The 144,179-nt window shown below is 39.6% G+C and overlaps 6 protein-coding genes and 2 long non-coding RNA genes across 23 annotated transcripts in view; 1 reads left to right on the forward strand and 7 right to left on the reverse strand.

Annotated features, from left to right (window-relative positions):
* Positions 1 to 10,609, forward strand: part of rpgra (retinitis pigmentosa GTPase regulator a) — a 51,979-nt gene extending 41,370 nt beyond the window's left edge. The window contains exons 6-10 of one of the 2 annotated variants that reach the window (XM_017706600.2): positions 1,510 to 1,631; positions 2,004 to 2,183; positions 7,098 to 7,231; positions 9,332 to 9,453; positions 10,267 to 10,609. In XM_017706600.2, the coding sequence (XP_017562089.1) occupies positions 1,510 to 1,631; positions 2,004 to 2,183; positions 7,098 to 7,231; positions 9,332 to 9,453; positions 10,267 to 10,444 (736 nt within the window). In that variant the 3' untranslated portion in view covers positions 10,445 to 10,609. The remainder of the gene's footprint in view (positions 1 to 1,509; positions 1,632 to 2,003; positions 2,184 to 7,097; positions 7,232 to 9,331; positions 9,454 to 10,266) is intronic. The other variant, XM_017706601.2, reaches the window with a different exon arrangement.
* Positions 10,610 to 15,136: 4,527 nt separating this feature from the next.
* On the reverse strand, positions 15,137 to 17,312 carry LOC108432577 (gamma-glutamylaminecyclotransferase C). Its single transcript, XM_017706511.2, has 3 exons — positions 17,094 to 17,312; positions 16,181 to 16,221; positions 15,137 to 15,986 (listed from the first exon to the last, which is right to left on the reverse strand). Exons 2-3 carry the CDS (start codon positions 16,205 to 16,207, stop codon positions 15,495 to 15,497), a joined length of 519 nt encoding a protein of 172 aa, XP_017562000.1. The 5' UTR covers positions 16,208 to 16,221; positions 17,094 to 17,312; the 3' UTR covers positions 15,137 to 15,494.
* A 4,042-nt stretch (positions 17,313 to 21,354) lies between these two features.
* LOC119263629 lies at positions 21,355 to 25,963 on the reverse strand. The gene is made up of 3 exons (XR_005130401.1): positions 22,976 to 25,963; positions 22,538 to 22,661; positions 21,355 to 22,443 (listed from the first exon to the last, which is right to left on the reverse strand). It is a non-coding gene; the product is annotated as an uncharacterized LOC119263629 (long non-coding RNA).
* Positions 25,964 to 27,871: 1,908 nt separating this feature from the next.
* On the reverse strand, positions 27,872 to 76,516 carry sytl5 (synaptotagmin-like 5). 3 transcript variants are annotated; one of them, XM_017706602.2, is made up of 17 exons: positions 76,345 to 76,515; positions 66,249 to 66,545; positions 57,250 to 57,459; positions 56,653 to 56,768; positions 56,344 to 56,461; positions 54,971 to 55,067; positions 52,855 to 52,984; positions 45,320 to 45,420; positions 45,027 to 45,104; positions 42,776 to 42,841; positions 40,705 to 40,883; positions 40,227 to 40,329; positions 39,219 to 39,380; positions 39,022 to 39,130; positions 38,593 to 38,722; positions 33,129 to 33,337; positions 27,872 to 30,765 (listed from the first exon to the last, which is right to left on the reverse strand). In XM_017706602.2, exons 2-17 carry the CDS (start codon positions 66,365 to 66,367, stop codon positions 30,623 to 30,625), a joined length of 2,070 nt encoding a protein of 689 aa, XP_017562091.1. In that variant the 5' UTR covers positions 66,368 to 66,545; positions 76,345 to 76,515; the 3' UTR covers positions 27,872 to 30,622. The 3 variants fall into 3 exon arrangements, with proteins under 3 accessions (XP_017562091.1, XP_017562093.1, XP_037395342.1); XM_017706604.2 differs by lacking the exon at positions 42,776 to 42,841 and having other exon boundaries at positions 76,345 to 76,516; XM_037539445.1 differs by lacking the exon at positions 76,345 to 76,515 and having other exon boundaries at positions 57,398 to 57,459; positions 66,249 to 66,316.
* A 933-nt stretch (positions 76,517 to 77,449) lies between these two features.
* Positions 77,450 to 82,474, reverse strand: asb11 (ankyrin repeat and SOCS box containing 11). The gene is made up of 7 exons (XM_017706606.2): positions 81,548 to 82,474; positions 80,511 to 80,590; positions 79,689 to 79,796; positions 79,412 to 79,562; positions 78,467 to 78,601; positions 77,783 to 77,968; positions 77,450 to 77,688 (listed from the first exon to the last, which is right to left on the reverse strand). The coding sequence occupies exons 1-7, from the start codon at positions 81,642 to 81,644 to the stop codon at positions 77,564 to 77,566; spliced, it is 882 nt and encodes a 293-aa protein (XP_017562095.1). The 5' UTR covers positions 81,645 to 82,474; the 3' UTR covers positions 77,450 to 77,563.
* Positions 82,475 to 82,528: 54 nt separating this feature from the next.
* piga (phosphatidylinositol glycan anchor biosynthesis, class A) lies at positions 82,529 to 89,257 on the reverse strand. The gene is made up of 7 exons (XM_017706605.2): positions 88,867 to 89,257; positions 88,114 to 88,479; positions 87,510 to 87,942; positions 87,282 to 87,414; positions 87,027 to 87,159; positions 86,622 to 86,828; positions 82,529 to 83,998 (listed from the first exon to the last, which is right to left on the reverse strand). The coding sequence occupies exons 2-7, from the start codon at positions 88,435 to 88,437 to the stop codon at positions 83,744 to 83,746; spliced, it is 1,485 nt and encodes a 494-aa protein (XP_017562094.2). The 5' UTR covers positions 88,438 to 88,479; positions 88,867 to 89,257; the 3' UTR covers positions 82,529 to 83,743.
* A 1,809-nt stretch (positions 89,258 to 91,066) lies between these two features.
* LOC119263628 lies at positions 91,067 to 96,682 on the reverse strand. The gene is made up of 2 exons (XR_005130400.1): positions 93,773 to 96,682; positions 91,067 to 93,569 (listed from the first exon to the last, which is right to left on the reverse strand). It is a non-coding gene; the product is annotated as an uncharacterized LOC119263628 (long non-coding RNA).
* Positions 96,683 to 105,482: 8,800 nt separating this feature from the next.
* The window catches only part of lrrfip1a (leucine rich repeat (in FLII) interacting protein 1a), a 73,382-nt gene continuing 34,685 nt past the window's right edge, over positions 105,483 to 144,179 (reverse strand). For 2 of the 13 annotated variants that reach the window (XM_017706612.2, XM_017706607.2), the window contains 13 exons: positions 143,761 to 143,838; positions 143,619 to 143,660; positions 140,970 to 141,023; positions 138,725 to 138,802; positions 138,193 to 138,348; positions 137,226 to 137,351; positions 132,647 to 132,718; positions 132,146 to 132,316; positions 122,314 to 122,406; positions 122,062 to 122,154; positions 121,595 to 121,687; positions 118,449 to 118,557; positions 114,277 to 117,344 (listed from right to left, as the gene is read on the reverse strand). In XM_017706612.2, coding sequence (XP_017562101.1) covers positions 115,042 to 117,344; positions 118,449 to 118,557; positions 121,595 to 121,687; positions 122,062 to 122,154; positions 122,314 to 122,406; positions 132,146 to 132,316; positions 132,647 to 132,718; positions 137,226 to 137,351; positions 138,193 to 138,348; positions 138,725 to 138,802; positions 140,970 to 141,023; positions 143,619 to 143,660; positions 143,761 to 143,838 — 3,468 coding nt within the window. In that variant the 3' untranslated portion in view covers positions 114,277 to 115,041. Of the gene's footprint in view, positions 108,214 to 108,640; positions 108,746 to 108,871; positions 108,952 to 109,135; positions 109,257 to 113,530; positions 113,581 to 114,276; positions 117,345 to 118,448; positions 118,558 to 121,594; positions 121,688 to 122,061; positions 122,155 to 122,313; positions 122,407 to 132,145; positions 132,317 to 132,646; positions 132,719 to 137,225; positions 137,352 to 138,192; positions 138,349 to 138,724; positions 138,803 to 140,969; positions 141,024 to 143,618; positions 143,661 to 143,760; positions 143,839 to 144,179 lie in introns of those variants that run through there. The other 11 variants (XM_017706618.2, XM_017706614.2, XM_017706616.2 and 8 more) reach the window with 9 other exon arrangements.

A 144,179-nucleotide genomic window follows, 5' to 3' on the forward strand; every position in this document is an offset into this window, starting at 1 on the left:
CCCAGTTTCATTGTACTTTCTGTTGCTCCTTGTCATGGATGTGTTATTTTGGTAAGAATGCAATTTGTACACACTTGTGTTTTAAATAGTCCAGTAGAGCTGCAAAAAATGACTATTTTGATCCGTCAATTATTGAAACAAATATTTGATTATTTTATTATGAATTGGTCAATTCCCAAAAAACCTAGCTTTCAAATTTAGCGTGAGGTTGTTTATGCATTTGCTAACTAACAGTGAAGATAAAGATGAATACCTTCACTGTTTTAATGAACTTTCCTGCTGTTAAAAAACAACCATATATTTTTCCTGTCAAAATTTAATATTTAGCATTCCCTTAATCATACCAACAGGTTCTCTGCGTTTCACCAACCACAAAATCATATTTGCACATAAACAATAAACACACGGTCTCGCTTTATATTTATCTATGAGCAACGCTCAGCTATAAACGTGAGTTGTATGCAGATTCGACAAGCACTGGCAAATGGATAGAGAATGTAACAGCTTATAACATGAAGTAGGACAGTTTTTAACATTAACGTTAGCTAACTAGCTAGATAGCACAACTGTCTTACCGAAATTAATCTTCTTCATCTAGTGAGCCAATGTGTTTCTTATTAAGATGCTCCGACATGGAGAGTGTGTTCCCATAGCCAGCTAAGGTCAGCTTTACAAAAGCACGACTGACAACCTTTTTTTTCAGAGTAAAGCGTAAAAAGCATCTAACCACCTAATCGACTAATAAATTAGTTGCCAACTAATTTGGTCATCAATTTTAGTCGACTGAATCGTGTAATAGTTGTAATCGTATCTTCTTTCTTTTAATAGGATGATGAATTTGTTTGATTATTCATAAGCAGAGCTTATTAGTTTTAGCATCTTAGTTTTAGGTTAGTAATGGAAAGACATAATATCTGGGGCTGCCATTAACTTTCACACTGACTGGAGGGATTTTACACAAAAAAGACTACCTAAGAGATTGCGTTTATTTTGTGGTTTGCAATTTTTGCTCTTGGACAATCCAAGGAATCAGAAAATCTGCCACATGGTTTTTGACATTTTGGGTCAAACCTTTACATCTCAAAATGTTTCTAAGTATATTTACAGAGAATTCTGAGATTTATAAAGAAGGGAATTATAGCTAAAAATTAGCCACAAGCTATTGCATTCAGTTTGCGCATGTGCATATCCCTCATGGACACAGTGTTTATAAACACTAGCAGCACAAGTACCAGTGCAATATACACTAACATGCCTCCACCACCACGGCAGTGTCGATGCAGTACTAAGAATAATCCACCATCCAAACAATACCTCCCTAACAGAAGGACTACAGTCTGTAATCATAGAACTACAAAGTGCACCTAGTAAGTGGAGCTGATAAAATGGACAACGAGTGTAGATACAAACAGGTGTACTTAATGTGGCTTGTCAGTTTATACAACTTGCATGTATTGAGATGCTTGATGCTTTTTAAATATGTGCCATGTAACAATCTCTGGTTTACAGTGTGATTCTAAAGGGGAAGCCTCCAGGCACACATTTTCCAGAAGGAAATCATAAACAATCATACACTGTTTTTGACCGGGCTGGAAATAAAGCTACCTGTAGATTCAACATCAGAGTGAGAGGTGAATCATACACATACACATAAAAAAACCCTTCCATACACATAAATATAGGATAGTAGATTTTTGTCACATTTGATCCATGAACCTTATAAAACAAATGTTAACATCTGCAATAATGCAAAATATAACCACATTGCAACGCAAGTCACAATTCTAAAAATGGCAGGAAAACCGATGGGTGATATTTATATCCTCTCTGTTTAGTTAGTGGTGTTGAAAAACAGTGTTAAAAATGCCAAGAAACATTTATTTAATTATACATGTTAATGTTTAATTGTCATTCTGGTACACAAACGTACTGAAATGTACAGTTTCGCAATAGCTAGCTCATATTTGTGTGTGTGTTTGTGTGTGTGTATATACATATTACAGTGCGCCGTTGTACCCCACTGTCAGTTCCTGAAAATGGCTGGATGAAGTGTGACAGTGCTGGGGATAACTATGGGGCCACATGCAATTTCCGCTGTCTGGGAGGTTATGAGTTGAGAGGCAGTGCTGCACGAGTTTGCCAGTTCAACATGGAATGGTCCGGTATCGAGACCAGCTGTGCAGGTACGTATATACAACCCCAATTCGAATGTTGGGACGTTGTGTAAAACATAAATAAAAACAGAATACGATGATTTGTAAATACTTTTCAACCTATATTCAGTTGAATACACCATAGAGACAAGATATTTAATGTTCAAACGGATAAACTTTATTGTTTTTTGCAAATATTCACTCATTTTGAATTTGATGCCTGCAACACATTCCAAAGAAGTTGGGACAGGGGCATGTTTACCACTGTGTTACATCACCTTTCATTTTAACAACACTCAATAAGCATTTGGGAACTGAGGACACTAATTGTTTAAGCTTTGCAGGTGGAATTTTTTCCCATTCTTGCTTGATGTACAACTTCAGTTGCTCAACAGTCCGGGGTCTCTGTTGTCGTATTTTGCGCTTCATAATGTGCCACACATTTTCAATGGGAGACAGGTCTGGACTGCAGGCAGGTGAGTCTAGTATCCACACTCTTTTGCTATGAAGCCACGCTGTTGTAACACGTGCAGAATGTGGCTTGGCATTGTCTTGCTGAAATAAGCAGGGACGTTCCTGAAAAAGACGTTGCTTGGATGGCAGCATATGTTGCTCCAAAACCTGTATGTACCCCTCAGCATTAATGGTGCCTTCACAGATGTGCAAGTCACCCATGCCATGGGTACTAACACACCTCCATACCATCAGAGATGCTGGTTTTTGATCTTTACGCTGATAATAATCCGGACAGTCCTTTTCCTCTTTGGCCCGGAGGACACGACATCCAGCCATCCATCCATCCATCCATTTTCTAAGCCGCTTCTCCGTCAGGGTCGTGGGGGGGTGCTGGAGGCTATCCCAGCAGTCTTCGGGCGGAAGGCAGGATACACCCTGGACAGGTCGCCAGTCCATCACAGGGCAGACAGACAGACACAGACAGTCACTCACACACTCACACCCAGGGGCAATTTAGCATGTCCAATTGGCCTGACTGCATGTCTTTGGACTGTAGGAGGAAACCAGAGAACCCGGAGGAAACCCATGCAGACACGGGGAGAACATGCAAATGTTATGTGAATATTTGCAAAAAACAATAAAGTTTATCCGTTTGAACATTAAATATCTTGTCTTTGTAGTGTATTCAATTGAATATAGATTGAAAAGGATTTACAAATCATTGTATTCTGTTTTTAATTTATGTTTTACACAATGTCCCAACTTCATTGGAATTGGGGTTGTAGATGTGAACATTTCATACACACATACCTCAGCCAAACAAGATGAAACAAATAAACCTCCATTCTTATAATGGTCATTAATATCTGCAAATGCATGCATTTTCAAAGAAAAGGATCTGTGCATATACACAAGCTACAGTGCTGTGAAAAAGTGTGTACCCAGTCCCAATTTCTTGTTTTTTGCGAATTTGTCACACTTGAATGTTTCAGATCATCAAACTACATTTAATATAAGATAAAAATAATCCTAAACACAAAATGCTGTTTTTAAACCATGATTTCATTCAAAGAAAAAAAAGAAACATTTTGGTAAATTTCATTTCGAAAAAGCAATGGTGAAGTTTTGCAGGAGTGGCCGGCCTAAAAATTTCACCAAGAGTGTGTCGATGACTCATTAAGGAGCTCTAAAAAACTGCAGGCCTCATTTGCCTCCATAGAAGAGTTGCAAGGTGCAAACCACTGTTGACCTAAAAGAACAAAAAAGCTCATTTTGCATTTGCCAAAAAGCATCTAGATGATCCCTAAGACATTTGGAATAATATTCTGTGGACTGATGAGTCAAAGGTGGAAATTTTTTGAAGACATGGTTTCCATTACATTCGGGGCTTTGCATTCCACCTTAAGAACCTCCTACCAACAGTCAGACATGGTGGTAGGGTGATGGTCTAGGGCTGCATTGCTTCTGGACAACTTGTCATAATTGATGAAACCATGAATTCTGCTCTCTGTCAGGAAATCCTGAAGGAGAATATCTGTCCAAAGTTAGGTTATGCAACAGGACAATGATCTAAAGCACACAAGCAAGTCCATCTCTAAATGGCTCAAAAGAAACAAAATGAAGGTTTTGATTTGGCCCAGTCAAAGTCCTGACTTCCAATTAAGATGCTGTGGCAAGACCTTAAACAGGCAGTTCATGCTCAAAAACCCTCCAGTGTAGCCAAATTAAACCAATTCTGCAAAGAAGAGCAGGCCAGAATTCCTCCACAGCATTGTAAAAGATTAAATACAAGTTATTGCAGATGTTTGTATTTGTTACTACCAAGGGTGGCAGAACCACCTGTTAGTGTTAGGTGGCAGTTTCTTTTTTGTTTGTTTACTTGTTTTGCCTTTATGTTATATTAATATTAGTTGGATGATTTCAAAATATTTAAATATGACAAACTGGCAAAAATAGAAGAAGTTGGCTGAGGGGCAAATACTTGTTTACAGCGGTGTATTTCATCATCATCTAACATTAACATTCAGGGTAGTGTTGACTAAATAGCCCTTGCCCCTAACTCACTCTCAACTAGGACTTGAGACTTAGACTGATTTCTGATTAAAAGCTGATTAATTTCAGACCACCAACTTTAATGCAGCAAATAAAAACTTTTGTTTCCAACCTTATGTGTGGTTTTGCTAAGGTCTGCCATTACTGCACTGCTGTTCCCCCCGCAGCTGGCTGAGCCAACAGATTTGATATGGCCACAAATAGTCTTTCATTATAGAAAATGTTTCAGTCTGATGGACAAAATGAAGTGCTATATGCAGTAAATGCAGAAAGTGACAAAACTCCTTCATATGATTGGCATGGAATTTGGATCGCAAGCGTGTTAGTGCAATTACTAAAACTTCAGCTGGATCAGGTGTTATGCTTGCTAACTAGCATACTTGCTATATACACTGCAGGTTAATCAACCATTTCAAGTTGTTTTGCTTCTTTCCTTCAAGCAGTGCATTACCTTTTGTATAACTCTTCAGTTCTGTCCTTTTGACTGAAGGTTGTTCTGTTGTGCAATGAAATGGCTGCAGGTAAGAAGAGGTAAGAATAAACTATCTCTAGACTCAAGACTTGATTTGCCCTCATGCAGCTCATGAAGCAACTTGTGATCATTTCTGGTGTACAAAATACATTTTGGTAATTTCATGACCATTGGTGCAAACGCTAACCTGGTACAAAGTGCTGCAGTTGCAAAATATAGGCAAGGTTACAATGAATACATTACCAACAGCTGTACTCAAGCATGCTGCAACAGTATCCATTCAGATCATCTCCTCTCATTCCCTTTAAGACTCAAGTGTGCACAGTGGCACAGCACAGTGATATTTTCCTATAGCTACCTTTGTAGAAAATAAAAAGAATAAAGATTAAAAAGCTGAAATTTATGCAGATAAAATCATTTTTTGTCAAGCCCTGCAGTCCATCAATAGCAGCTGTGAAAACATAACAATCAAAAATGATTCCTTACTTATTCCCAGTATAATAGTTTTAACAATTCAGCACATTAGTAAGCAATTCAGTTGATGTATGTGATCATGTAGTTCTCAAAGGTTTTCTATGAATTGTAGGGCGGTAAAAGATTTTACTGAGCGCTTTGTAGAATAGCGAGGGGATGTACATATATTATGGCTAAGACGTAGCTCATATGAAATTAAATAATGGTCAGAGATTGCTGAGGTTTGCGGTACGATATTAAGCCTGTCTATGTTAAGACCTAGTGTCAAAACTAAATCTAACATGTGACTGTGTAGTGTGTAGGCCCTGTTACATTTTGGGTAATACCAACAGAGAATTGAGAATTTGAGGTAAATGCCTTTTTTAGTGGGCCATCTGCCTTCTCAAAGTGGATATTAAAATCTTGTACAATTATTACTTTATCATTGCACACAGCTAGGTTTGCAGTGAAATCACTAAATTCTTTTAGGCTTCAGCGCCGCGATGCATTGGGATGGGGCCAGAGCAAATTACGGCATTGGACATCGTTTGGGCCTGTTTAATCACCTCTCTAATATTACCCTTAGTTATCTCAGACTACCGCAGACGAATATCATTGGCCCCTACATGAATGACTATCTCTTATTAGCTAACAGTCTAAGGTTGCCACTACTGTCTGGCGCTCTGGCTCCCGATAAACAGCTAACTGTTACTGCTGGTGTCCCTAAAGGAGTAGTTAATTTCACGTGTCAGACAGTCGAGTCTCCTATAACCAGGGCACTTTTAACAGGCTCCTCAGCGGGTGCTTCACTGAGCGGGGCAAACCTGTTCGACACACAAATAGGAGGAGCGTGGTGTTAGGGCTAGGGCTAGCTTTGGCCCCAGCGTTAGCATTAGCCTTAGCTTTCCAGCTAGACCACTGAGTCATCACCCATTCACCCCGCTATGAGTGCTCTAACGCCGGAGTCGAGGGGGTGCTAACTCTCCCTAAGGCACCCGGAGCTGCTAGTAGTGAATCTTGCTGTCTATCCCTTAATAACCCCCCAATGCGCACCTCTAGCTGGTCCACCTTCTCCACCAGAGAGCTAACTAGCTGGCACTTAGCACAAACACAGCCACTATCATTATCGCTAGAGGTGGAAAAGGAGGTTAAACATGCCACACTCTGAGCAGACAAAACAACTAGCAGAAGCCATGATATTTAAGGTACTTACTGCTTTTGGTTAAATTCTGTTAACACCAAGACTACTTGAGAGGAATGAAAGGAGAGAGACAGAATGCACAAAAGCCAGGCCTCAACTCACAATAGTGCCACAGCTGCACATATTGGAGAGATACCTAGAAATCTCACCCAGATCAAAAATAACTCATCAGCATACCTCATATGCTTAAATCATAACAATCAAATAAGCACACCAATCATGCAAAAAACATAAACCTACATTTCTTACAAGCAATAGGCTACCATCCTGCTGTAACCAATGTTGTAACCTTTTCTGTTTGCAATTACAGCTATGAACATAAATGTTGGAGTGAGATCTGCAGCTGAACTACTGGACCAGTTTTATGAGAAACGGCGCCTTCTTATAATCTCTGCCCCCACTGCTGCTAATCATTACTACAGGTTTCAGATGTCTAATTTACAGGTAATGTCATTTAATTTTCTATGCATAACATGTTCAATTCTTCTAAGGGGTGAAATGGAATTTTTAAAAAGAATGTTTAGGCATGGTGTTTCATTGGGTATGAAAAAATTAAGAATGATAATTTTTATTTTGCTGTCATTTGGTGTGTACTATGGGACATGAAATTACTTCTCCCCTAGGGCCATTCCTTTAAAGTAATTGTAATGGCATTTTAAGGTTTACCTAATGTCATTTAATTTTTGACTCAGCAGTAGTGCTGTTATGAACTGTTAACTGTCATTTCTTAACAGGGGCAAACAAAATGCCCAGCCCAGCGCTACCTCAACACAAAACACAGGGAAGGGGTAAAGGGGTGGTTGGTTAGTGTAGTGGGTAACACCTCTGCCTTCTACGCTGTAGACTGGGGTTCAATCCCCACCTGGGAAAACACCCTACACTAAACCAATAAGAGTGCTTGGGCAAGACTCCTAACACCACCTTCGCCTACCTGTGTAAAATGATCAAACTGTAAGTCGCATGATACAGAAGACACATCTAACCAATAGTTGCGCTCAAAGAATATGGTGCGCTCTGGAATTGTCAGGGCCCCTGAGCTCCTCACAGCAGTGTGGCCCATAGCTGCCCAACAACCCTACCCTCAATGTGTTGGATGTCCTGGTGATCCGCTCAGCTCAGACATAGTCCCTGGGGTACACGGTGTCCCAGCCAGCACATCATTCCGGCCAGCTATACATGTTCGTATGCAGCGGACCCGGTCCTTTCTGCTCTTACAGCAGCATCTCCTTGGCACACGCAGCTGTGGGAGTACTGTTCTCTTCTGGCCCTTGCAGTCAGCCCAAAACCAGCTCTGTGAGCATCCCCTGCATTGATGCACTGGACTGGAGAGACCCACCTTGCTCTCGGCTGGTGTGACAGGTCCAGAAAGGGAAAGGCATAGTGCTTGGTACCTCCATAATTTGCCACCTACCTTTTATTTGTTAATGAGCATTCTCGATTTTTTTCAAACTTGGTGGCCACATATCACTTCTGAAACCAGATTAGTGTCAGCACAGAAAAAGCTGCAGATAACAAATACTCTTTTATTTCTTAACCGGGACTTTAACAGAGGCTTGAAATGCCCGGCCCATGCTACCCCAACACAAAACACAGGGATGAGGTAATGCAGGAGGACATGACCACAAGGATGGTATATATTTCTAACCACTAGTTGCACTACAAAGCCCACTCTCCTCAGACACATTTACTCTAATAAACACAGTTACAGTGACAATAACACCAACAATATCAGTACCAACAGCTACAATAATTGTCCTTTTCAACTAGAGGTATGGAGCACTCTAAAGACAACTTTATCACTCCCCCTGAGGTCAAGTCAAAGTTTATTAATATAGCACTTTTTTATATTACACCCATGAGCAAGCCAATGGCAACAGTGGCAAGAAAAACTCCCTAAGAGCAAAAGTAAGAAACTTTGGGAGGAACCAAGACTCAAAAGGGGAACCCTTGCTCCTCTTGCCAACGCTGGATAGCAAACAAAAACAGAAGAGAATATGTGCAGAAAATAAGCTTTGACCATTAGTATAAGTGTAAGAGATGGAAAAGGGGAAAAGCAGGAGAAGTGTTGGTTATAATTTAATAGCTGGAGCATGCAGCAGTATCAGCAGGAGGGTCGGTGGCATACAGCTGAAGTTTGCACAGCATGGTACAGCTCCATGGTGGTCAAACTGGTCCAGAACACCATAATACTCTATGTCCATGAATCCCTAGATGTGCACGCTTTTGAAAACTATTACCAAAGGCTTGAGTAAACAAGTAGGTTTTTAGCCTAAACCTAAAGCCTGAGTCCCGAACACTGACTGGAAGATTATACCAAAGCTGGGGGGCTTTGTATGAGCTTCCTATGACATCGGTGCCTGTAGAGGATGCCATAATATTCATGGATTAACTTGTTTTTTGAGTCATCTTTAAAAACATATATATTATTAGGTTACTGTTAAAATGAAACAGTATGCTGAATTAGACTGCTTAAAACTGATCAAATTTGCAAGAGCCTGAAATACTAACTTGTTACATTAAATTGCTAATATATGTGTCTTTCAGCATTCACAATGTGGTTTGGACCTGAGACATGTGACTGTGGTTGAGCTAGTGGGGATTTATCCAGCTCAGATAGGGCGCATCAGACACCGACTTATACCCCCAGGACTGGCCCTACAACTCAGGTATTTATTAACCTCAGAACACAGTGTTTCTGAACAGGTGTGCAACTTAAGAGATTCAGGGTTTTTGCATGTGCGAACAAGAAACCACTTAAGTGTAAAATATATGTGAAATATTGTTTCTTAGCAAAATCTTGATTATACAGCATGAATCATACGTACTGGGTCAGTGATGTTAAAATTTAACAGTAAGTAACGTATTAGGGTTTTTTTTTTATTTCTGGGTAGCATGTTTCATACAGATTAAACCAGGTTAAACAGTCTCATTCATTGTGTTTATTCCCTGTGCCAGTACATCTGATTGTAAATCTTATATGCAGTCTCTGAGCAGTCAAGAATGCCACTCAGACCCTTTTAATGTGCCAGCTCAGTGGCCAGCTTTAAAAAAACACTATACTTTTGCTGAAAGAATAGATGACATTTTTTTTAAATAGATAGAATAGCCTAAAACAATATAATAAAAGTACTGATATTTCAATGAAATGAAAACCCAAGCAGAAATAAAAGTAGCTACAACTTTTTGTGATTTTTCCAGACTAAAATAAACTGATAAGACTTGGAGCTAAAATCTATGATCTACAGCAAGTGCTAATTAAAAATGTTACCATTTAACAAAAAAAGAAAGTACAAATCCACCAAAATTATACCTAAGTATATGCAACTGACAAAGCCTTTAAATCAGCCGTTAGTTTTTTCTAACACATTTTTGTCTTTCCAGAGTCACATGCATATGACCACCTATGGACACTTACTGAATGCATAGTGAACATCTGTTGTACCACTGACTGTTACTTTACTCTGTGCTGTGTTTAACAGACTGCTGCTGCAGCTGTCCCAGAATTCATTTAACCTGGTGCTGCTGGATAAGCAGGGAGTGGACAAGCAGCGTTACACATACCCCATCACCGCAGCAGAAATCTTCAGTACTATTGATACCTTCCCCCTGCGCACTGAAGAGGCCATCCTGCAGAAAGAGGCAGGACACAGCTGCTAGATACACATGCATGCTCACACACAAACACATATAAACTCAAGCAATCCTCCATCCATTGCTACATGGAGAAACAGGGCAGAGCTGCTACACACAAATATGAGTGCATGAGTGAGTTTATTTTGTGCTTGTCTATTTTTAAAGTGTTATACTATATTTTGTGTTCACATATATATATATATATATATATATATATATATATATATATATATATATATATATATATATATGTGTGTGTGTGTGTGTGTGTGTGTGTGTGTGTGTGTGTGTGTGTGTGTGTGTGTGTTTGTAGTGTTAATATGTGTCAGAATGTGTGCCCACCTTCTGGCAGTCCAGTCAAAACTTCATTTGTTTACTTGGGTTCTTCTTCTGAATATGCTGAATTCAACCCTGAAATCTCCAGTTCAAATATGTACTGCTATTACTGATCAGTGCACTGCATACACACGCTCTCATATAAATTTCCTTTATGATTGTTATTATGTTAAATAAAAGTATAGCTACACCAAACACTGAAAGAATGCATATGACATGGAGTCACTTCAAGAGGCACTACTTTCAAAAATATTTGTATTTAAAAGTCATGTGCAATCATATGCATTAATTTAACCAGTATTGAACTGTACAATGCTTGCCAAGTCAGTCAGGGGAAACAACTATTCAGATAGTTATTCAATATTTAACATTAACATTTTAGTTATTTATTATACTTCCAGTGCATATATCCACTTAAGTATATCCCAATTAACAGCATTAGTACTTTGTTGCAGAGCCCATGTTGAGCCAGAAGTAATTGACGTTGTGCAGCATTGTGGTTCAGTTTTGGCCCATTCCTTTTGGGAAACCTTTTTAATTTCTTTAATCCCCTGGCTACATCTTGCTCTTGTTTTCTTGTTGAAATGTCCATCTCCTCCCCAGATTCAGATTCTTGGCCAATAATAAATTCTCTTTTCATCTTTGTACATCATGTCATTCATGTTTCCTTCAATGACATTAATGTAATTATCTAGTGCCACTCCTGAGTGGCAGCGGCCACTAACGTTTGACTAGTGCCACTCCTGAGCAACAGATGCCGATGGCTGTCTGTTGCAGATACTGAATAGGAATCACTCTAATGAATCCAAATGAATGAAGAAAATGAGTGTTTAATCTGGGTTAATCTATACATCTCTGTACATAGTGCAGTTAGAGAAAAGGGTTGCTATCTAGGATGTGCATTAGCATCAATCTGCAATTTCCCTCTGGGATCAATAAAGGATTCTGATTCTGATTCTGATCAAACAGTCCATCTTGCTCAGGTATTTTTCTAATGTTGCATCTGGGCATAGGCTGTGGCCAAGGTTTGGAAAACATGAATCCCCGTTAGTTTTTAGTCTTGCTCCACAATGTCTTTGTGATTTTTGTTTCTTCATTGCAAAACAATACACAGTATGCCATTTTGATGTTTTAATAGCAAATGCTCTCTTGCCCTCAACACACAAAATGAACCTGTATTTCGTACCAAACTTTGTTCAGAGCCCTCTTGGATAGTTGGGATACATGCGCTAGATTCCCTGATGATTTTCTCATCTGTGGCTAAAATTAATGTATGATGGGTCATTTTGTCTCTTCCTTTGCATCTCATTATTTTAATGGTTCCGAGGAAGATGGTTTGCAGGCTTAAATTCAGGGTCATTCTTTAATCATCAGGAATGACTAAGTGAAGGTTCGTTATGGTGCCTGTTCATCCCTGTGTCCGAGATAGCTGCTGATACTACAAGCCTAACCTTTTTGGTACAGATAGAGTATCCAGTTCAGCTCAGCCTTTTCAAAATAACCTGAATATCATTTTGTAACACCTAGTCTAAAAAGCACTTTGTAGCACCTCTGTAAAGCTCTGTAAACGCTGCCAGCACAAACAGAGTACAAATGATAAGTAGCATTTTTATTCCATTTCAGAAAATTATAAAGACAAAGTTTCAGTGAGTAAGGTCACTCAGCCTCCCATCAACCTTAATCACACTGTAACAGTGTGATTCGTTTGTGCTACGGTTGTGCTGCTACAATAAACATTTGTGTTATTTTAATTCTCATGTTACTAAGCAAGAAGGTTTGACATGTGATCACTCAGTCCCCCATCAATATCCAAATTGCGCCAAATGGTCTCATTCATTTGTGCTGGTTTGTGCTGTTAAAAGAAATATTTGTGCTGTTGTATTTATCAAGCTATAGGCAAAAAAATATTTTTTAATAAGTGATGTCACTCACCACCACGTTAAAATGCTCACCAGATTTCCCCGTTTGCCTCCACATGCATGGGAACTTGAGTGAGATCCCATTCTTAAGCCATAGGGTTTAATATGACGGCGCACCCTTTGCAGCTATAACAGCTTCAACTCTTCTGTGAAGTCTCCACTCTGATTCATCCCAAAGGCGCTCTATCAGGTTTAGGTCAGGACTCTGTACAGGCCAGTCAAGTTCTTCCACACCAAACTCGCTCATCCATGTGTTTATGGACCTTGCTTTGTGCACTGGTATGCAGTCATGTTAGAACAGGAAAGGACCATCCCCAAACTCTTCCCACAAAGCTGAGAACATGAAATTGTCCAAAATATCTTAGGCTGCTGAAGCACTAAGAATTCCTTTCACTGGAACTAAGAGGCCGAGCCCAACTCCTGAAAAACAACCCACACCATAATCCACCCTCCACCAAACTTTACACTTGGCACAATGCAGCCAGACAAGTACCGTTCTCTTGGCAACCGCCAAACCCAGACTCGTCCATTGGATTGCCAGATGGAGAAGCGTGATTCGTCACTCCAGAGAACAGGTCTCCACTGCTCTAGAGTCCAGTGGCAATACTGTACACCACTGCATTTGACGCTTTGCATTGCGCTTGGAGATGTAATGCTTTGTTGCAGCTCCTCGGCCATGGAAACCCATTCCATGAAGCTCTCTACACTGTTCTTGATCTAATCTGAAGGCCACATGAAGTTTGCAGGTCTGTGGCGATTGACTCTGCAGAAAGTTGGCGCACTATGTGCCTCAGCATCTGCTGAGTTGCTGTCATTCCCAATCACTTCCACTTTGTTATAATACCACTGAAAGTTGACTGTGGAATATTTAGTAGTGAGGAAATTTCATGACTGGACTTGTTGCACAGGTGGCGTCCTATCAAGGTACCATGCTGGAATTCACTGAGCTCCTGAAAGCAACCCATTCTTTTACAAATGTTTGTAGAAGCAGTCTGCAAGCCTAGGTGCTTGGCAATGGAAGTGATTGGAACACCTGAATTTAATTTTTTGGATGGGTGAGTGAATACTTTTGGCAATATAGCATATCAACAAAAAAAAAAATTTAAACCACCAAGAACACAATAGATTCCAACAGCAACCAATGTGGGCTTTATCCTAGCAACAGCTCTAGCATTTTTACATTTTGAAACCTATGACCAGTTTGAAAGGATTTATATAAAAAATGTAAAATAAAAAAGATTCCACTTCAGTTTAATTGTTATAACCATACACAGTCTGATAGCTGTACTTGATTTTTATTATGCTTCTTAGTCAAAAATATAATCTTTAAAAATATAAAACCATGAAGTAGTCCTATCTGTAATGTGTCTATATGTTAATATCAGACATAATCGTTCTGATTCTGTAAATCATTATGGAAGAAAATTTCGAGAAATTCAAGAAAATTTAGGGCCAGAAATGCTTTTATTCATTTATAGAGTACAAGGTAAGGAAGGTGCGGATGTTAATGGAGTGGGTGGGCTGAGTGATGTCACAGGTTAAATAAATTATAATAAAATATTTAATTTATCAAAAATGCTGCCAGCCTGTTTTGCCATCACTGCAGTCTACCTACTAGTTTTCATGATAATGGCAGATTCAGATTGTCACAATTTTCTTCAGAGTCAGGCCAAATGAGCTGGAGGTCCACTATTATTTTAAAGTCATCCATTTTGTCAATTTCTCATTTTATATAAGCACAACTACAAAACAGGTAAGATTTATGTGCATGAAGTTTGTTGTTACTCGGCAACACATCACTCCTTACTTAGCAATGCATCCATGGAGTGATACAGTTTTGATGAGAAAAAGCCATGCTGTTATCACAAATATCAGCACGGTTAAGATGCTTCTGTACTAATCAGACTGATTTTACAATATTCTTACGCTTCCCAGTTACTACCTAGAAAATTCACTAGAATATATAGTTGGAATCTCAGTCTTTAGGAGGCTTTAGCTTCTCATACCTTTCACCAATTAAGACCATGAGCAATTACATATACAGTATGTTACAGCAACTTATTTTTGGTAATATTAAATGCAGCAATTACAAATACCTGACAATGTTAAACAATGTTAAAGTTGTCACTTTGCATTTGGGTGGTCATTAAAAAAGTGGATTACATTATACAAATGAAAGAATTACATCATCAAATAATAACAGTGAGAGGAACAGTATAGATTTGTGTGAGATCAGGCTGTCAATAAATGTATTTACGTTAATTACAGGACATTTCTCAACTTTCTTGTTACAGAATATTTTCTAATGTTTTAACATTAAGTTTATTGGAATTTTAGCACAATAACTAAACTAAACAAGAATCTGCTTGTGTTAGTCCCTGGAGATTGTTTAAAATTGTCTTCTCATTTTGATTCCCATATGTTTGTGAGTTTAAAAGGACACAAAAAAGACACAAAGAAGATTGTTTTAAGTTATTGTAATTCACAGCTTCATGGAATGTTCACTGGATGAAGACTTGATGGATGGAGATTGCCTATATGTACCATAACAGCGTCTGGAATCAAAATCTACTTTTATGGTTTTGGAGGTACTAGAGTGAACACGTAAAAATACTACAAGAAGCTGCAGACAAAAGAGCAAACTTTCATTTTCATTAGCATTCTACTAAAAGCTGGCAACAGGAGAGATTTTAATTCAGTGCTGTACCTCTCCTCAGTTACTTCATTTATGTACTTTAACTCATTTTAATATTACCTGGCATGTATAAAGGATTCAGTCAGAGAACCATCAACCTGAACTAGTCATGGCAAATTTTGCATCAGTTTCTGGCTTCACGCGTCACATAACGCAGACCATGATCCCCATATGCATCATAGTTGTCAAAAGTTAGCTTCTGGAGCCACTCACTCTCATAAGTAGTGGTACTATAAACAAAGGCCTCAGTGGTGCTCCTGACTTTTGGTGTTCCCGCTCCAACCCCATGTTCCATCTCTAGTAGGATACATGTGCGCTGATACATTTGTGGGCAGCTTTCAAACCAGTCTAAGAACTTCAGCATCTGATCATCCACACTGTAGATTTCTCCCTGGATACGTTGGCCCTTCCCAGGAACATTGAGAAGGAAGGGGATGTTGTACTCGCCTGCTATGACAAGCGGGTATTTCTCAACAGTGCGAGCATGGCAAAGGAATTCAGCTTTACCATTAGTAACGTCCAGCATTTTGTAGTGGTTGGGCTGGCCTTTTTTCAGAGTCCCATAAACAAAAATGTGCATCATCTGAACTGTGGGGAGAAGAACACTAACAATTCCCTTTTAGGAGAAACAAACCACAAAATTAGATGTGCGCTGCTGACCCAAAGGTTGTTTTATAATTGAAAGAAATAAAACTAGCAAGTCTCAAGCATTCAAGGTAGAAGTGGATTTGTATACTTGTAATTAAACTCTGTGTTAATAATAATAATTTATTACATCTTAAATTTGAAATTGAAGACTTCTCTGCTTACCAAAGCTGTAGGAAGTAATTTTCTCATACCAGACTGCAGTCCTGGAATGCAAAAGTAGTTCTTTAAGACCAAGATGTAATTAACTAATACAAAATAATATAAAAAGGTAAATAAAAAAAATGCAATGATAAGCAAGTCATTTACAGCCGACATTTCATTGAAAACAGTACAAAGACAACATCAAACATCAAAATTTATTGTTTATTTGGAAAAGAAATTGAGGGTGTGAAATATCCCTCGCGCGCTCAGGGCCAAGTATATGTGTCTGCAGCCCGGAGAACCAGTGGGCGTAACGAATGGGCGAGTTTTGACATTAATGTGACGCCATATACAAATTGTTAAACCAAGATTTGAGAGAAACGCGCACGGTTAGTACGTGAGATTCGTGTGTGTATTTCGTTGTCAGGAAACAGCAACGTGCAAGTTGCACGAACAAACAAGTAACGGTTTCCTTGAGTTAACAAATTACAAGTTAACCAGCCTTCCCGAAACCAAATTCTGTGTAAACTCTGCCCGCTGCTGTAGCGTCACACCAGTTTCAGCAGATTAAGCACCTGCTTACGTGACACTAATGTCTCCCCTCAGTAAATGGCTCAAGTAAATGAAACGTATGATACGCCCCAACGTCTTCCTTAAAAAAAAAACACCGGCACCGTCAGAGGATCCCTTACTGCAACTACAGCAAGTTTGCAACTTACAGCAAACTCAATGATGAACAAATAATACAAGCTACTTTTAAAAGAAAACGAGGGTGGACTTATCTGCGTATATAACCTACAACCTTCTGTGCCTGAAAAATTACTACCTTTGATTTCTATATGTTAAACCCAGTGATACACTTAGCCTGTCAGGCTATGTTGTACATGTACATATGTGAATAAGCCTACGTGCAATAACTCAAGAGAAAAAGTACCTGAATTCTCCTGTCTCCGAGTTATGCTGCTGCTTTGTCGGGTACCTGAAGCACTATTACATTCTAACTCTAGCACAACAGACGTGTCCTTGGATTGCTACATTGCTTCCGTGTTGGAAACTATAGTGATACCGCGAGATCTGCCGATTACACAGACAGAGAAGAGACAGAGCCGGTGTTGTGCCAAATTCGTACCCCCTCTCATTTCCTGAGAAACTGCTTTTTGGCCCATCCTTCCCTCAGCAAGGACTGAGAGGCAACACTTCCTGCAGGGCAACGCAGCTACCGCCCCGCCCATGGACCCCACAGCCAACCACAATGGACCTGAGCAGCTCTATGCAATGCAGCATTCCAGCCAATTAAACGCGAGAATTGCGGGGAGCGGGAAATTTCTCCTTCCCTCCATCCTGCAGAAGGTGAGCATCACAGACAGAGGCATTTTCAAACATTGAACTGAAAATAGCGTTTTTATGTCACTGATATGCTATATAAATCATATCTTTGAGCATGGATTTGGTCTGTTAGTAATGAGCTGCACCAATGTTATACCTCAGTTAGCATTACTAGCTAGCTTAGTTAGCCAGCTAGGCCATGCTAAAGAAAAGCCTTAACACTGAACGCAGATCAAACTCAAATTTATTTGTATAGCGCTTTTTACAATGGATGTTGTCACAAAGCAGCTTTACAGACAGACAGAGTTTCAACAGGACTGTAAGAATGTACAGAAACCCCCCGGTGGGCAAGCCAGGGGCAACAGTGGCAAGCAAAAACTCCCTCAGAACTGAGGAAGAAACCTTGGGAGGAACCAGGCTCACCAGGGGGGGACCCATCCTCCTCTGGTCAAACTACCTACAAGTGATTATATGACTAATATTAACAGCAGTAATATTGGTATTAGGAATAACTAGGAGTCTATGAGAACATCAGTGTAGGGTGGGCAGCTAGTCCAAGGCAGGTGGTGGCAGCTGGGGCATGGGCAGCTGGTCTGAAGTGGGTAGCAGGAGGGCTCAGCAGTCGGTCGTGCTTCAGTGTCCAGCCGGACATATGGGTGATTGTAAACTCGGAAAGAAAGCAGGTAAATGGAATTAGTTTTATTCTATCCATTTGTACATAAACAGGGAATGTAAACATGGTCAAACAGATGGTCAAATAATTACATAAAATATCACGTGTGTTGAGAAATAAGCAAAAATGGTGAATAAATGGAGGCACACTGTGATTGGTAGCTAATTACAACTGGTCAACCATTCTATGAACCTCTAAGGCTGGTAGTATTTGATAGATGTCTAAAATACACATGTAGTACTAAATACTGATAGATAAGAGCTAAGGTAATGTATTTAGCAGGATCTTAACTATCAAAGGGTTCCTACAAGACATAAAAGCAGTGTTGAATGCCCCCTCATATGTTGTTGAATATAGCTAGCCATTGTCTAGATAAAGATGTTTTGCTATATTACAACTGTTCTATGCCTCAGAGGCTGTTAAATAATTCTAGATGCCTGCCAGACAGATAAGTAGTGAATGCACTCATCTAGTTAAAGAAGATGTGTTACAACTGTTCTGTGCCTCAGAGGCTGTTAACTAATTCTAGATGCCTGCCAAACAGATGCTCTTACCTAGATAATGATATATCACAATTATTATATGTCTCAGAATGCATTCATCTAAATAGTATGGAATGCTCTTGTTTATGTTGTCAAGTAGCCATAGAAGAAATGTTCATTTTGCTGTGTCTATTAATGAAAATAATGATTAATGATTAATAATTGTAGCACTTAATGCTGCAACTTGAATAATGAATAGATGAGTGTGGCTAGTCACTCAGACTGTTAACTAACAATCTGTGCCCCAAAACAGATCCTGCCATCTCAAAGGCTGTCATATAAAAATATACTTATTAGAATTGCTATTACATAACAAAGTTCAGTTTTATGCATTTATTGTAACATGCCTACATGTACAAAATTTACAAAAAATGTTCCTACATTCTGATGCACCTGAAGTATAGTAAAAATAATATTTATTTTAATCTTTTAATTCCTAGGCAGAATAATGGATTCTCTTTGGGTGTTAGCTTTGGAAGAAAAACTCAAAAAAGAAAAAACCCACAGGTGGAACGCAGTATATATGTACTGAAAGAATCCCCTGAGGATTTTATGGTGAGCCATTTGAAGACCCTGGAGGCAGAGGAGTTTGGAAAATTCAGCCGAATGAAGAAAAGGGGAAAGGAGCAATTTCAGCGGCGTTGTGAAAGATCTAGTAAATGCTTTGGGAAATCCGATGGTAATTCTAAAGTTACACGAGCCATTCATGTGGTGCTTATGTTTCATTTACCTTTGTTAACAGCAATTCTACAAAAGGATGTGTTGTGCGTCTAATGAAGGATCATTCAGGCCATGATCTACAAAACCCAGATGAGTATTCTGTCAACCGCATAGATGAGAATCTAGTGGCATACATCCAAACATGCATAAGCCTCAAATGCTGAAATTTAACTTAAATGCAAAGACTCTAAATGGTCTCAGAGTCAAGGAAAGAGGAACTTAAGGGACAGACAGTACTACATTACCCCTGAAGACATTGGGAGGATCAGAAAAGGCTTTGACTTGCACAACAGAATGGATGGAAATGACTGTATTAGTGTTGACAAGCTGTTGAAAACAGATTTAAAAGACAGTACCATTTTTCATCAGCCACTTTCTCACAGTGAGAAGCAGTCTCTCATAATTGTATCAAGCACAAAATGGCAGTTGGAGCAACTGAAAATATTTGGCTCTGATTTAATCTACCTTGATCCCACCTATAAGGGACTGACACAATATGGATATGCATTTTATGCAGTTATGGTAAAGTCTGACAGAGGATGTGGAATACCTATTGCATTCTTCATTATGAGTGAAGAATCAAGTAACAACTTGTCATTGTGTTTACAAAAGCTTCAGACAGCAGCAGGTGCATATCAACCAAGGTAAAGTCTATCCTAAAAGTATGTTAAGTGTTATGGGTTTGTTTATTCCAAAATCTCTTAAACATATAAACAAATGCAGCTTTATATTGCATTATGCTTTTACTTCTAAATGTTTTAAATGTGTTTACAGGTGTGTCATGGTAGATAAGGACCTTAAAGAAATCAATGCTGTACGCAACATATTTCCACATGCTAAGGTGCTGCTTTGTTGGTTTCATGTACTCCAGGTAATTTTAGTAATTAATATAATATTTGTAAAACCTGTGTTGGAGTTATTTGGGAGACTTATCCATATTTTCATGTGGCTCTCAAGGCAGTTCATAGATGGATGCTACGGCAGGGAGGACACAGTAGAAGTACATATATGAGAAATTAAGTTATACGTTCTATGGCTCTCCTGAAGAAATGTGTAAAAGTTTGTTTATTAGTAGGTAATGAGAAGGCCTGTATTCAGTAGTGTTCCATGCACACCTTGTGTACATTACATTTTTGTTATATTTTCACATTACAGGCTGAGGACTTTGCCAAAAAAAGTAAAGATGTAACAGACAACCTCAACAAACTAACAGGCAGCACTGTCATCTCTAAATATCTTGAAACACAGTGGTTTCAGTGTGCTGAAATGTGGGCAGATTTTGGCAGAAGAGTATTTCATCAAAACAGTGAGACAAACAATCAGTTGGAGAGGTTAGCTGCATGACACTTTTCAAAATTTATATTGTGGCTGTATTTTATATAGATAAAAAAGTGGAGTTATTTTCTTTATTAAGATTTTTTTACAGCATGAAGTACCAGTTTCTGCGTGGTTATCCCAACAAGCGTGTGGACGAACTTCTACTAATTTTTCATCAAGTATTACAGGTTTGTATCTACCATATCTACCAGAAATGTATAGAATGCATATTTAATACGTGAATAATGTTTTATGCTCAGAATAGATTATTACTGCATTTGAACACAAAGTGTGGAGTTTATAGACTGAACTGCTGCCTGTTTTTACAGACATCTTGAACTCCATAGGGCAGAATGGATTCCGGATGCAGGACTGAGTCTTTCAGCATCAGCCGAGGAGGCAGCAGACAGGATGATCAAAAATGGTCTGTGCAGTAAAGCTGTGTTCCAGTCACCTGGGAGATGGTCAGTGCCATCAGAAGCTGATGAAGCCAAAAGATATGATGTTAATCTTATTACAATGCAATGTCAATGCTCAGTGTCTGAAGGAGGAAATTTATGTAAACATATTGCATTTGTTCAGATGATTCATAAGCAAAATAACACAGATATTAATGATATTAGGAAAGAGGAAGCACACTCATTATTGGCACAACAGCTTTTTTATTTGGACAAAGAACATTTATATGTGAACAGTTCAGGGAGATTTGAAGTTGTTAATTTGCAAGCTAAGCAATGTACTCGCTTAGCAAATAGCCTTGGAGAAATATGTATATGTTTGAGGCTATCAGAGATTCTGTTTGGGCTTACCGAGCCACAAACTGACAGCAGCATGCAAAAAGAAAATCAGTCAATTTTCACGAACCATTGTAAAACTGTTAAACAGATGATATGTGATCTCAAGGACTGGTGTGAGAGTGCAGACTACAGAGAGGTGCTGGAAATACACACTGCAGTCCAGCATGCTTGCATTTGGGCAGTATGTTAAGACAAGCCAGAAAAAAAAAATACAAGATTGCATGACTACAGACAAAAAAATGAACTTGCAAAACGTGCTGTTCATAACATGCATAACTACAAACTGAAAATAACAGGTTATCATGCTGTGTACACACACAGGCCAGATTCAAAGTTCCAGGACTATTCTTTAAAGAGGGGAAAAAAGTACAAAACCAGAACACTGCTCAGGTAAATAGGATGTTCAAGTGTAGCAGTTTATTAACTAATGAAAGGAAAAACAGTTGTAATTCTGCAGTTTATGAGCTAGGTATATTCTGTGTAATTTCAGGATCAGTATATTTATATATAATTTTTAAAACAGAAATGTTTTTTTTTTCAAATGACATGCAGCTTTACATTTGTGATAGAACAAAAATTGTTTCTGTAGATTACATTCTGCTTTAACTGTTATTTAACTGAATTCAAATACATTTTGTAATACCAACCAAACTATGTGTTAGTACACTACATTAACTAGAACACTGGTTTAAAACAAAAATAAATACTCACTAACCTATTTTTTTTCAAGTGAACAGTACAGTTAAAACCTGTTTCTCTGAAGCTTGTCCATTTCTTGGGTTACACACTTGAAGAAATGTTGAAAATGTTCATGTACATGTCAAGCATGCTCCATCCCAAACCATGTGAAGCCAAGTTGAAATCCTGACTGTTTGCTTTATGGAGTCTGCAGCCCTCTGCAGCATGTCCCTGATTGAAAAATGTAAATGGAAAACATTAACAGATAAACATAAAATAGGCTTAGCCCATAACTTAATTTATAAGTTAGAAGACAGTTTCTTACGTGAATTCATGAAGTTTTCCTACTGCAACTGCTGGATTACTATGGTCAAACATTGATACTTCCAAGAACCTAATGTTGATTGCAGCAAGTCGGCCAACACTTTGGCTGAGGTCTCTTGCCTCACCTTCAAAAAATAAAATGGACATTGTTGGAGGGCCACTTCTGGCAGCAAAGATAAAGACCACCCAGTTATTTTTGTGTAAATATATGTCTTTAAGCATGTTGTGTCAAAAGCATCTGCATTTGTCTATAACAGAGTTCTTCAATTCTATCCCTTGAGCCTGTGTCTAGTTTGGTGATTTCCCTGTTCAAATGCCTCTATTAAACTTGACAATTAACAGGTGAGCTGATGTTGTTTGAACAAGGATATCACCAAACTGTGCTGAACACAGTTGAAGTACCCAGTGTCTACGGCTTCCTATTCTGTGATCACAGTACCCTCAGACAGTTTACTGCACATTGATGTCACTGATGTTCTTGGCCCTGGTTGAACTCCAATGCTTTTAAGGCACATCTTTTTATTTTTGTCCACACGTAAATAGGCCACCATTGAGTTCAAAGACATGTTTTCTGGTGGCCCAACTCTTCGCCTGACCTCTCCAACTGACACTGGGTATCTTTATTGGGAAAGAAAGATGTTAGATTAAACAAGATAACGCATTAAAACTTAATCATTTTATATACTCTTACACCAACAATATGAACTATTAATTTACTTGTTTTGTATTTATTCATCAAAAGCACCAAATAAACCCCAAAATAATTTGGTTTACAAGTACTTTCCTTGTTTTCCTACGCCCAAAACTGAATGGAAGGATACTTTCCACCTCTTTAAAAACACAGGTAGAGTCCTTTGGGGCAGACTTGATGTTTGTGTTGGTAGGGAATGCATTTGTGTCTGTTGGTATGTCCATAATAGTGTCAGAAGTAAGGTGTACATTTGTGTCAGCAAGGGGGGCTGTGTTTGTACATGTGGGAATGTCCACTGAAATGTTAGCAGTATGGCATGTTTTTGTGCAATCAGTAGAAACAACATTTGTATCTGTAAGTGTATCTGTTCTACTCTCAGTAGAGTAGGGGCATGGATTTGTGTGTGAGTTATGGTCCTTGTTCATACTAATGCCAGAGTAGTGAAGGTCTTCACTTAAAACTTCTGTATGTGGAAGGGGGTGGATAAGCACTTTGTGCACTTGTTGCTTTGCTTTGGGCAGGTCAACTTCATGTGTGCTAATGTGGTTCTGAAGACTGGAAACTAAATATAAAAGAGAAACGAAATAAGAAAAATTTAGTTGCTACTCCAAATGTGTTCTAATTTCAGATGTCTCGGACAATTCATATGTGCAATGATTGTGTGCAACAAACCTTTTTGGTGACAATACCTACCAATCTTTTTACCCTTTTTTTTCTGGGAGCCATTGTTCTGTTTAAGGAAAAGAAAACACAGTAAAGATTATTTTAATGAACTTTTTGTATTTTGTATTCATTAAATTTATTGTTTTACAAATTATGCTGCACTAAATCCAATTATATAGGACTAATTAGTTAATACAACTAATAGTGTTTTCTTAAACACTATCACTATGCATGATATACTTAGAAAAACATTGCAACATACTGTAAACTAATTTATCAAAATTATCAACAGTTTCTAAGGCATTAACAGTTGTTATATCTTCTTTATCTAAATGAGAACATTTACTACTTATCTGCCTTACATGCATCTAGAATTAGATAACAGCCTCTGAGGCGTAGAACAGTTGTAATATAGCAAAACATCTTTATCTAGACAATGGCTAGCTATATTCAACAACATATGAGGGGGCATTCAACACTGCTTTTATGTCTTGTAGGAACCCTTTGATAGTTAAGATCCTGCTAAATACATTACCTTAGCTCTTATCTATCAGTATTTAGTACTACATGAGTATTTTAGGCATCTATCAAATACTACCAGCCTTAGAGGTTCATAGAATGGTTGACCAGTTGTAATTAGCTACCAATCACAGCTGTGCCTCCATTTATTTACCATTTTTGCTTATTTCTCAACACACTTGATATTTGATGTAATTATTTGACCATCTGCGTTCAGTGTTAAGGCTTTTCTTTAGCATTGTCTAGCTGGCTAACTAAGCTAGCTAGTAATGCTAACAGAGGTATAACATTGGTGCAGCTCATGACTAACAGACCAAATCCATGCTCAAAGATATGATTTATATAGCATATCAGTGACATAAAAACGCTATTTTCAGTTCAATGTTTGAAAATGCCTCTGTCTGTGATGCTCACCTTCTGCAGGATGGAGGGAAGGAGAAATTTCCCGCTCCCCGCAATTCTCGCGTTTAATTGGCTGGAATGCTGCATTGCATAGAGCTGCTCAGGTCCATTGTGGTTGGCTGTGGGGTCCATGGGCGGGGCGGTAGCTGCGCTGCCTTGCAGGAAGTGTTGTCTCTCAGTCCTTGCTGAGGGCCAAAAACACCTTTGTGCGTCTTTTTCTCGAAAGCGGATGTAATTCACTTTTACTTTACTAACAGAACGTGTTAAATGATCACATTCATGTCAATCAGCAATAAAGTAATCGCTGTTTTACACAGTGCACACAGTCCGGGTATTCTTCTAAACTGCGAGGACTCGTATATAATAAAACAGGATAATATAGTTTATATACACCGCTACTTGTTTGTTCGTGCAAGTTTCACGTTGCTGTTTCCTGACAACGAAATACACACACGAATCCCACATACTAACCGTGTCGCGTTTCTCACCAATTATAGTTTGCACTTTGCACTTCTGAAAAATCTTGAGGGAAGGCTTGCAACAAAGGCATGGATTTTAAAAAAAAAAAAAACTCAGGAAATGTAACCCAATATACATCTGGATACACTGGTTCTGCGTCTATGTAACTCGCACAGGTACATGCTGATTGCAAATATATACTGCTAAAGCCACTTCATGGTCGACACAAAAGAAAGAAAGTGACAGGAGAATGCTTTATATCCCTGCTGGAAAAGGACCAATAGAGACCATTTGGATTAAAACCTTATGTTTTTGCTTTCTAATGGGAATGGGCTTAATGGTTTCCAATAGAGACCACTAGTTTCCTGTAGAACACCTTTAGGTACAATTAGGAAATCATTAAATGTATTTTGAATCAGTCGTTGGTCATCTGGTCAACCATCAGGATCCTTTACATTGTGATATAAAACCATCACAAAAGCTGAAACACATTACAAGACTGTCGGGAAACAAACAGAAACACATAAGGGTTTCTATGTTTTTTTTTTCTCAGCAGGGATGGCAGACCGCTTACTGTTGTTACAGCCATGAAAATGTATACTACTGAAGTCTATACTACTAAAATATTTTATAATTGTGTACATAGAAAGAAAGCTACAACAGGATGCTTTTTTAAAAGAAAAGCACCCTTTCTCAGATCTTGTTACAGTGTTGTTCATCTATGAAACCTGCATAGGCATTACATATTGGTCACGAAGATGTATTACTAAAATGTTTTATAGATATAGAAGGATGACACTTAATCCACCCTCCAGAAAATGCACCCCTCTTAAATCTGACTAATTTAACCATATATATTGGTCCCAAGTATGTATTATAAAAAATATAGTTGTGTCAACAGAAAGTTACAGGGGGGGCCTTTTGATGTAGTTAACTTGGCAGAAAATGCACCCCCCCAGTAAATGTGGCTACATTATTATTACATTTATGATATTTATAAAGGTACAAAATCTTGGTCCCAAATGTCTACTACTAAAAATCGTACACTAAAAAAGGCTGGGTAGAAACTGACCCAAAAGCTGGGTCAATATTGGACATTGGATATTGGGTTATTATTCTGACCCAACATTTTGGGTCAAACAATTAACCCAACTGTTTATTTACAGGAAAAGTAGTTTCAGGCTTAATTTTGGAATTTAAAATGTATCTGTAATCTATATCACAGACATGTAACCAAGAGATAATTGTTTTTGACAGATTCAGACATTTGACAATCCAACTCAATATTCAAGTTTTCCACAGCAATATCTGTGAATTTTTAATAAATGGAAAAAGTTGAGTCAGATGTGCTGGGCATTTGGAGATATCTGGTTTGAAGATGCGCATTTTCTTTAAGTAAAATTAAGTAAACATCAAAGTATTGATTAATAAGCTGTAATACAACAAATTATGTGTTTTTGAATATGGTAAAGCACAATTTCCATAATACAAATTATACATTTCATGATACATTTCTGTGTGTAATCATAATACAGTGATACATTCATACAAATACATATTCAGTAATATAGTAGAATATGGAAGCAATTGTTCTTTATTCTTTCAGGAGACTGTATATTTTTTCAAATCTACAGTGGTCTGAGCTTTTGTAATTTATAAATAATTTAAGCACACTTTTAAGGTTGCTGTTTTAATTATTTTAAGAGTTCAGCTCAGCAGCACAGATTAATTTAAAGATCAGTACAAGTAACATGTGACTAGTTTACTTTGTAAAGAGCAACTGTAATATGTTCCAAATGCAAATAAGTAGTGATTCAGTACAAATTAGTGGTATCCAAATAATACAAATTAAGTATACAACTATTACAGCTCTGGTAAGGAGTACTATGTCTGTGGCGAGAAGCAATGGCAATAAAATTGACTTTATCACTATCAGATTCTTTTTGGTGTTTGATGCTTCTTATGAAGGAATATTGAAGATTCACAGTTATTCATGAACAAAATCAACAGAAGTCATGAAGGGCGATGGATTGGCTGGGCAGTGTGATGTCACCCTCTTTTGTGGTAGTCTGGAGAAGCCTTTCAGAAGGCTCAAGTAACCCTTGTCTGAAAAAATGAAGTCTCATACAGATTAGTTAAATGTCTGCTGAGCAGTAGGCCAAGGTATAATATTTTTAACTGGAAGGGTAAAGCTTGTAAGTAAACATTGACAGGGCTTGACAAAGCCAGCTAAAGGCACTAGAAGTGAGACTCACAAGTTTAATGGTTTTGAATGCAAAGCTTTGATGGTTATAAGTGTACAAGGTTTTATATGCATTAGTTTTTGATGTATTTTGTATGAATGTGATTGTTCAATCAGAATTTCAAAACAGCTGTTCTTGGTACCTCAAACCATCCATGCATCCATGTCTTGTTTTTCTTTTCATTTAGGTGTTTGCATTTGTTAAATGATAAAACTTTGCGCAAATATTTAAATGCATGTTTTACAACTATTGACTTTTGCTTTCTACAATAATACAGGACCAAGCAAGGATTTTTAGGGATATATTCCACATGTGGAATATGTGTTAAATGCAATGATGAGTTGAAAAGAGACAAAAGTTATAATAGAGAATTTATTCTTTCCTGCATAAGGGTGACTGAAGGTATATGTCTAAAGTCTCCCTGCTCATAGAAGATGAAGTACACAGAAACACTCAACATGCTGAGACTTTAACTCGTTTACAGTCAGGCAAGAAAAGCACAATACAGTTCAAACATTTAACAAAGAGAGTTCATATTTTTCTCTGAAGAAAGCTTGAAAAACACTGCACATGGATTGCAACACCTGTTATACATTAAAGGTGACACCACATGGTGTTTTAAAGCTATCTATTGGAGACAGGAATGTAGGGTTACAAAAAAGAATGAGTTGCTTCCTGAAATCCTCATTATCCTCACAGTGACACTACACCTGGAGAATGTACGCTTGGGCATTTTCTAGAACTCAGCTCATATTTCAGAGCAAAGGATGCCACTGTGCTGTTCTTCAAAAGTGTGTGAACTGTAATAACATTTATGAAACTTTTCAGTCGGGGTTTAGGGCATTGCACAGTACTGAGTCTGCTCTTTTAAAAGTGACTAATGATCTTTTACTTAATGCTGATTCTGGTGATTGTTCTGTCCTGGTCTTGCTGGACTTGAGTGCTGCATTTGACACTGTTGATCATGATATACTCATTGAGCGTTTGGAACACTGTGTTGGGGTCAAGTGTTTGGCTCTAAATTGGTTTATCTCTTATATTAAGTGTAGAACTTTTTCTGTAAACATTGGGAAATACTTCTCTTCATCTGCGGCCATGACATCTGGGGTTCCACAAGGGTCCATTTTAGGCCCTGTGCTTTTTTCGCTATACATGCTCCCCCTAGGCCAAATTATTCATTATTTTATTCAAATTATTAAACATAACATCTCATTTCACTGTTATGCAGATGATTTACAACTATATTTACCTTTAAACCTTGGAAATCATTACTCTTTAGGAAGACTCAATGAATGTATCATGGATATCAAGTGTTGGATGACCCAGAGTTTTCTTCAACTGAATGATAATAAAACAGAGGTTATTTTATTTGGTCCCCCCACAGTAACCAAGAGTTTGAAAGAAAATCTGGGTTTCTTAACCCCCTTTATAAAAACTCAAGTTAAAAACCTTGGGGTCATTTTTGATGCTGAATTAAAATTCGATAAGCAAGTAAATGCAGCAGTCAAGGCCAGTTTCTTCCAGCTTAGGACAATCTCCAGGATAAAATAATTTCTTAATGCCCCAGATTTGGAAAAAATTATTCATGCCTTTGTGACATCTAGACTGGATTACTGTAATGCACTGTATTTTGGAATTAGCAAAGCATCTCTGGCTCATTTACAACTAGTTCAAAATGCTGCGGCCAGAATATTAACTGGTACAAAGAAAAGAGAGCACATTACTCCAATTTTAGCATCTTTACACTGGCTCCCAGTGCATTACAGAATCCAATATAAAATGGCATTGATGTTTTTTAAAGCTTTGAATGGTCAGGCACCTGCATATGTTGAGGACATGCTTTGTATATATGCACCCTCAAGATCTTTAAGGTCTGCATCTCAAAAACTCTTAATTGTTCCATGATCTCGTTTTAAACAAAAAGGGGATCGTGCTTTTGCTGTTTCTGCACCAAGAATTTGGAACAGCCTTCCAAGTGACATCAAGCATGCGTCATCTGTGACTGGTTTTAAAGTAAAGCTTAAAACACATTTTTATCAATTAGCGTTTAGCAGTCGTTGATCTGTGGACTGAGGTCTATACATTGTTGTGTGCACATTGCTGTGTGATCAGGTCTGTACATGGTATGATAGTGGTGTTCGGAAGGTGGGAATTCTTTTTGTTTTCCTTTTATTGTGAAGCACTTTGGTTTTAAATGTGCTATATAAATAAAATTTACTTACTTACTTACTAACTGTGTGCATGTGTGCATTGTGCAAGTGTCTCCAAGTTTTTTACTAAGGCATCCACACATTCCCAATTCCATCTTGTGATCTCTCTGGCTTTGAGCATTATAAAAATTAAACACCCAAGACAGGAATCATTCTGGTTGGCTGCCTCTGAACACAAGAACGGTCTGATCAGTTCATGAACACTCCCTCAGGCATACAGGGCTGGAAGTGGATAAGTTCAGTGAGGTGTGATTGATTTCAGTCTTATCGCTACAACAGCACATGAAAATAGACTCCTCACACTAAATCTGCAGAAATTCTCTACATTCAGGCTCAAAGCACAACTGGCTTTTTCTGTGTCTATTGTTGAGTGGTAATGAAAGTGCATTTTTGTGTACTTGCACTGAATGGAATGCTTTGTGCAAGCCTGGAAATGTTGTACCCTCATAAATGTACAGTATGTGTGAGCTCTCATGAGGAGTATAGTTTTGATATTGTTTTTCAAAGCTGATTGTGACTTTAGATTATGTGCTCTTTTTAGGATTGCTTTGTGCTGTCTACAGCCATTGGATTGTTGTACTATGTGGTGCGTATTAGTATATTGGATTTTTGTTCATGTGTAATGGATGTTTAGTAGCAAAATGCAGGGCTGTATGTGAGTTAAGCAGACAATAAGACAGTGTGTGGTCATATTTGTAGGTGTCAATCTGTGTATAAAGACGTAATAAGTGATCACAGCTGGTCTAGAGGACAAATACAATCTACATATGTGTGTGCAGGAGTGTGTGGTAATGCTGTTTCTACCTGTGTAGGCAAAGGACACTTTTTTTAAAGGTGATGAGGGGCATTAAGTTTTGATGAGTATTGCAAGATAAGTTGCTATCCTCCCTCAGCCCCCTCTATGACTTTCTCTTGGCCATGCTGGACCTCAGCATCAGTGTGCACTCCTGAGGAACCTCAGGGTTGTCAATCATGCGCTGCCACACTCGCTGCTCATCCCCGTACGAATCATTCCAGTCCACCTCCGTCCCATAGCTCAGACCTGTGGGTCAGAACATGCAGTCAGCATCAAGCTGCAATCATGTTCTGTGCTTGTGACAAAAGTAAATAAGGAAGTCAAAAAATGATTGAAGGTAACCATTCAGGAGGCAACCGCTTAAAAAAGAGTGCTAGATATGCTAGTTTGAATGTAAATGAATAAGCATTATATGGGATGGATTTTGTCATATATGGAAATTATTCTTTTACATGCTATTTTTTCTCTTCTGACTAACAAGACAATCAGTTACATGTACATCAGGAAATGATTACTAAATAATTCATCAGCTTTAACAGCTTGTTAGAAGCCTGTTTACAGTTCTAGGCAGTTTTGTTTCACTCATAGAAGTCAGTTATTGCTGATGATAACAAAATATGTATTTTGATATTTATAATTTTTACTTCAATAGCTAAATTAATCACATTGAGATTACTTTTATTTATTTATACCTAAATACCTTTAAATTAATATTTAATACCAAATGTCCAAAGAGGAGATACTGGGTGAAATACAGGGTGAAAGATTAATCTGATTTCAAAATGATTTATTTCACTTCATTATGAAATAAATCATTTCAGAACAATGCAGTAAATTGTAAATGGTTTGTAAGCATAACGTTTCTGTAATTGTACAAGTGCTCAATATGACCTCCTCCAGCTGTACAGACAACATCAACGTGATAGTCAAATTCATCCCATACTTGATTGAGCATGTCGGTGTTAATGTACTCAGGGCTCTTTCAATGTAATTTCAGAGATCACCCTGTTTTTTGGAACCAATGATGAATGCTCTGAGCTTTTGGAGATTCACTGCTGATGAAAATCACGTTGCACAGTTATGACAGATTCACTCTTTTGAAGTGGAGAACAGGGTCGCCACCTCTTTGCAGATTGAAAGAGCCATCTTCTGGTGACAGTCAGAAGCTCTCTGACCACCTCTTTCAATTGATATGTGATTGGTTCCTAGGTGCTTCACGGTTGTAAAAAATATGGCACTTTCAAATCAGATTAATCTTTTTTAAATAGTTTTAAATACTATGGAGTTCTGGAACAACTGAAATTTGGCAAAAGGACCATGCCTGAAAGACCTCGTCCCTTCAATCTAATGTCCTATAAATTCCCATCCTTACCTTCTGTTTCACATGACAATATTTTTGCAATCCCCACCACCACACCTTCTCCTTCCTGCTACTGAATCCTGTGTCAGACCTACCACAGTTATTAAAAGGGAGGGTCTGGCCTCCTAGCCCCAGCCCAACATCTCTGATTCTTTCCCCCACACTCAATCAGTCTTCCCTTATGCTACCACCATATGTTGAAAGCATGGTCCAAACTCGCAAAGTATTCTGTGTATGTATATATGTGTGTATGTGTGTGTGTATATATATATATATATATATATATATTCAGATTATTAATGGATTATTAGGCTGTTTATAATGCTGTAGCACTGTGGTATGACACTACACATCTTTAATGAAGTCCAACTTTGTGTAATTTATTTTTGTTTGTGCAGTACTGTGAAGTCTTATAGGCTGTGAATGAATACAACTTCAGCACAACTGAAGTTTTATGTTTTTTTAAATTTTCTTTTGTTACACATCTGAATTGAGACACAGTAGTATGTGACTACATGTCTTATATTTGAGACTACAGCTCCCTAATCTGTTACAAATCCAATTTTGTGTTTTGTAGGTTTAGTATTACTGCCTAGTATGTGAGTGAATAAAACTCCCTTACAGTTTTCTCTTGTCCCAGCAGTTTTTAACATAAGTACATTTAACATAAAATGTGGTCACCATTTTAATTGTAACATTTCACTTAAAAATCCTTATTTTCTATAACATTTACACAGATAAAAAAAGTGATTAATCGCAATTAACCGTATGAAATTCTGAGATTAATTGCGATTAAAATTTTAAATCGTTTGACAGTCCTAATATATGTATAATTACATCCTAGCACACAAACACCTTATCTAAGCCACTTATCCTCCTGGGTCATGGGGTGTTGGAGGCTATCCCAGCACTCATTGGGTGAAAGGCAGGTAACACCCTGGATAGGTCACCAGTCCTCACAGGGCAGAGACACCTATGGGCAATTTAGCATCTCCAGTGATCTGACTACATGTCTTTGGACTGTGGGAGAAAACTGAAGCACCCAGAGGAAACCCATGTAGAGAAGGGGAGAACATGCGAACTCTACACAGAGAGAACCCTGGTCGCCTGGCCAGGAAATTAAACCCAGGCCCTTCTTGCTGTGAAGCAGCAATTATAATAAATGGAGTTTGGAGTGTAGAATGCAAAAACGTCTCGTCTTTCCTCATAGTTAATGCTTGAAGTAAGGAAGATAAAAATTAAGACTGACCAGTTCCAGCTCCTAGACGGACTCCTCCCAGGAAGACATTGCTGGCAAGCGGCTCCTTGTCCCAGACTGTGAGCTCTAGACACACACTGTCCAGGTCGCTGTGCTGGAGGCCACAGTAGGTAAAGGTGTGGTTCCAGCGTGGATTCACTGAACGCCTCACCACAGCAGTCTTGTGCTTTGTGCTTTTCTTGTCATCAGGCAGTAGGTACCTATATTCACAAATGGAGTTTGACCTTATACATGCTCTGACTACAAATCTGTTATTTCGTAGCATTTTTTAGCAAGATTGGATAAGCTTTACAAAACACTGGCAAAAAATCCATTCCTAATAAGACAATTACAACCACAACTTGTGATTTCAACATTATGTAAACGGTGTCTTTACATATTGTCTGGAATTGTCAATAGCTTTGAAAGAATGCATTTGCTGACAGAGCATGGATATATCAACTGTTTTTAGGCTTGGATTTATGTGTTTGTGAGTGTACAGTCATGTCCATAATTTCTTTCTGAGTATTTATTTGGAAGTCAAAAAGTTATTGTTATTTAAGCTGATTACTACATCATATTGGAGTTGAAATTAAATAATGTAAGTGATTTTAAAAGACAGAATTATTTATTTTATTTGTAAGTATTTACATCTAAATCGAGTGAACAGTATAGGAATTACAACATTTTTCATACATCACCTCCAATTTTTAGGGGCAAAGTAATTGGACAAACTAACAATCCATCCATCCATCCTCCACCACTAATCCGAGTCAGGGTCACGGGGGCAGCAGCCTAAACAAAGAGGCCCAGGCCTCCCTCTCTCCCGCCACCTCCTCCAGCTCTTCCGGAGGGATACCGAGGTGTTCCCAAGACAGTCGAGAGATATAATCCCTCCAACGTGTCCTGGGTCTTCCCTGGGTCTCCTCCCCATTGGACATGTCTGGAACACCTCCCTAGGGAGGCGTCCAGAGGCCATCCTTACCAGATGCCCGAACCACCTCAGCTGGCTTCTCTCAATGTGGAGGAGCAGCAGCTCTACTCCGAACCTCTCCCGAATCGCTGAGCTTCTCACCCTATCTCTAAGGGAGAGTCCGGCAACCCTGTGGAGAAAGCTCATTTTGGCCTCTTGTATCCGCGATCTCGTTCTTTTGGTCACTACACAAAGCTCATGACCATAGGTGAGAGTAGATTGACCGGTAAATTGACAGCTTTGCCTTCTGGCTCAGCTCTCTCTTCACCATGATGGACCAGTTTAGGGTCTGCATTACTGCAGACACCGTGCCAATCCTCCTGTCAACCTCTCGCTCCATCCTTCCTTCACTCGTGAACAAAATCCCAAGATATTTAAACTCCTTCACTTGGGGCAAGAATTCACTCCCTACCTGGACAGACCATTCCACCCTTTTCCGACTGACGACCATGGTCTCAGAATTAGAGGTGCTGATTTACATCCTAGCCGCTTCCCACTCGGCTGCAAGCTGGTCCAGAGAGAGCTGGAGGTCCCGGCCTGATGACGCCAACAGGACCACATCATCTACAAAAAGCAGATGTGAAATCCTGAGGTCACCATACAGGACACCCTCCGCCACTTGGCTGTTCCGAGAAATTCTGTCCATAAAAGTTGTGAACAGAATCGGTGACAACGGACAGCCCTGGCGGAGTCCAACCCTGACTGGAAACCAGTCCGACTTACTATGGCTATACGAACTCCTGCTCTGTTTGCACAGGGACTGAATGGCCCGTAACAACGAGCCCCTCACCCTGTACTCCCGGAACACTCCCCACAGGATCCCCCGAGGGACGCGGTCGAATGCCTTCTCTAAATCCACAAAACAGATGTAGACTGGTTGGGCAAACTCCCACGCACCCTACAGGACCCTGGTGAGGGTAAAAAGCTGGTCCAGTGTTCCACGACCTGGGCGAAACCCGCATTGTTCCTCTTGTATCTGAGATTCAACTATCGGTCGGATTCCCTTCTCCAGTAGCCCTGCATAGACCTTACCATGCCCAGGTCTGTCCGGTATTTTCACCTGCCATCTGATCCAACTCACCAGTAGGTGGTGATCGGTTAACAGCTCCGCTCCTCTCTTCACCCAGGTGTCCAAAACACACAGTCGCAAATCCGATGACACAACTACGAAGTCGTTCAACGAACTGCGGCCCAAGGTGTCCTGACGCCATGCGCCATGTGCACCTTTGTGTTCGAACATGGTGTTTGTTATGGACAGATGAGCGAGCACCGAACTTCAATAACGAAATACCACTCGGGTTCAGATTGGTGAGGCCGTTCCTCCCAATCATGCCCTTCCAGGTCATTGCCCACGTGACCGTTGAAGTCACCCAGCAAGATAATGGAGTCTCCGCAGGGGGCACTTTCCAGTAGTCCCTCCAGGGTCTCCAAGAAGGCCGGATACTCTGAACTGCTATTCGGTGCATAAGCAAAGACAACAGTCAGAGCCCATTCCCCGACCCGAAGGTGCAGAGAAATAACCCTCTCAGCCTCATACACTAGCTTGGGTTCTTTCCCTGCCAGAGAGGTAACGTTCCATGTTCCAAGAGCCAGTTTCAGTAGCTGAGGATCAGAACGCCAAAGCCCCTGCCTTTGGCTGCCACCCGATCCACAATGCACCGGACCCCCATAAGTGCCTCTCCCATGGGTGGTGGGTCAGTGGGAGAGTGGTCCCATGTAGCTCTTCCGGGCTGGCCCCGGCCAGTACCCATAGGTAAAGGCCCGGCCACCAGGCACTCGCCGAGGAGCCCCTCCCCTCGGCTTGGCTTCAGGGTGAGGCCCCAGTAACCCTAATCCGGGCGAGGGAAGCTGGGTTCTGGTGTTATTGTTCATATGGGGGTTTTTGGATCACCCTTTGTCTGGCCAATCACCTAGGACCTGGTGAGACCCTATCAGGAGCTTTCGCCCCTGACAACATAGCTCCTAGGAACATGTAGGCATGCAAACCTCTCCACCACGTTAAGGTGGTGATCCAAGGAGGGGCTTGGATCAAACTAACAATCATAACTTAAATTTTCATTTTTAATACTTCGTTCCAAGTGTTTTGCAGGCAACTGCCTGAAGTTTGGAACTTACAGACATCACATGACACTGGCTTTCTTCCATGGTGATGTTCTACCAGGCCTCTTCTGCAGCTTGTGTTGGGCATTGTGCTTTGTCATCACTTAAGTAAGTGAACATAATGCATGATTGGATTGGGATCAGGTGATTGACTTTGCCAATGCAGAACATGTCTCACCTGTCCATAAGATGTTGTTTCAGAACTGTATAGGCTTTTTTAGATGTTTTGGGCAAACTCTGATTTGGTCTGTTTTTGAGAAGGTTAACATCTTGTGGTAAAGACTCAAACCTCTGTGAAGGTTTCTCTTGATGGTTGACTTTTGACACAGATACACCTGCCTCCTTAAAGGTGTTCTTGATTTGGCCAACCGTTGTCAAAGGTGTTTTCTCTGTCATCCACCTCAGTTGTTTTTTCCATTTTATAGGCCTTTTGGTGTTTCTCAGCTATTAGTGCTTTCTATATCAGTATGCATCTGACAGGTTTTGTTGTTTTGATTTTTCTATATAATGATGGCTTGCTTCCCTGGCAGTGACATCCCTTTGGATTTCACATTGAGTGTTAACAGCACCAGATTACAAATGTAAATGCAACACTTCAAGTTGACTCTAGACAGTTTACTTGCTCACTTATAAGTGAAATAATGAGGGCATGGCACACACCTGGCCATGTAACAGCTGACTGGCCAACTGCTCTTATTAAAGCAAAAAATCTTCAAATTAAAGCTGAAAGTCTGCACTTTATCGAAAATGAGGTAGACAGCTAAAAATTAACAATAAGTAAATAACCAAATATATATATATATATATATATATATACACTGTATTGCCAAAAGTATTGAATTACTTCCATGACCACAGGTGTATAAAACCAAGCACCTAGGCATGCAGACTGCTTCTACAAACATTTGTGAAAGAATGGGTTGCTCTCAGGAGCTCATTCCAGCATGGTATCGTGATAGGATGCTACCTGTATAACAAGTCCAGTTGTGAAATTTTCTCGCTACTTAATTTTCTCCATGTCAACTGTAAGTGGTATTATAACATATAACATCCATCCATTTTCTAAGCCGCTTCTCCATCGCAGGGCAGACACTCACACACTCACACCTAGGGGCAGTGTAGCATGTCCAACTGGCCTGACTGCATGTCTTTGGACTGTGGGAGGAAACCGGAGAACCCGGGGGAAACCCACGCAGACACGGGGAGAACATGCAAATTCCACACAGAGAGGAACCTGGTCATCCAGCCGGGGGAATCGAACCCCGGCCCTCCTTGCTGTGACGCGACAGCGCTACCCACCACACCACCGTGCCGCATAACATAGAATTATAATTGGAAGCGATTGGGAATGTCAGCAACTCAACCACGAAGTGGTAGGCCACGTAAAATGACAGAGCAGGGTCAGCGGATGCTGAGGTGTATAGTGCATAGAGGTCACCAACTTCCTGCAGAGTCAATCGCTACAGACCTACAAAATTCATGTGGTCTTCAGATTAGCTCAAGAACAGTGTGTAGAGAGCTTCATGGAATGGGTTTCCATGGCCGAGCAGTTCCATCCAAGCCTTACATCACCAAGCGCAATGCAAAGCATTGAATGCAGTGGTGTAAAGCGCCACCACTGGACTCTAGACTCTGGACTCTGGATTGACAAATCACACTTCTTTGTCTGGCAATCCAATGGAAGACTCTGGGTTTGGCAGTTGCCAGGAGAACGATAATTGTCTGACTGCATTGTGCCAAGTGTAATGTTTGGTGGAGGGGGGATTATGGTGTGGGGTTGTCTTTCAGTAGTTGGGCTTGGCCCCTTAGTTCCAGTGAAAGGAACTCTTAATGCTTCAGCAGACCAAAAAGTTTGGACAATTTCATGCTCCAAAACTTGTGGGAACAGTTTGGGATGGCCCCTTCCAGTTCCAACATGACTGCGCACCAGTGCACAAAGCAAGGTCCACACAGACCTGGATTAGTGAGTTTGGTGTGGAAGAACTTGACTGGCCTGCAGAGAGTCTTGACCTAAACTTGGGATGAATTAGAGTGGAGACTGCGACCCAGGCCTTCTCATCCAACATCAGTGTCTGACCTCACAAATGCACTTCTGAAAGAATGGACAAAAATTCCAATAAACACACTCCTAAACCTTGTGGAAAGCCTTTCCAGAAGAGCTGAAGCTGTTATAGCTGCAACGGGTGCATCAACATCATATTAAACCCTATGGATTAGGATTGGGATGTCACTGAATTTCATGTGCGTGTGAAGGCAGATGAGCGAATACTTTTGGCAAAATGGTGTGTACACACACACACATATATATATATATATATATATATATATATATATACAGACACAGACACACTGTGTGCGTGCGTGTGCCCTTGTCTTAATACGAAACAAAGCATGACTTCCTACCCTTTCACGAAAGGATCAGAAGAACCTGATTTGACAGCTGTCAAGTTCTTGGCTTCTTTAACCAGCAGCTCTACCATTCCTCCTTTTGGCAGAGTGACACTCTTCTTCCCTTTCAGAAATCCCTTTTTCACTGGGAGAAACATCATTATCATCATCATCTCTATCATCATCATCATTGTTCTTATATCTGACAGGGTAATGAAGCACAAAGCATTATGCCAGCATTGCAAAAGTGCCACTCTGTACATACACACACACACCCCTAAAAGCTGTTTTTTCTTTTGTATGCCTCATAGAAATTAGTCTTTACAAAGATTGTCTGACCCTATTTACTCCTGGTCATCAAAGATGCATTAAAACATTTAATTCAGGAGTTAATTTGAGGAATTACTTTACCAATAACTGAATCAGCTGTATTTTCTGAAGTACCTTGTACTTGGTCCAGGGGCAGTGAAAGATTTCTTTCTGCAGGAATGTACTTCAAAACCAGAGTCAGCTCTCCTTTATACTGCATTATAGAGTCTGCAGAGCACTCAGCCTACAGAGAACACAGCATTAGAGTATACAGTGAACTACCAGTGTTCTATTAGGTCACTTGTGTGTATGTGTGTGTGTCTGTGTCTCACCCTGGGCTGCAGGGCAAACCACTCCTCTATCTGAGTGTCAAACTCCCAGGAGTCAAAAGTCAGCTCTGTCTCTCCCAGGAAGCTGTTGTGTCTGAAGCGGTCATGATGCCACACAGATACCTGCAGAGTGCGTGTCTCCAGCTGAGAGTGACTCACCACATACTACTCACAAGAGAGAAAGTCATACCATACATATGCTGTTACAGAAACACACATGCATGGCTAGGGCCTGTATACATGTGTGGCATTTGATGATATTGTTAAAGAATCTATGCTTTCTGAATACTCCTATTCTGTGTTAAAAACAGTGATATATATATATATATATATATATATATATATATATATATATATATATATATATATATATATATATATATGTTCAAAAGTTTAGAATAACAATCCAAAAGTTTGGGATAACTGTTTTCTGTAGCATTTTACATGAATGTTGCAGAAAATGTATTCAATTATTCTATTTTGATGTTACATCAAAACAAAAAAGGACAATGTTTTGGATATCCAGAATGCCTCTTTTTAAATCATGGTGATTAAATGACAAGCAGAAACTTTATCAAGACATTACTATAAATAAATACATTATATTATTTGGCATTTAATAACTTTTTGATGCCCCCCCCCCCCCAAAAAAAATGTAAAAAGCCTGTCCATAATCTTATAGGATTATAAGTTATTACTGTATAAAGCAACAGCAAACTGAAGCGACTCCAAACTTTTGAGCACTAGTGTAGCCTTTGATTGTTTTGACTGCTGAGTTTATTTCTCTTACAAACACACCAAAAGGGAGCAGATTATTTATTTAGTTTTGCAATCTGAACTGTCATTTCAAAAAACCTGCAACACCCATGAAATGACATACACTGAAGTTATTTTTTTATTTTCTATCAATAGCGCTAAAATTAAAAATCAATATTTTGGGTGACACTAATACAAGTATACCAGTTTACAATATATGACATTTTGCCCAGCACTACTTCAGGCCCTTCTCACCCTCAAGTTTTCGTTGAACACTGGATTGGTCGTGTTGCTTTTGATGCTGGTTTTTCGTTTGCTCTGACGGGACTTATCTGGTAAAAGATATGTTTTGACATATCTGCAAAACACACACAAACACACAAAGAAATCAGTAGAAAATACACATCTCTTTTCAGTACTGATAGTATTTAAAGGAACTAATAGCAGCCCAGTTATTATTAGAACACTACAGGTGCTTCGGTACTGTATCTACTGAATTGTGCAACATAATCCTTCTCCTACTGCTTTTTACTGTACTCTGTGCCAGTGCTAGGATAACTGTGGCACTCTTTTTGCAGTTCCTGATTTGATAAATGCTGTGTGCACCAAGTGGTCCTTAGGAAGTGAAAATGCTCAACAGCTCAATATATGGTACAATATTTGCATGTGTATTTATATGTTGAAGGTGCATCTATGTGTAAGTCTACGAATGTGAGTACAAGGAGGCCCTTACGGGTCAGTGCGCTGCCTCTTCTCATCTCCGGTTGCTAGGCAGCGGCACTCACGCACTAGAACATTGAGTGCTCCTGTTTTGTAGCTGTAGGAGATGTTGAGCAGGATCTCTCCAGAAACGTGTGCATTGCCATAGTCACCTGTCTCGCTGTACACACTCATCATACTGTTCAGACTGCTCTGCAGAGTGGGGACACAACATCTTTAACAGTGAGTGAGAATGTGTGTGTGTGTACAACCTGAATGTGTGTAGCTTGTGCGTAGATTTGTGTTAATGTCTATGTAATATTTTGGATGTGAGAGCAGCCTAGGAATAAATAACTGTTTAAAAGCATGGAATCACATTAATTTATATACAATAATAACTTACAAAACACATACATAAATAAATACACTCTATACAGTATTTTTACAACTGGAATTTTGGGAACAACAGCTTAGTAAATTATCTGTACAACCTACAGCTGTAAGTTTATGTCAATAATGTTGTGTGTATGTAGGTGTCAGGTAGCATTATGAACACTTAAGGAACACATCAGGAAGTTAAAAATTAGTTTTAATTTTAAAACTTTTAAATGGTAAAAATTTTTTGAGTTGGCAAGCCATGTCATTTTGTCACCAGGTGAAAAGACAAACTAATTTCAGAAAAAAATCCATGTTACATGACAGATGTTGTGTCAACTTAACCTTGAAGTAAATTCAACATCTATGTCAATTTTTTTAAAGTTCAAGTTTGTTGACAGAGCACGAACATTTCACGAAGCCCTCATGTCTTTGCTTCTCCGTATTAGCTAGGCCCCCTGCAATGGACTGCCAACCTATCCATGGTGTATCCTACCTTCAGCCTTTTATATATATATATAAGCTCTCTGTTAACACTATATATTGTTCTGAGTCACCCCAAACAGAACTAACTGTCTGTGAGCTGAACAACTGCCTACTGGTCTAATGCTGTTGCTTCACCTTTGTTGATCTGGTGCCACTGCTCTTCCTGCCTTCTGGACTAGTTTGACCACCATGGACCTTCCTGCTGTTCAATGCTGTTTCAAGAAGCCTTACCTGTGTGCCACTCAACCTCCTGATGATACTGGCACCTGCACAGACTCAACCTATTTAATCACAGACATTGTTTCACATGCCTAACAATACATTGACCTCTACTCATATTCAAACTAACAAGTCTTTATAATAGGCTTCTAAGAGCAGTCATTGATGTTAATGGATTTAACTCTCATTTTTACTATAATACACTCCTACCAGTTTCTCCTACTGGTTTTCACTGGTAATAGTGACTGATTTTCATAGCTCTATTTCTCATCGTTGCTATGATACTAACAGTATTCATGGGTTATTATTGGTTAATCGATATGGTTTTGTCCAGAAACTAGCTGTTTTTTTCTCTATATTCATTATTTTATAGTAAATCCTAACCTCTATGCATACTGCTTCTATTATTGTTTTGATATTCTTTGTCTACCAGAGGAGTTTGGGATGTTCTTTTGAGTCTTGATTCCTCTCAAGATTTCTTCCACTTGCTCTTAGGGAGATTTTCTTTGACACTGTTGCTTTTGGCTTGCTCATCGGGGCTTGGACCCGGATTTTCTGTAAATCTGCTTTGTGACAATGTCTATTGCAGAAAAGGCTTTAGAAATAAGCTTGACTCAAAATACGAGATCTATTAGAATAACTGTTTATAAATATCTATGTGGATCTATATGTCAGTTGTCATAAAATGTCAGGTAGCCATGAATAATGCACAGTATATTGTTACCCAACTTTCTTAGTCACTTTAGAAACAGTTCTGTCCTTCATTCTGGACAATTTTTACAGCTCCTAATTAACATTTGTAACCTGCCAATAACAGAACACTTTTGTACATCTATCTGAAAACAAGATGATTTTATCTTATTGAAACCAATGATTCCAAACGTTTGAACAGTGATTCCAAAATTCTGATTGGTGAATGTGTATTAGAATGAATATATAGATAGTGTTTGTGTGTGTGTTATAGACAGATATAGATGGGAGGAATACACAGCAAGCTAACGTAGACACACAGAGACAGCACTCACAGTCTCTGCATCTGAGTCGGGTACATTAAGGTAGCCCCACTTTCGCACTGAGCCTGGAGTGGAAGACTGAAAGGGGAAGGAGCAGAGTGAAAGAAATGTGACAGGTTGAAAACAGAAAGAGTGAAGGAAGGTAGAGAAATAAGCAACAGTGCAAAAAAGCCTGCAGCAGCAGAAAATATTAAATTTAATTTTTTCTTTTTTTTCCAATGAGCAGGTACTGAGCTAGCTTTATATGTAAGTGTATGTAGGCTTTCTCTGTAAGCGTAGACAGCCTGTCTATTTCCTGCCTTCAACACTCAATACAGTGCGCTCCCAGCAGCAAAATGAATCATTTAGCGTTTATGGAGTGAGCACACTAAAAGAAGCCTAACTCTGCTTTTTTCTTTTCTTTTAAATTAATTTTAAATTAACTTTCTTTTTTGCTTTATATTCTTATGCTGTTTTTTGTGTGTATGTGTATATGTGAGTGTTCATCTGTGCTTTTCTGTGTATTTCAGTCTCTGTGTCAGTCCATGTCTGTTTAAAAAAATGTGCTTGTATATTTGTTTATCTGCCAGAATGGAACATATATAAAGTTGCAGACACATCTACATAATGTGTAAGCATACATACAGAAAAACAATGCCAATTCCAAAAAAGTTGGGACGCTGTCCAAAATGTAAATAAAAACAAAAAGCAATGATGCACAAATTATTTAAACCCTGTATTTTATTGAAAATAATATAAAGACAACATGTCAAATGTTGCAACTGAGATATTTTACTGTTTTTTAAAAAAATATATGCCCACTTTGAATTTGATCCCAACAACATGTTCCAAAAAATTTGGGATGGGGCAACAAAAGGCTGGTAATGTTGTGTAATGCTAAAAAAAAGTGGTTAACTGGCAATGTGTCAGTAACACGATTGGATATAAAAAGCATCTCAGAAGTAAAGATGGGGAGGAGTTCACCACTCTGTGAAATACTGCAGGGGCACATAGCACAACAATTCAAAAATATAATTTTTCAATGTAAAGTAGCAAAGAACTTTTGATTTTCATCATCTACAGTACATAATACCATTAAAATCAAAGAATCTAGAGAAATGTCTGTATACAAGGGACGAGGCCAAAAATGGCCGTGATCTTTGGATGCTCAGACAGCACTGCATTAAAAATAGACATGATTCTGTAGAGGAAATCACTGCATGGGCACAGAAACACTTTGGAAAACCACAGTCTGTTAAAACAGTTTGCTGTATCAACAAATGCATGTTAAAACTCTAATACACAAAGAAGAAACCATATATAAACACGATCCAGAAACACTGCTACCTTCTCTGGGGCAGAGGTCATTTAAAATGGACTGAGGTGAAGTGGAGAAGTGTCCTGTGGTCCAACGAATCAAAACTTGAAATTTTCTTTGGAAATCACTGTGTCCTCTGGGCTAAAGGCCATCAGGCTTGTTATCAGCACACAATTCAAAAGCCTGCATCCGTGACAGTAAAAGGATGCAGAAGTGCACATGGCATGGATAACTGGCACATCTGTGAAGGCACCATTAATGCTGAATGATATATACAGGCATTGGCAACATATGTTGCCATTCAGATGACATCTTTTTCAGGAAAGGCTTTGCTTATTTCAGCAAGAAAATGTAAAACCACATTCTGTATGAATTACAAAAGTTACAAAAATTACAGAAAAAAGTCTGGACGCTAAACTGTTCTGCCTGCAGTCCAGAGCTAACACCACTGATAACATTTGGAGGGTTATGAAATGAAAAAAATGACAAATGAGCCCCTGTTGGGCAGCTAAAATCCTTTCTTAAGTAAGAATGGTAAAACATTTCAATTTCAAAATCATAGCAATTGGTCTCCTCACTTCCCATAGCCTTACAGAGTGATATTAAAAGAAGAGGTGATGAAAAACGGTGGTAAACATGTCCCCTATCCCAACTTTTTTGAAATGTGTTGTTGGCATTCAAACCTAAATGGGGATATATTTTTTAAATAACAATACAATTTCTCAGTTTACAACATTTGATATCTTGTCTTTATAGTATTTTCCTTTAAAATATGGTTTACATGATTTACATATTATTGCACTCTGATTTATTTACATTCTGCACAGCGTCACAACTTTTTTGGAAATGGGATGGTACATACAGTCTACACATAGCTTTTCAGATAGCAAAGAAACACTGCTAAACCTATAGTGTTAGACGTATGTGTGTATATGTGTGTATCTATGTTTGTGTAAGAGGTAGTACCACAGACTGAGCACTGCTGACACTGCGGTTGGTTTTGTAATGGGCAGACAGCAAGGCATCAATGTCCTCATCTGAGTCCTACAACACAAATATCAGCCTTACATTTAGCAAGGACCTCATCAGCTATTACTCGCTAATCTGGTTATCAAGCAGTTACATTATACTGTCTGCAAGCCCTCACCAACCTACTACTTGCAAGAAATCTGGGCCTGCTAGTTAGACAAAAATGCTGTTTTGTCACCTCAGATAGATGTATGTAGCCAAAGTACATCTACAATAAGAAGACAACGTACTGCATCATTGAGACCTGGAACCGAGCGACAGCGACTATGCAGAGAGTCATTTGCAAACTCCTCCCCTGGATTACTGAGGTCAACTTCAGAGCGACTGCGATCTACAGCCGAGAGAGAGTGTGAGGGAATGAGAATGAGAGAGAGAGAGAGAGAGAGAAATTTTAATAGTAGTCTCTCATAATTACAAACAATTACAATTTGATATTTGATTATTTTGTTCTTGTTAGATAATACTTCATTGTTTTTAAATGCATTCTATATGTTATACTTTCCTGAATGCTCCTTTTATATTCAAGTATAATTGCATCACCTGTCTAGGAAGTATTTTCACAAGATTCCTAGTCTTAAATTGCCCCATCCCCAACTCTTTTTTGGAACTTTTTGCCAGTATCAATTTCAGAATGAACATATATTTACAAAAAACAAAACAAAATCAAGTTTTATCTAGCAATAAAGCATTGCATATCGTATTGTTGTACTGTTTTTACACAGATTTACAACTCTTTTTTGCAACTTGTTGCCAGCATCAATTTCAAAATGAACGTATATTTACAAAAACAAAACAAAATCTAGTTTTTTCTAACAATAAAGCATTGCATATCGTATTGTTGTACTGTTTTTACATGGATTTACACAACATGCTTTTTGTTTTTATTTGCAATTTACCTACGATTTTTTTGGAATTCACTTTGTAGATAATGTAGTTACACAGATGTTAAGCAAAATGTTTACATTCATTTTTTATGTTTTTGGGATTTGGAAACTTTTCGCAGTTTGTTATAACTGAATATATTCTTGCTGTACATTGTGCATTTTTAAAAATTTAATTAAAAATACAGCCTATATATATATAATGTGCAGGTGTGCCAGGCCTGGGGGTAGAAAAGATAATCCTTTATTATTCCCACAGCGGGGAAATTCACAGTATTACAGCAGCAGAGTAACAGGAGTAAGGCACCCAGTAATAGAAACAAGAAACATTATAAACATTATAAACATTATAAATAATAAAAATTTAATTTAAATCTGTAGACTATTTACAACAAAATAAGAATAATAATAAAATAAGAGTTGCATAAAATCTGTATTGCACTTATCAACATATTGCACAATGAAAAATGTTTGCACTCTGAATGTGTGTATATTGTGTGTGTATGGTCTACTGGGAGCAGTGCTGGTTGAACAGTCTCACAGCAGCAGGAAGGAAGGACCTGCGATAGCGCTCCTTCACACACTTGGGGTCACTGAAGGAACTGCTGCCAGAGTCTCAAGCATGGGGTGGGAGTCATTTTCCAGCATGGATGTTGGGTAGTGTCCCCTGGCGAGTGCCTGGTGGCTGGGCAGCCCACGTAACCCGGCTGGACTCAGCCCGAAAAGGCAACGTGGGGGGACCATATGGGCCCACCATCCATGAGGTCCAGCATGGAGGAGCGGTGCAGTGCTGCACAGGCAGTGGGAGATTGCAGGGGGGCCCTTGGCGGCCTATGCCCTTGCGGCAGAAACTGGCTCTTGGCATGTGGCACAGTGTCGGCTCTGGAACCAAACTCCTTGATAGGGGTTGGTCCCTCTCCTACTCAGGGGTTGCACAGAGGAAGAGGCGCCGGGTGGGAGTGGGGATACTCACGAGTCCCCGGCTGGCGGCCATGCAGTTGTTGTCCTGGTGGACGAGAGGGTCTCCTCAATGCGAATTAAAATCGCAGAGAGGAAAACTCTGACTGTTGTGTGTGCCTATGCACCAAACAACAGGTCAGAGTACTCTGCCTTCTTGGAGTGAGTGGGTGGGGTTCTGGAAAGGGTAATGCCTACAGACTCCATAGTCTTACTGGGGGACTTCAATGCTCATGTTGGCAATGAATGGACCTGGAGAGGCGTGATTGGGAAGAACGGCCTGCCCAATCTAAACCCAAATGGTTGATTGTTATTGGACTTCTGTGCCAGGCATGGATTGTCCATAACGAACACCAAGGTCGAACACAAGGATGTTCATAAGCGTACATGGTACCAGAGCTCCTTGGGTCAGAGGTCAATAATCGACTTTGTTGTCGTTTCATCTGACTTGGGACCATATGTTCTGGACACCCGGGTAAAGAGAGGTGCTGAGCTGTCAACTCATCACCATCTGGTGGTGAGTTGGATCAGATGGCAAGGAAAACTGATGGTCAGACCCTGTAGGGCCAAGCGAAAAGTGTGCTGAGGTGTGCTGGGAATGACTGTCGGAGGCCCCTGTTTGGAATGATTTTAACTCCCACCTATGGGAGAGCTTTTCTCATGGGGAGTTAGGGGACATGGAGTCTGAATGGACCCTGTTCAAAACCTCCATTATGGAAGCTGCCAGGCATAGCTGTGGCCAAAAGCTTGTAGGTGCCTTTCGGGGCGGTAACCCAAGAACACCTTGGTGGACACCAGTGGTGAGGGAGGCCATCAAGCTGAAGAAAGAGGCCTTTAGGGACCAGATGGCCCAAAGGACTCTCGACTCAGCAGAGAGGTACCGAGAGGCAAAAAAGGTGGCAGCCGCAACGGTGGCAGAAGCAAAATCCAGGGCATGGGAGGAGTTTGGCAAAGCCATGGAAAAAGACTTTCAGTCAGCTTCAAAGAGGTTCTGGACAACTGTCCGGTGACTCAGGAGTGGTCAGGTTGGCTGCGCCCAAGCTGTATTCGGCAAGGGTGGAGAAACTCTGAATTGAAATGAGGATATTTTCGAGGATATTGCGCCTCTGCAATATTGCATGACCTCAGAAACAGTACCCCTGGATGGGCAGACCAGGGTGGTGGTCCCCATTTTTAAAAAAGGGGACCGGAGGGTGTGTGCCAACTATCGGGGTATCACACTGCTCAGCCTCCCTGGGAAAGTCTATACCAAGGTGCTGGAAAGGAGACTCCGACCGATAGCTGAACCTCAGATTGAGGTGGAACAACGCGGATTCCATCCCGGCCATGGAACAATGGACCAGCTTTTCACCCTCTCACGGATTATTGAGGGGGCATGGGAGTTTGCCAACCCAGTCTACATGTGTTTTGTGGATTTGAAGTAGGCTTACGACCGGGTTCCCCGAGATATCTTATGGGAGGTCCTCCGGAAGTATGGCATACCAGAGCTACTACTCCGGGCCATTCGATCTCTGTACTCCCAGAGTGAGAGCTGTGCTCATATACTCAGCATTAAGTTGGACCCTTTCAGTGTTAGCGTTGGGCTCTGGCAGGGTTGTGCCCTGTCTCCAGTCCTGTTCGTGATATTCATGGACAGGGTGTCAAGGCGTAGCCAAGGTCAGGAGGGCATTATGGGTGGAGGCCGGAGGTGGTGTACCTGCTATTTGTAGACGATGTTATTCTTTTGGCTGAATCACATGGATGTCTCCAGCGCTCACTGGAGTGGTTTGCAGCTGACTGTGAAGCGGTTGGTATGCAGATCAGCACCTCCAAATCTGAGTCCATGGTTTTAGCCCAGAAAAGGATGGCATGCCCACTCCAAGTAAGGGGAAAGGACTTGCCCCAGGTGGAGGAGATTAAGTATCTCGGGGTCTTGTTCATGAGTGATGGGAAGAGGGTTTGTGAGATCGGCCACAGGCTGGGACAGGCGGCAGCAGTAATGCGGTCACTGTACCAGACTATAGTGGTGAAGAGGGAGCTGAGCCATAAGGCAAAGCTCTCTGTTTACCGGTCGGTCTACATCCTGACCCTCACCTATGGTCATGGGCTGTGGGTAATGACTGAAAGAATGAGATTGTGAATACAGGCGGCAGAAATGAGCTTTCTTCACAGGGTGGCGGGCTACACTTTATCTTATAGGGTGAGGAGCTCAGCCATCCAGGAGGAGCTCGGAGTAGAGCCGCTACTCCTCCGCATTGAGAGGAGCCAGCTGAGGTGGTTCGGGCATCTGATTCGGATGCCCCCGGACGCCTCCCTGTGAGGGTGTACCAGGCACGGCCTACCGGGATCAGACCCCGGGGTCATCCTAGGACCCGTTGGAGGAATTACATCTCCAAGTTGGCATTGGGAGCAGCATGGGGTCCCTGGGAAGGAGCTGGAGGAAGTTGTGGGGGATGGGGTCATCTGGCATTCTCTGCTCTCCCAACTGCTACCGTGACCCTACCTGGATTAAGCGGTTAACAATGATGATGATGTATGTGTGTTATATATTATATATAACATTATATATCTAAAATATCATATATGTTACATATATATGTGTGTATATTTTTTCCCTGCAAATGGAAATAAAATAAAATATGTGCCTCAGGTTATGTACAACAAAGATTTCCTCAGTAAACCCTGCTATTTATTGATATTGCCAAGGTCATGAAATGACTGGCACAAATCAGCATTATACAGTGGCCTCCACAAATTCTGACATTCCTGGTAATCATGAGCTGTAAAAAATGTTCTTTATTACTTTTACTTTGATCTTTCATTCAAAGGTGGTCTATCATTTACCTTTATTTAAGACATAATGTTAACCATTTTTCTTAAATTTATACATGCTACACCTGTTGGCACCCATAGAAATTCTTAAGAGTGAAATCTAACTGAAGTATATTCCCATTCATATTTTATGTATTTAAGTTCACATGGACAATTGAAAACACCTCTGCACAAATCAAGAATAGCTACAAAAATAATTAAACAATTTGAAATGCCAATGTCCATTAACAGGTCAATAATTAGGAAGTTTAAAACAACTGAAGTTGTTAAGAGTCTGTTGGCAAGAAGATGTACAGTGGGGCAAAAAAGTATTTAGTCAGCTACTGATTGTGCAAGTTCTCCTACTTAGAAAGATGAGAGAAATCTGTCATTTTCATCATAGGTACACTTCAACTATGAGAGACAAAAAGGGGGAAAAAAAATCCAGGAAATCACATTGTAGGATTTTTAAGAAGTTATTTGTAAATTATGGTGGAAAATAATTATTTGGTCACCCACAAACAAGCAAGATTTCTGGCTCTCACAGACCTGTAACTTCTTCTTTAAGAAGCTCTTCTGTCCTCCACTCATTACCTGTATTAATGGCACCTGTTTGACCTCGTTATCTGTATAAAAGACACCTGTCCAAAGCCTCAAGCAGTCAGACTCCAAACTTAAACATGGCCAAGACCAAAGAGCTGTCGAAGGACACCAGGAAGAAAATTGTAGACCTGTACCAGGCTGGGAAGTGTGAATCTACAATAGGCAAGCAGGTTGGTGTGAATAAATCAACTGTGGGAGCAATTGTAAGAAAATGGAAGACATACAAGACCATTGATAATCTCCCTCAATCTGGGGCCCCACACAAGATCTCATCCCATGGGGTCAAAATGATCATGAGAATGGTGAACAAAAATCCCAGAACACGGAGGGACCTGATGAATGACCTGCAGAGAGCTGGGACCAAAGTAACAAAGGCTATCCTCAGTAACACACTATGCCAAGAGGGACTCAAATCCTGCAGTGCCAGGCGTGTCCCCCTGCTTAAGACAGTACATGTCCAGGCCCATCTGAAGTTTGCCAGAGAGCATATGAATGATCCAGAAGAGGACTGCGAGAATATCATGTGGTCAAATGAAATCAAAATAGAACTTTTTGGAAAAAACTCAACTCGTGTTTGGAGGAAGAGTTGCATCCATACCTACTGTGAAGAATGGGGTTGGAAACATCATGCTTTGTAGCTGTTTTTCTGCAAAGGGGACAGGATGACTGATCCATGTTAAAGGAAGAATGAACGGGGCCATGTATTGTGAGATTTTAAGTCAAAACCTCCTTCCATCAGTGAGAGCATTGAAGATGGAATGTGGCTGGGTCTTCCAGCATGGCAATGATCCCAAACACACCGCTCGGGCAACGAAGGAGTGGCTCCGTAACAAACATTTCAAGGTCCTGGAGTGGCCTAGCCAGTCTCCACACCTCAACCCCATAGAAAATTTGTGGAGGGAGTTGAAAGTCCATGTTGCCCAGCAACAGCCCCAAAACATCACTGCTCTAGAGGAGATCTGCAGGAGGAATGGGCCAAAATACGAGCTACAGTGTGTGCAGACCCGTGCAGACCCGTGAAGATTTGCAGGAAATGTTTGACCTCTGTCATTGCCAACAAAGGTTATGTTACAAAGTATTGATTTGAACTTTTGTTATTGACCAAATACTTATTTTCCACCATAATTAACAAATAAAATCTTTAAAAATCCTAATGTGATTTCCTGGATTTTTTTTCTCATATTGTCTCTCATAGTTGAAGTGTACCTATGATGAAAATTACAGACCTCTCTCATCTTTCTAAGTAGGAGAACTTGCACAATCAGTGGCTGACTAAATACTTTTTTGCCCCACTGTATGTCTATATTGACCATATGAACAGTGAGATTGTTTAAAGTGTACAAAGAATGTATAAAGGTTCACAGACAGGAAATTGCAGAAATTAATTAGGTCTTGAGGTCAGATTGTCTCCCAAACCACAATAAAACACCACGTATATGACCACAAGTTGTTTGGAGGAGTTGCCACAAAATACCTCTGCTATCAGGAACCATCAAAGTCAACTCCTACAGAAATGTTACTGAAACATTCAGTCGGACCATGTTCTATGGTCACATCAGATTTTTGGCAAAAATGTCTGAGGTGAGTTTGGCTTGGACACAAATATAGCCAAGCAGAAAAGTATCCCAAGTGTGAAATATGGTGGTGGATCGGTGATACTATGGGTCTGTTTTTCTTCCAAAGGCCCTGGACAATTTATCAGGATACTTGGTATCACAGACTTTATCAAGTACCAGCAGAAGCTTAAACTGGGCCATAGCTTACATCTTCCAGCAGGACAATAATCTTCAAAATCAAGACAAAAATGGTTCCATGTCCACATAATTTAGGTTTTGCCATGGCCACCCCAGTCCCCTGACCTAAACCCCATTGAAAAGCTGTGGAATAAGCTGACAAGGAAAGTCCAAAGTGTAGACCTCGGAATCAGAAGGATCTGGAGAGTGTCTGTATGGAGGAATGTTCTTGGATCAGGTTTTGATCATGTTTACCAGGGCTGCAAATATTTGTGGATTATACTGTATATCTTAACAAATGTGTGCCAAAATTTTGACATTAAACCTGATTTAAAAAGCAACAACTGAAATTGCTGATACCTATAATGCTCAATGATAAACTCTCCCATTGATTTCTCAAACAGAGAGAAAAAGAGCCTGAAGGACACACATATTTGTATGCTTATTTTGCCATTTAATATTATTTACATACAAATTTTCAATGGCTTTCTTTGTATACATTATATGGACAAAAGTATTGGGATACCTACACATTACACATTATAGTCAACTGTTCAAGAATAGGGACAGCCAAGTCCACATAATGTGCTTTAATGAGGAACTTTGTCACAGAGAAACAGCCTGTAAAATAGTCTGTACTGAAAAAGCAGTCCCTAGGATGAAGAAAAGGATAATGGATTAAGCTTTCTCCTCAGACACAGAACGTGGAAGAAAACTATGAGGTATGTGTGTGTAATACTGAACACGGTCACCAGCTCTACTAGAACAGAGAGTATCAAGAGAGTCATGGTGTTGCTATACCTGATGAGAGTGAAGCTCTGGACACGGCGATTGAGGGTGTAACTGAATCTGTTTGGTTCCGCCCACCGTAGATCATATCTGGAATACTGTCACTACTAAAATGACTGGAGACACTTTCAGCCCCATCAGGCTTCTCACACACAAACACACACACACACACACACACACACACACACACACGGTGGAATTAAGGCGAATCCCATTTCACCCCTTGCCCCTAACACTTAGCCCTACCCCTCTATTTTGCGTGTTCACGTGTAGTGGTAGGCTTGTCCCGATTGTTGTTGAGATGGAGGGGTAGGGTGAAGTGTTAGGGCTATTTGGCCCTTCAAACAGAGATTTTTCAGAGGCACACTACAAATGGAGGTTTATGAGAAAATTCCCAGAATGCTATGCAAATCATCGGCAAGATGGCTGCACAAGAGGCCAAACAGACACATAAATGTAAGTATTTTCTCAGTTAAAAAGCCATTTTATTGTAAGAAAACCATTTTAATAGCGTTTTATGGTCATTTCATTCATAACACGCATAAAAATAGTAATACGCTGATGTCTCAGTCGCTATCTAGCAAAATTTCCTGGTCCACCTTAAATGGTGCAGCAGTTATGTTCTGGTATGTGAGGTTTTAAGGAACGGGAGAATTTGATGATGAAGCTGGTGATTAAAAAGCTAAGTTCAGCTTCATATCAAGGAAGAATTCTTGGTGGCGATAATATATAATTGCCCCCCTCTCTGAAGGCATAAGATGCCCTAAATGTATTTAAGCAGTGAGAGGAGCTGAACCTTCCCCTCCTCTGCTGTCACTGCAGACTGACAGGGTCGCCTACAGAGCAGCACTAGTAGCTCTTAATGAAGTAATGTAGTTTTTTTGTTTGTGCTCTTTTGTATTCGGTGACTCGTTTGATTGATTGATGCATAAAACGTTGTAAATGAATCGTGAGCACCAGTGCTTTTCAGTCTCCTTCGGATAAAAGACAAATGTCAGTGCGATATACCATTATTGCGATATACCATTATATAGTATGGAGACAAAGCAGGAAAACATGTCATGGTTATTTTTTCCTGGCTATTTTGAATATGATTCACCTGTCCTGTCATGTGTCACACAAGTGAGATCACCACAGCTGGAGGTGGCTGGAAATGGCCGGAAAAACCTTGTCTCATCTGTTTACGTAAAAGTCGCTGACAACAACTGATGACTTATCTGGTTCTTGAAGGGTTGTCCGATTTCATAGGGGAAGATTTCAACCACTACCCCTTGTAACTCAGTTTCAAGGGGGGCGGTTACACTCGTAAACAAGAGGTAGGGTTAAAAATAAGAAATGGCATTGGGCCTAAATGCCAAAATTTAGACTAATAATTGGAAGATACTTCACACCATGTTCAGTAGGTTTTTGCATAAAGAGAGTATCTGCAGATCTAAGATCATGTGCTGGAACATAAACAGACGTTATGGGATGTAAGCGGGTACTAGTTCATTTAGAACCTTAAAAACTTGTACCAGAACTTTAAAATCTTTCTTGAAAGATACAGGCAGCCAGCGCAGTTCCATCAAAATGGGAGTGATATGACACTCTTTCAAAAGATGGTGCTTCAAGGTTTCTTTTGTAAAGAACTTGGTTTTATATGGAACCAAAAACACTCAAGGAACCCTTTGCATAATTAAAGGGTTCTTTGCATCATTAAAGGGTTCTTCAGACTGATTGACAATGTGCTGTAGATGGTTCTACATAGTACCTTTTTGAAAATAGTTCTATGCCGCACTCAAAAGGGTTATCAATTGTTACAAAGTCAAGTTTGTAACAACAGAAAAATCATATTGGGTGCAATATAGAATCCTTTTTCAAAAAGGTTCTATAAAGAACTGTCTAAAGCACATTCCTGCATATTTCCCATCAACCCAAAGAACCCTTACGCGATGCAAAGAATCTTTTAATCATGTCAATCAGACTTTTTGTGTGCTCATGGCTCTACATGGACAAATACTCACACACACACACACACACACATATCTATATATATATATATATATATATATATATATATATATATATGTGTGTGTGTGTGTGTGTGTGTGTGTGTGTGTGTGTGTAGTGGGCAGTAACACAGACTTACCCCTTTCCTCCCTTCAGTTGGTGATCGGCCTGGTTGGAAGCGCATGTTGTTAGGTGTGGTTGGTAGCCCTGATGACTCTACAGCTAGTGCGTTTGTCCTAAGACACACAGACATTATAAGATCATCTACACTTTGTAATACCTAAACACATGCAAGTAGTGTAGACTTGTGTTACCCAGTCTTGATGTTTGTGTTTCTTTGTACTATACTTATCAGGTATGACTTCATTCATGAGTTTAAATTCAACTTCTTCTTTTTCCCTTTTTAATTATTACAAACCTCATTTCCAAAACATTGCGACAGTATGTGGCATGCATATAAAAACAGAAAACAATGATTTTCAAATTCAATTTGACCTGCAGATACAGTTACAGAGATACAGATAGTTGATGACTCACCTTACTAACTTAGTTGTTTTTTAAATGTTTTTTAAATGTACATACACTGGGACACAGGCAATTTAAGACGAGGAATATGGTGAAATGTTCAAAAGCACCTTACAACAGGTGATTCAAATCATGTTTTAATATAAAATAAGCTTCTAGGAAAGGCTTAGTTTTTTATGAGCAAAGATGGGTTGAGGCTTGCCATTTTATTAGTATTTTAAATATTTCACCCTCTACGATGCACAATAAAACATGCAGGAAATACAGATAAATCTCTGTTCATAAAGGGCAAGGCCACAAGCCACAACTGAATGCCAGTGACTTTCAATCCCTCAGATGGCACAGTATGAAAAACCACATGCTGCTCGATGCATATAACAACATGGGCTTAGGAATACTTTGACAAACCGCTGTGAATAAACACTGATTGTTGCTGGAAAAACAAAATAAGTTAAGGTTGTATTATGCACAGCGGAGGCCATATGTCAGCAATGTCTAAAACTCTGTGAAGTTTCCTGTGCATGGGCTTATCAGAAATTGACTAATGCACAGTAGAAACATGAAGCGTGGTTTGAAAAGGAACAATTTTACATTGTTTATAGAAATACTGTGTTCTCTGGGCAAAAGAAGAAAAGGACCATGCAGACTGTAACGTGTGTAATGTTCAAATGCCAGGGTCTATTACAGTAGGGGTGCATTACTGATGATAGGGGTGTCATGTTGCCCATGGCACTATTAACTCTGAAAATTATACACATTAAGGAGCCACATTTTTTCTGTCTTCTAGTCAATATCTTATTTAGGGACGTCCATGATTATCTTAACACGGCAACAAAGCATCCAACATTGTTTTTAAGCTGTGTTCTACTTAATAATAACAGAATAATAACAGAATTCACTGATCACTGCTTTTTCTTATTAACATTTTACATACTGCTCCAACTGTCCCATTAATGTAGGCTATGCATATGCACAAATCAACCTTACACTTTCTTCTTGCCTATGCTCCACCCCATACTCTTCTCAGACTGGGGTGTGGCTGACCGCTCAATGGCAGTCCCATCGAGACCTGATGGGGAAAACTTCCTCTGGGCAGAACTTCCATCTCCAAACAAAAACAGGCAAGTATGATTAAAGTCAAATTAACATTTTTTTTATTAGTTGCATTTATATTACTATTGAATAGGCATTTATAAAATGTAACTTAGCCAACAAAGCAGCTTTTCTGAAATTAAAAGAAAAAAAAAACAAATACAAAAAGTGGTCATTATTGTTTGTGGGTCATCTGTGACTCACCCGGTGGACTGTTAAGGATGGACTGTTTTATCACGTCGCTGCTTGAAGCATTCATGCGCTCAAAGCGTTTGGCTCGTTCCTCTAGAAACCACTCTCCTGTGACCACCTTTAGCTCTCTAAAAAAAAATAAATAAAAATCAACTGATCAAAGTTGAACTTCTGAATGACACAACAAACAGATCTGAGTTTTAGTATGGTAATAAGTTAATCATATTGTGATCATCTTCATCATATTATGGGTTTAGGAGCCCAGGAGTCCATGAAAGTACTACTGGCTGTATTTTTACTGGATAGGAAGAATGGTACAGCTTTTCTCTGTTAATGTTTCTACCAATTGAGGGTATATTTTAAGTAAACAGATTATCAGCTAGCTCTTTCCCCCAACTATGAATGAACTATGATTGAACTATGAAGGCTATATGAACGCCAACTGCAAAATATTAAGAAAAAAAAGGTAGTTTTTAAACTTACTGGTCATTGGCTGAATGGGAAAAAAAACGTAATTGGTAGAATAACAGATCTAAAGTGATCTCTAACAGGCTTTAAGTAAATCTGGACCAAAACTGTCATGAGTGAACTAATTTCAGGATGACTCACGCTGTCTTGGCGCAGACAGTGCACATGAAGTGACTGCTGTTCAGGGACACAGCTGTGCAGAAGCTGCAAACACGGCGTTGGCAGTCAGCACATACATTTCCCCTCTGCACTATGAGGCCAAGAGCACGCAGACACACACCACACTCACGCTGTTCTGGGTTGCTGCGCCGGCCACCTCGCTTCAGCTCCAGAAGTTCATTCTTCAGCTTCCTGTGGAGATGGCAAAACCACTCACTATTTTCATGAAAATGCCCCACATGGTTTTCCAACTTAGTATAACCAATCTCACTGGAGGGAGGCAAGCACCAGTAACTAGCAGGCACCAGATCTAGCAGATTTAATAACAAAAAAGCACAAAACCAACAAACCAGGGCCTGAGTAAAGACAGTAACTAGTCAAGTGAAGTCAAAGTTTATTTACATAGCGCTTTTTACAACAGGCGTTGTCATAAAGCAGCTTTACTGAAAAATCTTGCTCCAAGCACCCATGAGCAAGCCAATGGCGACAGTGACAAGGAAAAACTCCCTAAGAGCAAGAAGAAAAAAACGGAGAGGGACCAAGATTCAAAAGGGGAACCCATCCTCCAGTTGACACCAAGTAGCAAATGACATTAGTATAAAATATTAAGATATAGAGATGGGGAAAACAGGTGAAGCAAATGTCATTATTAAATAGTTTGAGTGCAGCAGCAGCAGTATCATCAGAAAGGTCAGTTCATGCAGGTGAGGTTTGCACAGCATTGTACAGCAAAAAAGCTCCATGGTTGAACTGGTCCAGAACATTGGCGAGTAGTGGGCATGGGATCAAGGCAGAAGAAGCAACAGCATCAGACCACACAGGGTGGGCAGTTGTTTAACTGGCCAAAGAGATAATTCTGTAAAGAGTGACTTTTCCCACCTTGCAGTGTTAACAGAGTACAGCAGAGACTCCAGCACGTCTAGATTTTACAGCCTAACTGAAAAGGAGAGCCAGAAAGGTAACAGAGAAACAAGGGCTCCCTGAGATGTCAGTGCTACTCATCTCCACCGTTAGCAAACTTGAGGAAATGCATGAGAGCAGAAGGACGACAGCTCTGACATGTCCAGTTTACCATAATACACCATGTCCCTGAACCCCCAGACTTGCACATTTTATCTAAGAGGAAAAAACAAATTTTGTTTTTAGCCTAGACTTTAAGAGTTATAAGGCTATGTCCAAGTCCTGAACACTCACAGGAAGATTATTCCAAGGCTGGTGGGCTTTGTATGAGAAGGCTCTACCCACTGATGTAATTAATTCTTGGTACTAATAGTAAGCCAGCACCTTGTGATCTAAGTAGGCGTGATGCTTCATAATAAGAGATAAGTTCACTTAGGTACTGAGGGGAGAGTCTGTTTAGAGCTTTGTATGTCAGTAAAACAATTTTGTGATCCATGCAAAATTTAATTTGCAACCAATGTAAGTTTGATAAAACCTGGCTGATATAGTCAAACTTTCTGGCTCTTGTGAGGATACTGGCTGCAGCGTACTGGATTAACTGAAGCTTGTTAAGGCTTTTGTTGGATCATTCAGACATCAGTGCATTGCAGTAATCAAGCCTTGAGGTAATAAATGCATGAACTAGCTTTTCTGAATCCTATAGAGACAATCCTAACGAGTCCTAGAGAGCACATATAATGTGAATAATATAGGTCCTTGTGGAGAAGGGGGCTGAGCATCGAATGCGGGATGGAGAAGCTGGTCTGGCTGAACCAGCGGGCTAAGTAGCTGATGATGCTCATCGGTGCCTTGTTTCTGTCAGCCTACAGTCATCTCTTCCTTCAGTAGGCAGCAGAACCCCAAAAGAGAAGGAGAACCATGAAGGCACGAGAGTAGAGCCGACCTGACCTGACCAGAACCGAACCAAGCTGAGTAGAAGAGAAAAAGGACTGAAAAGTCCCCCGCGAGCCGTGCCTTATTTTGTAGGCTGAAAAGCCGATTGTTTGTTTGTTTGACAATTAAAGAAAGCTCTTCACCTTCACCCCCTGCCCCTGTGTCTTTTCTCCACCCAACGCTAAAATCGATTATAGTGGTGCCGAAACCTGGGACGGAGTGGACGGCCTCCGCCATGGAGTCCTCACCGCTTGGAGAGTTGGGTAAAGCACTCTCCCTCCTGCAGCAGACCCAAGACCAAGCTCTCCTGGACGTTCAGTGAGAAAACCAGGCCTGCTTCGAGGCCCTGGCTCAGGGCCAGGAGGTGGACAGGAAGCTTTTCCGGAGTTTGCTGTCAGCCACCAGTACTCCAGCTCCAGCAACCATCTCCATCTCGAAGATGACTCCACAGGATGACTCAGAAGCATTTGTGAAGCTCTTGGAGAGAGCGGCGGGAGACTGGGGGTGGCCGAAAAAGGACCTGGCCATCTGACTGCTGCCCCTGCTCACGGGGGAAGCCCAGCTGGCCACCCAACAGCTCCCAACCCAATCGCAGCTAGAGTATGACAAGCTGAAAAAGGCCATCCTCCAGAGGGTTGGTCGATCTCCGGAGCAACACCGTCAACGATTACGCACGCTGACACTCCGCGAGTTTGACCGGCACTTTGTGCTGGCGCAACAACTCTGAGATTCCTGCAGGAGGTGGCTCTTGTCAGAAGAGCGCGATTAAGAGGAGGTCCTCGACCTGGTGGTACTGGAGCAGTTCATCACCTGCTTACCTGAGGAGACATTCGGGGGCAGGAGCCCCCACCCAGCAAACCTCTACTCTCGCGCCTTCACAGGTCTCCTTCTCTCTCATGGTTCTGCTGCCTACTGAAGGAAGAGATGACTATAAGGAGGCTAGCAGAAACAAGGCACAGGTGAGCTTCATCAGCTACTTAGCCCACTGGTTCAGCCAGACCGGCTTCTCCATCCCGCATTCGACGCTTGGCCATGTCCCCTGCTCCACAGAGAGGGGGCCACGCCTCCTTCTCCACAACAGAGCCTTGTGGAACACCATACTTTACTTTTGCAAGAACAGATGATTCACCATTTACATTTACAAACTGATAGCAATCAGTCAGGTAAGATTTGAACCAGGAAAGAGCTATTCTTGTTTCTCCTACAAGGTTTTCTAGTCTATCTAGGAGGAAGGGGAATCGATTCTTAGATGCATCGTGATGCAGACGTGAATGATTCTGAATCGCAATGTTGATGGAACACAAAAGGCGGAACTTTGAATTGCGGAAGTGCAGCGCCTGGAAACTCTGTGATATGCGCATAACAAAAACACAAATGGATGAGCAAGAAATTTGACTGGCACCCTCTGCATTAAAAGCTAGGTTAGGTCAGGAGCTGGCAACCCAAATGTTAAGAAGAGCCATTTTTTCCTTTCAACAAAAATCAAACCACCTTGAGAGCCACAACATTAATGTCAAAGATGTCTCAGTATGTGCCAATGCCCTAGTACAAGCTAAAAATACAGTATAAATGAAAACAGACTTACTTTGCTCTGCTTTGAGCTTTAGCTATAGTCGCTTTCCTCCAATCTCTGCCAGAAAACTTTTTCTCAAAAGTTGAATAGTTTCGTGTAGGACTGTTTTACAAAGCTGACGTTGCTTCTAATTTGCCAGGTTCTTGTTTGAATTTTCCATTTCCACCTTACATACTGACTGAGGTGCTGAATATAAATGCAACACCATTTCTTGGAGTCTCTCATTGCAGATTTAATGCATCAGCAAACCAACTGTGCTTATAAATGTGAATCAGTCCATTCATCTCCGAATGTTCTCCTTAAATCTCTTTGCCGTTTCGTTAGCTACTAGCTAGACCAGACTGCATTGCTATGTGACCTGCATTCTGCAAACCAGCTCTCAGTCATTGAGAACCAGAGCTTCTTGAAGATATTTTACTGACTCAGCGACCCCCATTCTCTACAATGAGACCAAAACCAAAGTTATAAAATCGCTAAATAAAACGGGTAGGGTGGCTGTAACGTGCTCCGTGGACATGTATTGCCATTGGATCCTATGTCACCCTAACAGCGCATTTTATTGCAGATGCTTTAAAAGTACCAAGTCCTGGGGTCTCCCGAGTGGAACAACCGTCTAAGCCCTATCATCAGGAGATCACGAGTGCGATCCCTGGTAATGCTACAGCAATTCATTGGCCTTGCTCTCTCTGGGTGGGTAGAATGGTCCCACTCTCCCCCTTGGTGGACAGTAACTAAGTAAATGTAATTTGTTACTGTACTTAAGTAGTTTTTTCATGCATCTGTACTTTATTTAAGTATTTCCATTTTGGGTGACTTTTTACTTTCACTCCACAAAATTTCAAAATCAAATATCTCACTTTTTACTCCACTACATTGTGAGAAATCTGTCTTTCCTTTTGGTTTCTGTGTGTATAAAAACGTAACATGTCAAAACAAAAGTGCAAAGCAAGAACAATAATCAGGGCACATTGTTCTGAGCTGTTCATTGTTCAGCAGGTCACTTTTTTCTGAGCTTGTTTTTACCTGTTGGTCATACCAACCCAGTGCAAGCACACGGTTCAACGTCAGTGCAGCAGCGTAAAAATTTGTGAGCACATACGTCTACCTAAACTATGGAACTAACCTAACTTTGTGTAAATAGATCACAATACAGAAATATGTACACATATGCAGTTGTGACTGGCATGTTTCTTTTTTTCTGAATTCATACAAACACTTTCATTAGTAAATTAGTTTTGGTTAGTTTATGTTTATGAACAGAGACCTACAGATCAATATAGTAAAGGAAAACTTATTTGTGATCCTGAGTTTAAAGCAAGTTTTTATTCAATTTGTAACTAATTTACAAATTAATCTTAAACTGAAACTTCGCTTGTTTGTAAAAGTGATTTCAGAGCCACTCGGTTCTACCTTTAGTGTTTTGTGCTTATGATCATTTTAATAGACGTCAGCATCACTAATTAATGACATTCTATTAAAAGACTGGTTTACCAAGAGAGACACTGGAGTAGTGAAGCGAGTCATGAAGCGAGTCTTGTTACAAAAATGATAACAGGACATCAGAGCCATAATTAATCTTTTAGTACTTTTACTTTCGATACTTAAGTACATTTGAAGGCAAATACTTTTGTACTTTTACTCAAGTTGAGGTCTAGAGTAAGGACTTATACTTTTACTGGAGTAATATTTTACCTTGGGTATCTCTACTTTAACTCAAGTACATGATTTGTGCACTTCGTCCACCTCTGCTCTCCCCCCACCACTCAACGCGATGCTAGTCAGTGCAGTCGTTGTCGCTTTCCTCCGTGTGTTTTCAGCTCGTGGAATTGGAGACAACTAAAGGGACAAAACTGGGTAAAGAATAAAAAAAAAGGTACCAAGTTCTCACACAGTGAGAAAAAAGATGCATCAATAATCACTGAATATTCGCATCGCAGCCATCTAAATTATAATCGTATCATGAGGTGCCAAGAGATTCCCACCCCTACTATCTAGTAAGATAGAGTGGTCTATTGTATTAAATTCCACACAAGATCAAGGAGGGTGAGTAAAAATACATTTCCTTGGCCAGAGAATAATAAGAGATCATTTACAATTTTCACTAGTGTTGTCTTTGTATTATGATGTTCAGTAACTGTCTGGTTACTTGACTTAGTCAATTTAGAAATCAGTAGGGCTAAATGATAATATAGGATTATTCTTATTAGAGAAAGGAGAGATAGGTTGATCATGCTGCAGAAGTCCTCTTCTATAGTCGATAAGGCTCTCCTTCCAGATGGACTGGAATACTTCCACTTGAGTCAGGCACCATTTTCACTCTAGTTTTCTGACAGTCTGTTTTAAAGCTCAAGTATGATCATTGTACCATGGGGCAAGCTTTTTCTGCCTTGATTTTTTACTCTTTAATGGAGCCACATAATCTAGAGCAGAACGAAAAGTATCATCTAAGAAGTTGGTCATAATATTTAATTCCGTATGATTAGATATTAGAAGCTGATAATGGTTGGAGGTTTTTGATAAAGAGACCAGCTGTGGAGGAAGTTATAATCCACTGTGCACTGGGGGAGGATGGCTAGAAGATCTATGTTTACACCAAAGGTCAAAGTCAAAGTTTATTCATATACCTTGGCCTCTTAAACGAGGGGTATGCGCATAACTGTAGACTGTAGGGGCGACTTCATTGAGACCAAAGTATTCATCAAGTCTAAACCATGTTTCTGTGAGGTACAGGGCATCAAAATTATGATCAGTAATGATTTCATTTACAACAATGGCCTTAGATGTAAGATATCGTATGTTAAGTAGTCTTAGTTTTAGAGCAAAGGTGCTGTCACTGTAAACTGATTTAACTGGTCTGATATTGACTAAATTAGTAAATCAAATTTTTCGAGGATTGTTGATGTTTTGTTTTATTCAGGGAACAGACACAGACTAAACTGGGTGGAACCTATGTGGCGTCTCAAGGCACCTAGCAGATGGTCGGTTTAACCTGTTTGTCTGCTGCCTGGCCTTGGCCCTGGTTTGTCAGCGACTGATTGTCCCACACTGACAGCTATCTGAGAGACTATGAGCTATGCTACAGGAAATTAATACAGCACCCTCGTGCAATGGGTGGATAACACAGGACACCTGGAGTTTCCAACAGTGAGTCTGAACCCTGCAGACTAGCCCTGCTCTTTTCTAACTTCTGGATACACACTTCTAACTGTATAATCTTCTCCATCAAGCATAAAACTAACTTACACTTCTCACAAACGAAACTAAGAACACTGCTGTCACTAGTGACAGTGAGATAAGCATAGCTAAGCATGCTGCACTCAAAGCAAAGCAACAGCTCAGGGTCTGACACATTGATACTTACACTGTTACATTGTAGGCTGAACTGAGTCCTTTTCAGGTGTCTCGTAAATCCGATGAGGGAAGAAGTGACTTTCAAAAGCTGGTGGTTGTAATTAGTTGCAAGTAATATGCAACAGCGAAGTGAAAATGTAAAAAGCCCCAAGAGACTAGCAAGATACATCAGAGAAAGCAGCAAACACTCCCGCTAGCAACTTCAAAAAACAGGAACTACATTACAACTTTTACTAGGTAAATACAACCTCAATTCCAATGAAGTTGGGGTGTTGTGTAAAACATAAATAAAAACAGAATACGATTTTTTAACCTATATTCAATTGAATGCACTACAAAGACAAGATATTTAATGTTCAAATGGATAAACTTTATTGTTTTTTGCAAATATTCACTCATTTCGAATTTGATTACTGCAACACCTTCCAAAGAAGTTGGGACAGGGGCATGTTTACCACCGTGTTACATCACCTTTCCTTTCAACAACACTCAAAAAGCGTTTGGGAACTGAGGACACTAATTGTTTAAGTTTTGTAGGTGGAATTCTTTCCCATTCTTCCTTGAAGTATAACTTCAGTTGTTCAACAATCCAGGGTCTCCGTTGTCGTATTTTGCGATTCATAATGCGCCACACATTTTCAATGGGAGACAGGTCTGGACTGCAGGCAGGCCAGTCTAGTACCTGCACTCTTTTACTACGAAGCCACGCTGTTGTAACACTTGCAGAATGTGGCTTGGCATTGTCTTGCTAAAATAAGCAGGGATGTCCCTGAAAAAGACGTTGCTTGGATTGCAGCATATTTTCCTTCAAAACCTATACATACCTTTCAGCATTAATGGTGCCTTCACAGATGTGCAAGTTACCCATGCCATGGGCACTAACACACACCCCATACCATCAGAGATGCTGGCTTTTGAAGTTTGTGCTGATAACAATCCAGACAGTCCTTTTCCTCTTTGGCCCGGAGGACACGACGTCCATGATTTCCAAAAACAATTTGAAATGTGGACTCGTCAGACCACAGCACACTTTTCCACTTTGCGTCAGTCCTTCTCAGATGAGCTTGGGCCCAGAGAAGCCGGAGGCGTTTCTGTTTGTTGTTGATATATGGCTTTCGCTTTGAATGGCAGAGTTTAACTTGCACTTGTAGATGGAGCGACGGACTGTGTTCACTGACAATGGTTTTCTGAAGTGTTCCTGAGCCCATGTGGTAATATCTGTCACAGAATGACAGTCAGTTTTTAATGTAGTGCCGCCTGAGGGATCGAAGCTCATGGGCATTCACTGTTGGTTTTCTGCCTTGCCGCTTACTTGCAGAGATTTCTCCAGATTCTCTGAATCTTTTCATGATATTATGGAATGTAGATGAAGAAATCCCTAAATTCCTTGCAATTGCACGTTGAGAAACGTTCTTAAAATGTTGGACTATTTGCTCACACAGTTGTTCACAAAGTGGTGAACCTCGCCTCATCCTTGCTTGTGAATGACTGAGCCTTTCAGGGATGCTTCCTTTATACCCAATCATGACACTCACCTGTTTCCAATTAACCTGTTCACCTGTGGAATGTTCCAAACAGGTGTTTTTTGAGCATTCCTCAACTTTCCCAATCTTTTGTTGCCCCTGTCCCAACTTCTTCGGAAAGTGTTGCAGGCTTCAAATTCAAAATGAGTGAATATTTGCAAATAACAATAAAGTCGACTGGGGTTACACAAATGCTATATTGGCTATACTGAGAAACATTCTTGTAGAGGACTGGGTTCTCACTAGGCAAAAGCACTGTAGATTTTGTTAAGTAATAACCATATAGAAAAATCTAGGACTAGTTTGATAATCAGACTTCTTATATTATGCAAATCAGCAAAAAATGTGTTAAATGGAGTTAAATTGTCCAAATTGCAAAACAGTTTGTCTTAGACCATGGAGAAAAAAAAAAGAATTTCATTTCTGAAAATTCTGGTTTACGAGATACAAGTCCAAACGTGTTGCACTGCACTACAGTGCCCCTTGAGGCCAATAGATCTCATATCTGCCTGAGTAGCAGGAGGGACTACTACTTATTGACCAAGTCTGTGTGAATTATGGTTTGGTCTGGGTGATTTGTTTTAGCAGTGAGAAAAAAGAGGAAGAGAAAGAAAAATTCAACCAGATTTTGTCCATATTCCGGTCATTCATGAATAAATCAAACTGTACAGGGGACAAAGCAGAAAAAAGCATGAAGCTACCGTATTCGCTTTTCCTCTCGCTTGCGGAGTTTCTCATCTTTCTGTAGAACACTGAGGATCATCTCCCGCTCATGTTCCAGGAGGAAGGACAGGTTGAGAACCTCTGTTGTCTTGGCCATGACAGTTCAGATGTTTGGTCACGCCACATAAACACCAAGTGTTCAAAGTCACTCCATGGCTTAGCAAGGCCTTTAGATCAGGTGACTCATCCTGAAGCTTCTGCAACTGGTTGAATGTCAATTGAAAATTGGTCCTTGTCTCTGTACAAATTTTCACCTGCAGAAGTCTGTAGCCATTCTGTAAAATCAGAAATAATCTGTTAGTAGTAATCATAGGTTAAACAACTAACTGCTAAATAATACAGTAATCACAACATAAAGTATGGATAATACAAACTGTAACACACACCGAAAAGTTATGTTCAGTGAAAGAGCTAGATTCAGCATCCTGCTCTCCTTCCAGGTTAAGTATGTAAGCATGTGTGGTGAGATTTAGCACCTCCAAGAAAATAGCCATGAATCTACACACCAAAATGCCCAACCTTATGTAATTTGTCAAAAGATTAGCTTGTAAAAATCACTGGCAACATTTTTGTTATACATAATTAATGTGAGCACTACAAGCTAAAAACAAATAAATTGCATCCAAGTCTTACATAATATGGCCTTAGGCTCATAAATATCATGTTTTGTTAAACATTATGTCCTATTTAAGATTCAAGGCTGAATGCCTGTCAAAAAGTGTCTGACTGTGGCTGTAAGTGGCTTGTGTACTGTGGCTTTATGAGTGATGTGGTGATTCTTTACTTACGGGAAAATGGCCAAGCAGTTTAATTTCCTGTTTTACACTCAAACAGTAGTATTGTCTTGCCAATGCTGAATAATGTGGGTTATATGGAGGTTTGACTCTGTGTATCTGTGCCTTTGTGTGTATGTTTTGGTTGTTTTGTAAGCAATGTTTTGTAATGGAGGTTGATTCTCAAGAGCCACTCAACATAATTAAAACATTGTAATGCTGCTGTTACCATCAGCACTCAGTGTCCAAGTGCAAGCATGCACACACATACAGCCTTTCTACCTCTCAGAGCTGACAACTCAGAGCAAAAAAATTATTGACCTTAGACCAGTTGTAAAGTATGCATATCACAGACTGTACGTATGTGCTCAAACAACCTCTTTATCTACTACAGAGTAAGGACAGGAAAAAGAATGAAATTTTGCTGTGTGCGACTGCTCTTGCACAGAAGCAGTGAACTGTCTCCATGGTGACACAAGGTGTGCTTTCTCCCAGGCTCCCACCTTGTGTACACACACACCTGTAGGTGTACACTGTGCCCTGGGCAAACACACACACACACACACACACACACCATCCCCATACCTGGTGTTACACAACACATGTCCACACACTTGACAGACGCACTAATTATGAGAGAGCAATCAGCACCCGGACTTACCAACTGTTAACATCTTCGTTTCATTAGCACTTGCGCTTCGAGTAAAGCAGATGGAAAAGACATTGACAGACAATAAAAACATCAAAAGATTTATGGAAAATGTAGTTTAAGTGCAGACACCTTCAGAAAGATGGCCAGAGAGCTGAAAGTATGAACCTGCTGGAGTAGATAATAAGACTAATCTAATGCAGCATGCACATTCACCACAAACACTAGGCCTTCTATTGATGAGGCTCATGAATTTTTAATATGCTCTAGAGAGGATCTATTAACAGGATTTTAAAAACACCACCACAGAACTGAAAAATGTAAATGAGTAGATTAGTACTGGTCAAGGGACTGGGATGACTTTGGGCGGGGGGAAAACTTGATTTGGTGATCTACTACTTCTGTGTTGATTTTGAACTGTCCTGCTGGAAGACCCAACCATGGCCTAATTTGAACTTCCTGGTTGAGGCAATCGGATTTTATTTCTGCTGGTACTTGATGGACTTTGTGATACCATGTATCATGTAACATGTATCTAAAGCTACTCTAGTGAGTGAACAGAGAGTGATGAGTAGATGGAAGGAGTACTTTGAAGAAGTAATGAATGAGGAAAACAAGAGAGAGGAGGACAACGTGGGGAGAGATAGTGGATCAGGAAGTGCAGAGAATTAGTAAGGTGGAAGTGAGGGCAGCTTTAAAAAGGATGAAGAATGGAAAGGCAGTTGGGGCAGATGACATACCTGTGGAGGTATGGAGATGTTTAGGAGAGAAGGCAGTGGACTTTTTAACCAGGTTGTTTAACAAAATCCTGGAGAGTGAGAGGATGCCTGATGAGTGGAGAAGCAGTGTGCTGGTCATCATTTTTAAGAACAAGGATGATGTGCAGAGCTGCAGTAACTACAGAGGTATAAAGTTAATGAGCCACACCATGAAGGTATGGGAAAGAGTTGTTAAAGCAAGGCTAAGGCGAGAGGTCCAGATCAGTGAGCAGTAGTTTGGTTTCATGCCCAGAAAGAGTACCACAGAGGCAATTTTTGCGTTGACAGTGTTGGTAGAGAAGTACAGAGAAGGTCAGAAGGAGCTACATTGTGAGCTGAAAAGTATGTTAGGGTGGTGCAGGACATGTATGAGGATAGTGAGACAGTATTGAGGTGTGCAGTTGGAGTGACAAATGGTTTCAAGGTGAAGGTAGGGTTACATCAGGGATCAGTTTTGAGTCCCTTCTTGTTTGCAATGGTGATGGAAAGGTTGACAGATGAGGTCAGGCAGGAGGCTCCATGGACCATGATGTTTGCAGATGACATTGTAATCTGTGGTGAGAGTAGAGAGCAGGTGGAAGAGAATCTGGAGAGGTGGAGGTTTGCACTGGAGAGGAGAGGAATGAAGGTCAGTAGAGACAAGACGGAATACATGCGTGTGAATGAGAGGGAGGTAGGTGGAAAGGTGAAGATGCAAGGAGTAGAGGTCGTAAAGGTGGATGACTTCACATATCTTGGGTCAACCATCCAGAGCAATGGACAGTGTAGAAAAGAGGTGAAGAAGAGGGTGCAGGCAAGATCGAGTGGGTGGAGACAGGTGTCAGGGCTGATATGTGACAGAAGGATAGCAGCAAGATTGAAAGGGAAGGTTTACAAGACAGTAGTGCGTCCTGCTATGATGTATGGTTTGGAGACTGTGGCTCTGTCTAAAAGACAGGAGGCTGAGCTGGAGGTGGCAGAGATGAAGATGCTGAGATTTTCGTTGGGAGTGACAAGGATGGACAAGATTAGAAATGAGCAGATCAGAGGGACAGTGAAGGTAGAGCAGTTTGGAGATAAAGCCAGAGAGGCCAGGTTGAGATGGTTTGGACATGTGTTGAGGAATAGTGGATATATTGGGCAAAGAATGTTGGAGATGGAGCTGCCGGGTAGAAGGAGAAGAGGTAGACCTCAGAGAAGTTTTATGGATGTAGTGAAGGTGGACATGGAGATGATTGGTGTAAAAGTAGAGGAGGCAGTGGATAGGGCAAGATGGAGGCAGATGATCCGCTGTGGCGACCCCTAAAGGGAGCAGCCGAAAGAAGAAGATTATTGCCAGGTATTAAAAAAAGGACATTTTAAACTGTGTAAATTATTTTCTTGTAGTCATTTCTTTTGTCGCACATCACTGCTGTTTTCTCTGCTCTTTCTCGTGGTGATGGATGACTGAGGGAAGTTGGTATGTCGGTGTTTCATGTCATATATATTCCCTAATGAAAAGGCATGGCTGACCATTTAAGTTAGATGAACTTAAAAACATAGGCTACAAGTTTAAAAACAAGTTTAAGTTTACAAGTTTACCAGCCAATTTTTTGTGGAGGGCATTGTATATAAAATTCAGCAGAGAATAAAAAGTTCAAAGTGAATAGTGTTGATCAGTGGGGAAGGTCTCCAGCACAATCACGCACATGCGCGCACGCACACACACGCACACACACACACCAATATGAAATGTCAGGTAAGAAAAGCTGCCAGAGAATATAATGGAATAATAAAGAAGCTTGTTGTGACCCTTGGGAGCAGGCTGACAGCAGCAATCTGCTTTAGGTCCAAGAAAATCATTATTAGGTAAATATAACTCAAGGTAAAGCAGGGTAAGGGAAAAACAGTAAAGGCTAAAAGAGTCCAGACTTGAGAGCTCAGACTAGTCAGAATTATGGGTGGGCAACCTGATGTTTAACATTATTAAGATAAATAATGTCACATTTTTTTCTGATCATATTGTGCATATCAACAGTTAAAAAAGACTAATAAACTGGAAGTTTCATGACAAAAAGAGGGCAAGTACTTCTGTTTAACTGGAGTTTGTACAGCACAGTATGAGAAATGTTAAATAGAAATCACAGCTTTCTTTTCCAATTTATCAAACCTCAGAAACACAAAAAATAATTATAAATTTATTAATAATAAAAATCTTAATTCATATCACTTAAATGTATTTAAGTAACACAATGTAATAATTTGTCACATAGTCTACCCCTAGTCATAAGCATATCTTTAAGCTTTTCTTAGTCTATTTACTTAGTTCCTGTACTCTATGCAAACCACAAATACTTTAGCACAAAAAGAAATACTCATTACTAATTAAGATCCTACATATACTTCCAATGAATAAGGATGAAATTTGACTATTTTTGCGTCCACATTTCTGCTATCGGAAGTACACACTCACATATAGCTGTACAACAACACATTCCTCAGTGGATTTACTCTTATATTTTTTGGGTTAACAAGCAGTGACATGTCTCCATCATCACAGCGATTGGTACTGTAGCTGAAATGTCTTGTCTTCCCTACTGTCTGACAAAACCAGTGCAAAACCACCCACATATACAGTTAGCAACACACACACACACACACACACGCACACACACACACACACACACCTGACGCAGCACCATCATCACCCACCTCAATGCATGACATGATTATTCTCATTGGAATGTTAATGACTTTTTATCAAAGATGGATTAAAAGCTATAATTCATGTGCTGTTCAACCCTAAAGTAACTCTACCATCTGTTTTAGACTGCTAACATTAACATATGGTTTCAAGCACTCAGTCTTAACCCTGCTAGAATCACAACCCCTCTGACACAACCAAACAGGCTGACACGGTGAGTTTAGTGAAATGTCTCAGATGTGAATTAATGTAAGTGAAAGTTAAAAGCTGTAAAAATACACACAATATTTTATGTTCTCTAAAAATCTATGGTTTTATTTAAGATAACTGACATATGGATGTCGCCATTATTTTAGATGTGCAATGCACGTTGGGTAGATGATATCAATTGATTGCTCTAGACGTCAACTAAAGTTGTCCTGACCAAAGAATTCTGCTCAATATAGTTGAAACATATTGCATCATATTTTTCTGCATTTGGGTGTCATTTTTAGTCAAAGGACAACTAGGAATTTTTTGTTAAACCTCAGCTTTCTTAGCAGAGAGAAAAGCAGTAAAAGCATAGGAATGCACAATGATATCAGAATCTTGACAAACATATGACAGAGATTGACAGATATATGCCTAAATAAAAATATCAGCATCAGAAAGACATAAAAATGTTTGTGAATCAGTATCAGTAGTCAGTGTAGTATACATGCAGCCTGATAATCCATTAATAATTTGATTAACAGCTAAATCAGAATAGAATACATCCATGTATACACCTCAAATCAGAATAGACTACAATTTCTGTCAGACGGAACAAGGTGGATAATCCTGTAAATAATCTGCTAAACAGAAGAAGAATAGCCATGTGAATGCCTACATCCTATTACATTCCCACATGGAAAGTTTAAGCACGTTCCATGTATGCGTGTTCACATAATAGCAAAAGTTTATGAAGTGACCCTTATTAGTCCCACACACACACACACACACACTAGGGGCCAGTGAGCATACATGCCCAGAGTGGTGGGCAGCCCTATCCACAGTGTCCAAGGAGCAGTTGGGAGTTAGGTGTCTTGCTCAAGGGCACTTCAGTCACATACTGTCAGCTCAGGGGATCGAACTGGCAACCTTACAGTCACAGGGCTGGTTCCCTAACTTCCAGCCCATGACTGCCCCAACATTCAAGATGGTGATAGTGGATTAACAGAGCTGATAGTGAGGCAAGCCAAAACTGCTTTAAATAGAATTAGCATTTGCTAGTCCACATTGCTGTGGTTTCCTGCAGTGAAAATTTTACACTTTTTACATGTCCCATGTGTTCACTGATTACCAAATTAGTATACATGTGTGTTGCCAGTTCTAAATGGTAAAAAAAAAGTTTGCAGAGAACATTTTGTGGATAACATTTGAACTTATAACACTTTAATTTAAAGCTATTATTTATATTAATATTATTATTACATTTTAAAAAGGGCATGATAGGCTACCTTGTTGCTAGCCAAACCTGACTCTACTGCTCATGAAGTATAGCTCATCTGCTTTTTTAATTATGGGTCCACAGACTCCACAATACAGCATGAATGTTGCATTTTGTAGTGTGCCTTGGTGCAAACAACAGATTTAAGTCACATTAAAACTGAATGGTGGGTTGATGTGAGCACTGCGTCTTGGGGCAGTCAGCAACATGAAGTACTCCTTTTTCATACATCAATGTTTTCTCATCCAGAAAACCACTGCTTAGCAACAACTGTTACCTGCCATCAATGGCCAAGCTTTCAGTTTTTTGTGACAGTGTTTCCTGTGAATACATTTTGAATGTAAAGCTCTAAAGTTATAAATGGTATAAGCGGGCTGGGCTAGGCCTGATTGGGGGAGGCCACGAAAGTGGACAGAATGGGACTGAGGGAGTTAAGTGGTCTGTGTTTGTTTTTTTTGCACAATAGTGGTATTCTTTATGTTCACTATTGTAGGTGCACACTTTGTTACCAGTTACAAATGCCATTACATAGAAGTGTGTACCTTTTTTAGGAATGCATTTTTAATGTTTCAGCCAATGAAACTCCATTCCAAATATCACAAAAAGTTCCATCAGTATCAGATCTCCACCATGTTCAAATCTGATCGGTTTCCACATAAACACTACATACCCATTCAAAATAAAACCATTACTTTTAAGTGAAATATACACAAATTCATTTTTTGTTAAACTTACTCATTAAAATACTGTTCTGTCACATTAAGTGACTTGATGAGGAGCGACAACATTTAGCTTCAGAGTAGAAAAGACTGATAGCTGGCAAGAAATTTGCTGTTATCTCTCCACTAAGCGGTAAGCCTACTCTAAAGAGGGAAGAATCCAGTCTAATTACAGCTAAGATAGAATACAGACCAATTAAAAAGCGTGTGTTATCAGTAACCAGCGGCCTAATTCCCCATCTGGTAGCCGGGGATAGGCTAGGATTTCAAATCTAATGGCTACACAGTGTAAATGTGTAAGAATAGCCTGGCTTTAGCTGTTCAGCTAAAACTGTTTTGCTTGTCAGTAAGACAGATCCACGTTCCTTTTGCAGCATAAAATTGTGCTTTGGTGTGTAACGTTAGTCATGAGTGCTGCTTTTGCTATTTAAAGTGCTCTTTGCACTTAAATAACTGTTTTGTTATTGATCATGTTCAGTTTACTTACCAAGTCGGTTATTAAGTTTTTCATTTTCCTTCACTTCTCACTATATGTTGCTGTTTATTGTGTGTTTAATGAAGTTTTTCCCCCTCAGATATAAGCGTGCAGTACTTGTGCCCCACAGAAGTAATTCATCTTCTACAGTTGTCTGTCACTGGTTTACTGTTGCTATGGATTTTGGTCCTGCACCCACCGATCTGAAACACACATGAACCAGCAGTGACTGACCATCTAGTGTTCGCTCCCTCTTTTGAATTCAAGTAATCTGCCGCTGCCTGTCCAGACTGTTTTTAGTCAGTAGAGCTGGAGTAAACATTATGACTGTTCAGGTTCATCGGTAGGTCGTTTTGAGACACAAAAATGCAAGAGAAATGTCAAGTCTGGTGAGAGAGCATGAGATTAGACCTAAATACATGAGTCTCACACGCATTGCATGAGAGCTGGGGGCTCTAACATGGCAGACGAAAGGAGGTTGTTTATCACCCATTTTCAAAGCTAAAAAATACTTATAAAAACACCTTTGTCGAAAATCTCACCATCAGCTGAACACTGAACATATATCAAGAGCAATATTCATGGCTACACATAGCAACCGTTAGTGCTGCAAAATGAACATGATTCTGTTTAACTAGGTTTACAAACTAAGCAGTAACCAATGCTAAAACAGGCTACCCATACCCGTTTCAACTGTGTAGCTGTTTGCTTCTATACCTATCCAATGCAGCCAACAGAAGAATTTGACAGCACCACTGGTTAAAGGCTCTTATTAACTGACCTATATTTTATGTAATAGACAACATTCTGCCATCATAGTGTAGGCTAACCAGGTCAGCAGATAACAGATTATCATTGGTGAATGAGACTGGAATTTACCAGCTTTCAAACCTTGGCTACTCTTAAAGCTTAAATGATTTATCCCATCACTCAAAAAATGCATTAAAATGCATTAATAATTGCATTATTTCTAAGAGCAAGTTAAGTATAACACAAATTATAACTTCATTTAGATTTAATTTTACTATATTAAATTATGCAGTGTTATTATGGAAACTGATACATATTGGAGCACATTTTTGATGCTCATTCAACTTTTATTTATTTATAATTGAGATGGAATTTCAGATACTTCCTTAATAGGGAACATAAAAGGTGCCACAGAAGTACCACAAAGGGTTCTTTAAGCATAAAAGCTTCTATACCCATATAAAAAAAAGAAGTCCTCTACAAAACATCCACTGAAAGGTTGTTTAGGGAACCAAAAATGTTTCTTCTCTGGCGCTGAGCAAGGAGCCATTTTGGCACCTTTTTTAAAGAGTGTTGTGCAACTAGGATGTATAATAACGGGTCTGTAGAATTGGAACACTGTTTTCTTTACTGTGGTATTTTGTTCCACAGACATGCATCACTGGTTAACAGACATGATTTCTCCTGAAGTCAGCCTTGTTACGTACTAGTTTTTTTACTATGTCAAAATAACTTATTTTTCAAAAGTTTTACTTTTTTCAATGACTAAAATTTTATGATTGTATCCCCCCCAAAAATTTAAGAACTCAAAACAATAATATACAGTCAATTTGTTGAGAATATTGATTATCACAATACATCAAACTTTTTTGACATTGTCATTATTAAGAGACACTAAATAAAAAAATCTGAGATAATAAGTGATTATTTCTAGATATTAAGTCAAATACATACTGCTGACAGAAACAGAGATCTCTCACATGTTGGTCTTTAGACCACAGATGAAACGCTTTTTTGGTTTGCTTATACCACCTTAACACAAAGACCTCAGATACTAAACCAAATTCTGATGTCTGTAGAAAGCTCTCACCGGAACCCAACCTGACGTCATCATAATGACTTTGAAACACAACCACTCACCAATACAATGAACCTCAATATCCACAATATATGCAAATATTTCATCATACTTTTAAACATGAAGCCTGTTTTCTTGTTCATTTTTAAAAGCTTTTTAACATCGGTCACAATAAAATCAGATGGAAAATGGGGTCAGGCTGATTTCTCCTATGTAAGCATAGTGGTATTTGGGAACTTTTGTCCACACCAAGGACAATTTTAACAGAAAGGAAGAAAATCAAAGAGAAACAGAAGGGAAAAGAAAAGAAAGAGGGACCCTGTCGTCTGCTGCATTGCACCTGTTCAAACAGCTGGCATAGGGACGAAGCTACTCGTACGTGCCGGTGAGGAAAGAGGAGGAAAACAGGAAAAGGCTGTTTCATATCTAAGAGCATTGGCCTCGTTTCACGCTGAGGCCACTTCCAGTTTGAGCAAATTAGTATATTCATACAAACCGTATGACACCAAGCCAGACTAAAACACTTTTCGACTAACAATCATGTCAAATGCTTCCAATGCTGTTCGAATACGAGACACAAACGAAAAAGAAAAGGGCCATCAGAGTTCCCGCTTTTCCCGCCTGCTCTCCTCCTCAGCGTCGCCGTTTTCTCTCCTCAAACGAGGATACTGTCGTGCGGGTTTCCCTGATTTCTGAGAGAAGATGACCACCTAGACCTTTTAGGAAAGAAAGCAACTCCTACCTCGACGGCCGTCCTTTACGTCGTTATACGTGGAGACATCACCAAAAGGCAGCACTGCTCTGCGTGTAATTAAGTGCAAACCTGTGTGTGACTGAGTGGATACTGTGAATACTGTTGGGTTAAGGAGACAACTCCACCATCCGAGAGGCTCAATGCGGGGGCGGAGGCTCGACTATATGGAGGTGTGGTTTGGGCTATACGCTTGCATTACGCGCGTAAGCCAGCTGGAATCCCCCTCACGTCTCCTCTTAATACAGATAAAGTGCAGCGAAGCACATCGCCTTGCAACACCGTAATGTAGAGTCCATAGCAGCTGGCTGCAAAATGTCGCCTGTCAAATGATGAGCAAATATGGGAATGCGCACAAATTTGGAGCATTTTGATATACACACACACCAATAAAATATCTACACTATATACTTATTCGTCCAATGTTTAGACACACTTGCCCCCTTAATGTTGCAGTAACGGCGTTTAGTCTCATAGTAAAGCCTTACACTAGATGTTTAACATCGTTGTGATGATCGCATTCAACCACAGGAATATTAGTACAGTTGCCTACTTATCATGAAACACAAAGGGCACTCATGCCAAGCGTATTACATCACTTCAGAATCCGCTGTTTCACTGTCCGACATAGCCCAATGACATTATGAGACTTGTCACGACATAGCCTGCTGAGCAGTATTATACTAATCAAGCTGATGCTTGGTATTGCGCATGGTCACCTAAGGCTCACGTGCAGCTGCTCCAGTGCTGACACTGGGTGCACCCTTAAGTAACTGAATGCACTAAGAGGAAGGGCTATCATATAGATATGTGATGTATCTAAAATTGGCACAATGTTGGATTAGCGACAGAATAAGAACCTTTAACGCACAATATTTTATGATTATAGTGAGCTTTAAAAATAGTTTAAAAATCTCAAAAGATATCCAAACATGTAAAGAGTTTAACTGATGACGTCAACCCTCATTTGCATTTTTACTGTGTTGCCATCTGTTGTTCACTTCTGGTAAAACAAGAATTTGTACTGCCAACAGAAATTAATGCAATATTCATTCAAAAGGATGAATCAAAAATCAATAAATAATCATAGCTGAACATATTTTTTTATTTTAAATGTCAGGAAACACAATCATTTACAAAAATGTGTGCACACATGCAATTACAAATGTATTCTGTGTATTTTGTGGCAGAAGCTGTGTGTGCGTTTGTGTTACTGATACAGAACATAATTGTGCAAGATATGTGGTATACAGAGCACTCTCACTCTGTATAATCTTTTTTGGCCCAAAGTACGACGAATGCACAACCTGCTTATCTGTGACAGGGAGCATGGACCTAAAATGCAAGAACAGACAAAAATTAGTGTTTAGTGTGTTTTTTTTACAACCAAAAGAGGTGTGTGTTTGTGTGGGTGTGTGTGTTCTCTTGCCTGCTGTCTGCAGTAGATGTTTGATGCTGTGATCTGTAGCCAGGTCAAGAGGTGTTCTGTCTTCTGAATTCCTACGTTTCCCATCAGCCCCATGCTCCAGCAACAGCGCTACCTCCTTGACTCCGCCTACTCTGACAGCAGCATGCAGTGGTGTGTCCAGGCCAGACCCATGGTGCACATCAGCACCTAAACCAATAAGACAGAGTAACAGTATATGACACTTAATAACATTATACTGTATTATATTCAGTAGTGTCCATAAAAAATAAGCCACCATAAAATTGTTTAATGCTATTTATCTTCAGAGTAAGTGTTGCTCTGAAAAACACTAAGAAAAACACACATTTAAAACAAATCTTGTATGTTAGCATTACCATTTACAAGCCTCTTTGTAATTACCTGTATTAGGCTAATTAATGGTAAATCAGGTGTACAAGTGGAATATAGGAAATAGCTGAGGTGCAGCAAGGTGTTCTAATCATCTCGCAACTTTTGAATGTCTTGTGATGTATTATAAATAATGTTAAATCAGGTTTTTGCAAAAACTTTTTTTCAGTATTACCGGGATGCCTATCGGAGAGGAAGTTGTAATGCATTGCTCTGTTAATTTTTATGAAGTTAATTTCCCTATATCTGTAACCTGCACCTGTCTGTTTGAACAAGAGAATCTGTGTTTGTACTGACCTAAGATGAGAAGTCTCTGCACACACTCTGTGCTCCTGGCCTCACACGCACAGTACAGCGGCGTCCCCACTCCTATCATCTCCACATCAGCACTCACACCATGAGACAGCAGCAGCTCCACACACTCTGTGTGATCTCAAATGCAATCACAAGCACTTTCAGATAAACTTGAAAAAGGATTTTAGTCAGTTTTAGTCAATGACCACAAATTGTACTTTGATGCCTAATAACATTCACCACAATATTCACAGAGTAACACATGAAACTATCCCACATTTGGGGCGTTTTTAAGTTATTGAAAAATATTGGAAAACAACACAGTCATATTATAATTTAGGAAAACCATCTCTTCATCCATCCATCCATCCATCCATTTTCTAAGCCGCTTCTCCGTCAGGGTCGCGGGGGGGTGCTGGAGCCTATCCCAGCAGTCTTTCGAGGGGAAGGCAGGATACACCCTGGACAGGTCGCCAGTCCATCGCAGGGCAGACAGACAGACACAGACAGTCACTCACACATTCACACCTAGGGGCAATTTAGCACGTCCAATTGGCCTGACTGCATGTCTTTGGACTGTGGGAGGAAACCGGAGAACCCGGAGGAAACCCACGCAGACACGGGGAGAACATGCAAACTCCACACAGAGAGGACCCCGGTCGCCCGGCCAGGGAATCGAACCCAGGCCCTCCTCGCTGTGAGGCGACAGCGCTACCATCTCTTCATACCAAAGAAAATACCTTGATTAATACGAAGATAAGTGTTGCAAAATATACCTAAAGGGTAATTCAATTCCTGTTTTATGTTTACAATATATTTGCAGGTATTTCTTACTTAACTAAAAACGAAGAGCAAAAAAAGCTCAAATTTATCAAAAGAATACAGCTTTTGACTGGCAGTGCCCATGCCCAAGACACACTCCAAAAATGTTTACATGAATAAACTCACTTCTCTTTGCTGCCTCATGGATAGGTGAGTTGAGCAGGTGAGCTGGGTGGTGGACTGAGCTGTGCATCAAAAGGAGACTGAGGAGGGCAGAGTTTCCACTATAGCAGGCATTAAAGAGAGGTGTGGCTCCATCAACAGACACAGCACTTGCCTGAGACAGCATGTACACGCAGATAAAAACTCACACATACTTATGATTACTACAATATAGTGAGGAATGAGAGTTACACTGAGAGAAAAAGAGAATGTGTTGTGGCAGTTCAGTACATCAACATACATCAGCTCCATGTTCCAGCAGAAGTTTTGCGCATGCCAAATGGCCACCAAGACAAGCCTCATGTAAGGCAGTGACGCCGTTCAGTGTAACCACACCAACATGCAGTCCCTATGCAAACACAAGCATAAGACACCTACTCAGGCTTACAGTCTGCATACGTTACTGGTATTATATATATACTTTTATAAGAGGTGTAACGGTATGTCTCAGTGCTATACATCACACAATAAAACAAACTGTAACATGCACTACTGTCTTTTCAAAATAAATCAAAACAAACTTTAAGGGTTGTACTGAAACATGTTGTCAACGGAACCTTAACTTCCATTACATGCTTACATGTGAGAAAAAAAAAAACTGTATAAATGATGACTGGAATGGGACAATTGGTACGAATGGAACTTTAGAACATATTTTTTTTCTGAAGATAATGAACACACATATCTTTACTCTGCTCTATATATTCACATTTTTTGGCTACTCTTTTCAGAGTTTAAGACTTACACTAAGGCAGCTCTAAACATATCCACCTGATTCACACTTTCAGATTCTCCTGAATGCCTAATTAACTACATCAAGTGTGTTTATACTGTGAATTTTGTAAATAATTTGTACCCACTCAAAAAGTAATATAAGTAATATATATTTTTGAAAAGAAAAATACTTGGTTATACGACATTAATACTCCTGCTGTAGACAAAATAACTGTGAAATATTTCTGAAATTTAAAAAACTGCATGCCTATGACTTTGGCCTTTTTTTAGCACTTTGTTATTTTTCATTTACTGGTCTATATAAATTGTCTGGGTGTCCTTTCTATACCTGAGAGAGAAGTCTCTTCAATGGGAGCAGGCGACCCTGCAAAGCAGCATCGTGGAGAGGAGTTCTGTCTGTCCAAGAACCTGGAGAACACACAATATTGCAAGTTGAGGCCATGAGCAGGCGTATCCCCCAGGGTCTGCCTCTTATGAACAACAAAGTTATCTCTGACCAACTCTAAACAGTGCACAGAAGCACTGAAACAATGTTAAGCTGTCTTTTTGTGATCAGCAACCCTAAAAGGTTACTTTTTTTAATTATTTCGTGACATCCCAAAAACACTGCATTCCAATTATGGTCCTGGGAGGACCCCTGATGTACACATTTTACAGTTTTCCATGCTCCAACAAACCTGGTCCAATAATCAACTAATTAGCAAGCCCTTTTTGAGTTAAAGTGAGCAGTTAGATATACGTCAAAATGCACAGGGCAGAGGTGCTCCTGGCTCAGGGCTGGGAACCACTGACCCAAATCACAATCCAGCAATTTAGATAGGTCATCAATTTAACCATGTATTATCAAATGCTGACCAATTCATGTAACGAACAGAACTAGGTTGCTGTATGACAGAAGTGGCACCTCAATAGAACTGAAAAGTAGCTGTAACTAGAGCTGAACAATTAATCTTTTTTTTTCTTTTAACAAAATTGCATTTGAAATTTGAAAGTGTGCAAGTTTCAAATAACAACAACTGCACGCAGATCTTGTGAACTGGCAGTCTAGCACACTACATTCAGCATTCAAGCCTCAAGCTTAAAATGCATGTGCTAGCGTTTGTGCCCAAAAAGGCCTGAAATTTAATTTAAAGAACACAATCACATTTAAATTACAACAGCATTTGCCCAAAAACTCAACATTAGATATTTTCCACAAATTGTTTAGCCCTCGCTAGGATAATATAGTTTACTGCCTAACTCATTTTATAGTGAATGATTCATCATGTCTGTACTATAGTCTACCACCCAGACTTATGCCTCCTTTTCCATGAACACATGCAAACAAGTCTCATAAGTTTACATGTTCAGTGCGAAAAAACTTACCTGCCATAAGCGTGTTACACACTTGTCCCCCATACAGCCGATAGTCTTGTTGCCACATTTGAGTCCCTACAAAGACCTCATGGTGCATCACATTCATTTTTCAGACTTCCTACAGCTTGTGCTCTGAAAAAAAAAAAAACACAAAGGTGCAAGAATGCATTGGACCTTCACATTATATGGCCTTCACAAAAACACTCCCCTTGGCAAACTGTACCACCACCCACCACTTATCATGCAGATATCCCTTCACACATACATCACTCCCCCACCCAGGACTCCTCTACATAACAATGGGACATAGGATTTATGAAACAGAAAACAGAAACAGAGTTTCACTTTGCCTCTCAAACACATGCTTTCAAAAAACTAACATTTTGAAAATCTGATCCATAGTTCCTGCTGAGATTTGCAAAGCCTAACTAAACCCACACACAAAATTCAACTACTTACCTTACTTGTACATAAATGGAGAGAAACAAAGCTGGTATGTTTAGTAGGCCCATAGCTTGAATTAAATAACTTGGTGGACATCGCCTCAGTAGAAAACCATTTGTTCACTCAAATGTGAATTAAGACACTATGTGTCTGTGAGATTTTGCACCGTTTACATTTCTATAAATCTATATTTACATAAACATTACAGTGATTCACTCCTTAAACTATGCAAGAATGAGAAGTTACAGGCTTACGTATGTGAAAAAAAATCAGACTAGGTGAGAACAGTGTGTTAACGATGCTCCTGTACTCCTAATGCCCTTGAGAAGAGCGTCTGCATTATCAGTGCTGTTTGGGCTTTGAGCATAGCAGCTCTTAAACTGAGACTGTGCCATTGTCTTTCACACAAACAAATCCTTACTTTTCTACCATTTTTGAACCACAAAAATAAACTCTAGTGGAAAACTCTCATAACTGTGAGAAGTGAAAATAATTAAATATGCAAAAAATGAAAAAGAAAGAAAAAAAAAACTAAAACAAATCATGCCATGTTTTGTACATTTTAATAGGGATAATCTGTCAGCCCTGTATCATTTAAACTTTCAGCAGCAACACAGAGCACATGCTTCCTTTATCAAAGTAGTATAAAAACATTTATATTCTCATACATTTTGTAATTATAAAATAGCACAATGGGCAAGGCAAACATGGAGTCAAAAGAAGAGGCTATTTGAAATAAATTAGTTATAAAAGCCCTATTAAACCAGAGTTGTTCCGTGGTAAAGCATCCAACAGTGACTTCAGACTAAAACTCCGGCTTAAAAAACACAATTCAAGAGAAACTTTGTGAAGAACCAGGTGGAGAGTCTGAAGAGTTAGTCCTTTAAACAGTCCCTCACAGAAAGTTATGACATGCCATTATTTTATGATAGTTTATAGATTGGGTTTTGCCCTAAAACATTTTTAAAGCCATTCACGGTGGAGAGGTGCTTGCAGGGTGACATAAGGTAAAACAGACCGAGATTTACCACTCTTTTACATCAACATTACATGTAAAAACATTATACATATAGTACCACTTGTGATTTTGGTTGGTTAATGAAATGGCTATATTTGCATTGCAGGTATTGTGATGCTTAGTTTCGACCACCACCATTATAAAAAAATTGCATCAAAACATGTATACATCTCAAAACATACATGCAAATTTTTGGGGAAAAAAAAAACAACAAAAAATAGCTATTCCCTTTTAATGCTGCTGGATACACATGACCATTTCAACATAGGCTTGAAGTAAGTAAGGTTGAGATTGGAGGCATGTTGCTGAAATCAAAATTAATAGCAGGAGCTCAAGATGAAGGATATATTTCTTTGAGTAGAGACACTATGTTGATGTTTTAAATGTACTTAAGCTAGTGAACAAAATAAAAGGCAATGACTAAGGTAAACAGTACACTGATATGAAAAGATATTAGTGAATGGCACCCCTTCATTACTGCCTAGAAAAATAACAGCCTGTGCTACAACAGGAAAAAATGGATATTCCCATAGGTGAACACAGTGCATCTCCTCCAGCAGAGGTTAGACAAACAAGTCAGATCTTTAGACATATTTGGTAACAGGGAAGATCCTTATAATGTCTTAAGACACCTTTCACTGGAATGTAAACAGAAATGTTCAGTAAAAGTTTAATCCCAACTATTTCTGAATACAGGACTGCCAGCTGCCCAGAATCTAAGTGTCTTGTTATGTATACCAGCATCAGATGACCGCAGAATTTGGGTCTTTAGGCTTTTCCTTCTTTAATGTCCTCCAGCAGCTGTGTGGGCCAGATGCATCCATTGCAACATCAATGAGCTGATCAGGGTGAAGCCACTGCAGGAACAGCAGGAAGAGGAAGTTGATGACAGCAAAGAAGGAGAAGATTGAACCTGCCACAGCACCGCAATGGGAGCGCAGTCTCTGCAGTCGAGCGGGCAATGACAAGACAGGCTGCCTGCCTGCTTGATCATATACCTACAACACACATACAAACACATTTATTGTCTAATAAAATGGCAGCAGTTTATACTGCACTCTAGCATACTGTAACACACTACCGTTCAAAGGTTTGTAATTAGTGTTTTTCTTTAATATAAAACGTATTTTGATTTTTTGCAAATATATAAACAAAATTATTCTCATATGATGTTAGTACTGAACAACTTCATATGTTTCACGTAACTTGTAGAAAGGTGGAAATAAAAATGATTTCAGATGTGCCCAGAATCTTGAACAGAGCTGTGACTGAAATTATTACTAAATGACTGGCCTTCATTTTAATAGTTCCATGTAAGGAACATAAAAGACAATTGTTAATTGCTATTATTTACCCTGCAATTAATTTTCAGCTGAAATTTCATGATCATGACAAGCCAAAAAAGTTGGGAAAGTAGGGAAAATGCAACACTAAGTATTTATTTATGTAAATTCCAAATTTGATGTCTGTACAACACATTCAAAAATTGGGACAGGGGCAATAGAATACTAGGAAATTGTAGAATGATCAAAACCACAGGTACACAGGTGTCGTGGTAATGTGAGACTATCATAACTGGGTAAAAAAGAAACATTCACTAAAGGTTCAGTCACCACTGAACTGTGAATGAACAGTCCAATAGTTTAAAGAACAAATTTTCTCTACACATGATTGCATTTTTCAAGGGATTTCACTGTCTGTAGTCCATACAGGGCAAGGCCAATATTGAATGCCCACAACCTTTCTCCCTCAGACAGTACTGCATTAAAAACCGACATGTTTAGAATACATACAATAACATGGGCTCAGCAATACTTCCGAAAATCCTTGTCAGGAAAAAGACCATGTATCAACAATCAATGCCACCAACTTTTCTGGGCTAAAGCACATGTGAAGTTGACTGAAGCACAGGTGAGGCAATGGCTGTTGTCTGACAAGGACACCTTTCAAATTGTTTCTGGAAACAACATTGTCATGCTCTCCAGGCCAAAAAAGGAAAAGGACCACCCCCATTCTTACCAACACAAAGTTCAAAAACCAGCAACTGAAAGACATTACATCACAACTATGATGCAGCCTGGACCAGCTGCTTAAGTGATGGTATAGGGGATTGTTATTGCCAGTGGCATGGGTAACTTGCACATCTGTGAAACTGAGGGGCTTGTAGAGTACTGAGTACATACGCATTTTGGAGTAACATATGCTGCCATCTAGATAAAATCTTTCTCAGGGTTGTTCCTGCTTGTTTCAGCAAGACAACGCCAAACCACACTATGCACATATTACAACAGTGTGATCCTATAATAAAAGAGAGCCGGTGCTAGACTGGGTTGCCCGCAGTCCAAACCCCACGTGACCCATTGTGAAGCGCAAATATATGGCAAAGGACAACCTGGACTGTTGAGCAGCTCGAGAATGGGGAAAAATTCCACTTTTACAACTACACAACACAATTACTGAATGTTGTTAAAAGTAACAGTGATATAACATCATGATGAACATGATGTTGCCATCAAATTTAGAGTAAATATATATACAAATAACAATAAAGTAAATTAGTTGAAACTTTAGATATCTGGCTATAGTAGTGTTTTTGATTGAATACGCATAAAAAAATATTTGCAATACTTTTTATCATTTAATATTATCTTGCTGATCCCAAACAACTTACAATGTTAAGGGGGGAAAAAACCTTTTTTGATGTCTTGTTTATATCAATACATGTTATTTAGTAAGCTCAATTTAGAAAACTTAAACTATGCAGGAATGAGAAGTTTCAGGCTTACGTGTATGAAAACAGTCAGACAAGGTGAGAACAGTGTGTTAATGATGCTCCTGTATTCAGCCTTGAGGAGAGCGTTTGCATTATCAGTGCTGTTTGGGCTTCAGCATAACAGCTCTTAAAATGAGACTGTGCCATTGTTTTTCACACAAACAAATCCTAACTGCTCTATCACTTTTGAACCACAAAAATAAACTCTAGCAGAAAAATCTCTTACAACTGTGAGAAGTTAAGTGAAAATAATTAAATATGCAAAATGAAAAAGAACAAAAAATAGAGTAAACTGAAACATCAAATCATGCCATGTTTTGCACATTTTAATAGAGATAATCTGTCAGCCCTGTATCATTTAAATTTCTTTTATCAAAGTTATATAAAAACATTTATATTATCATCACACATTTTGTATTTACAAAAGACAGCAATGGGCAAGGCAAACATGGAGTCACAAGAAGAGGCTATTTGAAATAAATTAGTTATAAAAACCCTATTAAACCAGAGTTGCTCAATGGTAAAGCATCCAACAGTGACTTCAGACTAAAACTCAGGCTTAAAAAACACAATTCAAGAGAAACTTCATGAAGAACCAGACGTCTGAACAGTTAGTGCCTCTAAACAGTGCCTCACAGAAAGTTTAACATGCCATTATTTCACGATAGTTTATAGATTGGGTTTTGGCCTAAAACATTTTTTAAAGCCATTCATGGTGGAGAGGTGCTTGCAGGGTGACCCAAATTTACCACTCTTTTACATCAACATTCTTCTCCGCTTCTCCGTCAGGGGAATACAAATAAATACAAATGATTTTTACATTTTTTAAATCAAGCTCACACACACACCTTCTCTGTACGTTCAGCAACATTTCTCCAAGTGTAGAGAGTTTGGACCTGGCGGTGAATGGCTGCTGGAGACAGTACATTGCCTGAGCGCTGCCTCGCGATGACATTCTCCAGGCCAGCACAGAGGGAGCTAACTGTGGGCTCACACAGAGTCACCAAATCATCAGGAAGAACCTCAGGTATACCTCCAACACGAGTGCTCACCACCTACAAACACACAGACACAAACAGAAACACATACACAGGACTACAGGTCTACGCAGCAGACAAGAAAAGGATGTGTACAGCGTAAATAGTCTTGCAATCAAACAAATATTGGCAAAACGTCTGATGTACTTTTCCATGAGTACTCAGGTATAACTGTAAAATTGCTATACAAACTCACATATATAAGGAAAAACAGACCTGTAGGCCACAGCTGGCACCCTCCACTATTGCCATGCAAAAGGCTTCAGTCAGTGAAGTGTTCAGGAAGATATGACCTTGCACAAGAACATCTCTTACATCCTTATGATCCAGAGCACCCAAAAGACGCACCCTAATAACAATCACATTACATACATCTGCAATACATTTTTTTCCAAGTCCTATTATCCAGAGAATCCTATAGTCACTATAACATACATACACAGACAAATTCACTCGCACCTATTTTCTTACCTGTCATGAAGCTGATACTTCTCTCTAACCTCCTCCAGAACAATTCTCTTAGGACCTTCTCCACCAATTATAAAGAAGAGATCAGAATGATTGGCACACAGCTCTGGGATGATTCCCCCCAGCAGATCAATTCCTAGAAATCCCCAATGCACCAACCAATCACTGAATGTTGACAACATTATGAGACTATTTGTACCATAGGTAGAGAGGCACCATATTTCTTCCTACCTTTCCTGTAGACCAGTCGGCTAACTACAACAATGGTAATCTTGCTGTCATCACGGCGACCTGGATCAGGGGTGAAGTCAGAGGGGTCAACCGCATTAGGGATGACAGAGACAATGTCAGGGTCGAGTGCAGCTCTCAGCACAGTGTTCTCCTTACTGGTATATGACACACACACTATGTGGTTGGTGTCACACAAAGACACAGTCAGCAGCTTATTGGTCAGAACAGAGCTGAGATCAGCAAATCCAAAAAGTGAGTGGTCAGTGAAGACAGTGTTGAGTCCCATTGTCTTGGCATGGAACAGAGCATCGTGAGCCATGGCTGAGAAGGAGCTGTGGGCGTGCACCACAGTCACACGTTCACGCACAAACACACACCTGAGCAGAGGCAGGCTGTGGAAGCAGGTAGTGGCTGTGGATTGGTTATACATCACCTACAAGAATAAGGACCAGTCAGTAACCTTGCTAACACATGCACTTTCAGATGTTATTTCTCATCAAAAGGAACTTCTCCATCATGTCTCTCCAAAAATACACAAACTTACATGAAATTTATTCATATATACTAATACTCCTTTAATTTCTCTGATATCAGAGACACAGACCTGTAGTGGGAGGTAATACACCTTGAGACCATTGGTTAGGTAGCGAACTCCACGGCGGTCACCATATGCATGTGTTGCTATGACAACCTTATGGCCCTTCTCTATTAGACACTGCGAGAGCTGGTAGATATGACTCTCAACCCCACCCATGTTGGGGTAGAAAAAATCAGACACCATACAGATACTGTGCTTCACACAATCCTCATGGCCAGAACCTCGATGTGTGCTGGAAGAGTGTGTGTCAGGAGTGTGCGTTGTAGAAGGAGGAGTGTTAGGCTTGAAGTGGGCAGGGACCTGGTCACATCCTTTCCTTCTTTGGCCCATGTTCAGATCCAGTAAATGGGTGCTAGGTGGTGTACCCGTTACCTGGAAATCAATACAAGTTCATAATTTCCCAAAGCCTACCTGGTATGGTCAGGCAAATTTCACAGCAAGTAACATAGTCTGAGGTAACATTAACTCACAAAGTATGATACAGGTAGCTCACAGAAATCAAAAAAGCGTAACGGTCGCTATCCATCACATTTTAATCTCTAAATTACGACGTAGGTTAGCGTACTATGTATAAAAAAGTATCCCGTAGCGTTATGTTTCTATTAATTTGTTCCCAAATGTAAAATAAACAGCCAACACTGAATTATAACCTACTGGTGTCCAAACCTGCAGCTAGCTAGTTACGCTAGCTGCTAACCTAGTTTAGATTACTTGGTTGGGTTATGCGTTATATTGTGATAACAGTGTCAAGATACCTACAGTCAGATTCCGATGGCTTGAAGTCACTGACAGCTACCGTTTACACTACTGAGCAAATGAGTGATATCGTCCACATAATTGATCTATGAGGTATTAACGTAAAATACATTATACGGGTGCTCTCATCAAAATCACGACAGAGCTTCCTAAGACACTGGTTGTCGTTGTCGTCGTCTTCTTCTTCTTCGTCAACATTTAGTACATTACCGCCACCTTCTGAAAAGAAGTGTGAACGAGGACGAGTTCTCATCATTTATCCCCAAGCTCCGTTGTTAATTCGGCAGTTTGGCGACAGGAACACCAAATGGTTGCGCGAAACTTGCGACTACGCCAGTTCGGGGTGCAATAATGTTTTATAAAAGGGTTTGAATACATGTGGATGGTGCGCAGGTGATTTTCTTCATGGGAAAATACAACGCTGCTTGCTTGGCCACGCTGCCCTCTCATGGGCTGGCTACGAAATGCCAAGTAATTTATAGTACTGTTTAATTGAAATATATTGTTTTGTATCGAGTGAATTTTGTGTCAGAATGTTTGAGAGAGGATTATGTTGCTTAAAAAGGAATATTAGTCTTTGAAAGGACAATACGGTTCTCTGAGCGCACTGTTAATGAGCTTGAATGCACTTGTCAGCAGGAAGCCAAGAACAGGTTTCATTCAAAACTCGCATGAGCGCACAAATTATTTTTGCTCCCAACTAAACCTCTCTCAAGTTTCACATCTGCTCCACATGACATGTTTGAATTAATGTCAAAATTCCAGCCAGAGATTTGTTATTGCACCATTTCAACATTATACCATTTCTTAAACAGCTTCAAGCCAGTTGCTTTTTGTACGTCAATTCAGTCTAGTTCCAGAAGTAACATTTTCCTTCACAATGGTTATGACATTTTTACCCATAATATTTTATCCAGGCAAAATTGACTTATCATGAGCTTCGAGATTATGAGATGGTGACATATGTTCCAGTTTAAAAACAGGAATCAGTCTGATTTCAACATTTTTTCGAAAATCGAGTTTTATTCCCTCTTTTCTCGTAAAGAAATACATCAGACGTCGCTGTTACCACAGAGATTCAAGCCGTGGGATTTGGGCACAAACAGCTAGAGAACTTGTAGAGAGAACAATCAGAGTTTCTTAGGAGCCTGGTCACCTCCTATTCCCCCCGTTTTAACAAAAAAACAGGACTGCAAATGAGTAGAGGGCGCTCGCGAGTGAGCCTTCAATGAATGGGAGTAAATGGAGCCCAACGGCTAAAAACGTTAAAGTAGTTTCTAATCACTCGCCCAGAGCATTTCTTTAATTTTAAAAAGAATAAGGATGTATTTCACTAAAAAGCAAAGAAATTCTACCTATATTTTTCCTTTTTTCTACAGCAAACGGGTTTTGGGCAGCAGGAGGCGGGCATTACTGCTACTGAGTGCTGATTGATTGGCGAGCGGAGCAGCACATTTGCTGTTCGCGCTCACTGACGTCATGGACATTTATGCTGTTCAATGTTAAGGAAATGATTATATTAATTTACATTAAAAATGTTTAAGCATTTATAAACTGGATTTGCTCAAATGCTCCATTTCTCAAACGCTAGAGGGCGCATCGATCGAGTCCAAAATGAATGGGTTAAGATATAGTTTGTAAATACTGTGGACGAAACCAGTCCTGCGTGTTCGTTGATGCAAAATAAATGAGACGAGTAGATCAGACTGAAGTGAAACAAACGGTTTTATTACAGAATTCTGGAGAGGTTACAAACAGAGAACATGCATCATGTATCTCCCAAGTAAGCTCTGACCCCTTCTCATCTGACTCCCTTTTTATAGTCGCATGACCGCTCCTTCCTTACCCAAGATACCAGTAGATTCCATCAAGCCTCCAAATGTGTGTGTTAGGCCATCTCACTAATCCACATCATAAAAGTTTAAGGATGCGCTCGAGACGTGAGCGCGTCTGCAAGGTCAGCTTAAGGTATCCCCTGTGTTTACCAACTCCCCCCGTTTTCCAGACAATGGCTCTGCTTATCTGACCAGATGAACCACATGTGTGGTGTGCTAATCCCAGGGTCTACTACTATTAGCTTCGAGGTATTTCCTGTTATCTGACATCTTTGTGTATTCCACCGTTAGTCAGCACACAGCCTTATGTGCTGACTCTTAGCTCTTAGAATTGTACAATATAACCATTAAGCGTTCAATGCTAAACATAATACATCTTAAAAAGTAATATGAACAATACTAAGGCTAATAATTCCACAATTCCCCCTTTTGACCTTTCACCCGAAAGGTCAACATTCAGACATAGCATCGTAACCTCTATATGTTGAGTTCTGACCTGCGCAGTTAATGACAAATCAAATATCCATGCTGTGGAGCTGCCTAAGGTGTAGTCTAATTGTATTCCCCCATATCTACTAATACAACGGTCTTTGTTCGTAGTTGATCGTCTATACACCTCATATTCCCCCCTTCGTGGCTATACAGGGCCTCAAAAAACAAAAGATGAACATGAGTGCGACTACACATATAACACATTACATTTGCTTAACAACTGGACATTGTCTGGAGTGTGAGAGCGAAAAAACCTGTCAGGCAGCCAACCTTCCTGAAATTTCCATCAAACAATTTGGACAGGAAAAATTCTCTCACGGTTCTCCTGCCACAAGCAACCTCCTTTATGGAACTCCAGTCCAACGTTAAAAGAAAAATTCAATATGTATGAAGGTGACTTAAGCTAATACATTTGGAACCCCAAAAATAAACAAATTAAAATAATGTTCGTTAGCGGGCTAGTCGACCTATCGGACCCGATAACAAACCTAAAACCCATTTCCCTAACTCGTAAAAAGAAAAGAAAAGAAAAGATAAGAAAACACATCTGAGGTCCCAACGTATTCAAGCAAAGACAGATAAACACATCGATGTATCAGACTGAAACTCTTCCACATGTCGACTCCCAAGTGGTGTTGATGGTGTTGGGTGTAGACCTTCTTATTCAGAGTCTCTCAGTCCTTTATCATCCATCCATGAAGGTGTGCACCCCTTCAACGCATCCCGATCTCCAAACACTAAACCTCCCCCCTTTCTTTCTAAAAGGGAAAGAAAACAACAGCGAGTCTTTGGCAAAAACAACAGACACATCATATGCGAATCACAACTCCATAAGATAATGCCAGATCCACTAAGAATGAATATAAAATGATTAAATATTCAAAAAGAATATTCTTCCACCAGTTCACCTTCTTCCACCTCATCCTCGTCTTCGTCATTAATGTTAATGGGAGTGCTGCTACCCAATTTAAACCTGTCTGCTGACAGATTTTGGCCATGCAATTTTTCAAACTAGCATTCATTTTTTCACAATTCCCTTGACTTTATGGGTGGTAAACTGCTCCAAGACGTTGTCTAATCCCCAATTTTGCAAAATCATTCTTACTATCTTATCCACAAACTCTTTCCCATTATCCGAGGAGATCTGGAAGTCCCTATCTACCTATGACTTCTTTACACAAAATTTGGGTACTGATAAAGCTACTACCACTAATAAATATCTTTTCCCTCCAACTGGTTTTATGATGCCAACAAAAATCCACAACAACTCATGCATAGGACCCCTTGGAGTCGGAATGTGACCAGGAGGAACTATCATACCCTTCCGAACATTATTTCTCCAACAGATTGTGCACCTACCTATGACATAATCAATCTACTCAAGTAAGTATGGTGCCCAAAACCCATACGCCTTTGTGATTTTACTTCTAACTTCCCCTCTTGCAAGTTAAGCTAACCCATGTGCTTCATCAGAGCATGCAACAGCTGGAGGTATCAATGATAGCTGAGATAGTTAGAGCTGAACCTGACTCAGCTATTGTTGTGATGATAGCTGATTTAGCAGAGACTGACTCTATTTGACCAAAGCCTGCTTCTTCTCCTTCTTCTTGTCATCCCCACCTGGTGGGCTATATGATCTGTATTCACACCTTTTGCCATACTTCCAAGGCCAACCACCTCTGCCAGTTTGCTCGTCACTGGTAGGGGCAACCTCTTCTGTATTTTGGCTCGCAAAATGGACTGTTCCATTTGATTCAAATCCGGATCATTTCCTGTAACATTTCTCCACACTTGAAGGGCTCTTGAAACATAAGCTCTCGGGTTTTCTTTCAGTCCGAGTGGCTCAATCAGAATATTATCAGGATGTGCATTTGTCGGAAATGTATCACTCAATGCTCTCTACATTCGTCCTCAAACTGCAGAAAACAGCTCTGGATCATTCACAGCAGTCCCCACATATCAATTTAGTCCAGCTTTCTGTAGAATCTCGTCCATAGCTGGAACCCCTAGGAGATTAGCTAAAAGTCTCCTGATACCTCCTATGGCAGGCTGTGTTCCCACCATAAACTCTTCCGCACAACATCAACTGGAGTAATTACATTTGACACCTTAGTTTGCTTTTTGTCTTTTTTAACAGTTCCCTTATTAACCCTTACTGTTAATTACAAATTTCTTTATTCATCAATAAATGAACACACACTGAAGATTTATAAACAATGCTAGCTAGAATTAAATGCACTTACATCCAAATACTAATTTCTAAGTTTGTGAAAGAGTTTGTGGATAAAACAGTAGCCTCTTAGTCACCCACAGATGTCTTCAATGGAGCTCAGGTTAGGTAATGCACTGGTTCTCCGCCCACCGTCATCTGGCTCTCTCCTGCTCATTCAAACAAAAGTGAATATGACACAACTAAGAGTTAATCCCAATCCATTCTTTTAACAATGCACACATTTATACACTTATCTGTCAGCACACTGGTTATTTACTTCCTCAACTATTCTGTCCTTTCTTGGGAGCTCATCTCATTTATATATATATTATCGACGTCTCTGAAAAGAGGTTCATAGATTTTACTTAACTCTTAGATGTCCACGATATAATCAAAAGTCCTCTTTTGTCTCCCAAAGAAGACTCATTGTTGTTTATAACCATATAAATGTAAAACAAAACATAGGACTCCTCATCTATACGACTTTTCCTCCTCACATTAATAATATTCAAATTTTATAAACATTACTCACTTTAACTAGTGATTTTAAGTTTAATTGTCCTCCATCTAAGACGCTCATAAATCTATTTATTTATTTATTTTAATTTTTCAGCAAAGTCCCTTACAAAGGCTCCTTAAGTTTTAACTAAATAAAGCAAATATCATTCCTTATCAATCCTCAACTCTCATAAAGTTACTCTATAGACACACAGCAGGTCAGAGAACATAAACGCTTCACCCCCAGAAAGAGAAGAGGGAGGGGTGGCGCTCAGACACACACACAGACCCAAATCTGCACACACGCACATTTCTTACTCAGAAAAGGAGGGGGCTGACACACAGACGAAGTCCAGCTTCGTGTACACACACACACACACACAACGCACAGAGAGGGAGAGAGAAAAAGAGAGAGAGACCAATCCCCCTTTCTCTTCCTTTTTTCTCTAAGAACGAAAAACTATACAACACACACAGAACGAGCTCAGCATTTTCCTTAAAGTCGACTCATTCATACATTACTATAGCATGCTTTTGCCACCATTCACTTTTCTTTATTAACTTTATCTACCAAATTCCCTGGGCCCGGGGTGTTCCCCAAATTTTATCAAGCCAAATCCGACTATTTCTCAAAGCCAATTTTCACACAGTGGCTAATCTACAGATATCTTACCATTTAAGAAGCTATAGGCCTAGTACTTGTTCTACCCATGCCAAGGCGTTACTTATTAAGTGAGTACCATTATCTGAGTGAATTCTTTTGGGAAACACGTGTTGGGGAATCCAGTGATTGATCAACATTTTACAGACTGATTTGCTATCTTTCCTCATAGTGGGGAATGCTTCCACCCAATCCAAAAATACGTCCACGAACATTAACAGATACCTGTACTTCCTGACTGTCTGAATCATATCCGTATAATCTATCTGAATGCCTTAGGGAATTTTCCTACCCCTGGTTTGCAAGTTTTTTGCCACATTATTTACATTACATACTTCACATTCTTTTACATGTGTGGCTATCATAGCGGTTAGAAATGGATGCCACCATCCTTTCAAGTTTTCCCTCATCTGTACCTTTCCTACTTGTGCCAACCCGTGAGCTTCTCCCAGCCCTGCTTTTACCAAAGTCCAGTGGGACCATCCCAGACTAATTCACTCTTTCTACCACCTTTATGCAGCCACATAGTCTTTTCTTCTGGGCTAGCCTGGTCCTGCACTTTTGAGCTGCACCTGAGCTTTTCTCCTGTCGGAATTGGTTCCCATGGTTCATCTTCCTTCAACACCATCTGCCAACTTCGTTCTTTTATAACCTGCTGCTTCCTTTGCTGCCTTGTCTGCTGCCTCATTACCTCTTTCCACCAATGAGTCCCCTTTCTGATGTCCCTTGCACTTTATGATGGCAACCTGTTTTGGTAGTTGTATCGCTTTCTCTAGTGCTAAGAACTCTTCCTTGTGTTTTACGGGTCTGCCCGCACTGGTGAGATAACCTGTATCCTTTCATGGTGTAGTCTGGTCTAGCAAGGTCAGCCGCATGCACTAGTTCCTGCTTTAGTTCAATGAACGCCTGCTCTAGCTCAGGTGTCCGTGTCAAAATGCCTGGCGTTAGGTTATCATAGGAGGGTGGGGATACTTGGGGATACTTACCATTCTATCCAGGTTGCCATTATATGTGCACTTCAACCTTCTGACCTTAGCTATTTCCTGTTCTGCATCTGATAACCTCTTCCTGGCTTTTCCCTTCTTAAACATTCCTGCCTTTTCATGTTCTGCCTTAGCCTCGTCTAATTCCTTTATTGCTCTAGCTGTAAAATCATTTAACGCCTGTCCCAAGGAAATCTGGTCATGGGGAGACAGTTCTTTATCCAACATCCATTTTCTCAACAGTTTCTCCGTTTCTGCCTTCACTTTTTTCCACTTTTTTCTTTTTTTTGGGGTCTATCTCTAAGTCATAAACCGCTTTAGCCAAAATGATTATCTGTCTCTCCAATGTTTTCCATTGCCAATTCCCCACTCCAACTGTATTATCCAATTCTTTTCTAAATCTCTTTTACTGTATTCAGCCATGTTGATCAAAAACTGGTACTCACCAAGACGTCTTCGAAGTTTTACTTGCTCAACTCACAATGCTCAGTTGTCACCGTTAGGTTTGCTGCATGTGAGGAACTTCAAACTTATCACGAATGGGCGCTTTAGAGGACCACCCTCAGGGACTCCAACCCGGTACTTTAGAGGACCACCCTCAGGGACTCCAACCCGGTACTTTAGAGGACTCAAACCTCAAGGACTCCAACCTGATACTTTTAGAGGACTTGAACCTCAGGGTCTCCAACCTGGTACTTTAGAGGACTTGAACCTCAGGGACTCCAACCCTGTTTTAGGGAGAGCCAATCCCAGGGACTTTCAACCCAGTCCTTATCCCATTCACTCGTCAGATGACGGGAGGGGTTCACCAATTCCCGGCAAAAAACCACAGACCCAATACCTTATTAATCACTCAGTATATTTTTACCTTATGTTTGTTCCAATTCAGTCCTTTAAATTTAATCACTTGATCCAACCTCTTTTACCCATCCATAATTTAGCAGTTGTCAATATGCAGAATTTATTTAAATCGGTTTCTGCCAACCTGAGTAAATGGCGCGCCTGTGATGAGTAATGGAGGAGAAAGATCAAGCCTGTTTTTCCAATGGTCTCCTTTGCATCACGTCGGGGTCACCAAATTGTGGACGAAACCAGTCCTGCGTGTTCGTTGATGCAAAATAAATGAGACGAGTAGATCAGACTGAAGTGAAACAAACGGTTTTATTACAGAATTCTGGAGAGGTTACAAACAGAGAACATGCATCATGTATCTCCCAAGTAAGCTCTGACCCCTTCTCATCTGACTCCCTTTTTATAGTCGCATGACCGCTCCTTCCTTACCCAAGATATCAGTAGATTCCATCAAGCCTCCAAATGTGTGTGTTAGGCCATCTCACTAATCCACATCATAAAAGTTTAAGGATGCGCTCGAGACGTGAGCGCGTCTGCAAGGTCAGCTTAAGGTATCCCCTGTGTTTACCAACTCCCCCCGTTTTCCAGACAATGGCTCTGCTTATCTGACCAGATGAACCACATGTGTGGTGTGCTAATCCCAGGGTCTACTACTATTAGCTTCGAGGTATTTCCTGTTATCTGACATCTTTGTGTATTCCACCGTTAGTCAGCACACAGCCTTATGTGCTGACTCTTAGCTCTTAGAATTGTACAATATAACCATTAAGCGTTCAATGCTAAACATAATACATCTTAAAAAGTAATATGAACAATACTAAGGCTAATAATTCCACAATACGTATAAGCATTTAATGTATAAAATACATTCATTTCTTGAACACAGAACCGCATAAAACATTTAAAACCGCGGTTATATTTAAGAGCTTTTGAACACAAGGTATAAAGTATACCACATACCTAGATACCGAGTCGGGTCCAGCCAGGTACGTCAACATCGCTGCTGGACTGCATTCAGTTCTTTTACAGAGCGGCAGTTTAAGAAACACTCTCCAAAGTTGCACTATTTCAAGAATATTGCACTCAGAAGGTGGGATAGGATTATACAACAGAGGGAACGCAGCAGTATATGCTCAGGTTTGTGTGATGTTTTATGTGTAGTCGTGTGGTTGTTTTTCCTCTTAATGTTTGTCTTTCATATTTTCCTATTATGCTAATTTAACTGTCTATTCTGGGGATCTAAACTTGATGTAGAAGTTATTTTTTTTTACAATGACGTTCAATGCTTTTTAGCTAGGTAAATGATAGCATTTCTTAATCTGTATGGATATTCATATTAGCTAAACGTTAGCACCTTGTAACACGAAGCTTAAGTTTTTTTATTAGCCAGCTTCATGTTCGAATTTTCCTGTTGCAACTTCAGGCTCAAAAGGTGACTAATCAATGTCTGAGGATTATAAAACAAATTATACAAAGGAAGTTGCGAGAACTTATCATCTCTCAACACAACTGAAGTTGTTCACAAGTGGGTCTACACCGCTCCGACATGACTGAAGCGCAGCAGTATCGCCCCAGATAGAGAACAACAGACAGCGCATCTAGGTATGTAGGTTATATCTATTTGAAGTATATGTTCATAAAATCAATAAGCGCCAACAGCCATTGAGGTGTTCCGCTCATCAGCCAATCAGCACTAGCAATACTAGCTAATACACTAATACTAGCGTCCTTCTGCCCATTTGCTAAAGAAAAAAACATATAGGCAAGTTTTCTTTGGTTTTTTACTTCATGAAATACATCTTTCCACCTTCTAAAATTAAAGGAAAGTACTGGGCAAGTGATTAGACACTAGAACGTTTCATATTTAGCCAGTGAGCTTCTTTAACCCCCATTCATTGGGGACTTGCTCGTGGACCCCTCTGCCGTTTTGCAGTCATTAAGTTAACATGGGAAATATGAAGAGGCCAGGCTCTTTATAAACAGGCTCTGGCGTGTGTGTTTTTGATCCTCAGCAAGTAGCCCAGCTAAGGCCCGCCAATGGACTCCACAGCCCATCAACATCAAACTGAGCACTTCTAGGCAACACAGCATTTCAACCGATTAGAGGAAAAATAGCCGGGACACGGAAATGTTCTTCTTCCCTCCATTCTGCAGAAGGTATGTATTTAAATCATGTCTTTAAACGTGGATTTGCTCTGTTAATTGTGAGCTCATGAGCTCAGTCCATGGCTTTCCTGAAGAAATGTGTGTATATTAATAGATAATGAGAAGGCCTGTATTCAAAAGTGTCCTACGCACATCTTTGACTGTTATGTACATTACATTTCATATTACAGACTAGGACTCATTACATTTTAACATAGCATTTTCAAATCTAATATAATGCTTTCTTGGGTCAAGGCTCGTCAGAAAGGAAGCAACTCAATACAGGAGTAGGTAACTGTATTTGCTCATTAATTTGACAGGACAATTGAAATTCAACACAATGCTATATATCATTTATATCACTGATTTTAAACAGTTATACAATGTCACCTGGCTGCTAATAGTTTAGTTGCTAATAGTGCCAATTAACAAAATTCAGAATGTCACTGGCGTTACACCATATTCATGTTGTGACACCAGTGATTAATGTTAATGTCATGAATGATTACAATGCTTTAAAAAAACATAAATACAGAAATTTAATCTTATGCAATAGTTCCGTCCATTAGTTGTTTTGTCATTTTGCTGCACTAGCTGAGTCTGACCAAGCAGAGTGCAGGAGAGGGGCAGAGGCTGTATAGACAACATACAGTATAAGGCAGGGCTGTTTAATTTTAATTAATTAATTAGTGACCCTTATTAATCCCACAACAGGAAAGTTTCACCTCTGAGTTTTGTTATGAAACGTGTCCTCTGCTGCTTGTTAAATACATAAATCATTTTTTACTCAGAAATATATAATATCTAGTTTCCAGTATACTGGATATTTGAGCTTAGATGCACAAAATGTTTATAATCACCAAAATAACAAGGCACAAAGCACACATTGAGCTTTCTTTGTTTTCTGAATGTACAGTTGAATGAAAGTTTCTGAACTCTTGGAACAACTTGGACTCTGTATGAACAGCGTAAAATAGTAAAACAAATAGTAAAATAAAATAGTCAAATTAAATTGAAATTGTCACATTGAATTGTCACTGGTGTTATAGGTTTGTTATGATAAGTTGTTCTTTTTGCTGAAATATTGTCTGTATTAAGAGTATGTTACTTGAAATGTTTTATCTCAGTACTTCAGTTTCAGCATTTTTTGTACAATTCTTTAATAAAACAGTATATATGAGACAGGTAAAATGTATAAAATGTATCTGTATTTTTGTATTTTTAGTGCATGTGTATAAAAGAGTTTTGGTAACACGATTATTCAAATTGAATTTCTGCAGTAATCACAGACTCACAATAATATAAATGGAAAAATAAATACATTTATGACAAAAATAATGCCTCATTAAGGGGTAACACCAGTGACAAACTGATTAAACCATTGCATTTTACATTAACATTTTTCAAAATATGTTTGGAATTGAGCTCTCCATATTTCATAGTATAATAGATGTTAATGGACATATAAAGGTTGTTTAGTTTTGGGATGAAATAAATAGATATTCTAAAAATGTATCCACCTGAATTCCCACTCTTAAGGCAGATTGACTCAGGTGTTATTTAGGTAGTTGGTCATTCTTAGCACTGTAGTTGATATCTTATATAAATTATTTTTCTAAAGCTGCAGTAAATTTGATGGGATTCACATTGTGGCGTCTCTGAAATTCTATACAAAATTTAACTTTTTTCAATATCAGTGAAACAATGGAAGATGTGCTCCAGACACAAATTCTCAAGCCTACCATACAGATGTAGGACAAGGTATTTGAGGCAGTGAAGAGAAATATGTAAGCTGCAAGGCATAAAGTGAGAGCGAGAAAAGAAGCTGCCAGGGCAGAAAAGGTTCTCAGGAGGTATATCAGAAGTCAGTAGAGGAAAGGAGGAAAGCTGGATGGATTTTCTGGGTCCATTTCCTATGACTTTACAAGGCAAAGGTGCAGATTTAATTGATAACAGTGTCAAATTTGCAATGAATCTGGATCGCTTGATGCCATTCATGGAGGAGTAAAAAATGCATTCCTCATAAGCTCAAAAGGTTTGCATCGTATGATTCAGCAATGTCCTATTTCTGTCCCAGCAGTTTACATTCTGACATCTCCTGTCTCAACAATTGAGAGTGGGGCACCTCCTGTTCCAGCAGTTGAGATTCTGACACCTCCTGTTCCTGCAATTGAGATTCTGACACCTGCTGTCCCAGCAGTTGAGATTTTGATCTCTTCGGCCCCAGATATGAAGAGCACAACACCTCCATTTCCAGCAATGAAAAGCAAAACACCTCTTGTCCAAGCAGTTGAAGTTCTTACATCTCCTGTCCTAGTGATAGTAACCACATTACCTCCTGTCCCAGCAGTGAGGAGTCCATTACTTTACGTCTCCTGTTGTAGCAGTGTACAGCATAGCTCCTCTTGTCCCAGTAATCGAGATTCTGACACCTCTTGTTCCAGCAGTGAAAAGCACAGCATCTCCTGTCCCTGCAGTTGAAAGACTACTACCTTCTTTTCCAAAGATTGCCAAAATTGAGCCATCTAAAATATTTGACATGGACATTGCATGTCTTGCACCTGGCAAAGAGCTTGAGAGCAAGGTACATGATTCCAATTATTATTACCAAGATGTTATTGGTGCTTTAGGGTTTTTCTTCACAGGGCATTAAATTGCAGAAGTGTTTACTAACAAGTTCCATACATTCAGGTACATGTACCCAAGAAAAAAAAAAGATGGATTTATAGTTTCCTGAGTAGTTTAATACTTTGATTTGTACTAACACTTTGATAATAATGACTTTGATAATACTTTGTAAGTTGCTTTGGATAAAAGCGTCTGCTAAATGTAAATGTAATTTAATGTACTTTGATTTCTACTCATATGTTATTGTAAGAAAAGAAATTATTTCATAACCTACTGTGATAACCACCCAACGCAAAGTGAGAGACTGTTGTGCCCTTATCTTTACTGAGACATGGCTTATTTCCAATGTTCCCAGTAGCACCATTAGCGTTGATGGGCTGACAACCTTCCATGCGTACAGGAGCCACACTCATTGGTAAATCTTGGGAAGGAGGTGCATATGCTTACATCAACAACAACTGGTGCAATAACACTATGATTGTCTTGAATCACTGTTCAGAAGATCTAGAGTTCTTGACGCTAAAATGTCAACCATTCTATTTGCCAGGGAATTCTCAGTGATTAGCATCACAGCTGCTTACATTCCCCCGAGTACTAACACAAAAGAAGCAGTATCCACACTGTACTAGTCTGTCAGCACGATGCAAACCAACCCAGACTATGTTTATATAATCGCTGGAGACTTTAATAGTACTACCAAATTACTACAGACACTTGGACTTTTTGACTAGGAGAGACTAACCCTCACCTTGGAAATTCGGACCATCTCTCTGTGATGCAAATTCCAGCATACAAGGCCACTGCTAACCAGAAGCAAGTCATCTGTGAAGCAGACAAGGACCTGGCTGGAGGGAGCAGTTTTAGCACTTCAGGACTATTTTGAGTACATTGACTCATCAGACAATATGTTTCTATCAGGCCAGTTCAGATGAGCCTGAAGTTTGTGAAAATATGCTCATGTGGTGATGCCCATCACAGAAGCATTCTGCTTTGGAAGGCAGTGCCATCTGAGGAATCATAAAGTATTTGTTGTGCTTTCTGACTGCTTTTTATGCAGAGATCCTTCCGGATTATCTGCATTTCTTGAAAAATGTTATGCACCATAGAGTGAAATACCTGAAATTTTTGAAAACAGTCATTGGGGAATGTTCCTTGAAGAAGTAGACTATTTGCCTTCACATATTTTGTAAAGCATTGAGCTTCATGATAAGCATGACTAGATCACCACTTTTACAAGGTTTCTTAACACTGAACAACATTTGTAGTCTTGCCCCATCCCATTTCTGTAACATATTGTGGGCATCAATTTTAAAACAAGTGTATATTTACGAAAAATAGTGAACTTGAAGTTCAAACCAGCCATTAGGGGTGTACTTTGTGTACTTCTGCTGCCGGGCCCAAGCCCGGATAAATGGTGAGGGTTGCGTCAGGAAGGGCATCCAGCGTAAAACGTGTGCCAAAACTATCATGCGGATCACAAATATGATTGCCATACCGGATCGGTCGAGGCAGGAGTGTGGAGGTTAGAGTAGGGACTCTGAACATTGGGACAATGACTGGTAAAGGCAGAGAGCTTGCAGACATGATGGAGAGAAGGAAGGTAGATATTCTGTGTGTCCAGGAGACCAGATGGAAAGGAAGTAAGGCGGATTCAAACTGTTCTATCATGGTGTAGAGAGGAAGAGAAATGGAGTAGGGATAATCCTAAAGGAGCAGCTTGGGAAAAGTGTTCTGGATGTAAAGAGAGTGTCAGACAGGATCATGAGCCTGATGTTGGAGGTTGATGGTGTAATTTTGAATGTGGTCAGTTCATATGCACCACAGGTTGGTTGTCAGAGGAGAAAGAGGAATTTTGGAGTAAGATGGATGAAGTGGTAGATGGTGTCCCTAGAGAGGAGAGATTGGTGATTGGTGCAGACTTCAATGGACATGTTGGTGAAGGGAACAGGGGATGAAGAGGTGCTGGGTATGTATGGTGTGAAAGAGAAATGCGGAAGGTCAGAAGGTTGTAGATTTTGCAAAGAGAATGGAAATGGCTGTGGTGAACACATAAGAGGGAAGAACACAGGGTGACATACAAGAGTGGAGGGAGGTGCACACAGGTGGATTATATCCTTAGAAGGAGATGCCACCTAAAGGAGATTGGAGATTGTAAAGTGGTGCCTGGGGAAAGTGTAGCAAGGCAGCATAGGGTAGTTGTCTGTAGAATGAGATTAGAAACAAAGAAGAGGAAGAGAGTGAAAAGATTACATGGTGGAAGCTGAAGGAGGAGGATGGTTGCAGGCAGTTCAGGGAAAAATTGCAACAGGCCCTTGGGGGCAGTGAGGAGTTACCTGAGGACTGGGAAACTACAGCTACAGGTGGTGAGAGAAACTGGCAAAAATGTGTTGGGTGTTTTGTCTGGTCAGAGGAAAGAAGACAAGGAAAGAGAAGGAGTAAAGGACTTGTATCGTTTGGCTAAACAGAGAGATAGAGCTGGAAAGGATGTACAGCAGGTTAGGCTGATAAAGGATAGAGAGGGAAATGTACTAGTGAGTGTTGAGTAGATGGAAGGAGTACTTTGAAGAACTAATGAATGAATGAGGAAAACGAGAGAGAGAGAGAGAGAGAGGAGGACAACGGGGGGAGAGATAGTGGATCAGGAAGTGCAGAGAATTAGTAAGGTGGAAGTGAGGGCAGCTTTAAAAAGGATGAAGAATGGAAAGGCAGTTGGTCCAGATGACATACCTGTGGAGGTATGGAGATGTTTAGGAGAGAAGGCAGTGGACTTTTTAACCAGGTTGTTTAACAAAATCCTGGAGAGTGAGAGGATGCCTGATGAGTGGAGAAGCAGTGTATTGGTCCCCATTTTTAAGAACAAGGGTGATGTGCAGAGCTGCAGTAACTACAGAGGTATAAAGTTGATGAGCCACACCATGAAGGTATGGGAGAGTTGTTGAAGCAAGGCTAAGGCGAGAGATCCAGATCAGTGAGCAGCAGTTTGGTTTCATGCCCAGAAAGAGTACCACAGATACAATTTTTGCATTGAGAGTGTTGGTAGAGAAGTACAGAGAAGGTCAGAAGGAGCTACATTGTTTCTTTGTGGATCTAGAGAAGGCATATGATAGGGTGCCAAGACAGGAACTGTGGTACTGTATGAGGAAGTCAGGTGTAGCTGAAAAGTATGTTAGGGTGGTGCAGGACATGTATGAGGATAGTGAGACAGTGGTGAGGTGTGCAGTTGGAGTGACAAATGGTTTCAAGGTGAAGGTAGGGTTACATCAGGGATCAGCTTTGAGCCCCTTCTTGTTTGCAATGGTGATGGACAGGTTGACAGATGAGGTCAGGCAGGAGGCTCCATGGACCATGATGTTTGCAGATAACATTGTAATCTGTGGTGAGAGTAGAGAGCAGGTGGAAGAGAATCTGGAGAGGTGGAGGTTTGCACTGGAGAGGAAAGGAATGAAGGTCAGTAGAGACAAGACGGAATACATGTGTGTGAATGAGAGGGAGGCAGGTGGAAGGAGTAGAGGTCGTAAAGGTGGATGACTTCACATATCTTGGGTCAACCATCCAGAACAATGGACAGTGCAAAAAAGAGGTGAGGAAGAGGGTGCAGGCAGGATGGAGTGGGTGGAGACGGATGTCAGGGCTGATGTGTGACAGAAGGATAGCAGCAAGATTGAAAGGGAAGGTTTACAAGACAGTAGTGTGTCCTGCTATGATGTATGGTTTGGATACTGTGGCTCTGTCTAAAAGACAGGAGGCTGAGCTGGAGGTGGCGGAGATCAAGATGCTGAGATTTTCGTTGGGAGTGACAAGGCTGGACAAGATTAGAAATGAGCAGATCAGAGGGACAGTGAAGGTGGAGCAGTTTGGAGATAAAGCCAGAGAGGCCAGGTTGAGATGGTTTGGACAGGTGTTGAGGAGGAATAGTGGATATATTGGGCAAAGAATGTTGGAGATGGAGCTGCCGGGTAGAAGGAGAAGAGGTAGACCTCAGAGAAGGTTTATGGATGTAGTGAAGGTGGACATGGAGATGGTTGGTGTGAAAGTAGAGGAGGCAATGGATAGGGCAAGATGGAGGCAGATGATCCGCTGTGGTGACCCCTAAAGGGAGCAGCCAAAAGAAGAAGAAGTGAACTTGAAGATCACAGAACATTAAATATTGTGTTTTTCTATTGTGTTGTTTAAATACAAGCCAAAGTGGTTTTACAAATCAGTGCTTTCTGTTTTGTTTTTTTTTTCCTATTTGTCCCAATCTTTTTGTAATTGGGTTTGTATGTGAAGATAAATGGCAGAGGGATATGGCATACACAAATAAATTTTGACAATTCAGTACTGATGGGCATTTTATTGCACAAAGTTTACAATTTTCCTTTACAGTGGACTTGTAAACAGGGTCCTACCCAGCAGATAAAGCTTTTCTCCATAAAAAAATTGACCTTCACTTGAAAAACAGACTTCTTTTGAAATCTTTAGGCCTTAAACAGAACATTAGACAAGCTTGTACTTGATATTCAGTATGTGAATTGTCAATGTTACTGTAAACCCGAAGATGTTTTTATCAAGCACAAAACATCATTAAGTGGGCAATGGTACGCAGTCTTAAAACCAAAGAATTTACAAGATACATTTTTAAATGCACTGTATGTCCAAAAGTAATGAGACACCCCTTTAATTTAGTGAGATCAGCTAACATTGGTGTTCAACTAACACAGGTGTTAAATGTCACATGGACAGCTTGTATAATCTCTATAGAAAACCATTTCTAATAGAATGGGGCACTCTGGAGCAGACACAAATTAGCCTAAGATCACCAAATCCAAAGCCAAGCGTTGGCAGGAGAGGTATAAAGCCCCTCAGCACTGGGCTGTGGAGCAATGGAAATGTGCTCTCTGGAGTTATGGAGCAACACTAATTATCTGAGGGATGAATTGGAGTGCCGTTTGTGATCCAGAACTAGTCATCCAACATCGGTACCTGATCTCACTAATGCTCTTGTGGCTGAATGCAATCAAACTCTCACAATGTTCCAACATCTAACTTAGTCTTTCCAGAACTGCAGCAAGGCGGTAGCAGAATACTCCCTATTGAATATCATTGATTTTTAACAACAAACATCTGGACATATAGTGTATGTAGCAGTGCTTGTGGCTGTCAGTATAACGTGCAACATGATGTCTGTGGGTACCCTCAAAGGCTCCATTTAATACCCAACTGACAGAGGACATGAAAACATAAATGTTCCATATACATTAACAAGAGATCTGTTTTAATAATAAAAAAAATCCATACATATATTCAAACTCAAGTGCAGTGGTCATGCTATCAACTGTCTTTCAAGAAAAAAAATGGTGGACCAAACTATATCTGAATTTTGCCAAAGTTAAAGGGGAACGGTCACACACACAAAAATAAATAAATAATGCAGTCTTTACCATCAAAAGTACAATTAGTCTTACACAGGCAGATGGAGTACAGTAGTAATTGCCATTTTTTCTCAGTGATTTTAGGGATGTCTAAATCTGCCATGTCTTTTTTTTTTATGGACTTCATGCTACCGCTTTAGTAAATAATGCTCACTGTGTTTCGCACAATGCTCTTACACTGTGGGCAGGATGCACAGAATGTGATTTGATGGCACAGATTGCAAAATGGAGAAAGAGAAAAATTTGTGGGGGAGGGGCTGGTACAAACTGAAGAGACACGCTAGAGAATGTTTAAAATAATTTCAAGCTGGAGAAAAAGAACGAAAACTGCACCAATGCAGTTTCAGCATATTCAGTTTAGTTTGCAGTAGTTTTGCACTGAGTAGAGTCAGCAGGTGTAGGGCAACCCTGCAATATAGTAAATAGATACATTAGGCAGTTTTATGAACTTATAGTATGATATTTAGGCATAATAATAATATTATTTTATTTATTAACATTTATGCCTCAGTTTTAGGTTGCATGTATGCCTTTTTGAAATATTGTGGTATGTCTTTCTTTTTGCATTTCAGAAAATACTTTATTTTCATAAATATTTTCCCAGTGCTGGCACGTACATGTGCTAAATGGGTTTAGGTTTGACAGATAATCTTATTGTATGCAACTGTATCATTAGAAATGTAATTTTTTTCTAATGAGGAAACCAATTAGTTGCTCATATTAATGTTTGCTCTAAATTTCCCAACTAATGGCAATGGAATGGATGTTATCTATTTATGCTGAGATTCCTTTTCCAGATATCCAGTGGAAAACTGATACTACCTAGCCTCTGCATGCAAAAATATTCCCATCCAAAAAAAAAAAAAAAACAAGGAAAATACAAGCATGATGAAGACTGACTTTGCTTCCTGCACACCCTTTAACAGCACACACTTACCCCCACTAAGCTCAACCTGTGCAAAGGAACCTAATGACCATGATAATGCTTTTTAGGTTCTAAAATGGATCAGTTAAATATCTCTGGAACTATAGTGCAAAAACACTCTGAATATTTATTTAGAGGACTGGAAAACCAATTATTTGATAGTGTGACTAGTCCCCTTTAAGCAAGGTCATAATGAAGGGTTCCACTATGCCAGAAAACAACCTAAAATTATGTCCTTAACCACATTTTTAACCATGATCTTAAAATGCCACCAATTAAACTATCTTCAAGTAGTTACAAAAAAGAACAATATTTAGAGATACAGGTTTAGAGAGGCACACTCTTGCTTTCACAAGTCTTTCACAAAGTCTTGAATGGGTTTGCCAATGTTAACAACCTTTAAAACTCTTTCATTACGCAGATGAATACAAATAAGAAAATGGCACATTGTATGCTCTGTGCGTGTGTTTGTTAATGCTGCTGTTTTATTGACCTTAATCATGTAGAGTAAGGCTGTAAATATTAAGGCTAGCACGCTCCAGAGCACAGTGAAATACAGACAGTGGAAGGTGAGCTATGATAGGGTGATGTTAGCAGCAACTAGGAAGATGCTGCTATGCCTCGGTTTGCCTTCATTTTCTCCAGCCTTTTGGTCAAATGACTGTTACTTGCCTCCAACTCCTCAATCTTGTCCAGGGCAGACCGGAGCTGGCATTTAAAAAGACAAAACAATGCATTTGTATCCAAACCAACCTTAATTCAGTCTATATGCTACTAGATTTTAATCATGCTTAGATATATTGGTTTGTCTTTAAACCTTACTAAACTTTGACTTAATGAAGCAAGTTGCTTTTACTAAAATGACTATGCTCTTCTGTACACAAACAAATAAACTAATAAATAAATAAAACACAAACATCAATATAGTGCAGCTATGAATTAAGCATTGTGTAAATTTTTTTTTAAAACTTCTGACCACTGATCCAGCATTTCTCTGGTGTGCCTGATATAGTGGGATTTCAAAGAAAAACAAAAAATGATGTGCTAGTCTCCCTAAAGGGCGATTCACAAAAGAGTTACTCACAAAAGCCAATTAGCGAAATTTCCCACAAAAGCAGAAATGGATACAACATACCTCTCTTTGCATCTTGCGTTTCTCAGCTTTAAGTTCATCCTCCACTTTCTCTGCATTCTCTGCTGCGGTTTTGTACCGAGTCACTTGACCTTCCAGTCTTGTGACCTGCCATTGAAAAGGTTTGACTCATTAAAGCCAATTCAAATTCAACTCCCCAAATAATAAGCATTGGAAACCCATGGAAATCAATTACTTTGACAATGCTGACACACAAGCATAAATGTAACTCACATTTTGTTCCAAAGCTGTGACCTCCTGTTCTGATTTGACAAGCTTAAATTTGAGATCATTGATTTGCCTGTTGGTATCTCCTGCAAAAGCATAATATATTGCTCAAGTATATAAACTCCAGATATGAACAAGTTTAAAAATATGCCACTTAATGATTCTATGACTGTATAAAAACACAAAGACACTCACTGTGGCACTGGCTATAAAAAGAACACCTTTATACAAATGCTTTATTCTATTCAAATATCTGTGTGTAGGCCTTACTTTGCAGGTCCGTAACATCAGTGTCAGTGCCATTTTCCATCACCTCTTCGTCTGGCTTTGGGTCATCCTCTGTGTTATTCGTATTTTGTTTCTGTTCAAGTTGTCCTTTAAATCTCTTTACCTAAATAGAAAGAGCGCATGTAGATGTATACAACACTCATCTGATCTTCACTGTATTATTGCAGCATGTTGACGTCTCATTTCACGGTCTCACATCACACCTTTGTAACATGACAACCTGATCAGATGGCCCCTCTACAGAATGCTGCTGATCAGGATGCTGCAATGGACAGGCTCTACTGAGCAAGGCTCCTTTAAAAGAGACATGCCATAAGGGAGACGTCAATCTGCTTGAGCTAAATTTTGCATGGCATGTTGCTAACTTGCTAACAGCTCAGAGCTTACAGTTTCCGAGTGGAAGTCGTGCTTGTTAAATTTGGCTCTGCATTATGTTCATTAAATCTTCACACATAGGCTTGCAGATATTCTTCATATGACTGCATGTACCAAACCGTAATGTCCATACTATGATGGTTCGCTACAAGTACATGTAGTTACACCCCTACTAATTTGTTTATTTTATAAATTCGTTTATGTGAAATGATTAATCTTTTCTATGCATTTTTTCAATGTAATTTTCATTGCTCAGTTAAATAAAAAGATGGGCTTGAAGTGCTTTCAGAGTATCTTTCAGAACAGTATGTTGTCATCCAGTGACCCATCAGGTATTTGGAAAAGCATGCAAGACATTACCAGCTACAAAAGGCCATACACCCTCATATAAAATAGGCAATCACCTAGAAGATGAACCGAACAGTTATTACTGCAGGTTTCAAAAGCATAGCACCACAAACATCTCCAGCTTATCAACACTTCCCCCATAACTCCACCTGCCACCCAGCAGGAACTATAGATTGGTGAAGAGAGTGTTCAGAGACAGAATGTCAGAAAAGCACCAGGTCCAAATGGTGTTTCACCCTCTTCTCTGAAGGTTTGTATTGACCAACTTACACCAGTTTTTTATGAAAATCTTAAATACCTTCCAGCCACAAATGCTCCACAATAATGCCCGTCCCCCAAAAGCAACCATTACTACAAACTCATCAACCTGACTTCTGTAGTCATGAACATCTTTGAACAATGGGTACCAACACACCTGAAAGACATAAACTCCATGTCAGACCCCTTGCAATCTGCATATTGGGCCAACAGGTCTGTGGATGAAGTACATAGGGCTTCAGGGGCCTTAATCTTCAACATTTTAGCCAGCCAAAGACATATGCAAGAATTTTTGTATATCTGCAATCACATCCTGAAAATATTTTGAGCCGAGTTGGCTCATCTACATTATTGGATATAAGCTGTATACACAAAACTAAAGCAAAACATGATATTATGTGAGCAAAAAAAGTTTTGAGCTCTGAGACTGATCACAGTGTGCTCTGCTAGTGCACATTCACACATCTTTCTGTAAACTGTGTAAAGGTTTACATTAAATACATGCAGGTCATGGTTAGATGATTATATAGGACTTACTGGTTCACCTGTTTCCAATGAAAATGTTTCTGAATCTCTGAAAAGCTGTGCAGAATTTATAGTTTAATTTATATAAATGAACTGATAGTACATTTCTACCATTAAAATCATTAACAATTTATCCAGTGCTGATTTTCTTTGTTGTGTTATATTAATTTCAATCATACTAGTTATTTTATACACAATTAGAAATTAATTTATTTGACATTGACATTATTTGACAGTTAAACAGCTAAACAGACTCTTACACAGTTAATGACACACAAACACAAGGGCAGAGAGTAGGGGTGGGAATTTCTAGGCACCTCACGATTCGATTATGAAATGATTATCAATGCATCTTTTCTATACTATATATTTCTCACTTTGTGAGAACTTGGTACTTCTAAAGCAAAGTAATGATATTTGTAATGATCTATAAAGAATTTACTTCCAATCTCTTATTACTAAAAGGCTCTCATTCACTGCTCTTGTTTGGAGCACGAGACTCTGGCTGCCACTCATCTGTGATAAAATGCGTTGACATAAGAGGCAGTGGGAGCAGATGTCCACGCAGCATGTTACAGCTGTTCTACTTTTTGATTTTGTAACTTCGGTTTTGGTCTCACTGTAGAGATTGGGGATCACTATGTCTGTAAAATATCTTTGAGAAGGGATGCTGTATCTTGGCTTGTAAAACAGGCTCATAAAGACATTTTACAAGAAACTGTTCTACTTTTGAGGAAAAGTTTTCTGGTGGAGATGGGAGCTATAGTTAAAGCTTAAAGCAGAGCAAAGTAAGTGTGTTTTCATTTATATTTCTTTAGCTTATACTAGGACATTACCACATACTGGACATGAAATGTTGTGGCTCCCAAGGTGGTTTGGGTTGTTGACTTCTGACCTAACCTAACTGCAGAGTGTGCCAGTCGTATTTCTCATTTATTCAGTGTTTTTTTGGGGTTTTTTTTTTCAATGTGCACATCACAGAGCATTTAATGTGCACATCACAGGCACTGCACTTCCAAGTTCCACCTTCTGTGTTCTGTCAACATTAAGTCATCAATTAATTTCACATTTTTAAAAATATTTGTGAATTGATTCAGAATTGTCCATGTCCGCAATGCATCTAAGAATCGATTCAATATCCCCCGATACCCCCAATGGCCCAAACAGTGACCTGATCAGACCGGAGTGTGGAATGTGAAGCTCTTCTGTTGCATACACGCCATACAGAGCTTCATCAGCTGAATAAAGAAGTGATGCACTCATAATTTAGATTTTTCTCTGCAACGTTATACAAAATTTAAGCAGGAAAATCAAAGTAAATATTAACTTAAGTAAATATTAACTACCGAGTTATTTCTACTTCAAAACGTTCTGTTACAGGGAAAGTAGGCTACTCAAGTATGGTAACGGGAGTAGGCCTAAATGTAATTTGTTATTTACATATCTGCTTTTAATTGAATATCTTTATCAATAGTATGATTTTTAGACGGCAGCCACACACTACAATGCACACATTTGGCACTGGCATGCGCTCCTAGCAGTGTTCAGTTTCTTGGTGTGCTACTTAGCATTCTGCCATTACTGATTTAAATTATACCTAGAATGAGATCACAAAAAGTGAGAGTACATCACATGGGGTAAAGATTATAAAAAGAAAGACAAAGTCTTTTAGATAAACCGATAAATAATAATGATCAGTAACTTCAGCCAATGTTAGTCTAGTCTTATTCACCTTGTATCTCAGATCAAAAACAGACCGTTTGCGTAGAGTTAATTAGCTGATACTGCCAAGTGGAAAAGTTTTTTGGTCAGTTCAGGGACGCCAGACCTTAGCATGGGCTTGATGCGCAATTTTCTGTTAATCTAAAAAATTTTTTATATATCAGACACTTCTTTCTTTAGATCCTATCTGACTTAAGGTTGCCAGTTTAAAAAACAAAAGAATTTTCTGAACAAAAAAGCGTTTTCACTAAGGCACTACAGTATGCCATGACATTGTTTTATATCTGTCTTCATGCATTTTGTAGTCATTTCTTCTGCCATGTGAGCAATACTGTAACAACCCATTACCTTTCCTGCGATACCATGATAGCAAGTGGTCTGAACTAGGATGGGGTAATTAGTAATAGTGCAGGCCACTGATTGGTAAGTTACAAATGTCACAGAATGCTCTCTGGAGTGAGATACCTGCCATTAAAAAAAACAAAAAACAAAACAAAAAAAAAAAAAAAACGCTGAAGCTCCTGAAATGTTGCTACTATTGTTGGTTTGAACACGATACCACAAGAAATCATGTGACCACCACACAACAACCAAGCCTACTCTTATGCCTAGAAGTACAGCATCTTTCATACCAATTTACTTCTGACAAAATAAGTTGTATTCCAAAGACCTCTAGCTGCCTGAATACATGTTAAGTAAAGAACTTTTATGTACGTCAAATGACAATGTGAAACTTTGGCAGTAGCATTTACTCTCATCTCTTTACCCTAATGGAGGTCAGTTAGGACAAAACACTGCCATTCTGCATTCAGTACTGGGGCCTGTGCCCCAGCATTAATGGTGTAGTGGTGCTCCCCTTCACGTATAGCAATACTTTTTATGGTGTACCATCATATTAAAAGTCACAGAGCTCTTCAGTGTGTCCCATTCTGCTAGTATTTCTGTACAGATTACATGGACTGTTTTATTTTACCACTTAATGTCTGAAACCACTAAACAGACACCAAAACCATCAGAATATGGACAAATATGCTTTCTACCAAAACAACAACAATAATAATGTACTGAGCACCAATGTTGTGAAATAAGTAAATTATTAACTATACAATGTTAAGTATATAAGTTTCTCAAGTGGTTATAGGTTCTTACCTGTTCTAGCAAAGCCTCTCGTTCATCCACCAGTTTCCGCAGCCGGATTTCTGTAAAGTTCAGCCAAGGATTTAAATGGTTAGTTTTAAACATCTTTTATGTGCATACACACTATTGTGCAAAACATTCTAGACACCTGAGAAAATTATATTTAAAAAGCTATTTAATTGGGCAGTCAGCATGTATTTACTCAGAAAAACACTAATATTAGAACAAATGCATATAAACATTAATACAGTTAGTGCTGATTTTATGTAGGTTACTATGTTCACTTAATCATTTCCATACATCTCTTTCATGGCAGCCCAGTATAATTAGTAGTATATGAACAGATAACATATCCTATATAAGGAATATCCACTATTTATTTGATAATTACCATTTTGAAAACAGCTATGCAAAACTCCTGTCCTACAGCAGTTTTCCTTAGATTCTTGATACAGAGCAATGAAACCACATGCATTTTCTGACTACCACATTTTCCGTTTCAAAATGCCTTTCCAAGAAAAAAAAAAGCAAACTTACACAGGTGCAAGGTGGAAGGTTTCGGTGGGGGGTGGGGGGTCAGGGCATGCAAATGGAAAGGTAAATGGGGTGAGGATGAAGGGTGAGGATGGACAGCGTGGAAACTTCAGGCGTAAACATGGAGCATCAAAAATGCAGCTTCATGCAGCAGTGTTCTTTTCACAATGATAACACCGTTTTACATATTTACAATTTTAATTAAAAAGAAAAACCAGGACAGCTTAAGTTACTAATTTTTTAATGATGAATATTTTCACAAGAACATGAATGATCTGTCATTCACATAAACAAGGAAAGAAAAAAAAAACAAACATATGAAAAGTAACAAAAATTGAAGCAATCGAGAGCCTGTGACTATATGCCATTCACTCCAAGTTGAATCCCTAAAATGATTTCATTGCAGTGTAGCCCTGCTCATAATTTCATCCTCAGTTCCAGAAAGTACCACACATTTCAAAAGTAAGCAGTCAACAAAAATTTAAAGACAGCCTGAAAGAGTGATAGCCAATCCATCCAAAGTCACATTTCTAGAAAGCTTTCTGGTTACATATCATTAGCAACATTTAATGAAGAAATCATTGTTTCAATAAGGCAAACACAAGCTTAGCATATAAGCTGACAGAGGTTTCGTGTCTTAACTGCCATATATAATGTGCAATGCTGATGAAGAGTGGGGTACATTTCTGTTAGCCATACTTTTAAAATGTGCAAAAAGAAAACACTTCAGTGTTATAATTACCTGATTAGATACATTTCAGACAGAAGTAAAATGCTTTCTATTATTTTCTGCCTAGCTTCAAGACTTGAATTAGGTTCTACAACATATATGGTTAGACCCTTGACTTTTGAAAAAATACTGTAATAGCTGAGAAAGAAAACCCTTTCTATGTACCATAAACTTCTCAAGTTAATTACCTTTGGAGTGAGGCTTAGAATCTGTTTATGAAAAAGTTAGGAAAGCAAGCACCACACCCTTAGCTGTAGTACTAGGACATTTTACAGTCTTCCTTACTCTTGCCTTTCCCTTTCTTGTTCTCAGTTTCAGAGCAGTTCTTTGAATCTTCATTTATCCCAGTTATAACTTCTTGCTCTCCTACATTCTGACTTCCACCTTGGATGATTGAATCAATGGCCTCTAGACCTAATTCTACCACTTCTGATTGTGGTTCATCAAGGTTCTGGAAATCATTTGCTGTGTCACTCTCTCGTCCTAAACTGTGCTCAGTATCTTTCATTTCTGGATGTTCTTCTTCATTTTCTGGTATGTCTTGTTCCTGATGTACACAATATTTTTCTTCTGTTTTGACTAGGTCATCCTGTGTTAAACAGCCCTCTCTCTTGATTGAGGTTCGTAATTCTTGGGCTGCATCTGTATCTGCATTTTGAGCATCTGTACTTTCCTGTGGTTCATTGTTCTTACCCGTCTGCTCCTGACCAGTGGCGCAGGGATCATCACTTTCCTGTTCCTGCCAAGTTTTTTCTTGCAATATTTCTTTTGACCCAATAACCTCATTTGTTTTCTCAGAGAAACAGTTTGGCATAACACTTGATTCCTCCAAAACAGTATCAGCATTGTGCTCAGTATCCTTCATTTCTAGATGTTCTTCATTTTCTGGTATGTCTTGTTGCTGATGTACACAATATTTTTCTTCTGTTTTGACTAGCTGATCCTGTGTTAAACAGCTTTCTCTCTTGACTGAGGTTTGTTGTTCCCCTTCAGACCTTTCGTTGGCCTGCTCATATATCTGTAGTTCTTGGGCTGGACCTGTATCTGCATCTTGAGCATCTGTAATTTCCTGTGGTTCATTGTTCCTACCTGTCTGCTCCTGACCAGTGGCGCAGGGATCACTTTCTTGTTCCTGCCAAACCTTGTTTTTTTCTTGCAACTTTTCATTTGACCCAATAACTTCCTCATTTGTTTTAACAGAGAAACAGTTTGGCATAACACTTGATTCCTCCAAAACAGTATCATAACATTCAAATGACTCTCTACATTCCACCACATTCTCTTCTACTTTGGATTCAGGAGCTGGTTCTGTGGGCTCTTGAAATTCTATGTCCTCTCCAGGAAGTTTAACCTGATATTGTTTTTTAATTGAAGAGCTGTCTGGAGGCATTTCTACAGTACTGTAATTCATTTCCAGGGTATCCCCACTAAAATCTTCAACGTACGCCTTTAGGTTTTTGTCATCAGCTGTGATAGAACATCTATGCTGGACATGCCCTTGAGTTGCCTTTTCATCCTTGACTGCTTTGATAGATTCATGCTTCATTTCATCAAGATGAGTGATCTGGTCATCGGTTTTTAGTTCTACTGACACATTTGCCTCCTGGGTCTCTTCTTTCTCATTTCTTATCTGTAAAGAACTTTCTGTCTTGTCCGATGACTCCAGGAAAACACCACAACTGGAAACAATATCAGTTATTGACTCAGGGCTTTGTAGTTTTATAGAATCTTCACCTTTGCTTTTTGGTTGAATCATTCTTTCATCATCCAAATTAGTTGTGATATGTTCATTGACTGCCATGTCCTCTGAGGGTTCTATGAGCCAAGAGTCACATTCTGGATTTGTCTCCTTTATCTGGACTGGACTAGCCATTTTTAGTATGTTTTTATTCTTTCCCTGAGACTCTGTATTGCCCTCTTTTTCATCACAACATTGTTTCTGTTTCTGTTTGTTTTTCTTCTTCTTTTTCTTCTTTTTGCTGGGAATACTGGCACTTTTGGACTGTTGCGCATTTTCATCTGTTCTTCTTGACTGAGCATCTCCAACCATTGTTTCAGCTGGTTTATATCCATGTTCTGGGGATGCCAATGGTACATCATGTGCATAACTGGTGAAACCAGGATTTCCCTCTTTTATTTCTTCAATAATTTTAACAGAAATTAAGCTCTCATTCTGATCTGCAATCACACGTCCCTCAGTAAGGGGATCAGGCTCTAGCCCCCCACATTTACCTGATTTATCTGAGCTGTGCCCTACAACCTCTCGCTCTTTTTTGACTTCATCCTTAAACCTTGATGCTGACTTTAGATCCTCAGGGTTAAAATCAACATTCTGAGATTTTTCAACATTATTTTGAATTTGCTTTAAGTCATTATTTAAATACTTCCAAAGATGTTCAGAGTCATTTTGTGTTGCTATAGGGGCATCAGAAGAACTGCCATATGCACATGGTGGCAGATGATTCTCCTGCATTCCATGATCCAAATCCTTTGGGTTTTGGTCTTGGTCTCCTCTGCAGCCCCCTACATTTTCACCTCTAACCAGCTGCATTTCCTGAGTGCCTGGGAGATGATTGAGGAGTCAGTTGCTGAGACCACAAGAAATGTATATGCTGGCAATTATTTGCTTTGTGAATTGTTACAGATAAAGTCAAAATCAGTAAGGAAGAAGAGAAGTGGAGCCCCAAGGCAGATTCTTTGATCTGATTAAGATACCATTAAGATAAAAGTGCATACGAAAATGTTTACTGTGGTGTCAAACTGTAAACAAGATGACTAAATTTTGTAAGGCAATACAATAAGTTCACAGAGTAAAGGTAAAGTTCATTTTAAAAGCACTACAATTTGTCTGTGTTTGTCTTAATATTAAGTAAATAACACCAAATAAACACTTCTGAGCACAAATCAAGATAAAAGGCAATGTTTCAAAGTACCGTCCAAAAGGTGTACATTAAGGTAAAATACATGCATAATAATACGCAACATTTATATAAAATCTTTTTTTTTATGGATTTTATATTAAAAAATGTAGGTTTGCAAGATGCAAGATACAACTCCTGAAAGATGTGGCTGTTTGCTATAAATCCACTGCTAGCAATGGTTAGGGATAGCTTTGGCCTTCTTAGGCTAAAGGCACAGGTCGTGGGAATGACATGGGAGATTAAGTAAAATTGAACACTGAAAATATTAGAATAGCAAAATAAAAGAACCAAAATTAGCTTAGACTATGTTAATCATAAACTAAATACATATGTATTTCATAAATTAAATAAAGCTTGAACTGTTGATGATCACAACACTCTTCACTTAGCAGATAAGCCTAAAAGGTACAACTTTTGGACAAGGAAGAAAAACTACCTGTATTGCTTTTGCATATGATCTGCAAAGCAGAAGCAGTAGGAATTCCTTTTATTATTTTTTTTAAAAGCCTCAGCTCAGTCTGACAACACTGAAAAGCAAACTGCAGTAGTTAACAAAGCAGCTAAGTATTCTTCGTTGGGAAGAATACCATGTGAAAATGCAGGTACGTATAGCAATAAGAGATTATTTTCAAAAAAACAAACACCATGCAAAAACATACATTTGTCAGGCTTAGTCTAGGCTTGCAGAGTGAAAGAACAAATCTTGACATGTAGCATATAGCATCTGCAGTTCAGAAAAGCTCACCTAGCACACTGCTTCCTTCTTTTACTTCAGTGCAAGTTGATCCATCAGTCACATCTTCTCCCACTTCCCTACTGGTGCTTAAGTCAGGTCCGAGGACAATGCCATGTTTCTGAATATAAATATTTGAAATTGTGACATAAGATTTAGCTCTCCAAAGTTAGCTTAATGTTTTAGCACAGAATTCTATCTGCTGGTATGTGAAAGCACCAAAGTTTCAATAGATTGGTTAATGCTTTACATTTGGGTTCCCTTGACTAGCATTATTTGCTTATTAACATTAACAAACCCTAAACCTCAGCATTATTAAACCATAAATAATGCAAACCAAACAGTTAGCATTTCTATGATTTGATATTTATTTAAATGTAAACAAATAGCAAACACAATTTCCAAAATGAATGGTGAGCTCTAACAATTAGTGAGCTGATTATTAGCACTTGAAGACTTCATTCACACACACAGGTGTGTTTGTGTGTTTATATATACACACATGTATATATAGCGTGTAAAACCTCCATGAACACGAACAACAGCTGCAATTTGATTTGGCATGGCCTGAAGTTTCTGGGTGTAGGTGATAATGTCCAGCCACTCTTACATCAAAAAATTTTGCAGCTCAGCCACATATTGTGGATGTCCCGACGTTTTACTACCAGGTAGCCCCACAGATTTTCAAGAGGATTAAAATATGGGGTTTTTGTGGGCCAGGTTAGATGTGTGAATCCTCCTGAATGTGCATCATGCCAATCAGGGAATATAGGGATAAGAATGTTATGTTTCTTGGTAAGATGATGAGCAAAAGGCAAAACCCAGTAACTCAATGTAGGCACTGTGGTTCAAATTTACTCTCACAGCTTGGACCACATCTTGCATGCCGTGCTCACTGAAGGCTTCCAGAAGTCTATGATGAACATGATAACCTAGGATCATTCATATACAGGCAGAAACGAGATTCATCTGACCAGATAACATATTTCCAGTCATGAACTGTCCAATTTTGTGTCTTCTCTCCCCTGGAACCAAGCAACTTTGTGAGCAGAAGTAGGCAAAGGCCTACTGTGTACCACTGCACGCCATACGTTCACGGTAGTTTTCTTTCATAAACTGGTTGTAAAGGATCTTCGATGACTTCACCCTTTTCATTGACTGGAGAACACATGACAAGAGAGTCCATTCCTCCATAGAGAATCTCTCCACATCCTATAGATTCTGAGGTCCTTATAGACTCTCCTGTTCAGCCCATCTCACAAGATGCCAAGTCAAATGGCATCTCTGGTGTTTGTTGCCAAAAGCTTTATTTGGGTCTCATCGGACCATAGAATATGGTCCCACGGTGATGATCCTTGATGGGCCCATCAAGCCATACTCCTCATTGTGCAAGTGGTCAAAATGAACACATCCTCTTCCGTGCATTTCTCCAGTTGTTGTAAACTTAGTGATTGATAGTGGAAATGGACATTGTTAACTGTTTAGCTATTTTCTTGTAGCCAATTCCTGATTTGTGGCGCTCAACAACCTTTTGTCACACATCACTGAAGTGGTCAGACTCATTGTGATGGATGAATCTGGCCCGTGTGTCATCTCATGACATTTTGTACTCTTAGTACAGGGGTCGGCAACCCAAATGTTAAGAAGAGCCATTTTATCTGTTCAACAAAAAAAAAAAAAAAAAAAAAAAAAAAAAATCAAACCTCCGTTTTACCATCTTGGCTGTAAAAATATGTCTCAGTATTTGCTAGTGTCTTAGTACAGGCTAAAGATATAATATAAATGAAAACAACTTTGCTCTGCTTTTACACTTTACCTCAGCTACAGCCCCTGTTCTCATATCTCCAGCAGCTCTCACATCCTGTCTTAAATCTTTCTATTTGCTGTTTAAGACCATTTAGTGTTAAAATGATCAGCAGAACTTTATTTTACTGCAAAGAAGGATTATTTTATTTTTACCTAAAAATCTTATTCTGTGGAGTAGGATGATAAAAGAGCCTCTTGCTGCCAATCCCCTGCTGTAGTGAAACAGGAAGTCATGGTTGACCATGTAAGTGCTTGTAATCGCTCAGGTGAACTACCTAATGTGCTAGTTTTAAAATTGTTTTTTGGATTTGCGATTACAGCTGATGTTAGTATTAGCAATTGCATCTTCACTCAAGAAGAAGTGGACTTTCAGTGAATAATAAGTGATGGACTCCAGGACATACAGCTGTTAAGTCCGTGACCCAAATTTAGAGCTGCTTTCTGTTGAAATGTGGCCATATTACAATGCCCTCCGCAAATATCAGCACTCCTAGTAACAAAATGGGATGTTTAAAATGTTTTTATAGCTCAGCCTTTTGATGTTTCATTCAAAATATTAACAAAAAAAATCGAACTTTTATTTGCACAATGATTAAAATACAAATTACATCTGAAATAAATATTTTTCCCTACTTGTTGGCACCCCTTCATTTACACTGGGATACACTAGTAGTTTGACACTACCAAATACCCAAAGTTTGACATTTTACTTGACCGATGGATGAGAGTTAGTCTTTATTTGAACAGACCACCGCAATAGAGAAGTAAGCTGACCAATGACCGTTTCTTTAAAGCTAAACATGAAATTAAGGTGAAAATTCAATATAAAAGTAGGCTGATAAATACAGTGTACAGCATATAACTAAACTAAACTAATTTTTGTTTTTCAATTTTTATTCCACATAAAATGACTGATGTTCATCAAAAACAGAAACTTCAGGAAAAAGGTTAAAAAAAGAAAAAAAAAGTCAAACCATGCTGGAACTTGCTATGTACCATAACTTATTATCCCCTTGAATTAACCAATATTTAGATCATCTTAATCAGTAACACAATAATCAGTTAGTACAGATGTTCATTATTTAGTCATCAATCACTGTTTTCTTTATTAACATAATTTACAGTTTATTAATGCTGTTCATGTTCATAGTTAATTAACAATAACTAATTATATAAATAATATTAATTAAAGGAACCTTTATATAGCATTCTATAGATGACAGTTTTGGTTCTGAGGTTCACATTTAGTACAAAGTATAGAAACTGTAATACACTGGATGGAACCATTTCTTTAGTCTACAAATATTGTATGCACCCAAATGACTACACATTTTGACATTACATTTAAATACCTTCAAAATGTCTCTGAGCTGAACCACCTCATCCCTGAGTTCATCCCGTTCATTTCGAATGGCATCAGAATACTCCTTCTGCCTTTCTAAGGCCTGAGCAGCACCCAACAGTTTGGCAAAGGTGAGAACAGTTCGGTAAAGGAGAGTTCAGTGAAGGAAATTAAAGACAGAGAATGTGAGGAAGAGTACAAAGGGTTTCAATCTAAGGATTTGCTTAGTTGTCAACTAATCATACCCACTTTCTAACCCACAAATTAGTAAATACAAAAAGAAATAATGCAGTTAGTCCACTGATGGAATATTCTGGAATATCCATCCTTAAAGCATACAGTATGTGCTCACAGATATCAGATATCAAGCAGGCTTAAAGCAAATAATAACACAGCTTGGTCAGAAAATAGTGCACTATACTAATGTTTTATCTTTAATGAAACTTGCTGTTAGATTAACAGATTCAAATGGCGTACCCCAATTTTTTTATCTTTCCATTCAATAGTTTCCTGCAGGTCAGAGATTTCCATAACAAAGCTGTCTTGTCTGAGGCGTAATTGACGTATCTCCTAGTACCAGTACAAAATACAGAGGCAGAAGGTGAAAGGAAAAAGCAACAATAACAGAAGGAAGTGAGAGCATAAAGAGTTGATAAAGCAATGAAAGCTTTTGAAATGGCATGGAGTTGGAGGAAAGTTCTTAAGTACAGTAATTAAACTCATACTTACAGTAAGAAGCTCTTCACTTTGCTTCAGTGTTTCTTCCAGTTCGCTGAACTTAAACTGCAGCACACTGTGGGCATGCTTCTCTCGCTCCAGATCCTGAAACAGAATTAATGTTTTGGTTGTTTTTTAAGCTTACATTAATATAATATTAAATAATATCACTAGACATCATAAAAGTCAAATTTGTTGTATTCTCCCATCTACAACCCCAATTCCAATGAAGTTGGGACGTTGTGTAAAACAAATAAAAACAGAATATGATTATTTGCAAATCCTTTTCAACCTATATTCAATTGAATAAACTACAAAGACAAGATATTTAATGTTCAAACGGATAAACTATTGTTTTTTGCAAATATTCACTCATTTTGAATTTGATGCCTGCAACACGTTCCAAAGAAGTTGGGAGAGGGACAACAAAAGACTGGGAAAGTTGAGGAATGCTCAAAAAACACCTGTTTGGAACATTCCACAGGTGAACAGGTTAATTGGAAACAGGTGAGAGTCATGATTGGGTATAAATGGAGCATCCCTGAAAGGCTCAGTCGTTCACAAGCAAGCATGGGGTGAGGTTCACCACTGTGAATAACTGCATGAGCAAATAGTCCAACAGTTAAAGAACAACGTTTCTCAATGTGCAACTACATTCATCATCTGCAGTCGATAATATCAAAAAATTCTGAGAATCTGGAGAAATCTCTGCAAGTATACAGCAAGGCAGAAAACCAACATTGAACGCCCGTGACCTTCGATCCCTCAGGTGGCACTGCATTAAAAACCGACATCATTCTGTAACAGATATTACCACATGGGCTCAGGAACACTTCAGAAAACCACGGTCAGTGAACACAGTTCATCACTCCATCTACAAGTGCAAGTTAAAACTCTGACATGCAAAGCGAAAGCCATATAACACCACCCAGAATCGCCACTGGCTTCTCTGGGCCCGAGCTCATCTTAGATGGACTGACGCAGAGTGGAAAAGTGTCCTGTGGTCTGACGAGTACACATTTCAAATTGTTTTTGGAAATCATGGACGGTATGTCCTCTGGACCAAAGAAGAAAATGAATGTCCGGATTGTTATTAGCGCAAACTTCAAAAGCCAGCATCCCCAGGTATGGGGGTGTGTTAGTGCCCATGGCATGGGTAACTTGCACAACTGTGAAGACACCATTAATGCTGAAAGGTCCATACAGGTTTTGGAGCAACATATGCTGCCATCCAAGCAACTTATTTTTCAGGGACGTCCTGCTTATTTCAGCAAGACAATGCCAAGCCACATTCTGCACGTGTTACACCAGCATGACTTCATAGTAAAAGAGTGCGGGTACTAGACTGGCCTGCCTGCAGTCCAGACCTGTCTCCCATTGAAAAGGTGTGGCGCTATATATATATATATATATATATATATATATATATATATATATATATATATATATATATATATATATATATATATATATATATATATATATATATATATCTCCATCCATCCATCCATCCATCATCTTCCGCTTCTCCGGGGTTCGGGTCGCGGGGGCAGCATCCTGAGCAATGAAGCCCAGACCTCCCTTTCCCCAGCCACTTCCACTAGCTCCCTGGGAGGGATTCCGAGGCGCTCCCAGGCCAGCTGGGCGATATAGTCACGCCAGCGTGTCCTGGGTCTTCCCCGGGGTCTCCTCCCCGGTGGACTTGCCTGTGAGGAGGCATCCTAACAAGATGCCCGAACCACCTCAACTGGCTCCTCTCGACGTGAAGAAGCAGCGGCTCTACTCCAAGTCCCTCTCGGATGACCGAACTTCTCACCCTATCTCTAAGGGAGAGTCCAGCCACCCTGCGGAGGAAACTCATTTCAGCCGCTTGTATTCGCGATCTCGTTCTTTCGGTCATTACCCAAAGCTCATGACCATAGGTGAGGGTGGGAACATAGATCGACCAGTAAATCGAGAGCCTTGCCTTATGGCTCAGCTCTTTCTTTACCACAACAGACCGGTAAAGAGCCCGCATCACTGCTGACCCAGCACCAATCCGCCTGTCAATCTCCCGCTCCCTTGTACCATCACTCGTGAACAAGACCCCAAGATACTTAAACTCCTCCACTTGAGGCAAGAGCTCATCCCCGACCCAGAGAGGGCTCTCCACCCTTTCCCGCGTGAGAACCATGGCCTCGGATTTGGAGGTACTGATCCTCATCCCGGCCGCTTCACACTCGGCTGCAAACCGATCCAGTGAAAGCTGAAGTTCACGGCCTGATGTCCCCAATAGGACCACATCATCTGCGAACAGCAGCGATGTGACCCTGAGGTCACCAAACCGGACACCCTCCATCCCCTGACTGCGCCTAGAAATTCTATCCATAAAAATTATGAATAGAATCGGTGACAAAGGGCAGCCCTGACGGAGTCCAACTCTCACTGGGAAAAAGTCTGACTTACTGCCGGCCATGCGAACCAAGCTCCTGCTTTGTTTGTACAGGGCCTGAATGGCTCGTAGCAAAGAGCCATGTACCCCGTACTCCTGAAGCACCTCCCACAGAATACCCTGGGGAACACAGTCGAATGCCTTCTCCAAATCCACAAAGCACATGTGGACTGGTTGGGCAAACTCCCATGAACCCTCGAGAATCCTGGAGAGGGTAAAGAGTTGGTCCAGTGTTCCACGACCAGGGCGGAACCCGCACTGCTCCTCCTGGATCCGAGGTTCGACTATAAGCCGAACTCTCTTCTCCAGTACCCTTGCATAGACCTTACCAGGGAGGCTGAGGAGTGTGATTCCCCTGTAGTTGGAACACACTCTCCGGTCCCCCTTTTTAAAAAGAGGCACCACCACCCCAGTCTGCCAATCAAGTGGCACCACCCCCGATGTCCACGCAATGTTGAAAAGGCGTGTCAGCCAAGACAGCCCCACAACATCCAGAGCCTTGAGGAACTCGGGACGGATCTCATCCACCCCTGCAGCCCTGCCGCCAAGGAGCTTTTTAACTACCTTAGCGACTTCGGCCTCAGTAATGGACAAGCCTATTCCCGTGTCCCCAGACTCTGCCTCCTCACTGGAGAACGTGTCGGTGGGATTGAGAAGGTCCTCAAAGTATTCTTTCCACCGCCCAATGACATCTTCAGTCGATGTCAGCAGCACACCATCTCCACTATATACAGTGCTAGTGGCACACTGCTTTCCCCTTCTGAGTCGCCTGACGGTTTGCCAGAATCTTTTCGGAGCCGACTTAAAGTCACTTTCCAAGGCCTCACCGAACTCTTCCCACACCCGGGTTTTTGCCTTGGCAACGACTGAAGCCGCAGATCGCTTGGCCTGTCGATACCTGCCAGCTGCCTCTGGTGTCCTACAGGCCAACCATGTCCGGTAGGACTCTTCAGCTTGACGGCATCTCTCACCTGGGGTGTCCACCACCGGGTTCGAGGATTACCGCCCCGACAGGCACCAACTACCTTGCGACCACAGCTACAGTCAGCCGCTTCAACAATGGAGGAGCGGAACATGGCCCATTCTGAGTCAATGTCCCCCACCTCCCCCGATATCTGGTCAAAGTTCTGACGGAGGTGTGAGTTGAAGATCAATCTGACAGGTTCTTCTGCCAGACGTTCCCAGCAAACCCTCACTATACGTTTGGGTTTGCCTGGTCTGACTGGCATCTTCCCCCACCACCTGATCCAACTCACCACCAGGTGGTGATCAGTTGACAGCTCAGCTCCTCTCTTTACTCGAGTGTCCAGTACACATGGCCGCAAGTCCGCTGACACGACTACAAAGTCAATCATTGAACTGCGGCCTAGGGTGTCCTGGTGCCATGTGCACTTATGGACATCCTTGTGTTCAAACATGGTGTTCGTTATGGACAAACTGTGGTTTGCACAGAAGTCCAAAAACTGAACACCACTCGGGTTCAGATCAGAGAGGCCATTCCTCCCAATCACACCCCTCCAGGTCTTACTGTCATTGCCCACGTGAGCGTTGATGTCCCCCAGTAGGACAATCGAGTCTCCAGGAGGAGCACTTTCAAGCACCCCTTCAAAGGACTCTATGAAGGCTGGGTATTCTGAACTGCTGTTCGGTGCATAAGCACAGACAACAGTCAGGACCCGTTCCCCAACCCGAAGGCGTAGGGAAGCTACCCTCTCGTCCACTGGGGAAAACCCCAACATACAGGCGCCGAGTCGAGGGGCTATGAGAAAGCCCACACCTGCCCGCCGCCTCTCACCATGGGCAACTCCAGAAAAGAAAAAAGTCCAGCCCCTCTCAAGGAGATTGGACCCAGAGCCCAAGCTGTGTGTTGAGGTGAGCCCGACTATATCTAGCCGGTATCTCTCGACCTCGCGCACCAACTCAGGCTCCTTCCCCGCCAGTGAGGTAACGTTCCAAGTTCCAAAAGCCAGTTTCAGCAACCGAGGATCAGAACGCCAAGGCCCACGCCTTCGGACACTGCCCGATCCACAATGCACCGCACCCCTACTACTGCCCCTCCCATCGGTGGTGGGTCGATGGGAGGGAGATATATATATATATATATATATATATATATAAATTTATGTTTGAAAGAAATTTCAATTGAATCACTAACCTTACATGAATCATAAATACACTCTATACATTGTTAATGTGGTAAATGACTATTCTAGCTGCAAACATCTGGTTTTTAATGCAATATCTACATAGGTGTATATAGGCCCATTTCCAACAACCACCACTCCAGTGGTTTAATGGTACATTGTGTTTGCTGTGTAAGAAGGCTAATGGATGTTTAGAAAACCCTTGAAAACCCTTGTTCAAGTATGTTAGCACAGCTGAAAACAGTTTGGCTTATTAGAGAAGCTATAAAAACTGACCTTCCTTTGAGCTGGTTGAGAATCTGAAGCCAGAAAAAAGAACTTTCATGTGAAACTCGACAGTCTATTCTTGTTCTTAGAAATGAAGGCCATTCCATGTGAGAAATTGCCAAGAAACTGAAAATTTCCTACAACAGTGTGTACTACTCCCTTCAGAGGAGAGCACAAACAGGCTCTAACAAGAGTAGAAAAAGAAGTGGGAGGCCCCGCTGCACAACTAAGCAACAAGACAAGTACATTAGAGTCTCTAGTTTGAGAAACCGACGCCTCACAGGTCATCAACTGGCAGCTTCATTAAATAGTACCCACCAAACGCAGGTGTCAACCTCTACAGTGAAGAGGCGACTCCAGGATGCTGGCCTTCAGGGCAGAGTGGCAAAGACAAAGCCATGTCTGAGACTGGCTAATAAAAGGAAAAGATTAATATGGGCAAAAGAACACAGACATTGGACAGAGGAAGACTGGAAAAAAGTGTTATGGACAGACAAATCTAAGTTTGAGGTGTTTGGATCACACAGAAGAACATTTGTGAAACGCAGAACAACTAAAAAGATGCTGGAAGAGTGCCTGATGCCATCTGTCAAGCATGGTGGAGGTAATGTGATGGTCTGGGGTTGCTTTGGTGCTGGTAATGTGGGAGATTTTTACAAGGTCAATGGGATTTTGAATAAGGAAGGCTATCACTCCATTTTGCAACGCCATGCCATACCCTGTGGACAGCGCTTGATTGGAGCCAATTTCATCCTACAACAGGACAATAAACCAAAGCACACCTCCAAATTATGCATGAACTATTTAGGGAAGAAGCAGGCAGCTGGTATTCTATCTGTAATGGAGTGGCCAGCCCAGTCATCAGATCTCAACCCCATTGAGCTGTTGTGGGAGCAGCTTGACTGTATGGTACGCAAAAAGTGCCCATCAAGCCAATCCAACTTGTGGGAGGGGCTTCTGGAAGCATGGGGAGACATTTCTCCTGATTACCTCAGCAAATTAAGAGCTAGAATGCCAAAGGTCTGCAATGCTGTAATTGCTGCAAAGGGAGCATTCTTTGATGAAAAAGTCTGAAGGAGAAAATTATTATTTCAAATGAAAAAAAAATGTCAAACCTTGTTAATGTCTGGACTATATTTTCTATTAATTTTGCAACTCATTTGAAAAATAAAAGTATGAGTTTTCATGGAAAACACAAAATTGTCTGGGTGACCCCAAACTTTTGATCGGTAGTGCGTATATTTTAATTGAATTATATAGTATAGTATTAATTGAATAAAACCAAATATTGGATAATAACCCTAAGTAATACTGGACTGCCACAAGGATGTTTGAACAGCGTTCAACAAACAAAGTGACATAGGTAAAAACATTACTTTTAAGATTTATTGTAATCTTAGTGTCTTTCTGAGTAAATAAATGTTGATTGCCCAGATAAAATGCTTTTTAAATCTTTAATAAACAAAAATATAAATGAAATAAAATATACACTGCTCAAAAAAATAAAGGGAACACTTAAACAACACAATATAACTCCAAGTAAATCAAACTTCTGTGAAATCAAACTGTCCACTTAGGAAGCAACACTGATTGACAAATCAATTTCACAGCTGTTGTGCAAATGGAATAGACAACAGGTGGAAATTGTCAATTAGCAAGACACACTCAATAAAGGAGTGGTTCTGCAGGTGGGGACCACAGACCACTTCTTAGTACCTATGCTTTCTGGCTGATGTTTTGGTCACTTCTGAATGTTGGTGGTGCTTTCACACTCGTTGTAGCACGAGACGGACTCTACAACCCACACAAGTGGTTCAGGTAGTGCAGCTCATCCAGGATGGCACATCAATGCAAGCTGTGGCAAGAAGGTTTGCTGTGTCTGTCAGCGTAGTGTCCAGAGGCTTGAGGCACTACCAGGAGACAGGCCAGTACACCAGGAGACGTGGAGGAGGCCGTAGGAGGGCAACAACCCAGCAGCAGGATCACTACCTCTGCCTTTGTGCAAGGAGGAACAGGAGGAGCACTGCCAGAGCCCTGCAAAATGACCTCCAGCAGGCCACAAATGTGCATGTGTCTGCACAAACTGTTAGGAACCGACTCCATGAGGATGGTATGAGGGCCCGACGTCCACAGATGGGGGTCAGGGTTAGCCCAATACCGTGCAGGACGCTTGGCATTTGCCAGAGAACACCAGGATTGACAAATTCGCCACTGGTGCCCTGTGCTCTTCACAGATGAAAGCAGGTTCACACTGAGCACATGTGACAGTCTGGAGACGCCGTGGAGAGCGATCTGCTGCCTGCAACATCCTTCAGAATGACCGGTTTGACAGTGGGTCAGTAATGGTGTGGGGTGGCATTTCTTTGGAGGGACGCACAGCCCTCCATGTGTTCGCCAGAGGTAGCCTGATTGCCATTAGGTACCGAGATGAGATCCTCAGACCCCTTTGTTAGACCATATGCTGGTGCGGTTGGCCCTGGGTTCCTCCTAATGCAGGACAATGCTAGACTTCATGTGGCTGGAGTGTGTCAGCAGTTCCTGCAAGATGAAGGCATTGAAGCTATGGACTGGCCCGCCCATTCCCCAGACCTGAATCTAATTGAGCACATCTGGGACATCATGTCTCGCTCCATCCACCAACGCTACGTTGCACCACAAACTGTCCAGAAGTTGGATCAACCTGTAGTGTGTTTTTCCACATTAATTTTGTGTGTGACTCCAAATCCAGGCCTCCATTGGTTAATAAATTTGATTTCCATTGATGATTTTTGTGTGATTTTGTTGTCAGCACATTCAACTTTGTACAGAACAAAGTATTCAATGAGAATATTTCATTCATTCAGATCTACGATGTGTTATTTGAGTGTTCCCTTTTTTGAGCAGTGTATAATATATATGAAATTATGTTAAAAGATTAACATTACTGAAGCTCAAAGTTAAAATGCTAGCTCGTTGATAACTGAAAGATTAAAGCAAATATAATAAACACAGTAGAGCTGCCCGTTGCGTCAGCCAGCAGGAGACTGACTAATATTGTGGCCAGATTCAAACAATCGCGCTAAATTATCAAGGCTGTAGTTTACTCAAATTTCCATTTCACCTTATGAAATTTGGCAGTTACATGCTACATCATTTAAGGTAGACTTGGAACAGAAGCTCTCAATTACAAATAAGCAAATCTGACCTGTATCACTTGAGGTTGGGGCCACTGGTTTAACCCCTAAATTACTACTAAATTACTACTTGTATGTAACATAATTTGAGTGTTTTTGATGTTCTACGTGTGAGTTTATACATTAGCTCAGGCTAAGCAGCTAATAGCTTAACTTTGTCACTTTTCTTCTTTTTTTTATTCCTTTGCTCACTGCTGGTGCCTGTAAGCGTGAGAGCAGCAAAGGACAGGTTTACCCTGTTCCCCCCTCCCCAGCAGAATTCAGATCTGCATGTCATTAGGTATGTAAATATAACTGTCCAATTAAAAATATATTACATTATAAATACATAAATAAAATAAACTGATAAAACTAAAATAACAATTGTTTTAAGGCAGAATAAAAAGTACAGCTTTCTTTTGAAATTTACTGAGTATAAGTATTAACATTAAAAATATTGACAGGAATACTCAAGTAAATTACAGATACCTTAAAAATTACTTAAGTACAGTAAATAAGTACTTGTACACACTTAAATGTTGGGATAGGGGCATGTTTACCACTGTGTGCAATACATATTCTTTTAACCACACTTTGTAAGCATCTGAGAACTGAAGAGACCAATTGCTGTAAAGTGAAATGTTTTCCCATTCTTGCTTGATATAGATTCAGGTATTCGTAGTGTTAATCTAACAAAGGAAATTCAGACGCTGTCACTTGTGCTGTAAGGGAAAGGAATGTTCCAAACCACTGCTACACCACTATTAAAGATGCAAATCTTGCCATCACACAAGGCTCTTAGGCACCTCAAACTAATCCCAACATGCAGGCAAAAACCAAGAAACAGGAAAGAGGTAGTTCAGTGGATGCACTGAAAAGCCACAGGATGGCTTTGAATCCATAAATTATACTTTTGGTTTTTAACAGATACTGTGATGTCATACATTCTATTTAAAACATTGGCTAGATGCAGCAATGAAAAGCCACGATTTTTAGCTGAACCCAGATAGCTTTGTAGTGAAAAGTAGGCAGCATTCAGGAGGACAGAATTTTCTAAAAAGATGCTAAATACAGGCTGGAAACAATCAAATCAGATCAAAGCAGCAATGGGAAGACACTGAAATGAGAAAACCAAAAAAATAACAATCCTGCTAATGACCACTGCTTTCTGGTCATCTCACCATCAACAAGTAGGATGTCAACAAATCTAGTCTCACCATCCACCCTATAGACATCATCAACAACTTTGCTCCATTCCCACATGTTTCAAGTCCCCTACCATCATTCTGTGGTAAACAAACGTTACAGGACTAAATTACTACAGGCCAGTCATGAAAGTCTTTGAACACCTAGTCCTAACCCACATGAAAGCTATTACAAACTCTTCACAGGATTTCCTGCAGTTTGGGTCTTTTGATGATGCAACTAGCCCTGCATTTCATACTACAGCATTGGGACAGTCTAGGGACCTTTGCTAAAGCTCTGTTTGTGGACTGTTCAGGTTTTAACACCATAGTGCTAGAACTGTTGCAGTTCAAGCTATCCCAGATAATTGTGCCAGATTTCATCTTTCAACGCATCATGCATGTCCAGACAAACAGAAGACAGCAGGTGTGACTAGAAAAACACAACAGATCCTCAGTCATGGAGTACCATAAAATTGTGTGATCTCGTCCCAGTTGCAGATGACACCGACACCATCTTAGTCATCAAAATAATCATAATTAACTATGATAAAAGAAAGTTCAGCAGCTGGTGTCCTAGTGCAGTTACAACCACCTGATGCTGAATACTCAAAAGATGCCCTCATTCATCAATGGCTCTTGTTGTTGTACACACTCGACACATACCTTAGTCTTCTCCTCAAACTCTCGGCGAGTCTCAGCAAGTAGCTCCTCCAGCTCTATCAGTGAGTCTTTCAGAGTGTCCACCTGATACATCAGATTGGACTTCTCATTATCTAACTGAGCATTGGACACCATGGCTTTCCGATACTTCTCCTCCATCTCTGCCAAGGAATCCTACAAAGGAGGCAACAGTTTTTTTTGTATATTTATAAGCACATTGGCATTTACTGTATATTTACAAGCACAGATTCATTTACAAAAATGTTAAATCAATATTAGGTAATCCGTCAACATAAAAATTCCCTCTAAGGTAAATTTTAAAATTGCCATTTAGGCCTGTCACAATTACTACACAACTGACAATTGCAATTATTTGAGTTGATTACTTAAACTCACTGTAATTTTCTGGGGTGCATTTTTATCTATATTTGCAAAAGAATGCATTTCAACTTGTACTTCTGTAACTATCTATTACAAAATGACTGGCTAAAATGTGCTGTATACCTTGATGTCTTTAAGGCTTTGCGTATACTTGGCCTCAACATCTTGTATCTGATCCTTAAGTTCATGGATATCCTAAATGAACAGAATGGATGAAAAAGTGTGAAAGAATTGAGGAAACAATGAAAAGACTGCAGTAAGATGACAGAAAGCACAAACTGCAAAGTTAAAATTAGCAGGACACTCCACTGTGAGCAAACTGCAGCATAACAACTAAAAGCTTTTTATCTATTTGAAAGTTCAAATGTGCAGCCAACACTCTTAAAAATATAAGAAGCGTGTCAAAAAGCATTCAAGTAATGCCATAGGAGAAGCACTTAGTTCCTTAAAGAATTTTTCAATGGATGGTTCCTTGAAGAACCATTTTTCTAAATGAGATATCCCAGTGTGAAGAGCCTCCTCACACAATGTAAAGTTATTATACTAATTAACAGAGTTTCTTACAATCATGTATGGAAGCCAATAACCAAAAAAAACTATTATTTTTAGAAGAGTATACACATACTAGCATGCCCAAATAAGAGTAAGGAAAGTGAAAGAAAAAAGAAAACAGCATATTATATAAGACTAACCGATGTTAATAATCCTGTAAAAAGTAACCGTATAAAATAAAAGCATAAAATAATATTGTGAGAAGAACTGCTAAAATTACTGGGTTCAAATAATAAAGGATACTGCTTAACGCTGCTACTTAAAAGAAAACAATGTGCTTTAATGCAACTGACTGATTCTACACACATGCACGCACACTAACATGGTCAGAAATATGTGGTCACACATTTGTAATACTTTTGTAATTAGGTGGCTTGGCTATTTCAGTTGTATGCATCACTAACAGAGGCAAAAAATGAGCATAAAATCAACCAAAAAAATAGACAGACCCTGGCAGTAAAATGGGTCAAAGTGAAGAGCTTGGTCAGCCAGGCATGCTGTTACTGAGAAGTGAAGAAAAAAAAAATATCTAAAAACCTTTGTGCCCACGAGTCATTACTCTATACTACAGCACTAACAGGGTTAGCTCATCACTCATCTGAAAGGGTAGACTCCATTATTCAAGTTTCATCAGACATGAAAATCTACCACTTAAGCCCATAGTGAGCAAAAGACTTGGTCATTTTTGAATAATAAAACATAAAAACTCTTTCTGCTTGATTTTCATCTGTTTCCTTTTTCTGGATGTTTTAACATACTGGCATCAATGCACTAGCTTAACCTGCTTATGAGTAATAACTATAATTGATCGGCTTCACTAATGCTCTTGGGGCTGAATGGAAGCAAATCCCCAATCTTAATCACAGATGCCAACTGTGCCCATCACAGATGCCAACTACGGCAGGGACATTGGGTTTTTCACCCTGGCAAAACTAAAGAAGTTAGCTCAAAGATTAACAAAAGCCACAGGGGAGAAAATGCATAGAAAAATGCTGCTATAGTGAAATTACATTTTACAGTAGTGATTTTAATAATGAAAGGTCACTATGACAACCAGAACAACTGTTTATTTTCCTCATGTGTGTGTTTCCCTCATAGGTTTTATCCTTGTCACCTAGGATTGCCACAGAAAAAGGTCTGAAAATGGAAACAAATCATCTTAAGAATGCATATTGATTGTGTTGAACAGCTGAACAGAGTGTGGCTCATTTAATGGTGATAGTGACCATTTATGACCTGGAGGAGGACAAACATGCAACCAATATCACAGGAAAGGATCTCTATAACTGACAACTATTAATTAAAAGACAATTTTGACAAGGACAATAGGAGCATTCACAAGTGATAAGAGATGATAGACGTTATTAGTTGTACAGATAATTTTAATATTGTTTTTTATATATATATATATATATATATATATATATATATATATATATATATATATATAAAAAATATAAAGACTGTTTCAGACATTTCCGTTTGGACACATTTTTGGTCCATTTCAACTTCTAGTGGGTTATAAGTACAGTTTTCGATGTCTGAGACACAGCAGCATGGCCACTACAGCTTGCATGCACTCGTCATTCACATATACAGCATTTGCATGGCTGAGCAGAGTAGCAAGAAAGGTCAACAGATATCCTTTTACCAAACAGATAAATTAGCCACTGTGTTCAGTATAAACATAATTTGTTAAAGAGCAGGTACATTTGTTTATCCTCGATAGCATTCAGAGTTGTGATTTTGAGGGAATTATTGATAAAACATGTCCTTGAGTCATTAATAAAAGGTTCACAGCAATCATTAATTTGGAAATTATTAAAATAAAGTATAAAGTAATTTTTAACTAAGGCCGGCAGGCTTAGGTAGGAAAAGTTAGGCCTAATGCTTCCAGGCAAGAGGGTGCCCATGTCAGGCACTGTTGCAATTGTTAGAAAGCCTTGAGAGATAAGCAGACACCTGCACATAAGAAATACTGCCTGTTCGGTAAAATCAAGCTAGCTTTTTAATGAGGAAATAGATAAGCAGTGAGCAGGAACGAGTCGTAACTCTTAAATAATTAGGAAGGTGCCGAGCTGGAGGTCAAGAAGGCCCAATATGAAGAGTCATAAAAAACTGTCTTTGTCTGACAAAGCATATAAGTGTCAAAAAATAAATTGAATATAGCGAATATAATGATAGCCAATGGGAATCCTAGGATGTTCAGAGAGGAGTGAAAAAATTACCCCAGGGAGGGGGATGAGCACATTTGAAAAAAAAGATTTGGCTGTCTGGGAACCATCTTGTCACCTGAAACTTAACAAATGAAGAAGAGACCTCCTCTCACTCAAAAGAACCACCAGCTGAAGTTTTTCATCTTTCTTTAACCTTTTGCAAGAATGCCTTTTCTTCTTTTTGACTTAATTACCCTTTTTTGCATTAGAGAACAGAATAAATTAGCATTAAAACTTATCTTGGAATTAATTGATAAGCAACACGTTTTTTTACACATCGCCTGGGACTCGGGGCTGAGGATGGGGGCGCTCTGAGTCCTGTCAATTTAGTGACAGTTACAAACCTAATAGACCAACCAAATCTGTGTGCAGCACAGAATAGTTAACTCAATTTTTATTTGACAGTCATTACTGAGAGAATGTGTTTTTCAATGTAATTTTTATTTATTCTAATGGCTTTTTTCTATTGGCTTATTTCACTGTATGTTGTTGTGTGACAAATGGGAAAAAAAAAACTTGTCTATTATGTAAAGGCCCTACACTTCAGTGTGGGTCTGGGAGGCTCTGCTGCTCTGTGTGTGCTGACATGAACAAGAGGGAATGTTTTAAATGAAAAATCTGTTAATTTAAAAATGATACAGTAATATTGTACAGTAATACACAGATCACATTCCATTTTCTCAGTATGCAATCTGATCATACTATTACGAGACAACAGCAGTGCAAAGTGATCACATTGTGCATTATCACAAATGTGTATGATAGCAAAAACAAAATAATTCATGAATCATTTACATGTATTCATCCATGATTTGTTTCAGAACTTCCTACTTTACTACACACACAAATTAAATGCCTGCCATCTGAATAGCACATCAAAAATTCTCAGTCTGCTTCCAGATGAACCCTTTTTCAGTTCACAGCTTTTGGGAATGGATTCTATGATGCAATGAGGGAACTCACCAATAGATCTACTTGAGCTTACATTTACATTTTTACATTTATGGCATTTGGCTGACGCTCTTATCCAGAGCGACTTACAATTTTATCATTTTACACAGGTAGGCCAAGGTGGTGTTAGGAGTCTTGCCGAAGGACCCTTATTGGTATAGTGTAGGGTGCTTGCCCTGGTCGGGTATTGAACCCCAGTCTACAGCGTAGAAGGCAAAGGTGTTAACCACTACACTAGCCAACCACTAGCTTGCTTTCCTATTCTTCTAGCAGCACGTCAGCGCTGTCCTGTCAGCATGTCTGTTTTAACATTTCACCTTTACAGACTTTCACTTGGTCTTATATAGTTCTTGCAGCATGAGATGCTGTTAAATAAAATGATAGTTAAAAGATGTGTTTAATGTTGGCTCATGTACTGCAGCATATTTTTTGGACCTAAGTGGTGACCAAATCTACCTTGCATATTTCTATTTTTTTTCCCCAGCACGTTTTTTTAACAAGTTGGTTAACATATATTATAACACGAATATATGAATATATATTATGTAAGTTATGGATATATATTATATAAGTTATGGAACTCGCTCCCCATTTCCCTGCGTTCCTGCACATCACTCAAGACTTTTAAATCTGAACTGAAAACACACCTGTTTCGGACTGCTTTTAATAACTCCTAATTGTTTTATATTATTTTCTGCTTTATCTGACCCTTTTTCCCCATTTTATTTGTACAGTGTCCTTGGGTGTTTGAAAGGCGCTTTAAATAAAATGTATTATTATTATTATTATTATTATTATTATATACAATAGATAAAACAAAACACATAAAAGCAAGCTACCCAAGGATGTGATCTTGTAAAATCTACATTTTTAGCTTTAATTTATACCATTGGATTTTAAACAGTAGTTGTATTAAACTTTACTGATTAAACCTAAGAAGGTGCAAACAGAAGAAGGCACAGAAGAGGGAGACAGATGTGTACCTTTATTTCCTGTATAGATGTCTCTGTATCTGTAGTGACCGATGAGTCTTCACTTAATCTACATGAAGAAGTCCCACCAAGTGAGGTAAGAGTGGCAGTAGATAAAGTTGATCCCCGAGAGGAACCCTGTAAAGACAAAAAATAAATTATTTATGTGAACTGCAAATACTCATACTGGCCTTATATATGAACTGGTTTAACCATGACCACTGACCAAGCACGGGGGGGGGATCTTTGTTAACCTTTTTAAAAAACATTTTTGTCTAACCTGTTATCTAACTGTAGACATAATCAGATTTAGAAAAATCAGAAGAGTTAGTATAGTAAAAAAGTTATGTATAGTTGGGTTCTCATCATGCCATGCCATGTCAGATACAAACACTTCAGGATGCACATTGTAAAATCCTGTAACCAGTATAAACTAAGGGAAAACATCATCAGGCGTAAACCCCAAACGCTCCAAACGTCCGTTGATACGGATGCTGGTATTTGCCTTAATAAACTTAAGCTAAAACACACCATCATGATCATCTGATCATCATCTATTACGTTTATTGAGTACACTTGAATAGATGCAATGTAGTCAGGCAATAAGCAGATTGTTATCTTTTGTTATGATACTTAGTAAGACTTGAAGACATTTCTGAGGATGCCAATGTCATTTATATTTAAACGTGTCAAAAATGTATTTATTAGTAATATTATCAACACATTAAGAGTTAACAACAAAAAGTAGAATCTGTTCTCCCATCCTAAAAGTAGTACTTTTTTTCTTTCATTTTACATGAAACAAACAAGCAAAAATTCATACATTCAGGAAAACAGTATAGTCTTCTTCCACATTTCCCTCTCTTTTATTCAAGCCACCATCACAAAAACAGCATGTTAGAGTATGGCAAACCAAAACCCCTGCAGGACACGTTATGCAACTGAAACCATTCCTTTGTGTAGGGCCATGCTGTCACACCTCAAGCAGTCTCCTACTGACGTTTGGCAAGTCTGGGATGGTCACATGATCCAGGTCTTTGGGAAGGCAAGTTCCGACAGCTGTATCCCGCAAGAAACTGGCCACTGAGTTGCTGCAATTATCCTGGAAACCACCAGGAGGCACCAAATGACCTAACTGACAAGATTTTTGCATTCAGAACTAAACCTTAACTAACTCTGAACTAAATTATCTCTGCTATTCAGTAACATTATTTTAAAAGAGAAAGAGAGCAAGAGAGAGCACGAGCGAGAGAGAGAGAGAGAGAGAGCGAGCGAGGGAGAGAGAGAGAGAATATTTGACAAAGACAGGGAGAAATTGTAAACTGCAGAAAGTAAATATTCACATGTAACCATTAAACCATTACATTCTGACTATAATGATGTTAACTTTACAGCAATACAGGACACAAAACTTTTTTTTGTGGTGCTCAGAATCAGCCATTTAAAAAAATTAGCCATAGTAAACCCAGCCGAGATGCCTATACTATCTGCGTAAGGTGTACAGTGCTCACCACTGGGCTGGAACAAGTGGAGCTCACTCTGGAGGACATCCTGTCGCTTGAACCCAAAAACTCACTGTACTCAGACTGCTATGAAGATGTAAACACATCACAAGCATGAGGAAAAGGAGAGGGAGAGACAATGAACAGAGAGGCAGAAAAGATGATTAAAGTGAAAGAACATGACGTAAAGGGTGAAATATGTAAACTGAAATTAGTCCTTCTAACATAGTGGATGCACAACACATTCATTATCTTGAACAAAGTGTTAAATATTGTCTGCACTGCTCTTTATATTAGCACCTAACTGAGCTAAAAATGACCAAGACTTGTGTGCTAGAACATGCTAAACATTCAGTTTGGATGCATTATATAAGTTTATTGTTATTTAAACCATGCTGTTAATGATGATGATGTGTTTAATAGATAAGCCTTTGGTGTTGTAAAAAAAAAAAAAAAAAAAAAATCTTTGAATCATTATCCTAATATTACTTAAATTAGATCTGTCTGTTTATTACAGTACAATACAAAGCATACACATGCATACATTGTGATTAACTGTTTTATGATCATGTTCATCCTGTCATTAGTAAATGACTATACAGTAAATTATGTACAGTACTGTGCAAAAGTCAAAGACCACACTAACATTTTTTACATTTCTGATCAAAATGGCCATTACATACATATCATTGATTTTTCAGCAACAAGAAAAAGTGGAAAACACATTTAGTAGAAAACTCAACAACTACATATAATTTGTGGGGGGTTTTTTCAGCATTGAGTGGGTTTATGGTTCTTTTCAGGATACTCCCTTTCAGATGCAATCTGCAAGTATGGTTTTCCACAGATGCACCATGGTTAGGAGATCAATTTTGTCCACAATGTTTAATTATTTTGTGAAGTTTGATTTTTCAACTTTCCTTTACTTTCCCCTTGAATATGATAGTGGATCATTTAATGTAATCTCCATAGAAATATCTTGATTTAATAACTTGTACATAATGGTCATTTTAACTGGAAATTAGACAAATAAAGCATAGACTCTGCATATTGCACAGTAATGTACATTTAGGATTTACATTTTGTAAAAAACCTCATCACATCAACCTAAAAAAATTACTTTATGCAGTAACAAGGACAAATAAAAATTTGGGACACAGTGCAGAATGTAAATAAAGACAGAATGCAGTGATATGCAAATCACGTAAACCATATTTTTAAGGAAAATACTGCAAAGACAACATATCAAATGCTGAAAGTGAGCAATTTCATTGCTTTTTGAAAAATACATGCCCATTTTGAACTTTTGATGCCAACAACACATTTCAAAAAAGCATCACCTATATCTTCTTTTAACACTACTCTATAAGTGTTTGGGAACTGAGGAGACCCACTGCTGTAGTTCTGAAGGTGAAATGTTTTCCTGTTTTTGTATAGGATTTCAACTGCTCAACAGTTCAGTTTCTCATTTGCTGTATCTTTCATTTCATAAATGTACACAATGTTCTCAGTGGATGACAGGTCTGGACTGCAGGCAGGCCAGTTTAGCACCCCAACTCTTAATACAGAGCTATGCCATTGTAATACATGTAGAATGTGGTTTGGCACTGTGTTGCTGAAATAAGCATGGTCTTCCCTGAGAAAGACGATGCCTGGATGGCAGCAAATGTTGCCAAAACATGTATATATCATTCAGCATTAATGGTGTCATCACAGATGTGCATGTCACCCATGCCATGCACATTAATGCACTCCTATACGGCCATGAATACTGGATGGTATACTGGTTACTAACCTGTTGCCAATTAAACACCGGGTGGTTTTTAGTATTACACAACTTTACCAGGCTTTTGCTGCCCCCGTCGCACCTTTTTTGGAATGTCTTGTTGGCATCAAAATCAAAATGGGCATATATTTTCAAAAAAAAAAAAAGTTTCAACATTTGATTTGTTGTATTTTGTATTATTTTCAATGAAATATAGGGTTAAAATGATTCGCACATCATTGCATTTTTGCGTTTTTGTTTACATTTTGCACAGCATACCAACTTGAGAAATGGGTTTGTAATTGAACTAGTTTCATTCAACCTAATAAATTTTTGTTGAAAGAATCATTCCTTCAAAGTAATTATTTAGGTTGACTAAAATTAGTTAATTTATTTGTTACCACATGAAGTAATTTTTTTCTTAGTTCATTTTTACAGTACAATGTCAGAAAGCATGTCCATCTTGTCATGTACGCAATTTTTTCTTACAGCACGGGAACTGGACCGCCAAGAGCTACTGCAGAGACTTTCTTGTAAGGATTCCTAATCAGTATGAGAGAGACATGAGCATAGTTGGGAAAACACACAACACCCCCAAAATACACTTTGTTTGAGGTCAGGCAAGGAAGATACCCATTGTTACTTTTATGTGACTAAAGAGTAACAGCCTTGAACTAAAGCTCAAAAGAAAACAAAAATCGCACTGGGCATATGCAATGTGTGTGGCATGCTAGTTCTGTTGTTACTGAAATGCAATTGTCTTGAGTTGACAGCATCCCACAAACAAAAACCCTATAAAAAAGCTGAGGTCTGTGGCAGGGCTGTGAAAAAGTATTTGCCCTCACCTGTTTTATTCTTTTTTTTTTTTTTTTTTTTTTTTAAGATCATCCTGCTAATTTTGATATGATAGACAACACAAGTAAACACACAATGCTGCTGATGATCTTTCCATTTATAGAAGAGAAATATTTATTCAAAGCCTATAAATCACCCATGAGTAATGCCCCCTAACTGCATGAACAGCATGTTTAAAGTCTTGCCACAGCATCTAAATAAGATATTTCTTTCAAGCAGTTTAGAGGTGGACTTGCTAGTGTGCTTCAGATCATGGTCCTGCCCGATTAACTGCATTTGAGCTTTAGGTCAAAAACTGACCTACAGAACCAAAGTAGCCCCAGACCATCACACTTACGGCAACATGATTGACTGTTCGAATTATGTTATGATGGAATGTGGTGCTAACCTAACTGCCAGATGTAACAGAACCCATGTCTTCCAAAAAGTTCCAACTTGCACATCAGTCCACAGAACATTATCCCAAAAGTTTGGGGGGTGTTCAACATATTTTGGCAAATGGGTGATTTGTCTCCTTTTTGATCAGCAGTGGCCTTGCAACTTTCCCATAGATGCCATTTTTAATGTCCGTCCTCTGGTAGAGCCATGTACACTGACCTTAACTGAGGCAAGTGAGGCATGCGATTTTTTAGATGTTCATCTGGGTTCTTTCTTGATCTCTTGGAGGAGTTATTGATGTGCTCTTGGTGAAATTGTGGTAGGCTGGCCATTCCTGCAAAGTCCCCCACCATCTGTATTTGAAACTCTTTCGAACGTGGCATCATGTGCTGCTTGTTGAGACCTTCTTGCTTTACATTGCCAGACAGGTTCTATTTAAGTGACGTTTAGATTCAACAGGTCTGGCAGTAATCATACATGGTTGTGGCTAGTGAAATTGAACCCAACAGTCAATAGAATTTGATTCAATGGTTGATTTAGTAGCTAAGGGGGCAATTACTTTTTCACATACGCCAAGTACAGCTGAAAAGCATTTTTCCTTCAATAAATGAAATCATCATTTAAAAACATCATTTTGTGTTTACTTGGGTTATCTTTTGCCTAATATTTAACATAGTTTGATGATCCAGAAGTGTGACAAATATGCAAAAAAATAGAAGTAATTGGAAGGGGCAATTCGTTTTTTTAAAGCACTGTATAAGATAAATCATCACATTAGTAGCAAATCAAGTAGTGGGTAATGCATCCCAAAATCAAGTGCTATAGAGTAAAATGAAAAGACCACAAGGGGAACCACCAACTGTTAATGAGATCTGGAAGAATAAAACATTCTGCTTTCATCACTTTGTAATTTAGAGCTCTGGGCACAGAAACATTACAAAGTTTATGATGCCTCCTCATGTCACTGATGAGATTTTTTTATGAACATCAAACATTATAAGTATAAGTAAGTGATACTTTTTTGATCCCACAACTGGGGAAATTCCACCTCCGCATTTAACCCATCCGTGAAGTGAAACACCACATACACACTAGAGAACACACACACTAGGGGGCAGTGAGCACACTTGCCCGGAGCGGTGGGCAGCCCTATCCACGGCGCCCGGGGAGCAGTTGGGGGTTAGGTGTCTGGTTCAAGGACACCTCAGTCGTGGACTGTCAGCCCTGGGGATCGAACCGGAAACCTTCCGGTCACAGGGCCAGATCCCTAACCTCCAGCCCACGACTGCCCCATTCAGACCCCCTTAAAAAGACCCACATTCAGACCAAACTCTGGCCACCTCCCCAGGAAATAGGATGGTTATAGGTTTTGTATAAAAACCAATAAAACCACACTGCTTCAAATTCTAACAATTCTAACAACCATGTACTGATCTCAAGGCAAGCTAGGATTTTTTTTTAACTATAATTATTGATCATAAATTAGGGCTGCAACAATCACAGCAACACTTGAAGAATGGCACGCCAAGTGATTTGACAATGGCACTGCACAACCACTATATTAAAACTAATTATATATATATATATATATATATATATATATATATATATATATATATATATATATATATATATATATATATATATATATATATATATATATAAAACTAAAAACAGAACTTTCTGTTGGTTTCTCATGGCTTTTCACTTTCAGAAAATGCCAAGAAAATGAACTATTGAAATATATACCGCTTACATTGTGAGCACAAACAGTTCTGAGGTTAGTTGCAGTGTTCAGCTTTACTCTGACAGAGCTGAGTTTGGTTAACTCAAAAAAGACTACATGCAGGCAGCATAGTTCCAACACCCAGCACTTCACAGCAGACAGTTAGTGGTGCTACTAACCCGACTGGACTTTGTGTTGTAATCATCATCATAACCATTGCTCTGCGGGGAAGAGCGTAAGGATATGCACAACATTAATGTGTTTTCTTCACCACCAAACGTAAACATATTACACAGAGTCTCCTCAGTGTTCCCAACGTACAGTTTGAGAAGAATGTTTTTTCTTCTTCTTCTTCTTCTTCAAATTCTTGTATGAGTATAATGACGACACTTGGGGGAGCTATGTGGGATGGAGTAGGATTTGAAAAATTAATATTACACTTAAACCAACCACTACCAAATCAAAAGAATCATGACAATTTCCACGCAGCTCAGACATTTCAGGCAGTCTAATATCATTCCCATGCATCAGACTCAGAGGTTAATTTTAGTGCAGTGATTCATTTGTTAACAGTCAAGCCCTAATTTCCTAAATGCTGTGTGTAAAACGTGTGTAAAGACATGCAAAGTTGATCGTTTTACAGAAGTAAGCAAAAGGTAGGGTTAGGAGTCTTGCCCAAGGACTCTTATTGATATAGTGTAGGGTGCTTGCCCAGGCGGGATATTGAACTCCAATCTACA

This window comes from Pygocentrus nattereri, chromosome 6, assembly GCF_015220715.1.
Source record: "Pygocentrus nattereri isolate fPygNat1 chromosome 6, fPygNat1.pri, whole genome shotgun sequence".
Lineage (NCBI taxonomy): Eukaryota > Metazoa > Chordata > Actinopteri > Characiformes > Serrasalmidae > Pygocentrus > Pygocentrus nattereri.

Bases quoted from the DNA above. Each gene is read 5' to 3' on its own strand.
- LOC108432577 (XM_017706511.2), bottom strand. From the start codon at position 16,207: ATGAGAAAATTACTTCCTACAGCTTTG. The intron at 15,987-16,180 runs GTAAGCAGAGAA...TTCTCCTAAAAG, and splicing joins AATTACTTCCTACAGCTTTG to GGAATTGTTAGTGTTCTTCT.
- sytl5 (XM_017706602.2), bottom strand. From the start codon at position 66,367: ATGGCCAAGACAACAGAGGTTCTCAACCTGTCCTTCCTCCTGGAACAT. The intron at 56,769-57,249 runs GTGAGTCATCCT...ATTTTTTTTTAG, and splicing joins ACTGTCTGCGCCAAGACAGC to AGAGCTAAAGGTGGTCACAG. The intron at 52,985-54,970 runs GTAAGTCTGTGT...GTGTGTGAGAAG, and splicing joins CAACTGAAGGGAGGAAAGGG to CCTGATGGGGCTGAAAGTGT.
- asb11 (XM_017706606.2), bottom strand. From the start codon at position 81,644: ATGAATGTGATGCACCATGAGGTCTTTGTAGGGACTCAAATGTGGCAA. The intron at 80,591-81,547 runs GTAAGTTTTTTC...TGTGTTCTCCAG, and splicing joins GTGTAACACGCTTATGGCAG to GTTCTTGGACAGACAGAACT. The intron at 77,969-78,466 runs GTCAGTACAAAC...TTATTGGTTTAG, and splicing joins GCAGAGACTTCTCATCTTAG to GTGCTGATGTGCACCATGGG.
- piga (XM_017706605.2), bottom strand. From the start codon at position 88,437: ATGGGCCAAAGAAGGAAAGGATGTGACCAGGTCCCTGCCCACTTCAAG. The intron at 87,943-88,113 runs GTCTGTGTCTCT...TTATTCTTGTAG, and splicing joins TGTATTACCTCCCACTACAG to GTGATGTATAACCAATCCAC. The intron at 87,160-87,281 runs GTAAGAAAATAG...GATTGTTATTAG, and splicing joins AAGTATCAGCTTCATGACAG to GGTGCGTCTTTTGGGTGCTC.